The 144,179-nt window shown below is 38.6% G+C and overlaps 1 protein-coding gene across 2 annotated transcripts; it reads left to right on the top strand.

The window, feature by feature from the left end:
• Positions 1-13,692: 13,692 nt before the first annotated feature.
• On the top strand, positions 13,693-111,625 carry Mettl2 (methyltransferase-like protein). Of its 2 annotated transcripts, none has more exons than XM_067151323.2 (6): positions 13,693-13,945; positions 25,558-25,710; positions 25,816-26,100; positions 52,626-52,739; positions 77,338-77,510; positions 107,165-107,868. In XM_067151323.2, exons 1-6 carry the CDS (start codon positions 13,857-13,859, stop codon positions 107,305-107,307), a joined length of 957 nt encoding a protein of 318 aa, XP_067007424.1. In that variant the 5' UTR covers positions 13,693-13,856; the 3' UTR covers positions 107,308-107,868. The 2 variants fall into 2 exon arrangements, with proteins under 2 accessions (XP_067007424.1, XP_067007423.2); XM_067151322.2 differs by lacking the exon at positions 13,693-13,945 and adding an exon at positions 13,953-14,111 and having other exon boundaries at positions 107,165-111,625.
• Positions 111,626-144,179: the final 32,554 nt, after the last annotated feature.

Here is a 144,179-nt window from a genome sequence, read left to right on the forward strand (position 1 = left end):
TTTGAAATAGTTCACAAAACTGACTTAAGATTCTTCCGCCGTTGACACGTGCGACTGACGTCATGTATCCCAGAGCGTGGGACCGAATGTAATCACCCCCTCGTCACGTGTCAAATCCATGCCATCAAGAATCGAACTTCTAATTTATGCATAATGTTCTTAGGGCACAATGGTAATGGGTTCAATACATACATACATACATACATACATACATACATACATACATACATACATACATACATACATACATACATACATGCTGCACCCTTCCAGCGTCCAGGTGAGCACGCATGAGATCCCGACTAGCTCTTACTATAACTATTATTCGACGACTAAGGGTCATGGGCTATGAGTTCCGCAAGAGAAAGTACGCCGGTTGGTTAATGGCAAGCTCTAACCTACGTCAAAGGACGTCTTCTACACGTATCTAGTTAGGTACCATACGCATATTAGTCGCTCGAGAAATCGCCGGTAACTCAAGATAGCGCAGTCTTACAACTAACACTTATCCTAAGAAGACATTGAAAGAATTGTGATGTTTCACTATTCCATATTTATTAGACTATCAACTCACATAACAAAAGGAAGGTTCATTTTAAAACCCAATCAAATGCTTAATACTCAAGGTAAATGACCCTGTGTTGCTCTTAGAGTTCCTGTTCATTACTTATGTTTCTCGAAATTCAGGTCATCCGACCTCCGCTGATTCATTCATTCAGTGTACAGTGGTATGACATTATTAAATCAAAACAGTAAGAACAGTTGAGCTTGTGAGGTTAATAAAATATAAAAGAATTCTAGGCCTCAATCACTTCATCTTATCAGTTCCTTGGCCGCTCAGAATCATAAAATATTAAAAACGAAATATCGTATGACATCTAGGAATCATTTGTAAAATTAAAAGTTTCAATTACATGAAATTCACCTAATAAGTTTGGAGACATTAGGTTGAGTAACACAAGTGAAAATAAAAACATTAGATGGAACGATATTGAAAAGAAATAAACGTTAAATTAAGTAACTTTGAAAATATTGGATGCATCCATTTGAATGAAAATAAAAGAAAATTACATCAACTACTATTTACAGTAACTCAGATTAGAGCTTCTCAAGAAAATGTAAAACGCACTCAGAAGTATCAAATGAATATTCAGTTAAGTATTGGAATCCATTATGCTTGGAGATCAATTACTCTTCAAATAAATGCAAAATCCCGTCAGTTAATACCTATCTCTTACACATTTAGTAAAATGCATGTTATTCTAGGCTGCATTAAACGCTTGTGTCCATACAAGTTGAAATTCTCAAGGGAAATCATTTATATTCTTCTCACAACTTCGGCTAGATAGTACGTATTCATATGCTTTGCAGTTCAAATATCATATTTATGTATTCATATGCTTCGCAGTTCAAAGATCATATTTACGTATTCATATGCTTCTCAGTTCCTCATATTTCTTTGTGTCATCCACCGTAAGTTAAACTATGTCCACTACAAATCGTAATCATTCTTAAAAATAATATTATCGTAAGGCTTAAGTCATAAACTCTAGGTAATATCACCTTAATTCATGGTTAAAAATTAATTTAATTGCGCATTTGGTTGCAAGAAACGTCATCACACGTATCTTACTAAATTACTATCAAATATACCACAAGTGGAAAATCTAGCTGGATGGAAGACTCTATCTTCAACTAAAAATCCTTGTATGAATAAATAAGTCACCAGCGATCTGTCAAGTAGCTTGAATATTATCCGAAGTAAGGTTATAAACTGTGAGAGTTCTCAAAATTATCCGAAATAATTCAGTGAAGGCTTAAATATTATCATGACTACCTGCATGACTCTTTAGATGATCCTAAACATAGATAATGACACTACTCTGTCAGTGTCGAAATCGTATCCTAAGCTATGTGAGAATGCATAGGATTAAAAACTATCATTTGGAAGTGGCAAGGATTCTATATCAATCTCAGAAAGTATCACTTGGAAATAGCACCTCTTCATATTTGACAACTATGACCAATTTCTCGAAGAAAATAAATAAATATCACCATCATAAGTCCATAATTCTTATGCCATTATTCTAATATACCAATTATCATTTTATACTTCACGTAGAAAAAGCCTGTCACTAATATATATGCACATCAACTCGTTAAACTAAACGCAAATCGTGCCACAATATTCTCAAAATATCACATTACTTCCTACCGTCATAGTGTCAAGTAAAACATTTCAACTCTGAGAAATGCTATGCCATATTTCATCATAAACACTTCCTAAATGCGATCTCTTACCGTGTAATCTCAATTATATAATCACACCCGTGCATTAATATCAACTTCACACTTTACGCTTCACTGATAATAGCAATAACACGAATTATTTCCTCTCACACATCACTGAAAGTATTTCGATCGGATATCACTGCGTGACTACGCCTACAAATGGATCTGACGTTACACACAGATGAATACCTACTTCCTATAACCTCATCTTGACGTTCATCTACGCACTGGTTTCGCACTGTACTACATATATCAACATTCAACCAAATAAAAGAAAAGGTTTCTTACTTACGGAAACGACTTTCTTTTTGCTAGGGGCTTTACGTCGCACCGACACAGATAGGTCTTATGGCGACGATGGGATGGGAAAGGCCTAGGAGTTGGAAGGAAGCGGCCGTTGCCTTAATTAAGGTACAGCCCCAGCATTTGCCTGGTGTGAAAATGGGAAACCACGGAAAACCATCTTCAGGGCTGCCGATAGTGGGATTCGAACCTACTATCTCCCGGATGCAAGCTCACAGCCGCGCGCCTCTATGCGCAGGGCCAACTCGCGCGATGAAACGACTTTTAAAGGATTTAGCTTTACTTAGAATGGTCCCGTTGTCATCTCGCCTCTGGTCATCGGAGGTTTGGCTCTCGTTTCATGGTTCCTTAACGAGTGTTTGGGTTCATCGTAGCTCCTCACAGCTGGTTACCAGTCATCCGGGCTGATCAACATCGAATTGCCTCGCCATGGTCCAAGTAGCGCTGCCCTGATATTTTTTGCAGCATCATAATGGTGTCTCTCATGTATGGAACAGAACAACAACAATATAGGTCATTCATTGTGGTCATCCTTCAATTAATACGTGTCTTGGGATGCTTATTATATGTAGGTTCTGTTGTGGTACAATTTATTTCGATATGGTAGCTTCAAATGAGCTAGAACAAATGCTAAGTATTTATTCCGCCTGGAAAGTAAGGATGGTTTCTTTATATTTCTTTTAGTGCAAGAGCACTTGACAGCTGATCAGTCTATGTGTTTTTCGCTGTTAAGCGGTATCAGACAAATTTATATATGTTCTGCGTCAAGTCGTGACGTATCTCAATTACGATCTTGATAATCTCCTTCTTGTTGGTATTTAATTTCGCGCTGAGATTAAATCTCTATAATTGGTGTTAAGCGTGTTGCCGCGAATTATGTTTCCTTTTAAAATCCGTCGTTTGGTCCAGATAAGCAGATTCTTTCATTTGCGGTCAATGGCTTCTTGCTCCTCGAAGGTCTGATTATGGAATGAATGTTGAGAAAAAATTTGTTTTAATAATAGGTTTAAATAATGTCAAGACCGACTACAATATATCAGACCGCGTTATCAAAACCAAGATGGTGGACGTCGTGGGCGCAGTAGCTGCCGACTGATGAAGGTTGGGGTAGCACGCAATAACTTCATTTCGACGATAAACCAACTCACGATTTTCGGAGATGTCGGAATTTCGTCCCAAAGGAGTTTTTTTACCTGCCATTAAATTTACCGACACGAGGCTGATGTATTTGAGCACCTTCAAATACTACCGGACTGAGCCGGGATCAAACCCACCAAGTTGGGGTCAGAAGGCCAGAGCTTCAACCGCCTGAGCCACTCACATTAAATTACTTGTGTTGATAGCACTGAAAGAGCTACACAATATCTGGTTCAATCCGCCAGAAATTAAGAATATATCGCATACATATTTTGCAAACGGTGGTAGGTAATTTAACATGATAAATGTAACATCATAAGAAAAATCACTGTTGCACCTATGAAAACACTTCGCGAACAAGTACTCATCACATATGATCAACTAGAATCACGCATATTCTGCTAGAATAGATGGAGAGCCCCACAGCAAAAGAGAACAACAAGCTGATTATTTCGAAATGTCACTTAGTCAAATAACGTTTTCTCTTAGATTACACTTCGCTGGATAGATGGAAATACATTATAAAACTGTTAAAATGATATTTATAACATCATTTTGAATGTTTAAAAATAATTTAAGGTGCGAAATTCCTCGATTTATTCACTCTCATAAGAACTATGAAACATAACGTGTTGTCTTAGTTTCGCAGTGGTGGACAATTTCTAATGTTCAGCACTCGATGAAAATGAAGAAAATGAAAATGAAGTACACCCGAAATTATTATGCCAAACCAATGAACAGCCCCGGTGATGTTAAGCCTTCCTTACTGGAAACTCTTATATCATATGTTGACATAATGATATAGTAGCACTTCCAACTATGGTGGTAAACTTAGCAATGAAGAGTTCAGACACGAAATATATAATAGGATTTTCCCCGTTGAAGAACATGAGTAAAACAACTCTATTGACTCTAAACAATGATGTCTTTAACCTACATGGACGAGCTACAATTTGGTGTAGACTGCTTGATATCAGATATACACAGCATGAATCGGAAGGTATTAGTACAATAAAACCCCTGAGTTACAAACAAATCTAATCCCTCTAAATCCCCCCTGTGGGTGGGGGCGGTAGAATAACACCCACGATATCTCCTGCCTGTCTTAAGAGGTGACTAAAAGGGGCCCCAGGGGCTCTGAACTCTGGAGTGACCACGGGGCCCTCAGCTGAGTCCTGGCATTGCTTCCACTTACTTGTGCCAGGCTCCTCAGTTTCATCTATCATATCCGGCATCCCTTGGTCAACACTTGTTCTTTTCTGACCCCGATGGTATTACGTATGGATGCCTAGGGAGTCTGTCATTTTCATGCCCTTCGTGGCCCTTGTCTTCCTTCGGCCGATACCTTCATTTTTCGAAGTGTCGGACCCCTTCCATTCTTTCTCTGTGATTAATGTTATATAGAGGATGGTTGCCTAGTTGTATTTCCTCTTAAAACAATAATCACCACCACCACCACCATCCCTGCAAGTCACTATTTCTTCTGTGTAACAGTGTTGAGATTGCTCCATCTATCACACTATAAGTTTTGTCATACACCAAGATCTAGCCAAATGTTCCCGCAGGCAAGCACAGATTCTTTCAAAATACAATTGCATCTAAATCACACGACACTTTGAAGCACATAGACACTGAAGGAACATCACCATATCAATTATCAATATCTAAATGAATTGTTTTTTGAGGAATACGAATAGGTCAACCATTTAGAATTAGAAAAAATAGTCTTCCCTAATCTCAGACTTACCCTCAGATGACATATTGTACCCGTAAAAATGTGTTCATATCTTTAAGGCGCTTGATATTAAATGAACGAGCATGAGTATTAATCTCGGTTGTGGCCTTATCATTGGAGCTGGTACAGAGAGAGGTATAGTTATCAAATTGAGAGATTATTTTGATAAATTGAGTTTATTGATCATCAAAAGCAAGTTCATATCACCTTCATACAGCAGCGTGGAAATGTCGTGGCTGGTTGGTACCTCCAAGTCCTGGGATGGTGCTGGACATCGACTGGGCAGGGACCACACCTGCTCGGATGAGGAATTCTGGAACGTCTGGAGGTTCCGGAAGTGTCTCGACGTTCTGGAAGTCTCGACGTTCTGGAATGTCTCGAAGATTGGTACGTGCTCCTGGGTTCGATTCGAGACGTAATTCACACCTGAATTTCCTGTACGGCACTCCACACATTCAGGGCACTGTCTGAACAGATATGACCTTTTTAATTATGATTACTGCAAAAACGTTCTAGAATAATCACTCGAAGAACAAGTACTGGTAGAAATGCAAGTTCATAAGGCAAGCTCACTGTAAGTCAGGATGTTCTAGAGGATTACTGTTACTGCAGCCCTAAATGCACAGTTCTGAAGGTTTAAAACATATTGGCAATGAACTGAATAAGTAGCACTCGGAAACTGTCCTGTTGCATTAATAAGCGAAGTGAATAGCCATTAAAGAAAATAATATTTGAAAGAAAAAGTCCGACTTCATAAATTATGGATCACTCAAAATACTGGAAAGTTCTAGGCTTTCTGGAAATGCGATATGCGTATTCCGAATTGTCACAGTCTTTAAGAATTAAACATAAGTCCCTGTGCAGCACTTGGAAAGCATTGCATATTTCACAATTAAACGTAATGTTTAATGTCCCCTAAGTTCAATGTTCCAGAAATTGATTCAAAAATATAAGTTCGCGTAAGTTCAATGCGATACACAACACACGTGAAAATTCAATCGTCGTCGAATAAGTAAGTCCTTATGTGGCACTTATAAAAAAAACAAAGTTCCAATGTGTAGAAATAACAAAGTTCCAATGTGCAAAAATGTTAAAGTCCCAACACGACACTCGAAGAAAATAAAGTTCCGTGACAATGTTCCAGTATGTCACCTTAAGAAAATAATAAAGTCTTATCGCGACACTCGGCGAAAATAACTAAGTTCCAATGAGACGCTTCAGAAAAAAAACAAAGTTCTTATATGGCACTTTAAGAAAATATCAAAGTCCAATCACGACACACGAAAAAAACAAAGTCCCAATATGGCAATATGACAAAGTTCCAATACGATGCTCTCAAAAGTAAAGTCCCATTCAGGCACTTCAAGAATATGACAAAGTCTTGATACAAAACTTAGAGAAAATACCGAACTTGGATTTCGCAGACTGTCGACTAGAAGTTCGACACGCACAACACTTCTCTTGTCACTCGTGTCACAGAGACGGCGGAGTGACAGACACTGAATTCGTAGGTCGGGTGGTCTTCCTTTTATACACGTTCGCATGGAAGTGTCTAGAACTCGGGTACTATCTACCCTTATAACTTCTATAATACTCGGTGGATTTTCTTGAAATCTGAACAGGTGATGTCCATTGTAAAGGCTTTTAAGATGGCAGTGTCAAAATAGCGATAAATTAGCTCAAAGATGTACTTTTGAGGACGAGCTGGATCATTACCATATATGGTAGCGGAGAGCTGGCTTACGGCGGCCACGTCACTCGCTGAGTACGTCACTGCGTTCGGCGGGCTGCCTACCTTCCACCTCGCGCGAAGTTCAACAAACATACTTCGAACTTCTGTCGTAGCGGTGTTCCCGGTACAATATGCATATTACTGTTTTGTAGAAATATTCATGATGTATGTTCCTAATCCACTTCTCTCTTAATGTTTTATTCCTTAGAGAAGTTAAGAATAGATGTATGAGAGGCGCTGCCATAGTTCGATTTAAATCCGGTTCACAACACCGTCAAAACTAATATATTCTCACATGACTGCGTATAATTCCAGATCCTAGTGACCCATATAAATACACTCACACACACTTATATTCTAGATAGAAACTAATACTTATCGTCAACTTACGTGAAATTACTCCGACCGAATGAGAATACTAAAACGAATAGGCTCACCGTTATCGGTTGGAAAGAGATCTTCCCTAACCACAAATTTTGGTTACACACATAGCCTAGTACGATAGTTTGGTCTTTGACTTCCTTCCCGGTGAATATTCCTTATCCATTTCTCCTGTAGAGATCTATCTTCAGGGAATTAAAAAGCTTCAGCAACGGTATAATTAGATCTACAACCACGAACGCAGCAGGAACGACCCATTTTGTACTATGTTACAGCATGACAATATAAACACTATTATACATCAAAAATACCATCATATAAATTTCTAACAAAACACCATACTGATAAACCGTTATAGATTACTATTTTACCAAACATATACTTTATACTTCAATAACTCGATCAAAATAACACTCTTTAACAGAATGTAAACACAGATATGAACCAACCACATGTCTCAAACGCTCGCCCACGAAGTCGCCATTTTCCTCCGAATCGATAGTAACATTGTCTTGTCTTGCGGATATTTGTTTGGGATTCAAAAGACTCTTTCCCAGTCACAAGATCGTTAATATATTACACTGATATCACAAAAACACACGTTTACAACACTAATGTCCGATTTTAGCATGATCACACGTAGATAGATGCACTTAAAGAAGAAAAATTATATCGGGTATGAGGAGGTTCATGGAGGTATTACATTCGGTACGGAGCAAGGACACAAAGAACTTAGTAAGCTGGAATAGGAGTAACGTGTTACACTGTAGCAAGATCGGAAAGTAATAAGAACCTTGAGACAATATCTACTCACCAGGGACATTTAGAAGTGCCACCTCACAAACATGTCGGAACAAAAACAACTGCAAAACTAAATCATAATTACAATTTGATATGAGTGTTATCAAGGTACTCGTTTAAAATAGTAGATAGTAACATTAAGGTCTGATATTATTGTAGTCGGTCTTGATAATGTCCATTTGTCATTCTTTTCCTGCGCCTTCTAGGTATGGTTCTTCCGGTAAGCACCCGATGAAAAGATCCACATTTCCGTCCGTATTGACGTTAGATGTTTTCACATCGACATTTTGATAGCCGGAACTCCATCTTTGTTCCCACCAGTTCACATAAAGAACTGCGAACTGGCACAATACATACATACATACATACATACATACATACATACATACATACATACATACATACATACATACATACATACATACATACATACATACATACATACATACATACATACATACATACATACATACATACATATATACGTACATACATACATACATTGGTTACAAAACGAAGTCCAGGTTTCTTGGTACACTTGCAAACTTATCAAGAACTTCTTCGTCACTAACTATACTGTCTCTGTGGATAGAGAGTAATGCAAGCTCGTTAAGCCTACTTTCAGATGTGCTGTTCCTTAAGTAAGTCTTCAGTCTCCTTAGGCTAGAGGAAGTTCTTTCTGCGGTTGCGATAGAAATAATAATAATAATAATAATGTTATTTTATTTACGTCCCACTAACTACTTTTTAAGGTCTTCGGAGACGCCGAGGTGCCGGAATTTAGTCTCGCAGGAGTTCTTTTACGTGCCAGTAAATCTACCAACACGGGGCTGTCGTATTTGAGCACCTTCAAATACCACCGGACTGAGCCAGGATCGAACCTGCCAAGTTGGGGTTAGAATGCCAGCGCCTTAACCGTCTGAGCCACTCAGCCCGGCTGCGATAGAAACAGGAAGAACTGCGAGTGATTTGAGAAGGGTATAAATGTTGGGGAAGAAAGTCTTGCCACATTGTTCTACAAAACTTACAGCCATTTTTGGTAGATTTGAAGGATTTTCCTGACTCCACTTTTCTTTCCACAACATATACTCACTTTGCACAATCTCTTTATGTGACAGATCTTCTTCGTAGAAACTAAAAGCAGCCTCCAGTGAACAGAATTCTGTTATGATACACAATTGTGGAAGGATGTTTTGTAAGGATGCAACTATTTCCTTGTGAGATTCAAAGCGTTCTTTTAGTGAGTTACAAAAATCGTCCAGGTATGGCACATAAACCGCTACTCAATAGTATTCTTATTCTGTGGTGTAAGGGACGTTTCTACGTGCTGTTTGAAAGCAGCACATTCTTGGAATCTCTTCTTTAATGTCATGTTTGGCAGCGAATGACTTTGCTTGATTATACAAGGCTTTAAATTAGTCATCAGCATTTGCCCTCTCTTTCGATAGAAGATGGAAGACACTCATGACGTTAGTCAAGGCCTGTGGAAGACCTATGTCTTTGTTTTGAAACTGCTCAGATAAGTTATGCTTGGTTGATAGCATCCAGCTCAAAACAAAAAGATTAATAAGAAATGCAAATTGACTAATAGCACTACTTAGAGTGTGAGCCTTAGATGCTGAATCACTTAATTCCTCTTCTATATTGTAAAGGGGGAGAAAGATATGCTCCTAAAAGTTTTTAAATAAAATTACTTAGTCGTGCCTTTCTACCCATCGGGTTTCGCACATTGAAATAATTTTCTGTTTCTTTTGTTCTGGACAACATTCAGGCATCATTGATTTCAATAATTTGTTCTTTTGGCTGATATATGTCAGAATCGACAGACTTATTTTATGACACCCATATAGTTTCTTATAGAGGGTACTTTTTTCGCATCTGACACACATAAATTTAGAGTGTGTGAAGAACAATGTATAGGCCGGGCGCACATTGAGAAGCAGTTGGCCACAGAGCATGGTAGAGCAGAGCAGGACTGCGCGCGGCTGACGAGACTGCGAAGTGCATGTGAGCGCACATTGCCACGCAGAGTCTCGTCGGTTTTCAGAAGGAATAAACATGTTTTCTTCAGAGTGTGATATTGCGGCATGCAGCTTAAAGGGGTTTCTTTTCTTATTTTTCAAGCATTCATGATTTTTTCTCATTTACCTTGTGCTGATGACCACGCGACCAGGCGAGTTGGCCGTGCGGTTAGGGGTGCGCAGCTGTGAGCTTGCATCCGGGAGATAGTGGGTTGGAACCCCACTATCGGCAGCCCTGAATATGTTTTTCCGTGGTTCGCATTTTCACAACAAGCAAATGCCAGGGCTGCACCTGAAGGCCACGGCCGCTTCCTTCCCATTCCTAGGTCTTTTCTATACCATCGTCGCCGTAAGACCTGTCTGTGTGCGACGTAAAACAAATTGTAACAAGGTGATCATGCGGTTGTACACTTTAAGACAATCCCTATAGAAACCACCAGTTTACAAGACTGAACAATATTTCCATGTTACGATGTTCGGCGTTCGTATGGACAAAGCAACAAAAGTCTAAATTCATTTTGCCCGGGTGAAAATGGGAAACTACGGAAAACCCTCTTCAGGGCTGCCGACAGTGTTCTTCGAACCCACTATTTCTCGGACGCAAGCTTATAGCAAGGTGACCCTAAACGTACGGCCAACTTCCTCGGTAAATTCATTAATATCTATTTCCGTTATCGTAGCTGGTACGATAAAACAGTATAAACCCCCCTCCCCCCGTGGCACTACAGCTCTGAAGGGCCTTGGCCTACCAAGCGACCGCTGCTCAGTCCGAAGGCCTGCAGATTACGAGGGGTCGTGTGGTCAGCACGACGATTTCTCTCGGCTTTCTAGACCGAGGCCGCTGTCTCACCGTCAGTTAGCTCCTCAATTCTAATCACGTAGGCTGGGTGGAGCTCGAACAATCCCTCAGATCCAGCTAAAAATTCCTGTCCTAGTCGGTAATCGAACCCGGGGCCTCCGGGTAAGACGCAGGCACGATAAAACAGTAGAAGACATAAATGTTCGGAAATTGCATTCTCGTGTAACTTTTGTTTCGTAGTTTTCAGTAATAGGATCAGAGAGAGAGAGAGAGAGAGAGAGAGAGAGAGAGAGAGAGAGAGAGACAGGGAGAAAGCATTTATTTACAAATGTACTGCTAGTTGCCACAAGACACGTCTACTAAAATAAATTAAGATTGACAATCTATTGTGAACACGTTTTTATTTGACAAGACATGGTAAATTATTTTCTTTCCTTATTTCTTCACATAAATATGATGGTAGATGACGGCTACGGAGTCGGCGATGATGATCTCCATAATCAACATTAGATCTCGACGTGAAATACCCAATGTTACGAGAACTTAGGTCACGGATTGTTACATAGATATTCGAGAATTACATTTTAGGCCTTCCACTAAACTACCACTGTACCCAGCGTGAATAAAGTTCTTTATAGTCTAGACTGTAGTTCATTATGCCCCGAATTTACATAACAGAAATTAAAATTAAAAACTGCATTGTAGTCCACATAGTACAAAACCTGGTAAGACCGAACGATTGTGGTAATTTTCTCCTCCATTTCTCAACTACGTGGTACGTGCGCAGGAAACTGTGTTTCGAAGACTGCGCGTGGTAGGCGGAAGTAGGTGCAGAACCGGCCTGCTCTGCTCTGTCCTGCCCTGTCTGTCAACTTGCGGTGGTGCAATGTTTTATGTGGATTACAAACATCTGCTCTGCGCTGCGCTGCTTTAGCTGCGTCCCAATGTGCGCCAGGCCATATACAGGGCCAACGGTAGCTTTTCTTCGATGGAAGCTTGTACTCTTCTGAATTGCCCGCTCGTCGTGGCAGCACCATCGTACCCTTGGCCTCTCATTTTGTTTAGGTCAAGCCCTAATGTTGTTGTTGTTGTTGGTCGTGATGCTTATGGGCTTTGTCGAACACATTTCATCCAGTATATACTCTCTGAATTGTGAAATAAAGGAATGAGAGTTTAAAACCTCAGACTTGGAACTACTATCTTGGATTTCATTCAAATGGGTGACATAACACTATATTTCACTAGAACAATCCGTAATCGTGGCTTGCGCAACATCACTGAGACAGAAAACGAAAAACTTTCGCCCCTGAAAACACTTCGTCGTGAAGGACACACATGCTAATAATCCAGAAAATCACTCTCAGTTAACACTCTTAGTGACTTGGCATCGAGTTCGAACTTGAACACTCTTAACATCTGTCAATATAATACACTACGCAACAGTAGAGGAGCTCTGAAGACAACACCTACAAATGCACATTTAGTAAAATCTTGCGTAACTCCTGTACATGTGCGGTCTCTCCAATATCAGTCAGACATTCCTAAAAAGCGACACTGAAGAATACGGCATAAATCCTTTACTAGATAGGGAAAAACTGATGTCTGAAAATTTCACAGATATAACAATGCTCAGTAGAGATCGACGAAAACGGAATATTCCAGCTTGTTCTAGAAAAATCAGTAAGCACGATAGTTACACCCAGTCACTGTACTCAAAAGGAAACTGCAAATATCACTTTCGTAGAAAACATACGATTATCGAAACGATAGAACTTTCCAGAATGTGCACTGAAGATAGAGTCGTAAAGAAAGTCTCGAATATTTGTAATAGTAAAAGTAACATGGAACCGAGGTGGAGTGGCTCCGATCCAGGCGGCGTACTAGGCCCGAATGCCGTCGTCTACCAAGCCCTAATGTTGACAAGGTCTCTAATATTTAGTTGGCCAAACCTGCTCCATTGACGTCATAAATGGGGACATATGTCAGAAAATCTTCTCTGATTTTTAAAGTTTGGTCCTCTACATAAGGTACACAGGGAGAAAATTGTTTGATTTGGCTGATGTCAGTGGTTTCATCTGCTAAAATCGAATAAAAACAGTCTTTTTGACATTTTTTTACAATATTTGATTGCATTTAGTGACCGAATGTGTTATTAAGTTCATTCTGAAAGAAAAAACTTGTGTACATCGTCTTCCCACCACTGGTCGTTAACTATTGGTCTTTAAAAACATTATCTCCACTGTTGGCCCGGTATATCAACAACGATCGAAAATTCCCATCATTTTGGTCTGGTTCTTCAAGGCTTATTCATTATTTTGGGTGGCCCCAGCTCCCCCCTTATACGTTACCCTGCACGGCTATTTCTGAAATCGAGACTCCTGCCGCTCCGTACAAGCATTATTTTTACTTTCAAAGTGTGCAGCAAGGAATCCAGTAGGCCGAGTGTTGGACTAATATCTGCAAGACAAGATAAAGAAAAAAAAGAAGAAGAAGCACCTTAAGCGTCGAGACAAGTGATGTAAACAAATATGAAATTCTAACCTCTATTATACTTCGTCCTGTTTTTATACTACATTACCTATTGTTTTTGAGTACGGTACCTACATTCGTTATATTGAACACTAAGAATAACATTTCGTTTAGTGGCTTTTAATTATGGCGAGTGTTACTGAAGAGACGAAGAGGCCTCAGTTTGGTAATAGGTATTTGGAAGATGAACAAGACGTATTCAAACAGAATGCTTGGTAGGAACCGTATTTTCGTACTAATGTTTTGTCCTAAGTTACATTTTGTTGTGAAGTCGCCTCAGAAATTGCTCGTGGTACTGTGTCACATAAGGTTCAGAAAGAAACCGCAATATGGTACAAGATATTTAAAGGATCCCACTAGAGTTTTTGAGTTTAATGCCTGGTATGTTGTAATTTGCTAGTAAGAAAATATCGTGTTGGTATAATTTACCATGTCACTATTGTTCTGTGTAGAGGACTATTGAACTTGACTGGTTGCACCTGCAGGTTCTTGGTTTATTCTTCCTTCTCCATACCTAATCCTTGTTACTTGGATTCTGATTTCCGCCATAAGACTGATTTGACATTGTGTACTGCACATAAATAGGCTACATGTCTCTCATAGATAACCGAAGATTATACTGTATGTGACCTGTATTTTTATTATTAGTTTTAAGTTTGTTATTGGTTTAACGTCGCACATCGATATAGGATTAGGAATTGAGCTACCGTGGCTTTAATCAAAGTACAGCCGCAGCATTTGGCTGGGGTGAGGAAGGGAATCAGCGGAAAACCATCTTAAGTGCTGCCGACGGTGAGAATCGAACCCACCATCTCCCGAATGCAAACTCACAGTTACGCGACCCTAACCGCACGGCCACCTTGCTCGGTGGGCCTTTATTTAAAGGTCTGTGTATTATTGAAGAACTTTATGGCGTTCTTTTTTCATAAATATGGGCATATAGGTTGGTTGAAATAAGAAAAATGTGTTAGACAAGAAGCCTGATTTTACAACGGGTGGTAATTTTGTTTTATGTATGGTTTCTTCAAGATGATTTATGCACTGTGTAACAGTCTTCTTTGATCTTTTAATTCTGTGCTGTTTAATAAGCTATATAAAAATATTACATCTTTTCAGCAGATTCATTGTGACGATGTGATTAAAATTTCTTGACCTTGTTATTAATTTTTTGCATTACATTGTGACTGATGTTCATTGATATACCACCGGACGAGTTGGCCATGCAGGTAGGTCTGCGCAGCTGTGAGCTTGCATCCGAGAAATGGTAGGTTTGAACCCCACTCTCGGTGGCCCTGAAGATGATTTTCCGTGTTTTCCCATTTTTACATCAGGCAAATGCTGGGGCTGTACCTTAATTAAGGCCATGCTGGCTTTCTTCCCACTCCTAGGCCTTTCGTATCCCATCATCGGCATAAGACCTGTCTGTGTTGGTGCAACGTTAAAAACAAATTGGATCTCTACGATTGATCTACAAGTGCAACTGCTGAGGCTGATTTCTGTCTTGGAAGCTTTCATTTGTGAACTAGAACAAACTTTCTTACTCGTACTTGAGCATACCTGGAAATCAATATTTCTTTTACTATCTGATATTTTCCATGTATTAAATTCTGTTTGGGACATATAGCATCAACTTGCATTCAGGAGATAGTGGGGTTGAACCTCACTGTCGGCAGCTGTGAAGATGGTTTACCATGGTTTCTGATTTTCATATCAGGCAAATGCTGGGGCTGTACCTTAATTAAGGCCACAGTCTCTTCCTTTCCACTCCTAGCCCTGTCCTATTCCATCATCTCTGTAAGGCCTGTCTCTGTCGGTGCGATGTAAAGCAAATTGTAAAATAATTAATGCAGTGTTACTGTTAGAAATTCTAATATTGCTCATTCCATGATAATGTGGAGTTATGGAGATGTATTATTTGATTCAGATTCCTGCGTGGACTTAACTCGATTGTACTTTTACAGATATAAATATATTCTTCCACAGTTGCCGTTGAGGATGTAAATGATCAAACTGCAATATTAATCGAACTGTTCTTTCAAGTAAAGTTATTCTTCCATTTGCCCTTGGAACAAAGGTCAGCATGCTAACAATTTAGCTATGAAGCCAAACAGGATAGGAATGAATACAGTTGAGTATTTTGAGCAGGGTTTGTTAGTAGGGGCATGTGATGTGAAAGGAGGAAGTCAGGTTCCCTAAGAAACTAATGGATACTGGAGTGGAGGTAATGAGAACAGAAGGAGAAGTAGTTGAATATTAGGTGCTCTAGATAGTAATTTGGATAACGGGTATGTATGAATGATTATATACAACATGCTTCATCATCTTCTGTGTTAGTTATTACTAGAGTTGATATTTTGTTAATTCACAGAGAATTACAGGCTGAATATCAGATTGTCTTATTTAGTATGTCATGGACTGATGACGGTATAATATAGTATATTTATTCTTCCATCAAATCAAATATTATTATACAAAGTATAATTTGATACTGGATATGTCTTAAAGCTATATGATGCCAAATACAGTAGAGACAATACGCGACACTTCCGGATTTAGTCTTATTAAAATGGAAGACAAGTCGCAAGTGGCGCTCCTAGTGGCGTGACCTGAAAATTCACGCTAAATTCAAATATCAATGGAAATATATATACGGAAATGGATAAATAAATTAGGTCTAGAAAGAAAGTGTTACTAAGATATTAACTTCAAAGTTGCTACAGGAATTCTGCATAAATGAATGAAGAATTATTTAACAGGTTATTATTTAAAGACTGAAATTAGACATATAATCAAGATGTGAAATGGACTGCTGTGAAAGGGCTTGATCTTTCATTTATGCATTACTTTTTTTAGCTTTAGCATTCCTGCCTGAACGTTTGCGGCTAGATTTGTGTTTTTTCTCATTTAAAAGTATTGTATCATCACATTAAAACACTTGTCAACAAAAATATTGGCACTTTCCTTACACACATGATTCAGTGAATTTACATTTAAGAGCTGGACAATTTTCCTTTTATTAGCCTCAAAAACATTCAAACTTTCCCTATAAGCAATACTTGCCATAATGCCATTACATTAGGGTAAAGCAAATTTGCAACATATTTTCAACAAAATATGTACATTTCTTAAATCACCCATATTTTCTTCAGTGCTTGACAACCCATTATGGCATTCCAAATGGGGTAACTTGGAACACAACCAGCCACACACATATGCATATGTATTTTCCTGAATTAAATCAAACCCACAGATCACACGTACAACACCAAATCGGTATTGAAGGTTAACTGCTGCGCAGTACAATAAAATAGGCTTATTATATTTTAAGCCAGTTAAAATAACGGTCGCGCAGGTCAGAAGTTTCGGAAGTACTATAAAAATCTTGTGCCATTTGAAGAATATATATGCAAACACAATATTTACTTACATTTTCTTGTCACGAGGGAAACGGAAGAAAGATCGCAAATCCTTCTGCGCTTCATAGTTATTGCAGCCAAACACAGCACATATCTTTCCACTCATATTGAGAGGAGATATAAAGGAATGACACACGCTACTATTTACTTATGTCAACTTAATGCAAATGCATAAATAACGCCAAAAACTTCACAAATATACATGCTCTTATGACAGAATCAGTAACTCTCAGGTCACTCTGCTAGATAGAGCTCTAATCGCTGTCTCTCGATATCTTGCAGAGTGTCGCATATTGTCTCTACTGTATTTGATGATACAAAACAAATAAATTGTTATCTACAATTAAATTATTATGAACTAATAAATCATTCCATATAACAATTCACTATGTACATTTTATATTCTAATCTTGTAATTACAGTACCTACTAAATAAACTTTACGTCTTATTTACCTATCTCTTTACGGAATAAAAACAATGATATGCCAGATATGCCTTTAATAACCTTTCAGATGTTTTTATTTTGGGGGCAAATTTGATGTACTGTGTTAGTTTATTGTATATTTTGATTCATATGTGCAATGCTCCTTTTTGATATGTACTTGTATTTGCATGTAATATATGAATGAATGTTTTGTTTGTGCCTTGTGTTATGGTCATGAATACAGCTATTCATATTTAGGGAATTGTCTTTATTCATTAAATTCTTTTTAAAACGCTGAATACTTTCAAAGATATAGATACAGGGTAATGGGAGGAAGTTTAAGGTCTTGAATAGAGGTTTGCAGGATTCTCTAGTTTCAACATTCATCATAATTCTAAGTGCTCTTTTTTTGAATTCTGAAAGTACCTAAAATATCTGGCGACATACCCCAAAATATTACTCCTTATTTTAAATGCGCATGGAAATAAACAAAGTATGCATTTCTTAAAGTTATCATGCTTGTGCAAGATTTCATAATACGTAAAGCAAAAACACATTGTGCTCAGTTTTGAATTTAAATACAGTATACGTTTATTCAACTTAAGATCATGCTGAATCTAAATTCTGAAAATTTTTCTTTTTAGCTTGTTTACTATTTGGTGGTCATTTAAAATTATATTTTGAGTTGCAGGTTTTCTGTTCTGAGCGGTATGGAAATTAAGTGATACTGTTTTTCCATAATTTATTATTAGACGATTATTTCGAGACCATTCAGATAATTGTTCTGCAACAGCATCCACAGATTGCTGCAGAGCCTCATTTGTTTGACACTTTTATTAAAAGTGTGGTATCATCCACAGACAAAATGTTCTCATATGACTCAATAATCTGTATTATGTCATTTATATGTTAAAGAAATAGAAGATGGCCCTGGACTGACCCCTGTGGAATTCTAAATTTGATAGTACCCTCATCAGATAACTGTTCAATTAAGTGGAGTGTTTCCACCATAATTTTATTTTAAGCTCACAATTTGTTTCCATCTAACTAGAAATGATTCAATCCATTTATTGGCTACGCCCTTAATACCATATTGATTTACTTTTGCAGGAAGGATTGTATGTCTTACAATGTCAAAAGCCTTTGACAAATCCAGAAATATGCCAGTTACATTTACTTGTTGTCAGTTAGTTTTAATATATCATAAATTAATACATTCATAAATGGCCATCTGTTGACGTCCCATTCCTGAATCCATGCTGTGAATTTGATAGTACATTATTATTATTATTATTTTTTGTTTGTAAAACTTACTAGTCTATTACACATTATTTTTTCAACTAATTTTGAAATGCCAGTTAGTAAAATAATTGGTTGTTAGTTATCTAATTTATCACTTGGCCCTTTTCTACGTACTAGAATGACTTTAGAGAGTTTTAATATTTCAGATGTTCCTTTAGAAGTGAGCTATTACACAAATGTGTTAATGAATAAATTATATTTTTAGTACATTTCTTTAAAATTACATCAGGGATGCCATCGATACTAGTATAGAATTTAGGCTTTAGTTCCTTTATAGTTATTTGTACCTCATCCAATGTGACATGATTTAGAAACACAGATTCACAGCATGAATTTGTCTTATTATTAATTGTTTGAGTACCTAGATGGTAGGTTATAAACTTCATTTTCCTTGTCCGTATTGAAGACCTACTTGTGATACAATTCCTTTAGTTTTACTAATTGCCACCTTTTCAATACAATAAAAATATATTACAAACTTAGATATTTATTATGATGTTTACATGGTACATGTTTCGCTCCTTTTCGTGAGCATCATCAGTCAAACTATCATTAATCTAAGACTGTGTAAGATCATAAAACAATTCTTTTGTTTCAGGATTACTCCTATAAAACTAATTGACAATCTTATAACATTTTAAAAGTCACAAAACAATAAAATTATGTCTTAAGTTAACATTTTTTGTCTAAAATCTTCTTCAGTCCAAACATTTTATTGCCGACACTCATCCAGTGAACATCTTTTAAAATTGTTTAAAAATAAGAATAAAATAAAAAACTTTTGAAATCTGGCTAGTTGTGTTGATTCCCGTTGCTAAACTTGTATAATTGTCATTAAAACTTCATAACAGTATAGAATATTTTCTGCAGTTGATAATTGTCATTATGGTTTTATGATCTTACACAGTCTTAGATTAATGATAGTTTGGCTGATGATGCTCACGAAAAGGAGCAAAACATGTACCATGTAAACATCATAATAAATATCTAAGTTTGTAATATATTTTTATTGTATTGAAAAGGTGGCAATTAGCAAAACTAAAGGAATTGTATCACACCTAGATGGTGTCGCCGCAGTAACTTTATAGGAATCTCAAAAAAATACTTATTGAATGTATTTGCAACTTCTTCTGGGTTCTTAATCAGTTTATTATCGCATGTCAGTGTGATATTTTGATGTATTATTACAGTGTTTCCTCTTTCATTATTATGTCCCATATAGCACTATTGTTATTAGATGATCTGGCAATGAGTTTATCAGTATGCATTTTCTTTGCTAGTCTTATTACTTTCCTTAATATGTTGGTGTATTTTTCATAGTATATGTAGAATTCAGGTGTTGTATTGTTGTGTGTAACTTGTACTATCTGCGCACTTTTTAGCGATAGATTTACACTCTAGTGCTGAATCGGTCGACTTCGGTTATCTTCGAGATTCGTATTGGCAACCTTTGAAACACAAACTAAGTATCGCTTATCATCGCTATGCGACATCTGGCGTACACTTCAAGTACTCATACTGTCGTTGTTTACACAGCAAAGCCAAACTATAGAATTCATGCTAGGAACACGTTTCGCATCGGGAAATGTTATATAGTAGTATATATTGTGTGTGTGACACAGTTGTTGGCTTAAGATAATAAAGGTTTAGAAAATTCATATCAATAGATCATATTATCGATTCAATTCAGATTTCATTTCCATTCAGTTGGCAGTACTACCGGAACTGGCAGTGCTCCCTTCTTACTGCCTGCTGTCATACGATTCCATTGCACATTCATGGATTTTCCCTTTATCAACATCATCCTCCCATTCTTTGAGGTGTTGAAACTACTTCTCTCAAAAATCTGTGCTAATTCGCTATCAACTGAATCGTCATCTGTTGTGAGTCATTCAGAATTCTTATTAATTAAAAGATTAATTTACATCAAATATGCTGATGGCATGACACCTTTACACTGTCTTGTCATATAGGATATGGAGATTGGTTTGTGCTTGTCCTTGTCCCTTTTGCTATTGCTCCCTCTTCCAAAGCTAAATTGTCTTCATGTCTCTCCTATTATGTGTTCCTGTTCATGATTCCTCCTGTGGAGGGGGGTGGTAGAAACATCCATGCTATCCCCTGCTTGTCATAAGAGGTGACTTCAAGGAGTCCCGGGGGCTCTTAACTTAGGAACATGGGTTGGTAACTGTGGGGCCCATAGGTGATTCCTGGCAATGCTTTCATTTGTGCCAGGCTCCTTAGTTTCATCTATCGTAACCAACCTCCCCTGGTGTACTCTTGTTCTTTTTCTTACGTCGATGGTATTAGGTTTGCAAGACCCAGGGAGTCTTTCATTTTCATGGCCTTTGTCTTACTTTGGCTGAAATCTTCATTTTTCAAAGTGTCGGACCTCTTCCATTTTCTTTCCCCTCTGATAAGTATTAATAAAGGATGGTTGCCCAGTTGTAATTCCTCTTAACACAATAATCACCACCACCAACCACGATGTGTTCATATTCCTGTCTTTCTATACTGTATGTCACTTGATCTATTACTTGTTCATTCCTTTCTGTTACTTGTACTTAAACCCGAGCTCGATAGCTGCAGTCGCTTAAGTGCGTCCAGTATCCAGTATTTGGGAGATAGTAGGTTCGAACCCCACTGTCGGCAGCCCTGAAAATGGTTTTCCGTGGTTTCCCATTTTCACACCAGGCAAATGCTGGGGCTTCTGCCTTAATTAAGGCCACAGCCGCTTCCTTCCCACTCCTAGCCCTTCCCTGTCCCATCGTCGCCATAAGACTATCTGTGTCGGTGCGACGTAAAGCAACTAGCAAAAAAAAAAAAAATGCTTAAAAACATCTTGCAGTATTCAGTTATTGGATTCACATAACAAGGACATTTTACTGCCTAGTAAAGCAATGTCAGATATCAGAATATCTTCGTGGAACACTTATTTTGTTATTGTTCATTCATCAATCCCAGTTCTTCCACGTCCATTTCTTCTTGGACTTTGACAAGCTCCTTTCTGCCTCCCAACTTCACTAGGAGATATTAAGGGGTCATAACAGGGGTCTTCATGTAGGAAATGTAAGATAAGAAGAAAATCAGAAAAATAGGCAAAAGTAATGTTTGATGATATAGAGATTCTCCTTGTCCTTTTGTGTTTCCATGTGGATCCCTGTCTCTTCTTTGTTTTGCTCCTGCTTCCTACACTGATCTGTCATCTTTATCCTGTTATGTAATCATTTTTGTGTCCTTTTACATATGATTTGTCTTTGAAACTTATATAATGTCATATAAAGTTATATAACAGATCCTCACCTAGTTATCATATTTACTTGCATAATTTCCTCCCTCTTTCTTCTAACCTTAAAAAATGGAAGTGGAAGGGGGAATTATGCAAATTTAATTTTGAGTCTAATATACAGATGGATTTCTACAACTTTCTCAGTATGGTCCTTCTGCATTTGCTGGCATCCAGATGTCTTTTTTCAAAGGTTGTTCCTCTTCATGAATCTATGCAACCACCCTCTGTTTGCTTTAAATAGTGAAATTCCTATATTGCTTTTCTTCGTAATCTCCAATGAATTATTTCAGCTGTTTTTGAGAAACTGAATGAATAGCTATTGTTTCTTAATCCAGTTATATATTTTAATGGTTCTTTTACAGTTTCTAGTACCAGCCTGAAATGATAAGACTGTCCTTTTGGTACACTGCAACTATTCCTTTTGTTTATAGCACTAGCATACATATGGTGACTCTACACAGAACTCACATCTGTCCTCTTGGTACACTGCAACTGTTCCTTTTGTTTATAGCACTAGCATACATATGGTGACTCTACACAGAACTCACATCTGTCCTCTTGGTACACTGCAACTGTTCCTTTTGTTTATAGCACTAGCATACATATGGTGACTCTACACAGAACTCACATGCTGCAAATGCAATCACTGTTAATTTAAACTGTGTGTTGTATCTCCTCTTTTTCACCCATTACTAAAAAATAGTTAATTCAGAGACTGGTGTATCTTATAGGCCAAGTGTACATCTCTTATGTGGTTACCACAGCATGCTTGCAACGGGTGCATAGACCATTTGCTGAGGGGTCCTGTAATGTAGGTTTTCCACATATGCTACTCATTTGCCACCTATAAACTGATGAACAGCCATTGATACAATAAATGATTTCAAAAAACCACATTTTGCAAAAATAAATAAATAGAAAAGACATCGATGATGGAAAACTGTACTATTCATGGTGGAAAACTATGCAAAATGTTGTGTTTTCTCCAAATTTCCTTTTCAAAATTAATGGTGGGGAAATCACATGGGTAAACATGGTTACTTCATACAAACTGTTGCCAACTATTCTCAGTTACTAAAGTGCTCTTTCTTTATTAACATTGATCCTTTCACAGCCCGCACTTGTAGACATGATATGGACTTTTGAAATTATGCCTTATCAAGAAAACAAGGTGAAACTCTTTACATTTTGCAGAGAACTTTGCTCTGCGTCTTCAGAAGAAAATCTTGACTGTTCATGAGGAAGACTTCTCCAATAATGGAAGTTTTAAATGGTAGTAATAGAAGTGTAAGTGGTACGTTAATTCATCACCAGATGGCTCACTGTACGCGGTACAGCGCTAGCATTCAAAGCAGAAGCTGATGGCACCATCAGAATCGGTCTGGGAGGGAGGGGCATATAATTGGTGTACACACATATGAAAGTATCACTCTGACACAAGCCTGGAATGAAACATCTGGTGATCAGGAATGTACGAATTTGGAAAACACCAAAATGAAATAACAGTAGTGAAAGGGCAGGGAAGAGAACTACCTACATAAATCCTAAATGGCTGGCAACCACATATTACTTAATTGATAGCCAGTGTCACTGTTGAAATTGTTAGGATTTCTAGATATTTCCACAGCTTCCCGTATAATCCTGGACCTGTAGTGTCTAGTGTGGGTAAGAGCTCGAATATCTTGGAACACGACATCATGACCCGATGATAGGGTGTGCTCAGCTATTGCTGATTTTTCTGGCTGGTTGAGACGGATATTTCTTTGGTGTTCCTTGATGTGAGTCCCAATGGACCAGCATATTTGGCTAATGTATACCTTGCTGCAAGTACAGGAAATTTTGTACACCCCATGGTATAATAGTGGGGACAATTTGTCCTTGCTTTTAGCTACACTGTGAGCAATTTTGGTGATGATGCCAAACACAGTTTTTATATTGTGTTTGCAGAGGTCCTTGGCAATTCGGTCTGTGGTCTTGTGGATGTAAGTCAGGTAGGCACTTCCCTTCACTTCTTCTTTCTGTGAGCTTTACTTAGTTGTCCCTCTGGGATTCAGGGCTCTATGAATCTGTACATCGTTGTAACCATTACCCTTGAACGTGACTTTGAGTATGTCCACCTCCTCCTGGATATTTGATGGCTCACAAATTCATGTTGCTCTTGTGGCAAGTGTCGTGAGAATGCCCTGTTTCTGTGCTGGATGGTGGTGAGAATCTGGACGGAGATAGCAATTTGTATGGGTAGGCTTACAAAAGATAGTATGACCTAAGGAGCCGTCTGTTTTCTTTCTTACTAGAATATCCAAGAAAGGAAGGCATCTGTCTGACTGCATTTCCGTTGTGAATTTAATTGAAGGATGTTGGTGATTTAAGTGGTTTAAAAATATATGAAGTTTCTCAGGACCTACTGTTCATACCACAAATGTGTCCTCAACATACCTCCACCAAATCATACAGGTTTGACAGGCGCTGAAGCAATAACCTTCTTCTCAAATTACTCCATAAAGATTGCCCACCCCACAAGAAATAGCTCGAAGTCATGCAGTGGTGAAATAGCTTAGTAATGTCCTTATGGAACAGATGCTCGATGAGAGACATGACCGAGTCAGTCGGCACTTTAGTGAACGAGGACTCCATATCGAAACTCACCAGAACTGCATTAGGTTGAAGGGTTATGGTTAACAATTTATTGACGAAGTACAGAGTCCCTAACGTATGATTCAGTATGTCCTATATATGGCTGAAGCAATTTGCTTAGGTATTTAGCCAAAGCATATGTAGGAGAAACTATTGCACTAACAGTTGGTCTGGGGGGAATGTCTTCTTTATGGATTTTAGGAAGTCCCCTTTCCAAATTGAAGTTTGCCTTAAAAGCTTCACAGTACTGTTGGACACATGAGTGGTAGAGTCACGTGAGCTCAGTCTGTAAACAGGCTCCGACAACATGTTCAAGATCTTGTTCTTTACTCGTTGGTGTCCATTACCACCGTCACATTACTCTTATCAGTTTAGAGAATGGTCAGTTCAAGGTCATCTTTAAGTTCTTTCAGAACTCTTCTCTTGACTCTAGTTAAATTATCCACGGGTACATCAGTAGACCTTATAAGTCTCACACATTTCTGTCATAATTCCTGAGCTTCATCCGTAGGTAGTTTGTGGAAGTAATTATTTCCGTGTGTCCAACACCACTGTTATGCTCTTAAGGCAATCTTCAGTTTTGTTAGAGGAGGCTAAATAACTGACTCCGAAGGACACATTGCCACCTAGATTAAATTTGTGTGAGATATTTTAAGATATTGTTTTTAAATGTGTTGTTGTTGGTTTAGTTCAGTTCAGTTTATTGTGCGAATCATGGCCCTTTTTCCTAATTCTGTTAAGAAGTTGTTTGGTATGTGTAGGGATAATGTTACTTGGGACGCTGATCAAGAGGAATATGCAAAGAACAAAGTGAAGGACAATTCATCAGTCTTAGCTGACAGTGAAGAGAAGGAAGATTATGAAATTAATGCAGCCAAGTATTGGGATGCATTTTATGATATTCATCAAAATAGGTAATTTATTCATTATTAGATAAAGTTTAATAACTATAACAAATGTTTTATCAGTTATTAACAATTCTGGTACTCTTCCTTTCTTCCTTTCTTTTTTTTTTAAAGGTTTTTCAAGGACAGACATTGGTTATTTACAGAGTTCCCTGAGCTTGCCTCGCAGACACTTGATCCTGAGATTCCTGTAAGTGTGCACTGCACACCTGACAACCATAAGCATGATAGTGAAGTTGGAAAAAAGAAAACTATTCTAGAAATTGGTTGTGGTGTTGGAAATACTGTATTTCCTATTCTGCAACTCAACAGTGATCCCAATTTATTTGTTTATTGCTGTGATTTGTCAGAAAAGGCTATCGAGATATTAAAGGAGAACCCAGATTATGATTCAAAGAGGTAAGTAAGAGCTTGTGTAATGTGCAGTTCATATGCTTCACTTTGTTTTTGAGCTTTGATGGAACAAATTCCACAAATATTTTTGCTATATTTTGCACACATCATACCTACCAACCCTTCTGATTTACACGGAAACTTTCCGTTTTTTAACTCGTCTTCCGATTTTACGATTTATTTTAATTCTTCCTATTTTTGACCAATATAACCTCCAGTACGGTCAATACTCTTCCCGTAGGATAAAGGATAAATTCTTATGTGCTTGTGTAATTTACCTGACCTCATTTTCAAGCGTATTTATTTGATGCTTTCTTTCGCGAGTGTATCGTATGTCGCCTTAGTGTATCGTGTTTCCTGCTCGCTACAGTAGCACGTGTGCTTTACAGCTGGGGATTTGGGACGGCAATCATCCTACAAGCAAGAGAGGCTAACACGCGCTACCGACTCGGTTAATCGGGATGAAAGAATGAGTTTCTTAATGTGTGGTTCGCACACTATTAACATAGTTTCTGTGCGTCATTTTATTGGAGTTGTAGGTCACATGTTTTTTTCTCATGGTTCTGTGCTTTTCCCGGTGTCAAAGTCATATGTTAATAATGTATGCAACATACCAATCTGTTTTGTATGTGATAGTTTCACGTATTTCAGTGCATTTTTGTTCATTCTTACTTCATAATTTTAATGAGTTGAATGAATTTCAGGGAGTTGTGTCGGTGACAATTTCCGCTATTTTCTCTTCACATTATGGCCAAAAAACATAACAAACATTATCTCCAAATGTTAAGAGATACCTATAAAATTAAATTTCCATTCATTTTACAGACTAATAAAAAAACTACTATGCGTTTTGTTGCATGTGTTGGTGTGATATAAATACAGTGGAATCTCAATATCTCAAATCACCTTGGGAGATAAATTTTATTTTGAGTTATCGAAATTTCGAGATATGGAGAATACCGTTTTTTAGCATATGTAGCACATAATTGAATCATATGTATCTACGGTCTTTTACTGAATACTTTTTTTTTTTAACAGTACTTACAAATATACGAAGAAACTCTATTTTACGGCATCACTTTAATTATAACATTTATTACAGTAACTTTTTAGAAGACCGAGCTTGATAGCTGCAGTCGCTTAAGTGCGGCCAGTATCCAGTATTCGGAAGATAGTGGGTTTGAACCCTACTGTCGGCAGCTCTGAAGATGGTTTCCCGTGCTTTCCCATTTTCACACCAGGCAAATGCTGGGGCTGTACCTTAATTAAGGCCACGGCTGCTTCCTTTCCTGTCCCATCGTCGCCATAAGACCTGTCTGTGTCAGTGCAACGTAAAGCCAATAGAAAAAAAAAACCTTTTTAGAAGACAAGATACAGTACATACAGTAGTGAAACAAGCCATATAGCCCTGTTAACACCTTTGGAACAAATCCGTTAGTACCCTCTGTGAGTGGGGGGGACAGACGAAAAATACACCCACGGTATCCCCTGCCTGTCGTAAGAGGCGACTAAAAGGGGCGAGCAAGGGATGATTATATTAGAACCATGAAACTCCTTGTGATTAGTACCACCATGCGGGGAACATCATGGGTCGTGTTTTCCTTGCGCGTAGTACCACTATGTTAGGTAGGCCTACCAATTAGGTTTGTGATTAGTAGCAATAAAGAGGGCGACGTCTATTACAGTACCTGTGATGAGTAACACTATATGAGCGACACCATGGGATGAAAGAACCCATGGTTCTTGCTTGTCTATGATTAGTACCCACTGTATGAGGAACACCACGGGATAGTACGAGTCCCTGTGGTTAGTACACTTAGGTGAAGAACACCATAGGTTTGGGTTGCCTGTCAATGGCGCCCCAATGTGTGAAACACGGTAGGTCTGTAATACATGAGGATGGTTGCCTAGTTGTACTTCCTCTTAAAACATTAATCACCACTAATCACTCTGTAATACAGGTGCGAATTTCATTATCTGTGAGTAGTACCATAATGTGTGGAATACCGTGAGTCTACGCTACTCTTGATTAGTACCGCAACATGACAAATACCATGGTTCTACTTTTCTAGCGATAAGTACCAATATGAGGGGCCCTTGACTTGGATTTTGGACTTCTCTCGACTACAAGCATCATCGATTCAGTATTGTGCTATAGAAGCAGTCCCTTGGTCAGTAATACTATTGTTTTCGCCAGCTTCTGTGCATGTGAAGCACTGTGGGTCAGTTCCACTGATCGAGCTCGATAGCTGCAGTCGCTTAAGTGTGGCCAGTATCCAGTAATCGGGAGATAGTGGGTTCGAGCCCCACTGTCGGCAGCCCTGAAGATGGTTTCCTGTGGTTTCCCATTTTCACACCAGGCAAATGCCGGGGCTGTACCTTAATTAAGGCCACGGCCGCTTCCTTCCACTTCCTAGGCCTTTCCAATCCCATCGTCGCAATAAGACATATCTGTGTCGGTGCGACGTAAAACAAATAGCAAATAAAAAAGGTTCCACTGACCGTTTTAAATTCATATCCATCCATTCATTCTTCGTCCTCACGTTTTGAATTGTGGCCAGTGGAGGATTTTGGGTTTTTAATTTGTAATTTCATTTCGTCTCATATCGTACCATTAGGGGCCGATGACCTAGATGTTAGGCCTCTTTAAACAACAAGCATCAATCATCAGTCAAAATCCGTTAGTCTCTTCTGTTTGTTGCGATTAATCTTTCCTCCATTCACGTTGAAACTTCTCGTTAATACCACGCAGCCAAGTTTTGTAAATGGAGCTTGTCAACTGCGACTTCTGGGCTTGCTTCCGTATGAGACCGGTAATTGACACCCGAGAAACAGCGAGGCTTGGCCGATTTTCCGATCACTAGAAGTTCGAGTTTTTCGGTTCCCGTCATATTAGTTCCCAGCTTCAGTGTAACCCTTTCTTTACTTGTTAACTGTTCCTCACAAACCAAAAATGTCGTATTGCACAGTTAATTTTGCACAAAATTCGAATTAGTGTTTTTTTTTGCTTCAAGGGATGAAATGTTTCCTTCGAGAAATTCTTGTAACCGGATTTTGAGTAATAGAGAAATAAGTACACATGAAGAACAGGACAAACGGCCGGAAAATTTCAGTTAGCTGTAGCTTTTCTTTGCATGCGGAAGGCTTCATAATTGGCTTCAGTTTTATGTTGGTTCCAGCTAGTCCAGGCTTTACGCCTTTCTTCTATAACCTCATCACACTTTGTACTCCACCATGGGTGTTTGCCTTTGGTTGATGAGGCAGGGATAGTTTCTTGAGTGGCATCCAGCAAGGCCTTTTGTAAGGCAGGCCATCCTTCTTTCTCTGTATTCTTCCTGAGGGTATCCTGAAAATCACAATCCTCATCGCGCAGTTGCAGAGTGTTGATCCTTGGTATCTTATGATTCCTTTGTAGATTTGGTGTTTTCCTAAAGGGTTGCATATATCTTGATGAGTGAAAGGTAGTGATCAGAGTCTGTGTTGGCTCCTCGTAATACCTTGACGTTCAGTATGTCCATATGATGTTGCCGTGCTATAGCAACATGGTCTAACTGGAATTCACCAAGCATGGGATTTGGACTCTTCCAGGTTTTGGCCTTTCTATGTAGACGTTTGAAGGCTGTTGATTTCAGGACTAAGTTGTACTTGTCACAGAGTTCGATGAGACGTTCTCCATTTCTGTTTGTTCTCTTATGGTCTGGATAATGGCCTACTATCTTCCGGTACTTCCACTCCTTACTGACTTGTGCATTGAAGTCTCCCATGAGTATGATGGAATGATGGGAAGCAATCTTATCTAGAATTTCTTCTAAGGTGGCCCAGCATTGTTCTACATTTTCCAGGTTTGAACGGTTTGTGTCAATTTACGATTGTGTATGCTCTATTACGAGAACTAAAGGATAACGAGGAGGTCCTTCCGTTAGGTGAAGTGAAATCTAAAATATGGTCAACCATCTTGTGGTGTACCGGAAACCCAGTACCAAATTGTGGAAGTGTCTTGATAACTCTTTCGCCAGGTTTCCCCTTCTAGATTCTGTACACTCCGGAATCTATCGTATCCTCATCGGGAAACCGAGTCTCTTGTAGCGCTGCTATCATAACCTTGTACTTTTCCAGCACGTCAAGCGTTTCAGTAGGGAATTAATGTTTATTGTAGCAAAGTACTCGATGTTTCTCTTTGGTTGTCGTTTAGCAGAATTAGATTGAAGTGGGAAGCATGAAGGTGCAGGTTTCCCAGAATTCAATGACCTGCTTGCCCCAGACTGTGTGGGGGTGGATTGTTTACCACTTGGGGTACATTTCAATATTCGTCTCCATTCGAGTATTACGAGAGTCAATAAGATGTACAATATTATAGGTTAGGATCCACCTTTCAATACTCCGTAATAAGATGGTAAAAAGTAGTTACAACCTGTTTAATGGGACCGGTTTCAACACATTTTAAGTGTCATCATCAGCCAATTTGCGAAGATCTTAAAACAACTAGCACATTGAATACAGGCAATTCAATGTGCTAGTTGTTTTAAGATCTTCGCAAATTGGCTGATGATGACACTTAAAATGTGTTGAAACCGGTCCCATTAAACAGGTTGTAACTACTTTTTACCATCTTATTACGGAGTATTGAAAGGTGGATCCTAACCTATAATATTGTACATCTTATTTCTCTATTCAATACGGAACAATAATGAAGTTTTTAACTTTAAATATTACGAGAGTCGTAATGGTGGTTATGTAAAAGGTAATGGGTTTTTAACTATGAACGTTGTAAGCCTTGAAGCCACCAGCACTGATCGGCTCACCGATCCAGTTTCCCGCTAGGATTGGTTACCCAACCTTCCACTGGGTTGCTCACTTTAACAGGGACACCTCTTGTTGGTTACATGCTGGAGTTGGAGTGAAAGAGGCTAAGTTGGGTTCTCTTGCTGAACCCAATATGTTATAGTTGCAGGTGACAAGCAACGACGCATTTCACTCCCATTTGCCCAGAGCCATGTGATAACAAAAGCCACATGGACTCCTCCCAGGTTAATTCCTGGGATCTTCCTTTATTTATTTCTTTCTTTCTTTCTTTCTTTCTTTCTTTCTTTCTTTCTTTCTTTCTTTCCTACATTGGACCACTCTAGTCAGTTATACAAAGAATTTCTTGATTTCCTATCACCCTCCCATTAGACCTTTTATTGATCTTGGTCTGTAGCCTGGTGTGTGTGTCTGGAAGTATCTTAAAGTTTTTTTTTTTGAGATAGTCTATTGTTATTTGTAGTTCTTTAATATCCTTGGTAATTTCTGTGATCCATTTAATCTTGGTCTTGCTATTCCATAATTTTTCAATTATTCTTCTGCTTATTCTAGTGTCAGGTGTTCTGATAAGATGTCTAAAGAATGATATATGTTTTTCCCTAATCGTGCTCAATACTGGTTCATTTTCCTTATAAACTGTTTTTATTTGATGCTATTCTCCATTGTTCATTAACTTGATACTGTTTATTTATGCATGCTCTAATTATTCTTCTTTCTGTCTTAAGGAGCCTATTTTGTCTGTTTCAGCTGTATTAGTAGTTTTAGAAATGGCTTCACTAGCATAAGTTATTTCTGGCTGTGTGACTGTTTTATAATGTCTTAATTTTGCTGCTATTGGTAAGCTTTTTTTTATTGCATGTAGTCTTGGGAATATAATTTGCTTTGTTTAATTTATTTATTCCGTTATGGTAAACTGGTTTCTCATTAAGATTATATGTTTCAGTTTCTCCTAAATACTTAAATTTATTAACAGTTTTGATTTCTTGCCCATCAATTGTTATTTTATTTACCAGTTGGGGATGTGTAAACATGCTCTCAGTTTTTTCAAAGGATATTGTAAGATCTATTTATTGTGCTATTTCCTGTAGAGATTTAATTTGGTGTCAAGTTTCCTGAATATTGTTGGACAATAGAACAAGGTCATCAGCAAATCCTAAACAGTTTAAACTTAAATTTTGTTTGGAGCTTCCAACTTTTATGTTCTCTGGGTTGACCTTGTACCATTTCCTTGTTATAAATTCTAATGCACAATTAAATAGTAATGGTGATAAACAGTCTCCTTGTCTTAAACCTGTTTTAGTCAGAAATGGTTCAGAAACCTCTCCTGTAAACTTTACTTTTGATATGGTATTAGTTAAAGTATGCCTTTGCTGGCAGGACCTAGTGTTTACAGCGCACTGTGTCTTCTGGTATGGGCTACAGCAATTTTTTTTGCTTTTGTTTATCTGTCTCAGCTTTATCCTTGGCTTTGACAAAATGAAAGTGACTTAGGTATGAGTGTTGCTAGTAATGCCATTCCTTATGCAACCAGTCCCTGCTATGAATTGTGTGAAAATGTTGGTTGGTGCATGCATTTCAGTGGCCTTGGCAGACTGATATGTAATAGCAACTTCTGGCCCGGTGAGGAAACAACAGTAAACTACCTCACTCCTCATTTTCCTAGTATGCCTCTTAAGTGTTGCCTAGGCCATCTATGACAGCTAGCTGATGGCGGAGCTGTTGAGGATCCAACCAGCCTTCGGGCTGAGGACTAAACAACATTAGTTAAAGTAAGTTCTATCAGTTTAATTAATTTAGGATGGAGTCCAAAATTCTGTAAATTTTTTAACATTGTTATTATGATGGTAGCGTAATACAAACATAGGAACGGATCAGGGATGAAATGAAGAAGTACTTCAACATGCTGTTAAATGGAGATTGGGGCAACACCACCACGAATGACTGTAGTGTAGGTGAAGTCAAATACAACAAATACCCATTAACATGGCTTGAGGTAGAAAGAGCACTAAAGAGCATGCGAAATGGGAAGTCTCCAGGCTTTGATGATCTCAACTCAGACATGATAAAGGCAGCTGGAATAGCAGGCTTGAATTGGCTATATAGAGTGTTATCAGTGATTTGGGAAAGAAACAAAATCCCAGAAGATTGGAGTAAAGGAGTCATCATCCCACTGTTCAAAAAGGGCAACCGATGGAAATGTGGAAATTACAGAGGCGTCACGCTGTTGTCACACTCACTAAGCTGCTAGAAAAGATAAAACTTAGGAAGATAGTGGAACCTTTACTTGAGGAAGAACAACACGGGTTCAGGAAAGGTGGAAGTACTGTGGATCTTATCTTTGCAATAAAAATGCTGATGGAAAAGTACTGGGAATACAGAAGAAATCTTGTGATTGCATTTGTGGACATTGAAAAAGCATATGGTAGTGTTCTTCAAAGCAAGATATGGGAATGTCTGGAAGACCTAAAGGTGACAAAGTCAAAATGCTATACCCGAAGTGCTACAGCTGTGTCCAGATAGGCAATGGACAATCAAAATGGTTTGAATCAAAGAGAGGTGTCCAACAAGGAAGTGCTCTGTCACCACTGCTGTTCGTGGGTAAGGTCATCAAATCTATCAAGAAAATGGACAGTGAACCAAACGCCCTGATATTTGCTGATGATGTGCTTTTATGGGGAGAGACAGAAGCTGAAGTTCAGAAGAAACTTAATGAATGGAACAACACATTCAAAAAGTTTGGACTGAAGATGAGCAAAACAAAGACAGTGGAAATGACCATCAACAGGGAAGGAACAAGCTCAAATATATTTCTGGAGGAGTTAAAATCGAATCAGCTTCCCACTTCAAGTACCTCTGAAGCACAATCTCGAAAGACAACACTGTTAGGCAGGAAATACTCTGCAGGACACAGAAAGCATCAAACTTCTAGAGTCAAGTCAGAAATCTTCTCTGGGACTGCAAAATACCACAAAAAGCAAAAACAATCATGTACCACACCTACTTCGTACCAATCCTCACGTACGGTTTAGAGACATTTACCCTACTAAACAAGACTTCAGTAGAATCCAAGCAACTGAAATGAGATTCATTAGAACCATGAACCAACCACCAGAAAGGACAAGATCAGAAATGAAGTGTATAGGAAAGTAGCTGGTACTGAGGTTCCTATTACTAGTGTCATAAAGAAACGCGGACTTCAGTGGTATGGGCACATAATGAGAATGAACAGGGAAAGACCTGCCAGAAAATATTTTGACCTTAATCTCGTAGGTAGAAGACCATAGAGAAGACCAAGAAAACGTTGGATAGAGACTGTAAGATCAGATGTGGAGGAGAGAGGACACAAATGGGAGGATGTACTGGAACAGAAGATGTATGAAGACAGAAGGAGATGGCGAGCGCTTGTACACAACACCTGGGAAACTGGAGTTGGGAAATGATGATGATTATTTAGATATTATTATTATTATTATTATTATTATTATTATTATTATTATTATTGATGGATCACAGATACTTCCGGAAATTTCTACACAGAGTACTGTAGGTAGAGCGTGTGATCCAGCGCGTATTTATTGCAATGATGATGATGTAATTCACACATTTTTTGTATGTTATCATTGGTCAACACAGAGAAGATGTTTAGAAGCTGAGCAAGGAGAATTGATTCCAGAAACTGATGTGCAGGTGATGCTACAAAACCAACAACCTTGGGATCAGGTAGTAGTATATGTAGAAGGCATCCTGCATCAGAAAAAGAGGGATTTGAATGCTCATGAACGGCAGAAAAGGAGAAATAAAGGAAGAAGAAACCTGAGGAATTACAAGCACGACACTGCCCTGAAGTAATGCAAGAGCGGTTCTAAGGCGGAGATATACGTCTTGGAAAAAAGGTGTGTGGGTTTTAATGAGTAGGAATCTCACACGTTTGTGGAGTGCGGACCCTCACAAATGTCTCATGAAAGATTTCCCACACTCCCACGTAAAAAAATTTATTTTTATTACGTGATGGAAAGATGGGTGAATATCTGTGTGTGCTTCTTATGATGTATTCGTAAGTAATGAATGATATATATCACTGCAAGCTGAGCTAGAATATTCTTATAGTACCCATAGTATTGATTTACGGCTTTATCAAATCATTTCGTCGACTTGTAGACAATTTTAGATAAGTGTTTGATCAATCAGGATTATAGGTTATAAGTTGCTTTCAAAGAACATACAACATCAAAGGCAGGATCTCTCGGCGCCACGGCTCAGTTATGGCCAGTTAGATTCCTTTCGTGCATGACGAAGGAGGCAGAAGTTCAGAGAGATCCGGTAGAGTTCTCTCTCTCATGTCAGAATAGCAGTGAAAACGTAGTTGAATGTGCCAGCTTTGGAACACAGGATATGACACAAGTACTTAATCGTTTAATCTTAATGAGGAACCAGCTTGGCGCAATGGAATAAATAAATTAAATAAAGCAAATTATATTACCAAGTCTACATACAACAAAACAAGCTTATCGATAGCAGCAGAATTAAGACATTATAAAATAGTCACACATCCAGAAATAACTTATGCTAGTGAAATCATTTTAAAAACTACTCATGCTGAAACAGACAAAATATTTAAGACAGAATTTGTACAGACATTAATGTTGACGAAGCTAATCAAAGTCATGTTCTTGGCTTAGGAGCCTGCACATTGTTTTGTGAAGCTCTCAAAAAGGCTAAAATTAGTGTTAAATGATGCAGTTTATTCAGGCAAATATGCACTGGAGTCGAACTGCCAATGATCTTTTGACGTAGATGACCTTTGAGATAGGAGTAGACATATATCTTCTTAGTGAACATTATCAGGACAGGGACCACCCAGGATGGTTCGTGGATAATTTTGGGACAGCTGCAATTTGAATACCAGATTTGGGTAAACGCCCAGTATCAAACCAAGGATGCGGAGACTGTTTTGTTTGGGTCCGCACTGGTAGATGTACTTTCGTGAGCTGTTATTTTACTCCAAATGAGTCCGTATTTGATTTTCAGGCTAAGCTGGGTGGCCTAGAGGATGCTTTACAAGGTTTTGACAACAGTTTAATCGTTGGTGGTGATTTCAATGCCCAAGAACTAGATCGGGGTATGTCACAGTACGACTCCAGAGGGCGCCGAACTATGGAGGTGGCTGCTAGGTTGGGTTTGATGGTCACTAATATTGGAAATGTGCCAACCTTTTGACGACTGGGCTGTAGGGGAAGTATACCGGACGTGACTTTTGTATCTGAGGACATCGTGTTAAAAATCAATGACTGGCAGGTGCTTGAAGAATACACGGGAAGTGATCACCAGTACATTATTTTTCGTGCCCTTCCTAAAACTCCACAGATGAATACTACATCGTATAAACCAACACATGGAATAGAGAAGGTATGGGCAGAGAGAAATTTTTTGCTGTCTTAAGAAATGAAATGGATAGTATAACAGAACAAAGTTGTTGTTATGAAGGGAAAGAAGCGGCTGAGAAATGTGTTGAACTCAACTTTTAGCTTATTTGGAGAGCATGTGATTTATCCATAAATTGTAATACATTACAAAACAGGAAGCATTCAGCCTATTGGTGGACCAAAGAAATTGCTTACCAGAGAAGACGTCTGACATTTAGGAGGGCACAGAGAGCACGAGTCAGCCAAGAAGACACCTTACTCACAGCTGAGTAAAAGTCGGTGAAGAAAGAACTGAGAAATGTTATTAAAAAGACTAAAGTCGACAGATGGTGGAAAATGGCTAAGGAAGATGATGATCCATGGGGTTTAGGATAAAAGACCGTTATGAAGAAACTTGGAAGTTTCTTGAATCCGATCAGGACTCAAATGCAATGAAGGATATTGTAGATACATTATTCCCAGATCATCCTGAGAGGTCTGATGATGATGATGATGACTTCATAATAGATGATATACCACTTTTTACACCAGAAGAATACGAGAACAATTAGCTCCCTTAGAAATAAAAAGGCCCCAGGACCAGGGCTGAAAATGTACAATAGCTGCCTGCTATCGGGGGTGTTTGTGTTCGCTGGAAAACAGCTTGGCTAGTTTTAATAAGCAAAGGGAAATCTGGGGGCTATAGGCCTTTATGTATGCTGGATACTGCTGGGAAAGGATTAGAGAAACTTCTGCAGCCAAGAATAATTTCAGCAGTTAGCTGGGGACCTCTCTGATTATCAACATGGTTTTCGACGAGGACATTCGACTATCGATGCAGTGTGGGAAGTGTTAAATACAGTGGTAAAGGTCCGAAGTCTAGCGAGCGACGACGACTTCTGATGTCGATAGTTCACTCGACGCTTCGAACCCCACTGTCGGCAGCCCTGAAGATGGTTTTCTGTGGTTTCCCATTTTCATACCAGGCAAATGCTGGTTGTACCTTAAGTAAGGTTACGGTCGCTTCTTTCCCATTCCTAGGCCTTTCCTGTCCTATCATCGCCGTTAAGACCTATCTGTTTAGAATAATAACAGTAAGTTATTTATTAAATTGACCACCTAATCAATACAATAAGTTATTGTCTTGGATGATTTACATTGATTTATTAACTAAAAATGGTACATGTTTTGCCTAGTATGAATAAGTCATTGTCTTGGATGATTTACATTGATTTATTAACTAAAAATGGTACATGTTTCGCCTAGTATGAAGGCATCATCAGCCATAGTCTTAACCTCGGAATAAAAATAAGCACTTGAAATAACATATAATAAATGAAATTGATTTAAGTCTTGAAGAGACTTAAACTAAAATTAACATTCAAAATAACAATGTTGGTTTTAAATTTTTTTTTTAACAATGTGAAGAATTACAAAGGTGAAAGTATTAAAATTATTGACATAAAAGTTGCTATTACAAGTAAAATGGACAAAGCAACAGACTGTGATGAACAAGTAGTAAGATTGCTAAAAATTAAGTTGACTGATTGGCGGTTACAATTAGACTCTGACGAGAATGACGATCATTTATATTTATTCAAAAAGTAATATTGAGGAAATAATGTTGAAGGTTGGTCAGGAGATTATATTCCTTTTCAGGAGACAAAAGACGAAAGTCATAGGCATATGGTAGAAATGTAGAACACATTGATGAGAAGATAAAAAGTTGTAGATTAAAGGTTGAAGAACAGTGTTAAAATTGGACCTCTGTGGACCATCTCAATTTGAAGTGATGTTAAAATGTTGTTAATAATATGAGTTTATTGACAGTTGAATCTGTAAAAGGAAACCAGAAAATTGGTATTAATTGTGTGAAAAGATTTTTTAAAAATTTTTAGTGGAGATTGTGTGTACTTACCATTTGACGACGTGAAGGTAGTTTCTACATTATGAATCAAGTGTATTGACAACTGTAGACTTCTTACTACGAGTGTTGTAGCTGCAGGTTTGTGTTGGAGGAGGAGCTGTTTGCGGAGGCGTGATTATTGGCTTGTTTGTAGTACTTGGAGGGGAGCTGCTATTGGTGGGAGAGAAGGAGAGTGTATTACTGCGCGTATTGTATCAGTGAGGAGCCATTGGAGGGAGCGATATTAGAGTGGGTGTGGCTATGGTTTTTGTACCGGGCGGTACACCTCTACAACGCAAGTTCAAATCTTGCGCCAATTGAAACTTCTCTACTGGAGAAACCCAGAACTTTACCACCGAACTAACTCTACTGGTTATCAGAAGATGTCACTGTGTGTTTTTGATTTGCTTTTGTTTCTTATTGATCAAGAAGTGTGGACTTTCTCTAACAGATGTCTCTACCAAAATCTATGGTGCAATGGAATGAACCTTCTTGAAGAAATTTTGTGTTCATAAGTTTTGTCTTTACTATATTTGGTTCTGTGGTTTGTGGGTTGGCATACTAATCCTTTCCGCCTGTTTTGAATTTAACCAATCGGTAATTTCTGTAATTAATTTTCCTCCAATCATAGCTTTCTTCTTCAAATTTCCATGTGTAATTCATAGTCTACCAATAAAAATTGAGGGGGTGTGTCTACTCATTCTTGAAAGGTCTCGAATTTTCCACGAGGGTATAAAAACTGCTGATTTTCTTGTCTCCGGGCCACTAGTATAACATCTATCTCAGTGTGTGAATATGTAGCAGGGGGCGGGAAACACCTCGTTCTTCTGACAGCAGATCTTCAACAAGGTAATGGCCTTTTAACATTTTTATTTCTTGCTAGCTCAGCAGTCTAACTCTCGCGGAGGGTTCGAAACCTTTAATATGTAACCCATCTCTTTAAAATGTAAATTCCTTTTCAGTCTATGTAAAAACTACAAATCTCTTTTACCGTAAAGCGGGGATAGAGAGTGCTTCACCCTCTCGAGCTCCCCTTCATTTTGAAATTGAGGTGACTACGTTTTCATAACCGTTTCTTCTCTTCCTTAATGTATTAAAGTTTTCTCATACGAGTCACCTTCCTAGCTTGGGATTAGCCCCTGTGTATCGGCCTAGAGCCACTTAGGTTTTAAAATGTAGATTTAGGAGTGCAAATTCACGCCTCCATCCTTTTGTTTTGGGCCATTTAAATTAACCTGGTTTTGCACACTAAGGCCCAGTAGATTGGGTACGAGATACCCCTGTTTCTTTATTATGCCTTGATGGCAGTTTGTGTAAAGGTTTGTTATTGCCTTTATAGGCTTGAAAGATCGAGAGCGGGTCAGCTCTTTATGGAGTTGTGGTAAAAGTGCCTTAGAGAGGCTTGAAATGTAAGGTTGGGAGCTAATGCTCCATGTAATTAAGGGTTTTCTGCCCTTTGGTGTTTTGTGATTGTGAGCTGAGAGCTCAAGGATTGATGAATTTGGGCCCGTAGCCCGGAATTTGTAAAGACCACTTAACTGGTGCTTTCTTGTAAAGCGGCATTGTACCCGTTTTTCTTGTTATTTCCCCCTAGTGGAAACTGTTTAAATTTTTCTCTTGGTTATGTACCTGATTTAACTTGTTGTTATTTGTTGTACGCTCAAAAGTCTATGTCACCATTGTTAAGTTTTGAAAATATAACCTTGTTGAAATTTTAATTCATCTTTCGAACTTGTAGTTAGACCCATTCCCGCCCGCACCTTCTTTCACCTCTGACTTCCACGGATAACTCCGTAACAGTTTTATTAGTTGCATTTGAGAGGGGAAGGGAGGGGAGTGTATTAGCTGTAGAGGAGGTGGGAATGTTTATTAATTTGAGGTTGAAAATTTTTAAGAATATATTAGTGAGGGGAATTGAATTTTGTAATAGAATTAAAATCTGTTCATATAAGGGGCCTATTTTTATCAATAATGTCATTTAGGTTCTTGTCTTTATTGAAATGTTGGTCGAGGAAAATGAATAAATTTTCGTATTCTGTCATAAGTTTACTTTTATCGACTCTTTTGAGAATAGATTCACAATTAAGTATTTATTTTCCACCTAGTCGATACAATGATTGCTTAAGGCAATTTTTAATGGTCAAAAGTGGTACATGTTTCGTATATTATCAACATCTTCAGCCACATAACACTGTTTAGATGAAAAATGTATAAAATTGACAAAGTAATGCTTTAGAGGAAGTGTCTGTTTAAAATTTTAAGACACCTTGGACTACACCCCAAATTAATAAACATGATAAAATTGACTCTCACCAATACCAAGTCAAAAGTGAAGTTTAGGGGGGAAACATCAGAGACATTTGAAATTAAAACTGGACTACGGCAGGGAGATGGGCTCTCACCACTATTATTTAACTGTGCTCTAGAAATGGTAATGAGGGAATGGTTTAGAAAATGTCCCCCCAAAATAAAGATTGGCCGAAAAATCAAAACAAATTGCCTGGGTTTTGCTGACGATTTAGCATTACTAGCAGTGGACATAAAAGAAGCAAAAACCCAGATATCAGAACTTCAAAACATTGCAAATAAAATTGGCCTCAAAATATCATTTGAAAAAACAGAAATTATGCCCCAAAAACCAACACAGCTAAAAGAAGTCACCATAAATGGTAATAAAATCAAAATAGTAACTAAGTTTAAATATCTTGGAGAAGTAATAACACATAACTTAAATGAAAAAATCTCAATCCAAGTAAGAACAAATAGATTAGCTAAAGCACAAAAATTAACATGGGATATCTACAAAAAGAAATGTCTATCAATAAATACAAAAATAAAACACTACAACACAGTTATAAAACCGGAAGCTACATATGCAGCAGAAACACTCTTTTACCTGAATAAACAATCAAAGACTGACAGACTTCAGAAAATTGAAAGGAGGATTGGAAGAACCTGTATCAACAAAAAATATCAGAAAGATGGACAGTGGCAGTTAATACCTAACAAAGTCGTGTACAAAGAGCTAGAACCCATTACAGATACTATGCGTAAGAGGAGACTGGGATTCTTTGGACATATCATGAGGATGCAGGACTCGAGACTTCTGAAACAACTAGTACAACACAATCTCGTCTCAAAAAATACCACAACAGGATGTAAATGGATCAGAGAAGTAAGAGAGGATCTGAAGGAAATAGGCCTTACAACAGAAGACACCAAAAATAAGATAAAATTGAATACAAAACTCAAGAATACAAACCTCCGCTTTACCCTTACACAAAACAAACCAACAACACGCACATTTTCAACTGAGGAAAGGGCACGAAGATCAGAGCGTCTGAAGAAGTACTGGGAGGACCGCAAAGCCCGAACAATCCCTTCAAAGAGACCTGAACGACGGACTGACTAAAGTGATCCTATGTGGTCATAAAAGAAGAAGAAGAAGAATCCTGTTTGTTCATTATTACTATAGTGTTGCCCTTATCTGCTTTAGTAATCACAACGTTGTTATTATGGATTTTGGATTTCAGGTTTAGAATTTGTTTCGAGACGTTGTAGTTATTGTTAGAAGTTATCACATTAATCAATATTGGGAGTTTCTTTTTTACTTCATAACGTACGTCATTTTCTTTATCAATCGGGATTTGTTTATTGATATTGGTTTCGGTTTCAGCGATGGTAGTGATAATGTCCTCTGCTTTTTTGTGATTAGGCCATTATGTTTGATACCTTTATCTAATAGATTCATCTCTTGGTTAGAGAATGCTGTATTAGATAGCTTAATTGTGGTAGGAATGTTTGTCAAATAGGAAGGGGACACTTTGTTGTTTGCATTTTGGTCAGTGTGTTTGTTTTCTTGTAAACAAAACAATTTATGGTTTAGGGTTTTCTGTTTCCTATCTAATATGTATGATAATTTAAGGTCAGTGTACCTTAAAAAGGAATTCCATTCAAGTGGAGATAATTTTTGAGAAATGGTCAAATGAGCCCTATATAATTGTAAATTTAGTAGAGATTTTTTCTTGTATAATAGCTTAATTTCATTTTTCAACCATATACTGTTTACTTTTTTTTTTGAGTGGCATAAGATTTTGAATAGGGATGACCTTTTCTTTGTAAAGATTTAAGAAACTTAGGTACCAACTCTAATTTTAAGCAATCTTTAAGAAACTTAATATCTCTAGATATCTTGCCTATTTTAATTATCAGGTTCAAATACTTGTTAGATTTTGTCATTGCTTGGTTGGCATTAGTATTACATGTAATAAATATCATTTTGATCCATATTAACCCTTTCCAGCCCGCATTTTCACTCCGTTTATCCCCAGGTTTCAACCTATTATTTAGCAAAAACTGAAACAGACCGTATTGTTTCAGAAAAAGTTAAGTAGAGTAACAACTATTGGTCACAATGAATTCAAATTTTCAATAACATTAGAAAATATACCACCACATCCATTTCTCTGTTTATTTAGTCATAATGTGTTCCCCCCCCCCCCCTCCTCATGATACTCGACACCCGACAGTCTGCATTTGTCACATTCCCATGTTGTCTGAATCCCTCAAAACCAATAATCACTTGATTTTGGAAGTGGAATGATGCCCATGTATATAAGATTTTATTCCATCTGGGCAAGGGTCTTCCCATTCTGTTTTATCTTACCGAAATGCGACTGTTTGAAGGCTGCATTGTAATATGCGCAATAGGCTATGTCACTGAATAGTTTTTCTCCTCCTAACATAGGTAAAAACAATCTCTTTCCCCTAATACTCTTTCCGAATTATGCGCAGGTTCAACATCATCCATTTAATCATTCGGAGTAACGAAACGTGATATTTTTGTTACCTGAATTGCCGTGGCATCGCCATCAGGTCCGATTTATCGATATTCGTTTTCATTCATATCACTGTTATCACTAAAATTATCTTCGTTGATACATTATTCACTCATTAAAAATTCACCTGCTCCCCTACTCAAGGATTCTGTGTTACTTTTTTCGCCCATATTCAGCTCAGTTTCAATACACGCGATATTCAATCCCGTCATGTTTACGGACGAAACAGATGACCCGCGCTTGCGGAAGTTCAAGACCGTTGCCTAGGCATCGTGAAAACAGATTATCTCTCTTCCTTTATTCCCTAAGACTTGTAGATTGCACTGCGTATTCATAAATGCCTTATAAATACTTCTCTGATGAGAAAAATAAAAAAACTATCGCACAGATCGCAGACGAATGCAGATAATGCAGCCGGGTGCTTTCGGGCGCTAAGGACCGGAAGGCTAAATGAACAGACGGGCGCTTTCGGGCGCTAAGGGCCGGAAAGGGTTAATGATATTTGATTAGAATAATAACAATTATTAAATTGACCACCTAATCAATACAATAAGTCATTGTCAAATCGTCCAAGACAATGACTTATTGTATTGATTAGGTGGTCAATTTAATAAATAACTTAAATATCATCAATATGGATCAAAATGATATTGATTACATGTAAGACCTATCTGTGTCAGTGCAAAGTAAAGGAAATAGCAAAAAAAAAGAAGGGAGATATTAGCCTTGTCAGTTCATTTACCACAGCTTTAAAAAAATCTGCTGAGTAGCTGCTTCTATAGTACAGAAGAATACATGATGAAGTGCTTGTAATGATACTATTACTTATTAACTTGTAAACATTCTTAATATCTAGTATATAGCCTTAAAGTATGTTGATGTCACATTGGTTATGTACGTATTGTTAACACCACACACATGTATGTTTATTTTGTCTTGTAAATATTGATCATTAATATTATTTAAAAAATATTAGGTGCTGTCTTGTTCTTGATTTTTTCCTTTTTCTTTTTTTTCAAAATGTTCATTATTGTGCATATATTATTGTTAGTATTATGAAATCACTCGACAACTCCTATACTGTTGGCATATTTCTAAATATGTAATTGTACAGTCTATGGAAGCTAAATAAATAAATGAATGAATTAATTAATTAATTAATAAAACTGAGACACAGGTATACTGAGACATATGGAGAACAACATGCCCATACTAGACAATCTAATAACCATTGATAAAGTATTAGAGATATTAGAAAAAAGGAAAAGGGGGTAAATCAGGTGCTATTAGTGGAATTGCATATGAATTATTCTTTAAAGAGCTAGGCAATAACAGACAGATGCTCAAAATAATACAGTAACTAAAATATTTAACAAAATTTTTGATTGCAGGAATATTCCAAAAATTTGGCAAGAAGGGATAATATGTCCTATATGTATAAAAAAAAGGAAATAGATTGAATCCAAATAATTATGGAGGTATTACTTTGTTGGATATCCTTAATAAGACATATACTGGGATATTAGCAAAAAGAATTAAAAATGGGTAGTTGATTACTCTATACTCTCTGTATACCGGTTGGGATTCAGGAAAGGAATGAGAACCGCAGACAATATATTTATAATTAAAACAATAATTGATAAATATATAAATTCATAGACCTACAAAAAGCTTTTGATTCAGTTGCTGTGAGGCTGGCTAGAATATGGCTGTCAAATAAAATAATTAAGGCTATAGAAGATATGTATGTGGAGGTGATGTGCACAATTAAAGTAAAGGAAGACATAGTGGTAGGAGAGATACATTCAAATATTGGTCTTAGCAGGGATGTAAATTATCACCAATATTGTTCATACCTTTTATTAACTATATTCTAGATAATGAAGGGAAGGAAGATAGGACATGCCCATGTCTGAATAATAGAGAAATTCCTGGTCTGGTTTTCGCAGACGACATCCTTCTGTTGTCTTTGACACCAGGCGGTATGCAAAATAGTATCAAGAAAGCTGCTGAAAATGGCAGGAAATGGATTTTGAAAATTAACATTTAAAAAAAATTCTAATGGTTTGTAAACTAGGAAATAAAGAAAACCGAAAGGTGGTGGTTAGAAGACCTAGAACTTGAAGGGGTCAATAAAAGAATACATAGGTATTATAATATCAAATGAAATGTGGAATGAATAAATAAGATGAACTAAAATGAAAGGATTGGCTCCTCTATCTAGCACGGTGTGTGTGGAAAAGACATTGTATGGAGCAGGAATATAGTGTATTGAAGTAGATAAAAAAAGAAGTAGATGTAATTAGTAATAAATTCTGCATAATAATAATAATGTGTCTACCAGAATGTACAGCTAATAGCAGTCAGAATACTATGTGAAGATATAAGTATACAAACAGATAAAGCTGGAAAAGTAATAAAATATTGGTTGAGGTTAAGAAGGAGAAATGGGAGGGAAATATTGAATTTAGTATAACAACACCAGATGAAACATCCAACTGATGATTATTGGTTAACAAAAGTTAAAAGGGTGCTTGATAGAAAAGGAATGGGAGAACACTGATATAAAGACATTCAGAACAAAGACAAGTAATGGTGCAAAAAAGTAATGATTAGAGTGATATAAGACTAACAGGACGTTATCGAAATTCTGTGAAATTTTCTTAAAAAGTCAGTTAAGAAGAGAAGGCTTCCAAACAGAGAAGTAAGAGGCATGGTGTGGTGGCTAATGGGACTATATAAGAATAATAAGGTTCAGAGTGAGAAACACGACAAGAACCGTTCTTTACTTTGTGGGGAAATAATGGAAGGAGCGCATCTATTGAGAGTGTGTAGGGAGATATAACTATTATACATTCACTATTTCATGGTTGCTTTGTATTAATTATGGTATTCATAACAGAGTGACTGTGATGCAATCAGAGTAGAATATTTAGGAAGGAAATATAAAGCAAAAGTAGAAAGAGAGAAAGAATAATACACAATTGTTAAATGATTAAATCATGAATGGATTGCATTGGGAAGAACTGTACAGTTTTTTGTATTTTAAAAAGTATGTGACAAAAGGAAATAAGAAAAAATAAAACAAGCATTAACAAAATAATGAAGGATAAGAGACATGTTTGTCCTAGAATATGTAACACTGTATTATATCTAGGACTAAAGAAAAAATGGCAGTGATAACATGGGAAATGGATATACAGTAATTACCAATAGGTTTAAACATAATGGTATATGTAGTAATAGATAAACTGCTGTACTGTCATCTTGTTATCCTTTTTCCTTAATTTATTTATTAAATTGCATCTAAATTGAATGAGAACATTCATTCCTTCATTCATGAAACTCTTTTCGCAGTTTGTGGTTATCTGTGACTGGGAGAGAGGACCTTTTTTTCATGCTGGAATTCAGTACATTCATTTAATCACTCACTCAGTCATTCATTTATAATGAATGGAATGTTCTCTCCTTACCTGCTGGGCTCCAGCAGTAGGCTGAGAACATTTACTCATTTAATTTATTCATTCATTAATGAATGCTCTCTCCCCAGTTTGTGGCTATCACTGACTGGGTGAGAAGAGTGTCTATTCATTTATTCAATAATTCAATCATTATATCATTTATTCACTCATTCATTCATTTCATTCATAACATATGTAGTAATTGTAGGATTTTAAAGACTTATTATGACACAGAACTTAGCACTAATTCAACTTAGGAAGGGTAAGATGCATGTTGTCCTAGACTATATAAACACTGTTAACGTCTAGGACAAAAATAAATAAATAAATACATTTAAAAAATAAACTACAATTTAGAAATTAGGTGGAAATAGTTAATAAGTAGAGTTTAATATAGTAATAGATAAAGGAATAGTAATAAGGAAAATAATGCATGTTTCAAAACACATTTTTGATTACAATAAATGATTACTCCCTCCCCAGTTTCAGGTGATCCAAAACAGGGAGATGGGAGTATTCTATTCTACTAAAGAAAGTTTCAGGGTGGTTTGAAGAGGCTTTTTCCAGGCAGTTTGGAAAACAACTGGTGGTTAGGGCAGCTCCTGGAAAGGGCTGTTTGATGGTGTACGTGGTAATTATTGTATAGGAGGTACTGTTGGTAGTTGGTTTATTTCATATAAACATCAGAATAAAATTTGGCATTACAGAGGTAAAAATAGTCGAATAATCGTCTTAAACCAGAATGTCTTTATGGGTCAGAAATGCTAATTTTGAACAGGAAAGCAGATATTGAAAATATTGAGAAAAAGGAACACAAAATTATAAGAACAATTCTAGGCCCAAAACTCGCTGACGGACAATACCGACTCAGAGGCAGATAGGAAATTAAACAATACACAAATATTAACAGTGACATTAGAAAACGCAGTTTAAAATTCTATGGACATATTAGAAGAATCCATCTAAACATACTTACAAAACAAATAGTACCAAGCTCGATAGCTGCAGTTGCTTAAGTGCGGCCAGTATCCAGTATTCGGGAGATAGTGGGTTCGAACCCCACTGTCGGCAGCCCTGAAGGTGGTTCTCTGTGGTTTCCCATTTTCACAACAGGCAAATGCTGGGTGGGAGGAAGGCTGTACCTTAATTAAGGCCATGGTCGCTTCCTTCCTGTTCCTAGCCCTTTCCTATATCCCACAGTTGCTATAAGACCTATCTGTATCAGTGCAACTTGAAGCATATTGTAAAGAAAAGATATCCAGCTACCTCTGCAGGTTTGAACTCACAATCTTGGGATCTGGAGGCTGGCACTCTATCCCTGATGAAGAGGGGAGCTATTATAAGGGTGGAGGTTGAAGTCAAGGAAGATGAGGGAAATACAAGAGATGATTTTTAAAAATTTAAATGTAATTCAGGAAGTTTTCCTTGAATATTTGTTACTTTGAAATAGCCTGAAGGTACCAGCTACAAAATTTGAGTTTGATCAAGCCAGTACTTTTTGTGTGAAAGAAAGAATCTTGGTGCCCATAGCATAGTCATGATACTTGCAGAATTTTGTGAAAAGGTTAAAAAAAAATATAAATATATATATTGTACCAGGAACCGCTAGCTGTCTGGAACGTAATTTATTTCAGCGCGAGGTACTGCAAAGTAAACAAAGTCACAACTGGAACTTTTGGTGAGAGAGCGAGTAACTACGTCATGAGCTCCACGCAAGGAAGTGACATTGCTGTGATGCGCCGATCACGTGTACAGCGCGTGATTGCATGGAAAGGAATGGAACTTATTTTTACGATATCTTGATCCGGATAAGCTATCAAATAATGGAATATGTAATTTTGTAGCCCATCATTTGAAAGCAAACATAACCAAATTTCAAGTGAATCGTCCCACGGATTTACAAGTATTTCCACCTCAAAGGAGATCAATCCTGCCTCGGCAGAATGATATAAAAGGACAGGGATTTGCCAAGTAAAAGTCAGTTTATAACTAGCAGCTGAAGGAACAACACAATGTTGTACGCGAGTGACTGGGCCGAGGTTCGAACATAGCCGCGACGAGTGAGGTTCGCCGGTAAGAACTCTGCCGTAATTGTCGTCAAAAAACTTGTATTCAAAGTGCTACTTTTGGACTTACAAATTTTTTGAAATTAAAATACGAGCTTAGTTTTCACCAACTGCTAGGACTATTTCGAGAATGTGTGACAATAACTTAAACTGTGGAATAATGCCTTTGAACTTCAACTCAGTTGAAAGCGATTGTGCAGGACTTGTACTCACACCAGATTTATTTTTAACTTGAAACATTTGTAATTTAAAAGTGTGTGCATATTAACGCAATTGTCCAGTGAAATACTTAAATACTTAGTCTGTTAAAACCAATAACTCAATAAAAGTACTTAAAGATTGGTATTTAATTAAAGTGTGATTAACTCTAAACAGCATCAAAACATTTGTCGCGGTGAACAAGACAGTGCCGCATTAGACGATCTCTTCTTTGTAACACTCCAACTGTTAGAACGTACAAACATTCTTGAGTTTAAAACACTTCTACTGTTGTAAATGGAACTTTCCTTCTTGTGTCATACCAATGATTATATTGGAACTGTGTTTTTCTCTGAACAGTTCTTCCAATAAATGAGCTTTCATAATTTTGCTGCCAGTGTTAAGAACAGTGAACAAGTGTGCATTACAAAATACTGTGCATACTTTTATGAAGTGCAAATACGAGTTATTTTGAATAGGACACTACTAAGCAATCATAGTCAGTTGAACTTTCACATGTTCGCTAACACTACACAGTGACATGTGAAATCGTGACAGGTGCCTATTTCTCGTAATCATGATATGCCTGCCGCTATACAAGCTGAATCTCGAATCAACGTGGGACGTGTCAACAAGGGAATGGAACTGCGGTATCAACGTGGGATATGGAGCATGGTGCTATGGTGATGACTTCACGACATCGGCTGCCTTTGGTAACAACTTGCTGTTTGCTGACCAGCAGCTGTCTACATTCCAGTCCTGAGTTTCAGTAAAAACAGGTGATATGAAGTGCATTTTAAACCACTTTTAAAACAAGTGCATTAAATTCCACAAAAACTAACTTTCTTCTTGCCAAGTGGAATAATAAAATCAGTGACTTCGTTTAGCAGCTTTACGAACAATAATTACAACGCTCATTGGAAACTAGACTCTTACTAACTTCTAGTTTGCGTTATTTTCGAAGTGTTAAATTTTTCATACGTATAAAACCTTTTAGGGAGAACTTCACAAACTTTGAAAGTGAAAGAGTATTTATTTTAAAGTGAAGGAATATTTATTATTATTTAAAAGACTGTAGGAAACAAGTGAAATTTATTATTTAAAAAGACTGTAGGGAAAACAATTCAGTATTTGGTATTTTGAATTTGATCTTCTGGTGAAAGACATTCATTTCAATTTATGGTGACTTACGTAAACTTTACAAAGGTGAAAAATGAGAGTATCCTCCTAAGCAATGCTCCTTCATTATGTTTTTTAGCATTTTTTCAATTTATATTATGTAAATTATTTCAAACTCCCCTCATTTTTCACTGAAGATGGCTCAAATGAGCTGAAACGTTTGACTTTGTTTACTCCGTCTAATGACGGAATATTTATTGTATTGAATTAGGATACTCTCATTTTTCACCTTTGTAAAGTGACAACCGTCAATATGGAATGATTCTAATATCTTGTAATGACGTACGTAGAAACAAATTATTTTTAAAACATCAAGATAAAGGCAATCTTTTGTGGATATCATATTTTTAAGGCAGGGTGGGACTGAGTTTTTGGTGAAAAAAGTAAAAATTATTGATTTTTCAATTTGTGCATATTATTGTACGCCGGACTCCTTCGGATCATTTAGCGGTGGTATTTTTCGAGTTCCACCATTTTTAAAGTACTAGCGTGACATTTAAATGTCCGGTTGAGTCACCATCCACTAGCTTTTACTTACAAAAATGTTTTTTTTTTTCATATATATTTTCAGGTATTTAAAATGTTCCAGCTGCAATTTGGTTTCAAATTCCATGAGAATTTCATAGGTTGTTAACACCTGTATTGTCTTGATATTCATCATCATCATCATCATCATCATCATCATCATCATCATGTTTTCCACTCCAGTTGCCCAGGTGTGGTTTACGAGCACTCTCCACTTCTGTCTGTCCATGTACCACTCCTCTCAAGATGTCATCCCAGCTGACTCCTCTTGTTCCTATGTCCTCTTTCATTTGGTCCAGCCATCTCTTCCTAGGTCTTCCTACCGCTCGTTTTCCGGCCACGACTGTGTGTAGCCATTGTTTTGCTGTCCTTCCATCGTCCAATTGTTTGACATGGCCAAACCATTTCAAACGGGCCCTTGTCACTTTTTCATTCAGGGATGAGTACACACCAGCTTCCTCCCTTATTCTTTCATTCCTTACCCTGTCCCTTTTTGTCTTCTGTACCATAGTACATAGGAACTTCATTTCTGCGGCTTGTAGTTTGCTATTAACAGAAGGAATGTTTTATAATGTTGATACTTTAAAAGATAGTAGCCTTCAAAGGGGTATTTTTTAGCATAATTTGAGGAAAACATAAACATATAAAACACATTTTTCCCTCACATTCATAGACTACATATGCAGACTTTCTCTCTGTTAAAATTCTTCCCATACCTTGAAGTGCCTGTACACCAGTTTTGAATGTGATATTTGAAGTAACTGTTCAGCTGGAGCATTTTTTATGCTTATCGATTTTAAAAAATGTTAAATTGTAAGTGTTAATTGCTCAGAAAGTTCTATTGCTATTTTCCTGAAAATTGGTATACGGCCTTATTTCGCCATTACAAGACCACAAACCAAATTTCATTCAATTCTATCAATAATTACTATTTTTTATAAATTCAGTCCTAACTTCCCTTAAATCAGGCAAACATTGCATTACGAAAATTTTGTAAAATAACTTGCTTTAATGTTTAAATAATTTGCCAACGAAACAAATATTTCGTGAAAAGGAGCAGGAATAATACAGTAGGAAACATTGCCCATAAATACATGGTGGTGAATAAATTGAGTTTTAAGCCCAACAATTATTTTGCTCTTTGTACGCCTCTCTGTACCTGCTCCATAAGAACCATCCACCCCTACGTGAAGATTCTCATGCCCAGATCCATGATCGTTTCCCGGTACAATATATATGTATATATATATTGTCATTACTTCCTTTTCATGCTAGTGTAGTAATCAGGGAGCCATTTGATAATCTCGAGATATCTGGATCTGATCCTGATCTATTTTTTATACTCCATTGGTTTCATTTTTTACGTTCAGACTGGCAGTTCTCTACCGTGATGTTTCATTACCAATTGCCTACTATGCCTATAAACTCTTGAAACTCTCAATCTATACTACTACCACCACTGCCTCCTTTAGAAACTTTAGTTTTGCTCTTATTAATTTTCAACATGTACACTTCCTTTGAGTCTGAATCCGATTATTGATGGTTGTTGTTTTATGAGGTCTAATATTTAGGTCATTGGCATAAGACTGAATCCATGCCAGTCAGAAAATCTGTCTAACATATGGTTATTGGGTTGAAATAGCAGTCTTATATTAGTGATGTTTTTATGTCATCTTCAACATAAAATTTCATCTTGGGTAGATCCCCTTTCTTACATGCGTACAGATCGTCCTTGGCGGTCAATTTAGAAGATCTACACCATAGTAGCTCTGTTGTCCCCCCATCGGTTTCCTTCACTGGTTCCTCCATAAATTGGAAAATTAAAAACTATCCCTCACTACTATATCATGGGCTAAAGACAAGACGGAAGATGTAAAATTTGTACTGGATCAAGCAGAGTTAGGACAGACCTTTTCCAGGATCTCTCTTTTTCCCAGGGACTGTTATTTCAGTATTGTTGCTTGACAACTTGCTACTCATTATTCCCATAGCGTGATTTAGATCTTGTCAACAATATAACCATGTTGTACGGTTTCCTGGAGGTTCTTGATGGGTCATTTTAAATTAAGAGTAGCTGTGTATAGGTATTTGTTGTTCTGGCTGTTTTCTTCCGTCTTTTCTGTGTAAAGCTCATCATCTTGTTTGTGGTTTCACAGGTGTCATGCATTCGTGTATGATATTACGTCTGATTCAGTGAAACCTCCATTTCAACCAGCTACTGTGGATATTGCTGTGCTGATATTTGTGTTGTCTGCTGTTGATCCTCAGAAGTAAGTTGAAGTTGCAGTTTTTTATTTATACAAAACTGTTCTTCTTTAGTCTGTGCATTGCCTTTACTCATTACTTTACTATTTATTACTTGAAAATGGCTATTTTAAAATGTCTTACACACAGTCATATTGCAAATAGAATGTGTATATATTTAATTACTACAATTAATGTGTGGCTTCACACACATGGATTCTTTCTAGTTTGATATGAATTTCAACTAACAGTAGCTTGCACCTGCTTTCCCGATGACACTGGCATGTGAGATTTCTTAAACACTTCCTGAAAGGATGCTACTGATTGAAAATACATACGGTATTGAAGCTTATGTTAGTGATCGTTATGAAATTCTATTGTTTGCTGTGTAAACCTGTGGCTGGTGAGGAAAACTGCCAGCCCACTCCAGGCCACCTTGCCTGAGTCATTCCCTGTCATACAGCTCTTGAGCTCGCACCGTTAGTGCAATTAAAGATGGATAGTGAATGTGTTCAGCCTGATGTTTCTTTGGGTCTTATTATCTGAGAGGATGTAGTAAGTGAGAAGAAAGGAACAAAAAACTCCTCTGAAGTGTCATCGACTGGAAGGGCTTAAGCCAGCCAAACAAAATCTCACATTACTAACGTCACTTTGGCTCTTTTTGAAATTCAGTCTGCAAAAAGTGTGAGCTGGCCAACTTCTGCACCTATTGAATTATTGCAGTACATTCACAATTGCTTCCACTATATCCCAGCTTCTCTCTTAGCTGAATATGCACTTTTTCTGCTGTAGAAAATTCCCCATAGTCATGGATGATTATTTCTGCTAGAAAGAGAGGACATTGTCGTAGCTCGTGCATGATTTTTGTGAAAAATATATGATCTGAAACATGAACAATACCCGTGGAAACATATTCATTTAGATGAGACTTGGGTTAATGAATCGCACAGTAAAAGTTCATTTGGCAGCATTCAGATAAGAGCGGTGGATTGAAGGTGTCCACTCGGAAAGGTGGAAGATTGACCGTTTGCCATGCAGATGGTATTAACCCTTGGGCTCCAAGCAATAACACACCTCATCCTATGCCAGCTCCAAGTTTATTTTGACAGAATAATAATTTTTGGTTTGCATACACACTAATTAATAAAATGAAGGGTCGGGGGAAAAAACCAGGCAAGTCACTTTTTCATCGAAATTGAGATATTGTTACAGTCCGCTTCAGAGTGATCATGCGCATCTATTGAGAGGTCGGAAATGGAAAAAAAAAAGCAGGTTAGTCAGGAGAAATTAGCACTCAAAGTTTTGCTGCTAGGGGAAAGAACTAGGGAAGTCGAGCACAAAAGTTGCTTTTTCTCAAGTTGTACAAATACTGACTCTCCTGCTTTTTCCCCTGACCCTCGGGCTGAACAGCGGTCGCTTGATAGGCCATGGCCCTTTGGGTTTGTTGCGCCATGGGGTTTGATTTTTGGTTTTATAAATTCTCAAATGTGAGGCGTATTTTGCATACAAGTATCTATTTAAATAACTTCAGGGTGAGATATTTTTCAGAACAGTCCCCTGGGTGAAGTGAATGAAATATTTTCACAAAAGTGTTTCCTGCACATCTGGATGTAACGTATCCATAAATCAATGCCCAATGCTCAAGGATATTCCACTAGTGGCAGTAAAATAAAAACTTGGTAGATTACAGTGATATGCAATGTAGGAAAGCGGATGTACCGAAACAGTACATTGCTAGACATCTTCTTGCCTGTGTATCTATTAGTCTCAGTCACAATTTATCCAAGTATTACATCAGAAAAAGTAACTGAAAAATACGAGAGGCATCTCAAAGTTTTGACCTAACTTTACACCAGTCTGTGCACTGAAAATGAACCGTGGCAAATAAGCATTGTGAACTTCATACATGTTCCATTTGGCTACTTGTTGCCGAGGAACTACATCAGCTCGTCCATTATTATCAGATCAGATCTTCGATCACCATCATTGTCACTTTCACTGCTTGAGTCACTTGAATTAGCAGGTAAACTTCCATTTTCACTAATGGCACTAACATGAGACTCCTCGCTGTCACTCAAGTCGTTCAGTAAATCTCATCCATACTCATTCGCTTGCTACCTCGACCCAGCATTTCAACAGATCGCTTGTGATAAAACACCAATCTATATACGTATAAAATAAGGTTTTTGTCTGTACATTGCTCAGAATTTAAAAATAATGGTATTTCTGTATCGGTCGTGGCTACAGTAATAAGGAAATGTATGTTTTACTTTTCTGTGATGCATCATGAGGAAACGGCTGAAGAGAATTTAATGAAAATCGATATGTAAAGTCAGGGAATGAGCCACTGCAATCTAGGCTATAAATAATTTTATTCATGCTGAGTGAACTATGTATGTTATTACTGGTTTTATCGATAAATACTACATAATTAAAGTTATATAGAATTAAATTTCCAATCATTTATGACATAAATTTTTACCGTACCAGCTATGTTGACAAAGATATTCATGAATTTATATTTTTGTTGCTAAGTCCATATCAACGCCGAGCCAATGGGTAAACAGAATTTAATGAAAATCGGTATATAGAGTTGGGGAATAAGACACTACAGGCTAAGCTATAAACAGTTTTATTCACCCTGGATGAAATGGTAGTTTAAGGGAAGGCGCTTAAAATTTAATTTTTAAATACCTATGTTATTGGTCCTATCGAAAGTACTACATAACAAAACTTACAGAGAATACATTTTCCGACCATTTATATTTTATTCAGTTTTACCGTACCGACTGTGATAAGAGCGGTATTTCAGAGTCGGAAGAAAACTAAATGTGAAGGCCTACAACATCGAAAGCACATAAAATTGATCAACAATGACACTACATTGACCATTGTTTGTTGTGATTTTCTTTTTCTCTTACGCTGTCACTCATCTCCGATAGATGGGATTACTGCTGCTTACCAAGTATAACAGCCTTCCTGAATATTGGCGGGAAATAGGTGGGGAGTTAGATCACTTTCTTCTTTAGCATGACATTCCTCTGATTCATTAATTTTCTGATACTGCTGATATGTAACACACTGGTTCATCATAGTATTCCAGCTATTCGATCCCTACTCTGGAATTATCAGTGTCCACACTTAATGGAATAATGGCAGAGTTTCACTTATGACCTAGTCTAGAATTACAACTTCAGCCTATTCCAAATTATAGCACAATTCACTTCTTTCTCTTCACTTTTTAAAATTCTACATTCATTTTATTCCAAATTAGCAGCGAAGAGGGTGTTTCTCATCTAGCTTGAAGGAAAAATTTTCCTCCAAGTCAGATCGTTTTTTCCCCACGCCAGTGTAGTGTAGTGAATTGAAATTTTCCGATTCATCAGGTACTCCTATTAAACAAGTGAGTAAAAGGGCATTGTTTTTGCCCTGATGCTATATGCTATTCGTCCCCCCTCTGTTCCCCCTCTGAAATTAAAGAGAGTTCACAGCTCATGGCTGTCTGCGGCCTGGTCATTCCAGCTCTGGAACTTTGGACTGTTAGGTCGGCAGCGTAGTACCGTTCGCTAAAAGTGAGAAAATGTGTGGTTTTTCATTTGATCAAGTATTTCTATGATAGCATTGCTTTTAATCGCGACTTTCCTTCTGGCGTCATTGTAAGGACCTATGTTGATTTCAGTTGGGAAAACCACTAAGACATTCTTTCTGAGGATGTAAAAAGGCAGCTGGAGAGTGACTGTCTGCCATTATAATGGAAACTCCCCAACTTCATTGTGACTGATGGTAGGCAAGAGGGCGTACCATTACAATGAAAATTCCCTAACCCAGTCTTCACATAAGACTTCCCCGTCACGTTTCTAGGTTAACGTTAAGAGCTATGCAATTTAATACAATCTTACTCGCACGTGTAGGCCTACACTACCTAACTTAGCATTCTGTATACAATGTAGAATTCCGTAACGAAGCATGAGTACATCAGCTAGTAACAAAATGAAAACCTATTAAATGACTAAAAACGTTTGATTTGTATGCATATTGATGTAGGACTGCAGCATACGAAATAACCAAAATGACATAATATGATGGTAAAATTCATATATTCGTTAGGCGTGTGACACTGGCACAGGAGTGCAAGAGCAATATTTATATGTCGGGCTGCTCCCGACACAGGAACGCAAATGATTAAAGGTTTCATACCCCAGTGTAAGTGAGTATTCCTATCCAATAAGTATGGCACAGACTACCACTCAGAAATGAACCAGGCATCTTTTAATTTTTTTTTAAAGAAGGCCTGCTATTAAGTCTGGAAGAGTCTTCTGTAATAATTATGCTCCATATCATTCAGCCTTACTTGAAAAAGTACCCAATACAAGCTGGAAGAATAAAGAAGCTCAAGTGGGAAGAGAAATATATCTTAGTGAACAAGAAACTCAAGCCGAACATTTGAAAAAAGTTGCTACCTTCAAGGTGGGAATGAGGTACGAGCTTGATGATTTCGCTCTCTCATGGGGCCTTAAGGCAGTAAGGTTGCCACCCTACCACTGCCAATCTGTTGCTCCCTCTTGCCAGAGTCCTGCACAGCGGCCCAACCCATGAGCTGCTTCGGTAATAAATGGCAGTGGGCTTTAGAAAGCTCGAACATACGAAGCCCGTGACATCGCACGGGCCGGTCTGGGCAGCGTTATGTCGTTCATACGCGGTGAGCCAAGGACAATGCTGTAGTAGTGCTATGGGCTGCCTGCTTCAATGTGTACTGTGTGTCAGCGGAGTGCGTTGCATTACGGTTGAGTGGATACGATCAGGTTTGCTGCGATTTTCTGTTTGACTTCTCCCGTCTATCCTGTTATCGGAAATAAATGCAGAGTGTGGTTCCAGAAGAAAAAAAAACCGTGCCAAGAAAACGTGAAGTGAAAGAAAAACTAGAAACCAGACAATACAAGACTTCTGAACCGGATCATAACCTTAGAAGTCGTATTTTTTCGGTATTCAAGCCTGTAGTTGACAGTGATGGAAGAGATCTTAATTTTGTGTGCTGCACGATCTGCGGTGAACTTTATGTACACACTAAAGGGTTGACAGGCACGTCGCACATTTCCCGTCATCCGTGTGTATCTAACAACAAATCATCTCCCGTAAAAAAAAATTGTCTTCCTAAATGTGCCCTGGACTTGATTGTTGCTAAATGTGTTGTTATGTGTGCTCGAGACTTAAGGTCGTCTGAGACAGTTGGAGGTGATGGCTTTCTGGATCTCGCTAAGACATTGGTTGACAATGGATCGATGTATGGAAAGGTATCTGTAACATATATCATACCTCATCCGACAACTGTGTCCCGGCACATAGCAGAAAGTGCTAAATATCGTCGAGATTCAATTATGCCGGAGGTAGTCGACCTTATAAGTAGAAGGGAATGCGCAGCCACCACGGATATGTGGACATATAGCACAAAAAGGAACCATTATGTAACATGCACAATATCTTATATTGTTGTTAAAGGGGAACTCAAGTCTCGTGTCTTGTTCACGAGAATTGGTGAGACGATTTATGGTCCTGGGTGACACTGAGACTGTACTTAAAGTCGTGCCTTTTAAAACTGATAAGGTGCTAACATAATTGTCGCACTGCGTGATTATACAAGGCAGAATTGCGCCCGTCATATGCTCAACACGCTGCTAAGAAATGTGTTCAGTTCCCAGTTTATGCCAGTTCTTTGCCCTCGCATTGATACTCGTATGTCTGCGACGAAAGGACTTGTTACATACATAGAACAAAGTGGCCTATTTAACGCTCGTAATAAATCATTGTAACAATCCAACAACACTCGCTGGAACAATCTTTAAATGATGCTAGAATCTATACAATGTCAGTATTCGGCTTTGTGGAAAAGGACAGGCAAATCATATGGATGGAATCAATATCAAGCTGATGAACGAAGTGATCGCACTCCTTCAGGTATGTATTTTGTTATGTTATGTAGCCTTCTACATTCTTTTGATCTGCCATTTGAAATACTGGGCAATGTAAATTCGTTCCATTTGGTGATCTTAATGCACATTTTAAATAAGCCTCTCTTACAGCCCTTCAAGGAAATATCAAAAGAATTGGAATGTGAGAAGTCACACACACTTTACCTTGTCCTACCAGGGAAAATAACGCTCCTACAGCATCTGACTCACGAACCTAATACCGGGGAGGCTTCTGAAATAGACCTTTTGCGGAACCACTTCAAATTTTATATGGAAGAGAAGTTCATCATTCATAAGTATCATAAGGTGGCGACGTTCCTGTGGGCACCATTTCGCTATCGGAAAATGATATCTGACAATGAAAGATGTGATGTAACAGCGGAGGTAAGGCACGTGATGCTCTAATTTACATATTAACCTATGTGTTCTTCAGGATTGTAGTTTGTTCAGGAATCAGATGTATAAATACTTTCTTTGCTTCTGACTAATTCAACATTTCTTGCGTGCAAATAGCATAAGAGTTGATACAATACGTACCAATTCCTACACCTTCTCACCTACTAGCAGCCACTGTTGCGTAATATTTTTACCTCTGATGCAGACTTACATAGCGACGTATTTGATTTTTCTCTTTCTTTTTTTAGGTAAAAAACAAACAAACATATGAACAAGATGTTCATGGATGACGACCATTCTGATCTTCCCGGGTCATCAAACTCCACGACTATGCCACAACCTGCCAAAGTAATGAAGTTTGTTTCATGGGCTGATGTTGATGATAGTCCTACTCCAACAGATGAGCTGGAAAGATATTTAAAGCAAAATTGTGGAATGGAAGAAGATATAGCATCCTATTGGAGAACAAATGGACAAAACTATCCGAAACTTCACCCGATCGCAAAGAAAGTATTATGTATACAAGCATAAAGTTCAGCTTGAGAGAGAAATTTCAGTTCAGCGGGCTTCATTCTTAACGCACGGCGGTCTCTTCTGCACCCAGACAATGTTGATGCCCTCCTTTTCATTCACAGTAATTCCACCACCAATTATCAATGCCCAGTAAACTACTCACACTAATTTTAAAAAATGTTGAGGTTTGTTTTTGTCCTTGGCATATTGCACGTCATGTCAGTTTGTATTTTATTTTAAGTTAAACACGAATGAGGCCCCATGCTTCATGTTGTTTAGATTCATTTTCAGTTACCTTGTTGTCAATTACAGATGAATATTAGTTTATAATAAAGTTCCTGTTTGTATTCAATTATTATTATTCTTCTTTCTTCGTTATGCCCATTCATGGAGCGCGTTTGAACTTGTTAGTTGGTTTGATGGTTTGCGCCTTCTTATCCTCCAAAAATATCTTCATGAATGCACTGTGTTGCATCTTGCGTTCTGTCGACCACTTCCTACCAGTTGTCTTTTTTTGGTTTCTCCCAAAATTTATGATTGGCTACTTTTATTCTAAAAGCTCCACGATTTTCCATGATGTTGTCTGTGATATTTATTTCTTGGAGGTCCGCCTTAGTTTCTTCTAGCCATTTTATTTTGACCTTCTTTGAGTTGATTACTTTGAATAATCTTTTAGTTAGTCTGTCGCTGTTCATTCTGTAGATATGGCCATAGAAATTAAGGCGCCTTTTCCGTACGGCATCAGTAAACCTGTCGGTGAAGGAGTAGAGGTCCGCTGTTCTCCTCTTAATCCACATTCCATTTTCTCTCGTAGGACCATAAATTTTCCTGAGAATTTTCCGCTCCTGCTTTTCAATTTCTGTTATTTTAGAGTGACCACCTAAGCATATGGTTTCTGAGGCATATAAAGCTTCGGGCAATACAACTGTCTTGTAGTGTCGTAATTTTGCATTACGCGATATGACTCTTTTGTTGTAGTAATTCCACATCAGTCTGTATGCCTTATGTAGTTTGGTGTTTCTTTCTACATTGGCACTACTGTCTAATCCTGATGGTAGTATAATTTCTCCAAGGTATTTGAAGGAGGGCACCTGTGAAATTGTGCCGTTTTCCATCTCTAGCGGAGTTCTTTTGCTATTTTGACGTAGATTTTCCATGTACTTGGTTTTCTCGTAGGATATCTGGAGGCCTGCCTTTGATGCTATATTGTGTAGTCTCTGTATGACATACCTTGTTTCATCCTTGGTCTTAGTAATGATTGTGAGATCATCAGCAAATGCTAAACATTTCACATTGACCTTGCTTTCCAAGTTTCCGATGTTCACACCCTTGATATCCTTTTCCCACTCTCTAATAACTTTGTCTAGAACTCAGTTAAACAGAATAGGGGAGATGCTGTCACCTTGACGAACGCCCGTACATATTTCAAAAGGCTTAGAGATTTCTCCAAGGAATTTCACTTTAGAGGTCGTATTTGTGAGGGTCTGCTGGATAAGTGCTCTGGTCTTCTTGTCCACTCTGAGTTCTTCTAGAATATCAAATACTGTCTGTCTGTCCACAGAGTCATACGCCTTCTTAAAATCCATAAAGGTGACGATCGTGCTGGCACTTCGGTGAATCCTTAATATCGTCTTCAAGTTCCATATTTGTTCTGCACATGATCGACCTTTCCTGAAACCCGCTTGATACTCGCCACTCAGGTGATCTGTCTGTTTTTCTAACCGGTTCAAGAGAGCTTTGGAAAGAATTTTGTATGCGATTGGCAGTAGAAATATGCCTCTATAGTTGTTTGGATCTGCCTTGTCACCTTTCTTGTGCAATGGGTGTATTAATGCACACTTCCAATCCTGTGGAGTCATTTCCGTTTCCCATATTTCTACTAGGATTGCATGAATTTTGCTTACAAGATCATCTCCAAGTTTACACATCTCCGCAGTGATGCCGTCCTCTCCAGGAGCTTTATTATTTTTAAGCGATCGTATGATCTCTGCTGTTTCGTGTATTGTCGGTGGCTGTGAATCGGGGTTGGGCATGGGCTTTTCAAAGTTCAGTCTTTCCTTTGGAGGATCACAATTGAGGAGGTCTCGGAAGTAGTCAGCTAGAATGGTGCAGTTCTCTTTGGTGTTCGTTTCTAATGTTCCATTTGCTCGACGGAAACATAAAGATGGTGGTTGATAACTAGATAAATTCTCACGGAAGGTCTTGTAGAAATTCCTGGAGTTGTTTCTAAAGAAATCTTGTTCGATTTCTATGAGTCTATTTTTGTCATAGGCTCGTTTCTCCCTGCGGATTATTTTTGAGGAGATTTTCTGAACTTTTAGGAATGTCTCCCATCTCTTAGTTGTTTGATGTCCATTCCACTGATTCCATGCTTTCATCCGTTCATCAATGGCTTTATCACAGGTCATGTTCCACCACCTATGTTTGCGTTTCCTTGGAGGCTGTCCTAATTTCATGGCTGATGTCTAAAGTGTTTTACGAAGGCCTGGCCAGTCCTTGGGGTCCTGCTCTTGTATGTCTTGTAGAAAGGTCGTGGCGTTGTGTCGAAGACATTCTGGATCAACTCTTAGAGATTTTTTGTGTTTAGGTCTGCATCTGTTGGGTTGGAATCTCACTTTGATTTGTGTTAGGTAGTGGTCCGAGTCGACAACTCCCTTCCGTACTCTAACATTTTGGATCTCACACATATTCTTTCTGGAGATTGCGACGTGATCGATCTGGAATTCGCCCAATAACGGGTTTGGTGATTTCCACGTTTTCTTCTTATGTGGGGGTCTTGCAAAATGCGTAGACATTAGTTTTAAGACAAAGGTTTTACAGAAGTCTATAAGACGTTCTCCGTTCTTATTCGTTCTCCAATGTGCCGAGTGATGACCAACAATCCATTTGTGTTTCCTCTCTCTGCCAACCTGTGCGTTAAAATCACCTACTAAGATTTTCACGTGATGCTTTGGAATCTTGCTAGTGGTTTCTTCTAAGAGTTCTCAGAAGGCTTCCACTTTCTCTGGGTTTTTCTTATTGTCAGTGTTTGTGGGAGCGTGGGCATTGACCAAGGAGTAAGCTTTATTGCCAGATTTCACAGTAAGTACTGAGATTCTTTCAGATGGGGATGTAAAGTCAAGTACAGAACTGATGATAGTTTTCCGTACCGCAAAAGCTGTTCCAAGTTGTGTTAAGTTCCCATGGATTCTTATGGCAGGTTTACCCTTAAATATTCTGTACTCTTCAGAGTCAAAATGGTTTTCATCCTGGTAGCGCGTTTCCTGGAGTGCTATGATTTGAATATCGAACTTATCCAGGGTGTCCGTTAGCTGTTTAAGCTTGCCTGTTTTCAGTAGGGTGTTGACATTAATTGTACCTAAGAAGGTCTTTTTCTTGGGACGAAGAGATTCTGAGAAGCTCCGACTCTTCTCTGCATGATGCTCCCGATCCCCCAGAATCCGATGATCGGGAGAAACCGGACTAGGTGTGTCCAGAGCCTGGGGTAGTTGCTGTGATAACGTGTTATCCATCATGCCAATGTTGCAAGTTGAAGATACATGCAGCGGGTGATCATACTGGTATGATCACAAGGTTACAATTCGATGGTTAAGATCGAGAGGTGCCTCTTGATGTCTTCCGGCTAAATTATCATTTACGATTAATTAGGAGTCCGTGGTTAGAACTTCGGTTGTAAGCCGAAGAGCCAGTTCTTCCGCTCTCTCAGCCGTTGGGAAATATCCTCTTCCGCCGTTGAGACTGTTGACTGCAGTCCTTTTTGCCTCAGTTGATCCGCGGATGCTTATTTGGCTTGGCCTTATTCAATTATTATTATTATTATTATTATTGTTACTGTGTTTTGGTGGTAGGTAGAGGTGAAAGAAGGTGCGGGCGTGAATGAGTCTCAAACTACGGAATCAAAGTTACCGTAAAATTTAACAAGGTTATATTTTCTTTTCAAAATTAAGTAATAACAAAGAACAGGTACTTAGTAGCCGAAACACAATTTGAAATGTACAATTACAGAGATTACAGAATTTGGGCTTCGAGCCCTGAGTTCACAATTCTTGAGCAACTAGCCCAACTTTCCGATATACAAATTTTAACAAAGGGGCAGAAGACCCCAATCAAACCCTGGAGCACTTGCTCCAAATTACACAGTAAAGCCTCCTCGAGGCATACAAAAATTGAATTCCAAAAGCGCAATCTGCTCTCAAAGTGTAAGCCAATCACAGGCCACACCAAACTTCACCTTCAAGCTGTCCTCTAAGGACATATACACAGGGGTAAAATACCCAACCTACTGAGGTCTATTAAATGAAAAAGAAGTTTAATTAAATGACCTCTAAAATAACAATTTGGGAGGAGGCAAACTTGCACTCCTAGTACACTTTGATTAAGACCTACTTGGCACTAGGCCGTTAACACAAGGGCTAATCCCATACTAAAGAGGTGACTTAAGAAGAGAACACTTTGTTTTACGTTATCGAAGAATAGGTTGAGAAAACTAAGTTCACCTCACAACAATATGAGTGGGAGCTCGAGAGGGTTAGCACTCTCTATCCCAATATGAAGCTTTAAAAAAGAATATATAAAAGAGTAGTTACATTTAGGAAAAGGTTACATGGTAGAACGCTTAGAACCCGCCCCGAAAGTTAAACTGCTGAGCTAGCAAAGAAAGAAGTTATTAATCGGCCATTACCTTGTTGTTGACCGCTGCCGAAGAAAGAGGCGCTTCCCGTCCCCTGCTATGTACTTAACACACTGAAAGATGGAACAGAAGTGGCCCGGAGACCCAAAAAGCAGCAGTTTATAACCTCTCGTGGAAGGTTCTAGGCGTTAGGGGAAACAAAACACCCGCCCACAACGTTTTTATTGGATAGGACCCCGCAACAGATTCAAGTTGGGGGAAGATACCCCTGATTGGTCAGAAATTAATTAAAGAAATTCGGGATTGGTTACATTCATAACAAGGGGAAGAAAGGGGTAAATATTGCCAACTTAAACAATGACAGAAAGAAATTTAACAAAGAACAAACTCTTGAAATTAAATTTTCTCCAAAAAAAATAGTTCGTTGACTCCTCACTAGGTTGCACTATTGTAGATCTTCAGTAGAGTCCTCTAGAAGAGAAAGTTCACACTTCTTACTTCAAGCGAAACAAAAACACATCAAAAGTGACACAGTTCTAAAACTCAAAATTTTCCACATGGTGACATCTTCTGAGAAGGTAGAGAATTAATAGCGTAGATAAAGTTCAGAGTTCCTCCAGCAGAGGAGTTTCAAAAGGCGCACATTTTAAATTAGCGGCGTGGAGGTGTACCACCCGGTACAGATCTCCCCCCCCAAAAGTTCCACCAGGGGTGACACATGAAATAGTTTGAAAACAAAGTCCAAGTTTTGATGTTGATATTAAAATAAATTGCAGAAGTATTTGAGAAATTCTTAATTCAGTTCCAAAATTTTTGTTGTAATTGGTAACGTAAGGTTTTTATGTTTGTAGAAGGCGAATTTCTGAAGATAATCTTTTAAAATGTGATGAAAAATTTTGCAATGTCCACCAAATTTGTTGTTGAATTCCCAAGTGTAGTCATCTCTTATAGTGACTGTCCATGTAGTTGATGTAGGCTAAGTTGAATGGCCAGACCGGCCGTTGCAGCTTGCGTCCAAAGGAGGCCGCTCGGACCCCTCAAGTACCCTGAGATACCGCTCGCCCGCACTATGAGGGGAGCAGAGGTGTTGAAACACGCCGCGCCCGCGGTGAAGGTATACAGGCTGCGGGCAAGTAGCAGGTCGTGCGCCGCACATCAGCCTTGGCCGGGAGGAGAGCTCCGGCTCGCCGTGCACATGTCGTCCTCGCTGGGGCCGAGGGGGCCCGTCCTCGGTCCCAACCGCGGCACAGCGCCGCGCGGCTGCGGGGGCACTGAAACATTAAAGCTAGGCGGCAGAATTGTGTTGGACCATCATGTTTCTTTTGAGGGCACAGGCATGTAGAGAGGTAGAGGGACTAGCGGCGTGCAAATATCCATGGCATTTAATCTTGGCAAGCCACAGTGTGTACAGCAGGAGACGGGAGCGTGGTAATGGCCGAGGCAAGGACAGAATGGCAGTTTAACAAATCGGGGGAGGTTTTACAAAAGGCTTACATATAAGACAAAATATTATAGAAGGGGCAGAATGCCTAGAAATTGAAAACTCAAAAAAAAAATATAACCTTCATATCCTTATCAAATTATATGAAGCAAGTTGACACAAAATTTACACCGGTTTCACCTGGGACAGGTGAACCCTAAATATCCTCTCGGTGGCTGGATTGCTTACTAACAATGTAACCGGCGTGAGAAAATCGAGAATTATACAAGGCCCATGAAATCTGGGGGCAAGCTTGCCCGCGGGAACAAAATTCTTGACCATAACTTGGTCACCTACCTTCAAAGGGGTGGGTCTCCGTCCACGATCATACCTTTCCCTAACCTTTTCATGAGACACTTTAAGATTGGCTTTAGCCTTCTTCCAAAGATCTTTAATGTTATCCGGATCTATTGTCTCGGGTAGAATGTCACTCAGAGACCAGAGGTTAGAGAGCGGCGAGTTGGGAACAAACTTGAACATCAAAGAAGCTGGAGTAAACTTGTGAGATTCATGAACCGCCGAATTCAAGGCAAAAGCTAACCAATGCGGGGACGTGTCCCACCTGGAATGATCATCATGATGATAGGCAATAAGTGCGGCCCTGAGATTACGGTTAACCCGTTCAGCCAGAGATGGTTGAGGGTAATAAGCCGAAGTAGTTACATGAGAGATGGACAAGTCAAAACAGAATTTACGAAATAAATTAGATGTAAAAGCCTTAGCATTATCAGATACAATATATTGGCACGGACCAAAAGAAGCAAAAATAGAATTTAAGCAAGTAATGGTAGACTGAGCGGTAGCCAGCTTAGTCGGAAATAACCAGGAAAATCTAGTAAAGCCATCTACGCATACAAACATGAACTTGTTAGCATTTCCCTTTGACTGGGGGAAGGGTCCTACATAATCAATATACAGGCGTTCCATGGGGCGCGATGCTTGATGCGAAGACAAAAGGCCTACCTTGGTGGACATGGTGGGTTTACTGAGCAAACAAGATTTACAAGCTTTTACAAGTTCACGGATTTCACCGTCCATACCTTTCCAGATGAACATTTCACGAATCTTTTCACGAGTTTTAAAGATACCCAGATGCCCTCCTAATGGGGTTTCATGATAATACTTGAAGATCATAGGCACAAGAACAGCTGGAACGACAACTTTCATCATCTTATCATGCCTCGAAGGGCAACATAAAACACCATTCCTCAGAACATAAGGGACAACATGTTCCCCAGAAGAAAGGGTTTCCATTATCGGAGCCAGCGTCGGATCTTCACGTTGGTATTTCTCAATATCCCTAAAAAGCATGGGAGCATCTGTTAAAATGGCATTAACACCAGATAGCATGGACTCGGGAGGTGATGAACTGTCGACCTGTTCATGGTTATCAACGTCGTCTGAAAACATACGGCTGAGTCCATCAGCAACAACATTTTCGGTACCTCTAATATGCCTGACATCAAATTGGAAGGCAGAAATACGGATGGCCCAACGGGCTATACGACCAGTACGACGCGGCCTACCTAAGACCCAGCTTAGGGCTTGATTATCTGTTTCCAGGTCGAATTTGACATGTTCCAGATAGAGACGGAACTTTTCTAAGGCAAATAAGACTGCCAACCCTTCGAGCTCATAGATGGAATACTTGGCTTCTTGAGCCGATAGAGTCCTAGATGCATAGGCGATGGGTCGCCTCCCTAGTTCAGTCTCTTGAAGAAGGACTGCAGCTACAGCTGACGATGACGCGTCCGTTTGGACGATGAATTTCTTTGAGAAATCAGGCATAGCAAGGACAGGGGCATTACAGAGAGCTAATTTCAGATCTTCAAAAGCGGCTTGTTAAGAAGGTCCCCACTCGAATTTGATGCCTTTCCTACAAAGAAGGTTTAAGGGCGCCGCTCTATTAGCAAAGTTAGGAATGAACTTTCTGAAGAAATTCACCATCCCAATGAACCTGGCGATACCTTTAATGTCCTTGGGAGGTTTAAAATCCCGGATGGCCTGTGTTCTAGAATGATCGACTGCTACCCCATCGGGTGACACAATATGCCCTAGGAATGACATAGAGGGCTTAGCAAAGGCAACCTTGGACAACTTAACAGTTAACCCAGCCTTACGAAGGCGATCGAGAACTTCTCGCAGATGATCTAGATCAGGGCCTCTCAAACGCCCAAACTCTCACGCGTGCAGAGCGAGGTGCATAGGCTCTGTGCACTGTGCATCGGTACGCTTCGCCTCAACTCGGCTTGACTCGGATGGTGTAGTGTGCTGAGAGCGACGAAGCGTTTGGTGGTAGACAACGTGTTTATCAGTGAAATAGACAAGCGCACGACAACAACATAATAATGGAGCAACCTGTTTCGAAGAAAGCGAAGACTTCCGAAAGTCCATTTCAATCGAACTGGGAACTTTCGTTTTTTTTTTGTTTGTTTGTTTGTTTGTCGTGACGATAACGCCAAATGCTTAATCTGTGGGACGATAATTACGTGCGTAAGAAAATCATCTATTGAAAGACACTACAACAGACTACATTCGGAAAATTATTGCGAAATTATAGGAAACGTCAGAGAGAAAGAATTAAGGAAGTTGAAACAGCTTGAAGAAGAGCATTCTATATCCACAAATGAGTTTTGTTCCAGTACTGTAGCATTTTCATTTTGGTTACGGGTTCTGCATTTTTTAAAATTATGTTTACATTCCTCTCAAACATGTATGTGTATTTCTAATTCACTTTTTTAATTTTTTTAATAACACTGGTAACCTTGTCCCATACAACTGTGCGTCTCCGCTCACCACACGTAAACATTTCGCAGTGGGGGAGAAACAGCAGTGAAGGTGAGGAACGCGGAGACAGGCCGAACGGGGAGACAGGTGTAGGGAGAGAGGAGTGGGGGGTCTGCACTCTGGTCAACCAAGCGAAGTCGTCTTTTGCACCGTGCACAGTGCATGCACCACGCGCATGCACCCTGAGAGGCCCTGATCTAGATGTTCTTCAAAAGTCTCTGAAAATATGACGACATCATCTAAGTAGTGATATAAGTACTCGAATTTGATGTCGGAGAAGACCCTATCTAGTAGCCTAGTGAGTACAGCTGCTCCGGTGGGGAGCCCGAAAGGCACGCGGTTGTATTCGTATAAATTCCAGTCCGTAGCAAACGCTGTAAGATGTTTAGACTCTTCGGCAAGGGGAATTTGATTATAGGCCTGATTCAAGTCCAAGATGGTGAAGAACTTGGCCTTACGAAACCATGAAAAACAAGAATGAAGGTCAGGAAGGGGCACAGATTGCAACACCACCTTCCGATTGAGAGCCCTGTAATCAATGACAGGCCTGAAGCCTCCTTGGGGTTTCGGGACTAGAAAAATAGGCGATGAATACGCCGACTTAGAGGGCCTAATAATACCATCCTTCAACATCTGGTCGATAATTTCTTTCAGAGCCTTCATTTTAGGTGGAGATAGCCTATAAGGTGGAAAACGGACAGGAATCGAATCCGTGACCTCAATTTTGTATTCAATAAGGTCAGTAACACCAAGAGTATCAGAGAACACCTCGGGAAACGACTGACACAGTTTGCGAATACTATTAGCCTGCTCCTCAGGTAGATGTCTAAGGTCTAACAACATCTCATCCTGGGTAGGCGAAATAGAAGAACATGACACAGAATTACACTTTAATAGTGGTATTTTACAATTAGAAGCAAATTTGAATGTGCACGACCTAGACTGGAGATCGAGCACAAGACCAGTGTGAGAAATAAAGTCCGCTCCCAATATAATGGGGCTAGACAATTGCTTGGCCACAAACAATTTAACTTTCCATGTAAACTTAAAAACACGAATTTTGACCAGTAAGGAACCTAGAATTTCTAATGGAGATGAATTAGCCGAAACGTATTGAACAGGAGAAGAGACATAGTCAGGAAGTTTACAAACCGTTTTCAATTTAGAATACCATTCAGCCGAAATAATCGAACAAACACTGCCTGAATCTAAGAGAGCTGTTATAGGCTCGTTATTTAACTCAATCTTAAGAAAAGGAACAGGTGCGGGGGTATCCGCCGCAATCCTAAGACACTCTTTGGGACCTTCAAAAGATGAATTTGAAAATTGCACGTTCCCAGAATTTACAACCTGTTTACCCGGGGCTGAGTCTCGGGAAGATGGATTAGTCGACTCAGCCGAAGCCACTAGTCACTTTTTATTATTGGCATAGGTGGAATTTGCACCAGAAGTTGAGCAGGAGGGGGTGCTATTCGAGTTTGGGCAATTCTTGGCGATATGTGAGAAAGCCCCACATTTAAAACAGCCTTGTGCTGAACCAGCTCCATTATTTGCCCTACTAGACTTGATCAGTGGACACTTATTGCGCAGATGGTCAGGCGACCCACAAGCATAACATTTACGGGGTGTGACTGGTCGGCGAGGTGGAGGCCGAATATTACTAAACGAAGGAGGGGGTTCTTTCGCGACACGCAAAGAATCGGCGTATCTAACTCCTTCCGCTGAGACGGCCAATGCTTCAAGTTCAGAAAAAGTTTGCGGGCACGCCGTGAAACACAAATATGACCTGTAGGGTGGTGAAATCCCTTCCACAATAGCTTGTACAATTTGATCCTCAGGGAAGTGAAGAGCAAACACCCTGGTATAAAACTTAATGTCTTGTATGAAATCAGCCAAGTTTTCATCCAAGCGCTGTACCCGATAATAGTACTTCTGAATAAGGGAGGACCTAGCCCTAGCAGGGATGAAGTTAGCTAGCAAATGGGCATGGAAATCCTCAATAGATGATTGCTCGGCAATGGCTCTTACGATTTTATCAGAAAGAATACCAATAGCATACGGATAGATAATCTGCAAAATTTGACATGGAGAAAGAGAAAACACAAGGGCATGATCCTGAAATTCAACTAGAAATCTTAAAAAAGAAATTACATCACTGGTGGTATTAACGGAAAACTTAGAGATCCCTCTGAGCAACATTGCCAATGGATGAGGCAAGCTGCTAAACCCGGGTGACATAGTCGGTAAAGGTTTCAATGGCAAGGAAGTTAATTCAGAACGGATGTTACTCAACGATGCACGGCGTTCAGGCTCGTTGTCCAATGGGGCAGAGATAGTTTGAGCAGCAACGGTTATCCTATTAACTTCTCCCTTGGGAGGCGCTTCCTCACTACCTGCATTCACTATGGTGGGTTGATCAGATTTGGGAGGAACTTCCCCAGTCAACAATAAAGTGACCTTACTAGATAATTCGGAAATATTTTCCAGGAGCGTACTAGCTTCCTTCCTCTGAACGTCATTCAGTTTTAGAGACAACAGATCGTTAACCCTATTCGAAAAATGATATAGCCTACCTTGCACACGCTTAATTTGATTCGGAGACGGATCATTTTCATCAAAAAAACTAACTACAGAAGCTAGCCCAGTAATATTCTCGACGATCGTGGAAAGAGAGTCATCAATTTCTTTCTCTCCCAAATTGGGGATGGAAATGGGCAAATCTAGGGACTCTCTAAGCTTGTTAGTGTCTACTGCAACCGTGCCTCCAGATTGTACATTTCTAATAGTCAATTCATATATCAACTCCTCCTTGCGCAAATAATTAAGATGGAGAACATCGCGAGGGCCTGGCATGATGACAAAACAATTTTGAAAAAGTCAAAAAATTCCAGCAACTGAGAAAATAGTTAGAGTTCGGATCAAAACAATGTTTAGCCGTCAAAAGGGGCTAAATTGAGACCCATTCAACCACGCTCTGCTACCACTTGTTACCGTGTTTTGGTGGTAGGTAGAGGTGAAAGAAGGTGCGGGCGTGAATGAGTCTCAAACTACGGAATCAAAGTTACCGTAAAATTTAACAAGGTTATATTTTCTTTTCAAAATTAAGTAATAACAAAGAACAGGTACTTAGTAGCCGAAACACAATTTGAAATGTACAATTACAGAGATTACAGAATTTGGGCTTCGAGCCCTGAGTTCACAATTCTTGAGCAACTAGCCCAACTTTCCGATATACAAATTTTAACAAAGGGGCAGAAGACCCCAATCAAACCCTGGAGCACTTGCTCCAAATTACACAGTAAAGCCTCCTCGAGGCATACAAAAATTGAATTCCAAAAGCGCAATCTGCTCTCAAAGTGTAAGCCAATCACAGGCCACACCAAACTTCACCTTCAAGCTGTCCTCTAAGGACATATACACAGGGGTAAAATACCCAACCTACTGAGGTCTATTAAATGAAAAAGAAGTTTAATTAAATGACCTCTAAAATAACAATTTGGGAGGAGGCAAACTTGCACTCCTAGTACACTTTGATTAAGACCTACTTGGCACTAGGCCGTTAACACAAGGGCTAATCCCATACTAAAGAGGTGACTTAAGAAGAGAACACTTTGTTTTACGTTATCGAAGAATAGGTTGAGAAAACTAAGTTCACCTCACAACAATATGAGTGGGAGCTCGAGAGGGTTAGCACTCTCTATCCCAATATGAAGCTTTAAAAGAGAATATATAAAAGAGTAGTTACATTTAGGAAAAGGTTACATGGTAGAACGCTTAGAACCCGCCCCGAAAGTTAAACTGCTGAGCTAGCAAAGAAAGAAGTTATTAATCGGCCATTACCTTGTTGTTGACCGCTGCCGAAGAAAGAGGCGCTTCCCGCCCCCTGCTATGTACTTAACACACTGAAAGATGGAACAGAAGTGGCCCGGAGACCCAAAAAGCAGCAGTTTATAACCTCTCGTGGAAGGTTCTAGGCGTTAGGGGAAAGAAAACACCCGCCCACAACGTTTTTATTGGATAGGACCCCGCAACAGATTCAAGTTGGGGGAAGATACCCCTGATTGGTCAGAAATTAATTAAAGAAATTCGGGATTGGTTACATTCATAACAAGGGGAAGAAAGGGGTAAATATTGCCAACTTAAACAATGACAGAAAGAAATTTAACAAAGAACAAACTCTTGAAATTAAATTTTCTCCAAAAAAAATAGTTCGTTGACTCCTCACTAGGTTGCACTATTGTAGATCTTCAGTAGAGTCCTCTAGAAGAGAAAGTTCACACTTCTTACTTCAAGCGAAACAAAAACACATCAAAAGTGACACAGTTCTAAAACTCAAAATTTTCCACATGGTGACATCTTCTGAGAAGGTAGAGAATTAATAGCGTAGATAAAGTTCAGAGTTCCTCCAGCAGAGGAGTTTCAAAAGGCGCACATTTTAAATTAGCGGCGTGGAGGTGTACCACCCGGTACAATTATTATTATTATTATTATTATTATTATTATAGTGCAGGAGAAATCTCTACCGTTTAATTTCAAAATGCGTTTAGCCTACTTTGAAATATGTTATTTGTGTACAGGAATTCGTAGAGTGAGTGATCCGAATAGTAGTGTGGCGTGAACATTTTGTTGTGCACGGCGCACATTATTGTGGAGAAGTACTCAAGGTTATTCTACTGAGTCCGCCCAGTGCGGCGGGCTGTATGAGACCAGTGCTGTGGGCCAGCACTCGGCCACGTCAGAAGAGAACGGCACTGCACGGGCTGGGCTGCCGGAGTCCGTGGGTTTGAAGTGCAGCGCGGTGGGCCTCGCTGCAGGACTCTGCCTCTTGCTATACTGACCTGCCATTGTTTGTGTTCTATTATGTGTTTTCTTTTTCTTATTTTTCTGTCTCTATATGAGGTTGGACACTTGTTTGTTATTTTCCAGTTCTTCCTTATTATATAGAGTATCTTGGGTAACAAGACATATTGTCATCTTGTTTTCATTGTGTCGCATATTTTTTCTAATATTAAGGCCCGGTTTCATCAACACATGTTAGTACTTAACAAGGTGTTAAATCATTTTAACATACGATTTAAGAAAATTTGCGTTTCATCAACAACTGTTAACATTAACAAATGTTAAACTGCGTATTAAAGTTAATTTCCAATGTTAAATGGCTAACATTAACATTTAGCAACCTGTTTCAAAATGGCTGCTGTGAATCTCGCTTTCGATGCGGAACTGCTCTATTTAGATCTTTTACAAAATAATCCTGATTGAAGAAGAGTTCAGCGATGTAATGACTTTGAAAATTTGATGGATGCAGAATTTCTTCATAGATACAGGTTATCGAAAATAGTCGTTGCTAAGGTTGTTGACGAAATTCAAGTGAGGTTGGAATATCCTATGAAGAGAAACCTCTTTCTCCAATGTTGCGGGTACTGATAATATTACGATTTTTTGCTATTGGTTCTTTTCACATAATGGTCGGAGATAATGCTGGAACAAGAACAACTACAATATTAGGTTGTAATTGGTCTTGGCTGGAATTTCTAAAGCCACTGTTAGTAGAGTTGTTTGTCGAGTGTCTGCAGCAATAGCATTCATGATAAGGAGGTATATAGCATTCCCTTCAGTAGATGAGCGTCAGCAAATTATCTGCGACTTCTATGAAATAAGCCGTTTTCCTGGTGTTTGTTCTAGGTGCAATAGATTGCACACATGTAAGAATCCAATCACCTGGAGGCATTTAGGCCGAAATATATCATAATCGGAAGGGATATTTCTCTGTTAATGTTCAGGTGATTAGTGAGCCTACCCTCCAAATCAGGGATATACTTGCTAGGTGGTCTGGTTCTGCACATGAGAATACAATATTTAATAACTCCCATATCAGAGCACAGTTGGAAGTGGGACAATTAACGAAGTCATTTTGTTAGGTGACAGTGGATACCTGCTAAAAAAGTATCTGTTAACCCCATTGAAACCCTCGCAGACTTTCTCCCTCGCCTCATCCTTTTCTTTTATCGTCAAGCCATCTGTGCGCTTGCACTCAACAACTTATATATATATTTACTAACTAATTCAATTAACAACTCTTTTTCGAAGGAGGAAAAATTAAAACTGCGATTCCGTTTCACTTCAAGCGCCATATTTTACAGCTGTACTCAAAAGCGCATCGGAGCGCGCTGTAAAACAGCTTGTTCGTACCACTGCCTCCGTGATTTGCACCAGTTCGCAATATTGGGAGAGTTAACAGTCGATTAGTTAACATTTCAAAAGAAAAGTTTGATGAAACGCAAGAAACCTAACAAGATGTTAAATTTTTAACTCCGTATTAACTAACTACTTGTTAGTATATATTTAACCTGTATTGATGAAACCGGGCCTAAAGGAAATAGTATTTTATTTGGCTGAATTTATAACAACTAGAAACTGATTTGCTTTTATATCGTACATTCAGAATTAATTTTATAGTCTTACTAATAAATGGTGTATAACTTTTATACAAGGTTTGTACACCGTCTATGTGTAATTTGTTACTAATTAAACCATGTATAAACCTCCAGTGTATATATCTGTTATAGTTATTCTCTGAATTGGTTATACAGACCAGGACCTTTGTATAAGTGTTGTATAGCAGAAAGTGATGAAAACAAAATGGGTGATCAGTTTATTTTAGTGCTATTTACTGCCTGCAGTAATATAATCATGGTGAAATATCTGACTTATCCATCAAGTACACATTGAAAGAATGGAAAATAACGTTGATGATTTCCACGATATTTGTAACACAGAAGGCATAGAACATTTAAAGGTTATGGAAGCTGGACGTGTGTGTAAAATCAAACACTTTAGGAGATGGAGTGATCCATTTCTCCTGGATGATGGAAGTTGTAAAATGGAATGCGAGGTCGAATCGAAAAGTAAGTTACACTTCCAAGTTATGGCCATTTATGAAACCACCTACATATGGGCAACACGGCTATGACAACATACAATGTAAGTTCACTTTTCCACAGTCTCTCCAAGAGACTGTAAACATTTCTCGGAACGGTCAACCAACTTTTCGATTCTGGATGCGTAGAAACCACCTCCAGCGCTACGTAACCACTTGGAGACAGCTGCTTTCACCTCCTCATCGTTGGAATTGTCCACCAAGATCCTTTTTCAGCTTGTCGAACACATGATAATCACATGGCGCCAAGTCTGGACTGTATGGAGGATGTTGTCAAACCTCCCACTTTAATTGCTGCAGCAGTTCAGACATTTGATGGGCCGTGTGGGGTGTTCGCATTATCGTGCAAGAAAATCACGCCGGCACTCAATTTTCCCCACCGCTTATCTTTAATTGCCTTACACAACCGGTTCAGTGTTTGACAATATGAAGCCGAGTTGATTGTCGTGCCTTTCGGCATAAATTCCCGGTACACCACACCCTCCATGTCAAAGAACACTGTCGCCATTACCTTTCCTGCTGAAGGTTGGACCTTGACCTTCCTTCGTGGTAGTGATGTGGTGTGCACCCATTCTATCGATGTTCTCTTTGTTTCGTGGGTGAAGTGGTGGACACACGTTTCATGCCCTGTGATGATTCGTCACAGAAACTCATTGCCCTCCATGGAATACCGTTGCAAAAATGCCAGCGATGTTTGGAAACGTTGTCCCCTGTGAAAATCAGTGAGCAGACGTAGGACCCCTCTTTGACACAGTGTATGAAATCCAAGGTGCTGGCGAACAATGGAGAACACACTGCCATATGAAATGTTCAGCATGCTGGCAATTTCCTGTAGTGTTATGCACTGATTCTCTCTAATGATCCCATCCACACGGTCAAGATTTGCAACGGTACTGGACGTTGCGGGCTTGCCTTTGCAATATTCGTCTGTGAGATCTGTGCATCTGGCATCAAATTGCTTACACCATTTTACAGTACCTGGGCGAAAAATTGCACACTCACCATATACAGCAGTGATTTTACGATAATATCTGTGCAGTTGAGCCGTTAAGCCTATAGAAATCTAATTGTTGCACGCACCTCCAGTTTGGAGTGAACGTCCAATTGACGCGCCATTGAGCCTAGCCCACTGTACACACGTAACACAATGGTATGCCACACCAACCTTCCTATCGGACGTGTCACCAGTTACTGTAACTTGCTCTGCATTGGCCGTGGTCACGACACACAGCGTGCTCTTGTGGCAAACTAGTGCAACTTACTTTTTGATTTGCCCTTGTGTATATTTACGAAAGAGTATGCTTGAATTGTCATCATCACAGACAGAAATGACTCAATGAAAGATCCAGGGGGTGGCTCTTTATCTATATCATGCGAACTTCTTGTTTTCACAGCACTATGGACATGAGAGCAGAATGAGGTTGGTAAATATTATCATTGACGTAATTATTATTTGTGAGAATAATATACCGCTGTAAGATCTGTATTACTGTTCTGTTTTTGTTTATTCAGTCATTCTATTCTGTTCGTGCGCCGACACGGCTTCTTGAAATTTTTTGCTCCTGGATAACCAGCAAAATCGATCATAAAGGCAGTGAACGTGAAGAAATACACCATTGAACAGCAGTAAGAGATTCCTACAGCTTGGAACAAGTGTATATGTGCAGTATTAGTAATATAATGCATATACCATCTTTATTAGTAAGAAGTATATGCACCCACTTATACAAGGTTTATGTATAACTATACGAGTGTTAACAAATTTTTAAGGATTTTTAAAATTAGTAAGCCTGTTAAAGGGTACAGTATATCAGTCTTGTAATACTATAGATGATGAGAGTAAAAAGTTACTTACAGTAGTTAAGGTAGTTCACTGCTGAAATCTATTGAAGCTTTTTTTATACATTTTCAGAATGCAGTGTACAGTGAATTGGATTTATCAATATCTACGTCCAGGAGGTATTGTCCTATTTCGTGATTATGGACGTTATGATATGGCCCAAGTGAGGTTTAAGAAAGGTCGCTGTTTAAGTGAAAATTTTTATGCAAGAGGAGATGGAACTCGTGTATACTTTTTTACTCAAGGTAAGAATTGAATATTATAATACAAGTTTTCAGTATGAGTGTGAGAATTCATTCAATAAGCCTTGTTGAGTGGCATTTATTGAGCTCAGAATATTTTAAGCAAGCCGTGGACCTGTAAGAGTAATGTTTTTTTTTTTTTTTTTTGTTATTTGCTTTACGTCGCACCGACACAGATAGGTCTTATGGCGACGATGGGACAGGGAAGGGCTAGGAGCGGGGAGGAAGCGGCCGTGGCCTTAATTAAGGTACAGCCCCAGCATTTGCCTGGTGTGAAAATGGGAAACCACGGAAAACCATCTTCAGGGCTGCCGACAGTGGGGTTCGAACCCACGATCTCCCGAATACTGGATACTGGCCGCAATTAAGCGACTGCAGCTATCGAGCTCGGTGTAAGAGTAATGGAGTCCCACTTGACAGGCAAGGGACCCTTTGAAAACAACTATCGGTAGGCAAATAAAATGGAATTTGATGGCAAGCTATCCCTATTAATGGGGCTTATGGAAGAAAGAAAGAAAGAAAGTAGAACTGGCTAGTCAGCAAAGAGGATGCATCTGAATGTGTTAGGATGTAATGATATTCATAGAAGGGCAGATAACGAGAAAGAGTTAACCCTTACAACTCAAATTAAAGTTCTCTGTGTTGCCTCTACTACTCGTATTTTAAGCGTACATTTTTATCTTATATGATCTGTATTCATCTTTCACGATTTTGGAGATAGCACTTGCTTTTAAATGATGTAGTTAGGCTATGCACGTTTACAGCAAGCTATAGTGGAGCAATAAAAGCAATATCTGGAATTTAAGACGAATAATTTTGCATTATTATTATTGTTATTATTATTATTATTATTATTATTATTATTATTATTATTATTATTATTATTATTATTATTATTAGATACGGATTGGTTTCGTTAATAATTTCAGTGTACAAATTATCACTAAAAAGCAATTAAGAAACTCTATTCAGTCTTTAGTTTCATACCTCACAGTAGTTTGTAGGCTGAAACCACTGTAAACGGCGATTTCTTGAAATCTGGATCTGTTGATTTATAATTGTGCCAGCCGTCAGCATCAGGTACATGTTGGCTTACGGTACACAAACCGACCATCTTCAGTTCACTTTTAGGCATCGTGAAATGCTATTAGATATATTCATTAGGAGCAGAGGTGTGAAAATACTGTGGTTTCGTGTGTTGCCTGACATATACAACATATATGACTAGAAGCGCACATGCTGACCATGTTTGCTTACTATCGTGCGTGAGTAGACAGCTGACGGCTACACTGCCATCTAAATAATAGATTTTTGATTGACTGTCAAATAGTATCTGGATTCTACAAAGTTCCACGCGGAACCAAAATATGGCAGTACAGTATATCATCGTGTATTTTGTCGGCTAAGAAACGGCAGACGAGCGGTGGGTGATAAAATGTCATGTCGGGTCTCCCCCGACATGCGACCGGAATGGGAATTTCGTAATGTCGGGCCTCACCCGACAGACGAGTGGTAAAGGTTAAAGAGATTATAAAGTATTCTTAACAGGTATTAAAAAGGTGTGGGGTGGGACTGTTCATCAGGAATACTATTGCATTCAACATTGTTTCGGTTAGGCACATACATGAGCATATGATGTGGATAAATTTAGCAATTGGAGGAGTTAGGATGATAATTGTCTCAGTGTATTCGCAAGGTGAAGGTGCATATGAGGATGAAGTTGGCATGTTTTATGAATCACTGAGTGATATCGTAGCCAAGTTCAACAGCAAGGATAGGATAGTGCTAATGGGCGATTTCAATACAAGAGTTGGAAATAGTACAGAGGGATATGAAAAGGTAATGGGTAAATTTGGGGAGGTTATGGAAGCTAATGGGAATGGGAAGCGTTAACTTTTGTGCTAGTATGGAATTATCAATTACAAATACATTCGTCAAGCACATGGTGACCACTACACATGGGACTATATCGTAACTGATTTTGGATTCAGGAAATGTGTTAGGAATGTGCGGGTATTCCGGGGATTCTTTGATGATACAGACCACCATTTGATCTGTAGTGAACTAAGTATGTCTAGGCCTAGGATAGAGAAAGTGAAGTCTCTCTGCGGATGTTAAGAGTAGGAAACTCTAGGACGAGGAAATTTGACAGAAGTACATGGATGAGATTAGTGAAAAGTTCCAAACAACAGACAGTAAGCAGGTTTATGGTATAGAAAGAGAATGGGTGCCATACAGGGATGTTGTAATAGGAACAGCAAGAGAATGCCTAGGAACAACTGTGTATGTAAATATGGGTAAATTAAGCATCTTGGTAGAATGATGAGGTGAAGGCAGCTTGTAAATGTAAAAGGAAGGTCTATCAGAAATGGCTCCAAACAAGGACTGGTTCAGACAGGGAATTGTTCTTAGATGAAAGAAACAGAGCAAAGCAAATAATTGTTGAATCTAAGAAGAACTCATGGGAAGATATGGTAATCATCTGGAAAGGCAAGGTCAAGTGGCAGGGAAACCTTTCTGGAAAGTAATAATTTTAGAAAGGGATTGAAAAAAGAAATGAAAGTGTTTTGGCTTAAATCAGGTGAACTCATAATAGATCCCAGGGAATCACTGGACAGATGGAAGGAATATTTTAAAATAATCTGTACATTAAAGGAATTCTTTCTTGTGACACCACAAAAAACCAAGCTCATGGGGAGGAGTTCAAAGATGTTGGTGAAATTAGGCTCGAGGAAGTGAAAGGGTTGGTAAATAAACGCCATTGTCATAAAGCAGCAAGGAACAGATGGAATTAGACCTGAAATATAGTGGGAAGACAGGGATGAAATGACTTCATGACTTCATAGAGCAGTAACATTAGCATTGAGTGTTAGTGTAAGGTACATTATTATTATTATTATTATTATTATTATTATTATTATTATTATTATTATTATTATTTCTTTGCGTTTAGGCCATCTGTGGACCACGGTGCTTGTGTTCTAGCTGTGTTTTTGTTGTCGTATTTTAGCGTACTGGATTGTGTTCTTAGTGGCCTCTTGAGCCTTCCTGTTGGCCAAGTATTCCTTCATTTTATCGCCGAATTCTTTCCTGTGCTCCTCTGACCAATTATTATTATTATTATTATTATTATTATTATTATTATTATTATTATTATTATTATTATTATTATTATTATTATTATTATTATTATTAACAGATACATCACACAATTGGGAAGGATCCCGTTGGCATTGATCACTTACAGTAGTATGATAATGAAGTGAACTTAAAACTAGCTTAGCATTACAACTCCGCCATATACAAATTCACATGTACCTTGAGATTTCAAAATTTTTACGCTAACTATTATCTTACCATTGTAAATACAACACGTTCATGTACAAATTGACACATACCTTAAATAATTCAGATGCCTTAATACCTTACTTACTAGTACAATTTATAGTGGATTGAGCATTACCTTAAAATATGACACCATCACATAGAAATTTACACACAATTTACAAACAATTTACAGAATGCTGGAGTCTATTCTTGTGATTGGACAAAATCAGTAATTCCACCTGTCTATGAACAAGAGAACAAAAAGCTATCAAAGTATTTAATTGATGAGTATACCAGGCAAGGTTTTCACTGGCATTCTGGAAGATGGAGTGCAATCACTGATTAAGAGTAAGTTGGATGATAAGCAGTATGATTTCAGACCACAAGGGAGCTGTCAGGATTAGATTTTCACTATGCGCCAGGTAATTAAAAAAAATGCTATGAGAGGAATAGACAGTTATATTTATGTTTCATAGATCTAGAGAAGGCATATGACAGAGTTCCAAGGGAAAAGACATTCACTGTACTGGGGAACTGTGGGATTAAGTGTGGATTATTAAAAGCAAACAAAGGCACTTAGACCGAGTGAGTTGGCTATGTCGTTACGGTCGCGCAGCTGTGAGCTTGAATTCGGGAGATAGTGGGTTCAGACCCACTGTCGGCAGCCCTCAAGATAGTTTTCCATGGTTACCTCATTTTCACGCCAGGCAAATGCTGGGACTGTACCTTATTTAAGGCCACAGATGCTTCCTTCCCACTCCTATCCTATTATCGTCCTAAGACCTACAGTCGAAACTGGTTAAGACGTCCTTCTCTAGCGCTTTTCCCTGGTTATTACGCCATTATTCCAAAGTTCCAGGACGTGTCCTATTAAGTACATTCTAAACAAACATGGATAGCACATTTACGTCACTCTTTAGTACGTTCGTAATATCCCACCATAAGCCATTTAAATTACCTTCTCGGCCACATTACGCCAGCGACAACTGGCCTGGGTAAGGATTTGGTAGAGAACTTAATTTTACGGCCACGGAGCGCGGTTGCGTGCCGACCTACAGCTGCAGGGGGCTCCAGTCCCAAGCCAGTCTTATTCTCTTTGCGTCTGACGTATTGGTACTTAATTTTACATTTATGAGGCCTGTTTCAGACGGCGCAGGTTTGACCTGCTTCCACGCTTAGCCGCTGGTCCGCCTAGGCCAAAACTAAGAGCTGATTGTTCAAATAGAATCTTTCAGATGATGTGGGAGAAATGTTTGAGCGGGCAGTCCGTGGTGACTCCGCGATCTCATGCCCGGAGTTACTTGTTATTGGACAGTAGTTTTTATGCATGTCGTCATATACAACGTATCAACCGTGCTCGTGACATCAGTACAGAACCCGATAGTGTACCTATAAGAAAGTAGAAAACAATGGATTTAGATGATAAACAAAAGCAGGCCTGCTCTCACCCATTTGACATACAGTATTTATTTCTCATTTTCAATTTAAAAGTTATTCGTGTGCTTTTTTCTTTTCCTGTGTGATGTGCAGTGGTGGTTATAGAACCCAAAATATACATTGAGAACTTAATCACTTTAATGTCTTAAATACCAGTGGTCTCATGTTTGGGAAAGCGTGATATCATATAGACCCATTATTGAGAGAGTATCTTCAAAATTGTACCCAACTTCTTCTCTAACGAAATGTGAAGGACACAGCATGTGTGAACTATTTTTTGTATTTTCTTAAGTGTAAACGAAGACTATGATTGTCCATATTTATTACCACACTGAAAAGAGGGTTGAAAATGATCCGCTGGAAAGTGTGGGGAGTTTTGCACCAGTCGACCTGTTGTTTATGTAAGAGGCAACGGAAGCGGGTGCACCCGCACATACACACGGGCGCGTTTTACTCCTGTGCCGTCTGAAAGAGGCCTGAGTGACTTATATATGTAAATTAGGCCTATTTACGTTGGTAACAACGTACCTAAATTAGGCGTACTGTACTTATGTATACAGCTGACATATTGGTGCTTATTTTTATGTTCGTAAATGAATTGTGTAACAACGTACATAAATTTATTAGGCCTACTGTACTTACGCATAGTGGTTTGCAGGACATCAAGTTATGAAGAAGAAGCAGAAAGCTAAACAGTTTACAGATGATGAAAAATTAAAGTTTATTGCGAAAGTGGATGCAAAACCACACATGAAACGTGTGCAAATCGCCCAGATGTTGGACTTTCTTGTGACAACTTTAAACATATTTATAAGCGACATGTATAGTTCGCGTTTCTAAGAACATTTTTCCTAGAAGTTTTACTATGTTGGTGTTCTTAAAATGTATTATTTCTTTATTTATTTCATCATTTATATTTATTTTTATTGTAATTATTTTTACGATCAAACCTAACCTTAAATTTAACAGCGGTATGCACTAGCCATGAGTCTTAGTAGGTGTGCTATTTACCAACTGATGAGCCCAACTTAGCACACTGGGGCGAAATGCTGGCAATCAGGAATGAGTTAGTTGGAAAATTTATAATGTCCAATAACGGACCATTTATATTGGTATGATAAATTTATTCATTCAGGACAAATATTTCAGGTTCCCTATGGGAATCAACATCTATATCATCTGATGGCCAGGCAGGCATCAATTTTTGGTAATGAGACTAAGTCTCTCGTAGTGCATTGGCACTGCCGGTGGCTCCAAGTAGCCTACTCAGTGGCCTCTACGGTAGGCACTAGCCATGCGTCTTGGTGGGTGTGCTATTTACCAACTGATGAGTCCAATTTAGCACACTGGGGTGAAATGCCAGCAACCAGGAATGAGTTAGCTGGAAAATTTATAATGTCTAATAACGGACTAACTATATTGGTATTATAAATTTACTCATTCGGGACAAATATTTCAGGTTCCCTATGGGAATCAACATCTATATCATCTGATGGCCAGGCAGGCATCAATTTTTGGTAATGAGACTAAGTCTCTCATAGTGCATTGGCACTGCCGGTGGCTCCAAGTAGCCTACGCAGTGGCCTGCACGGTATACACTAGCATTGCGTCTTGGTGGTTGTACTATTTATCAACTGATGAGCCCAACTTAGCACACTGGGGCGAAAAGTTGGCAACCAGGAATGAGTTAGCTGGAAAAAATTTATAGTGTCCAATAACAGACCATTTATATTGGTAGAACAACCAGAATGCGAGTACCAGCATGAGAGGACTCCTACCACATCAATTTGGGAGGTCCTCGCCATTGACCTTATGGGGCCCTTCCCTAGGACATCTCGGGGAAAAACAGGGACCCTCGTGGTGACTGATCTATTCACCAGGTGGCTGGAAGCATTCGCCATCCCTGAAGCTACATCGGTAAGTATCCTACAACTCTTAAGGACGGAAGTCTTCAGTCGTTGTGGGTATCCTCATTGTCTACTCACGGACAATGGCAGACAGTTCACTTCGAGACAGTGGTTGCAAACTTTGTCAGAGCGGCGAATTGAACACTGGACGTCACCGATCTACGATCCACAGGTGAATCCCACCGAAGGGAGAAACCAGGAGGTAAAGATGATGTTTCGAATTCACTTGGTCGACAGAGAACATACCAAGTGGGACCAACAGCTACACGAGTCCCTTCTGGCCTTCAGACAGCGGGTTAATCGCGTCATGGGTTTCTCACCTGCAGAACTTTTCCTTAGACGTCCAATTAAGGGAACTGGTGACTGGAACTTCATCCATGGACAAGGAGAGGAACCGGAGGATCCTGATACATGGCTTGTGTGGAGCCAGCAAGCAGATTCAACAGGCACACCACCAAGCTGAAGAGCGTTCAAGGAGAGAAGCCGAGAACAGCGATGCCACAGAGGAAAGGGAATTCAGGCCTGGAACACTAGTTCTTCGTCTAAACCATCACCTCAGCAACAAGCTTCAAAAGTTCCACGCTGGGATGGCTCAAAAGTAGCTCGGACCTTTCAGGTGGATAAAAAGTTGGGATATGGTGTGTATCTCCTGAAGACTACACAGACGACGAAGGTGCATACGTCGGAATTGAAGGTCTTATCTCGACCCCTACAAGAAGGCGGAGAGACCGTAGAGTGGACTCTCTCTAAGGGGCCCCAGAAGAATGGGGAAACCAGGGAGGATCAACACACACTGATACCTACATTGGAGGATAAGAGAGATGAAGACAGATATCAGGACACCTAGATGTAATTTAAGACCTAGAGAAAGAAAGGTCCAGGATATTGAAGGTTTTAGGGGGGATAATTGTCATAGGTCCGATATCCTAATTGTGGTAAAATCTTCAATAATCATATTTAATATAATAGATAAAATAATAGGAGTTGCAATGATCTATAAATTGTGTTAATATATTAACGTTTTGTGTCCCAGGATGTATAATGTCCATATACTTATCCTGCTTATATATTAGCATGCTCAGTTTATGATGAATCAGGTACCAGTGGACAGGATTTTTAAAGACTTGTGACATAGCATTGGATGTATTAACACAAAGACTCCCAATATGGCGCCAAGAAACATCACCAATACGTCATTGGTATGAAACATGTATATATTCTTTGTTTTTTTTTTAAAATGAGCGATTGTTTTTAGGGAAAAAAAGATCGGAACTGAGAGGATAGGAAAAAAAGGACGATTGAAGAGAACAGTGTATGTATCGTAGTGATAATAAAGTTGTTATACAAAGAAGTAAGTGTTCTCGTGTGATATTTTTCTTTCGTAAGAAAAAAGAAGAATCATATTTTAAGAACGATAAGATTGTTGTGGTGACACGAAATTCCATAAATGTTTTTACTAGAGAAACGTACAGTTTGTTCAAAAAGTGTAATTCCTAAATTCAAAATAATAAAATTTTTGATCATATGTCCACATATCACAAACAAACTGAGATATACAGATTGTCAGTAATAATAATAATTTCATGTGGCTGTTTCTAGCTGTGTGCAGACTTGCAAGGCAGACCCTCCGATGAGGGTGGGTGGCATCTGCCATGTCTAGGTAACTGCATGTTATTGTGGTGGAGGATAGTGTTGTGTGTGGTGTGTGAGTTGCAGGGATATTGGGGACAGCACAAACACCCAACCCCCGAGCCACTGGAATTAACCAGTGAAGGTTAAAATCCCCAACCCAGCCGGGAATCGAACCTGGGACCCTCTGAACCGAAGGCCAGTATGCCGACCATTTAGCCAATGAGTCGGGCGGATTGTCAATAATGAATCTGTAATGTACTAGCAAAATTTTCATCTCTCTGAGTGGTGTATTCTTGAAAATATTAGGGAATATGTATTGACAGACATTTGGAGGTGTGCCCCTAGACCACGTTTTTATGATAGGTTGCTTTATGGGAGGTTTGTCATCGCTTTCACTTTCTAATATTGATCCGAAGAAGAAGCTGATAAACATTCCAAATCTGACTCTGAATCTGTCGGTTCATTCTCATTAATCTCAAAGTCAGATGTGCCACTTTCATCTTCCAACAAATTTCGCACTAATCCATTACTAATTTTTCCATAATGAAGTGAAGATGCCACATGTAGATACATACTGTACTAAATATGTAGATAATAAATCAAAAAACAATATATATACAGTAGTAAATAACTCGCACCAAACGGAAAACTACAATATAAAATGAAATAGAATAGCAAAGTAGAGTCCGCGTAGGTTTGTTTACAAATATTACAGAAATGATTCTCAAACATATCGTTGGAAAACTGCACTCATTTATTTCTGTGAAATTGCAACCAGAGAGATCGTAAATATGAATGAAACTGAACTCACGGCTGTTGTCGACATCGAGAATGACAAGAAGTAGACTGTCATGACATTTGTTGTTGAAGAAATGAGGAAATTACGAGAACAAATATGAACATGTCGATTATTCGACAGTGCCACTGTAGCAGGGGCCAATTGTGTCGAATATTCAACAGTTGCCAGGTCTAGGGTTAGACAGGGAATAAAAATACACACTATTAAACAGAGAATGACATGTTTCATTCTTGAAAGAACATCATCAGATTATATCAAATGATACTCAAATATTTAGAATATTTATGTTAACTTCTGTTTAATACTTACGATCTTGAAATCTGGAACTTACGGACTGCTCAATGCAAAATGTGAGAATCAAAGCTCATAATATAATCAGAGACCACATTCCTTGTGTTAGAAGACAGGTATATCACGCAAAATATGTGCTAGAAACCTGGAGTTTCTTTTTTGATTCAGTTCTAATTGAAGAAATTGTGAACTGTACAAATATATGAATCAAGCTTAACAGAGGTAACTACAAGTGTGAAAGGGATGCTTCAGAGATGGAAGTCTTGTTAGGCCTTCTTTATGTGGCTGGTGCCCTGCGTCATCTCCTCAAAATTTAGACGATTTATATGCAAAGGATTTTACAGGTGTAGAATTTCTTCCAACCACTATGTCTCTACAAAGAATAAGAAAGATGTTATAATATAATGACACATAAAGACAGACAACAATAGTACGATAATTTCAAAAATAGCCATTTTTGAAATTTTATCTCCATGGGGAGTATATATTTTTTTAAACGGAGATTTCACTTCTCCTTTAGCAGGTTAGATATCCCTACTTGCTAACACGAAGGGACCATGCAGTCGGTCTGCCACTGCTAAGCAGAGTCTTGGAGGGGCGTGCCAATCCAATTGATCAGCCCAAATGGCACATCTGGGCGAAACTCTGCAAATGTACATGGCCTAACCACCCAAAAGCTGGTTCTATTCCCGTGATTTTAAGATCTGCAGGTGTGAAAGCCATTTTTGAAATTGTATCTCCATGGGGAGTACATATTTTGAAAATGGAGAATTCACTTCTCCTTTAGCAGGTTAGCAGTCCCTACTTGCTAATACGGAGGGACCACGCAGTTGTCTGCGTCGGTTGATGCAGAGTGGATTTCATCCCTTAAGAGGCCATGGCTTGCCCAGGGTCCAACAGCTCTGTACTCTGACCAGCCAACGGCTCTACCGTGGCTCTACGCCTCTGCATTCGGGAGACGGACCTGGGGTATAGTGCTGGACTTCACGGCTGGCCCCACCTGTCGGCTGTCCTGAGAATGGTTTTCCGTGGTTTCCCATTCTCCTGCACTAAGGCGAATGCCGGGACAGTTCGTAGTATAGGCCACGGCCGCCCACCCCGTCACCTTCACCGTAACAAATCTCCCGGCCTGAGAGACAGCGTCACTGTCTAAGAGGCCCGCCTCCCCCTTCAGGGGAGGAATGAAAATGTTTAGTAGTAGCAGCAGCAGCTGAGAGAATCACTGCTAAGCATGGTCATGCCGGGTCATGCCAATCCAACTGATGAGCCCAAATGGCACATCTAGACGAAACTGCAAATACACACAGCCTAACCACCCAAAAGCTGGTTCTATTCCCGTGATTTTAACAGTATGATAAGCTTGCCCCATTACGATTTATTTTTGATGGATTTAATGGTCTTGCACTGAACACTACAGATACGTCCATGGGTTATCGGAGAACAGCAGTACCTGTAGGATTGATATAATAGCCTTCAAAAACAACATCAATGGATATATTATTGACCCTACAGTTTAGTTTAATCGCACGCTAACCAGCCCAATGAAGTATTATTTATTTATTTATTTATTTATTTATTTATTTGTTTGTTTGTTTGTTTGTTTGTTTGTTTGTTTGTTTGTTTGTTTGTTTGTTTGTTTGTTTATTAAGTGCTGTTGCGTATACTGACGGCTATGTTCCATAGCCCTGCCCCAGACACCTGAAAGGAGCAGCTGTATACAGATGAGTGATTAAAGGGTGTCATAAGGGTAGAAGTCGATCTGGTATTGTCCACTGATAGACGAAAGGAAATTAAAATTTGGGGATAGGTATTTAGGTGTAGATTCATTCAGAAGGCAAAATATTAATGTTGCAGTATGTAGGTTTCGTAGTTTATTGATTTTCAGCCAGGATAGCTTCTTATAATCAGGGGAAATATGTTTCTAAAATTCCAAGAAAATATAAAACTTCTGCAAGAATTCATGCCCTTTGAAGTCTCATTGTTTGTTCTACATTTGTATTGGTTAGTACATCATCACAGTAATAAATTATTATTGGAAAGCAATGAGTGTTTGAATAAGTGTTATTTTCATACTGTGTGGAAGAATGGATTGTTTTTCCAAGTATTGAACAATTTGTTTACGCATTATTTTCTCCAGAACCTTAGAAAGTGCTGTGAAATGCACACATGTCAGTAGTCAGATGTATTTGCTTGCTGGAGAGATTTTTGGGACTGGAACAATGAGTGACTCTTTCCATTTAAGCAGGATATTGCATGAAGTAAGGCATGTATTAAATAAATATATAATAATGGGCAATATTATGTCAGTTATGCAGGTCAAGAATGAAATAGGAATTTCATCATCTCCTGTTGCATGAGATTTAATTGACATAACTTCCCTTCTTACTTCATGCTCTCTAACACTATCAAATTCAAATAAAGGATGGGCTGGAGATCGTTGTTTTAATATATATATATATATATTTGTACTGTCGGTGTCTCAGGAGTGAGACGTTCCATGGAGAAATATGTATTTAATTCATCAAGGGACACCTCAGGATCAGTGTGCTTCACAAGTGGTTTGCTATACCAAGTGACCGAAGTTGTCACCATGTGGAACCAGTGTTTTTGTTTAAATGCCAGAAATAATTACATTTCTTATTACGAATTACTAGTTAAATTCAGTTTCAAAGAACAAGGTACTGCTCATGTACGTCAGCTAGTTGAGCCTGCTTATAGCATCGGTGTAGTGCATCTCGTTCTTTCATCATAGTCTTAACATCATTAGTCAGCCAAGGACAGGGCAGATGTTTTACCTTCACACTACGCTTGGGAGCATGTTTGTTGTACAATTCATGTATATGGGAATTAAGAATTATATATTCCTACTTTCTCTTCAATGTTGCTCATTATTTTTATGTCATACCAGAGGCAGTCTTGTGTACCTTGTCTCAGTTGTGTTAAGTTCATGTTTTTAAAGTCTCTAAGCACTACATTTTTCAGTAGGTGTGCTAAGTATGTGAGGTCTTGTTTGGATATGTCAGAAACAAATACTTGACCGTGGTGAAGGATTTTTTGGGGGTTGTTCGTTATTGCTAAGTCTCTGAATGTATCAGCGGAAATGGTGGAAGTATGGACATGGTGGGGGGAGTTCAAAGGGCGATATAGTCATACCACAGGATAAAAATAATTTGTAGTCATAAGGCATCGCTGCTTGTGGTTAATAAATTTGTGTCAAAAATCTCCAAAAAGAATCATGCGCTTGTGTGATGGTAGCAGTCTCGGTAAGCTGTCTTCTAAGTTACGGAAGTTCCACACTTCATCAGGAGGCCTATATACTACACCTACCAGTATTTTTACAGTATTGACGATCACCTCTACAAACATATATTCAGGAACAGTTTTTTTGCGACAACAAAATATCTACAACTCTACTCTTGAACATAGATTTACAGTATAGGGCAACTCCACCACCTTGTCTGTTCATCCTGTCATGTCTGTGAATACCATATGTGATATCAGCCTTACTTGAGAGGCTATATTAAATGGGGTAAGAGTGGGTCCACCTATTCAATACGTGAATATCAATGGCAATATAACTAAATTGTTGTAAAAAATTGGCTATATTCTCATTAAAACATTAATGGTACTAGTTTCAACCTTACTTGAGGTCATCCTCAGCCATTACATAGACAAAGTTGGCATAATTAATACTTAAAAATACAAAACATCTAACAAATGACAACCCTTTTACAAATCACGAGTCTTTGGTGAAAAATATTTTGAAGAGTGACACCAATGTCCATCAGTTGTAATATAATGTAATGTTATTCAGAAGAAAATGTTTGTTAAGTTAATGGCGCTGTTTTGTTCAAGTTATAGCTGTAGGAACCTGTTATAATCTTGATTAACACTGTGACTTGTAATGAGAAAATATATTTGACAAACTTGAAAATTGTCTGAATGGGACATCTATGAAATAGAACTGTGGAACACAATGGTCCGGTAGATGTTTGTAGGCTGTCAGTATGGATCAGATATGTGTATCCAGAAAAGATGTCTGGAAAAAGAAAAGAGAAAAGGAGAATCAAACCGCTGCTTTGTTGAAGAAAAAGAAATGAAAAGACTTCTATTAATTATTAATTTCGTGTGGCTATTTCTAGCCGAGTGCAGCCCTTGTAAGGCAGACCCTCCGATGAGGGTGGGCGGCATCTGCCAAGTGTAGGTAACTGCGTGTTATTGTGGAGGATAGTGTTATGTGTGCTGTGTGAGTTGCAGGGATGTTAGTGACAACACAAACACCCAGCCCCCGGGCCATTGGAATTAACCAATGGAGGTTAAAATCCCCGATCCGGCCGGGAATCAAACCCAGGACCTCTGAACTGAAGGCCAGTATGCTGACCATTCAGCCAACGAGTTGGACAAGACGTGTATTATACAGCACTTACGCCCCTCTCACTCAGTTTCATGGGTTTCTTTCAACACCGGTGGAGTGCGCCACATTGATTGTTATATCAAAGTAGAGGCTGTTGGTAGGAGTTCAGGTTACAGGAGGGGAAGCTGAAAGGGGATGTAGGAGTGGTGAGAGGCTGGTAGGGATATTGGAGCTTCTGTTTGTACTAAATTTTTGTTATAGACAGGAATGATTACGTCAAATAAAATGTTGGACTTTTCAGAAATTTCATTGAGATTGTAATTGGGATTAAAATATTGTTCTAAATGAATGAAACAGTTTTCAAGAATATTGAGCAGAGTGCCTTTGTCTGCGACCTTTAAGTTGTCCATATCTTGGCTGATAGATGTGAATTGATGATTGGAATCAAGACATATTTTGACTCATGCCAGAAAACCAATTATATTTTTTAGCATTAACATGCTCTGCCTGTCTGACCAACATGTTGCGTTGCAGTTATTACACTTATGTTTATAAATTCCAGAATTGAGAAATTTATTATGTATGTTGATTAAATTAATATGTGTTGTAAAAGATGGAAGAATTATTAGTTTTGTAAGCTATATTCAAGTTACGTCTTTTAAAAATGTTGGTAATCTCATATATATTATCATTATTAAACATGAAGGAAGTATATATATCTTTTTGTGTGCTGTTTCTTTAATAAAAGTGAAGATAATTTTTTATTTGATTAATTACTTTGTCAATAAACTGTTTGTTGTACCCATTATTTCTAGCTATTGCATGGATAATATTAAATTCTTTTGTATGATATATTTTGGATAAAGAAATAATAAAAGCTCTATGTACCATGCTGTAATAAGTGGCTTTTTTGTGTGACTGGGGATGCAAAGAATCTTGCTGGATATTATTAGCAGTTTGTGTTGGTTTTGTGTAAATATTGTAATGCAAATCATTTGAATGTCTGGTAATAGTTAAATCTACATAATTCAAAGATTGGTGGGTTTCGGATTCTAGAGTAAAAACGTGCGGGTCTAAGGCTTTTAGTTAAGCAAGAATGTAGGCTGTATTTGTGGTTCTATGATCTATTATGTCATATATGTAATCAACATATGTTGTTGAAATCAGTATTATTAAGATTTATCCAAATAAATATCGGCCAAATCACTAAGCCGGCGAACTAATGGTCACAATAGAGTAAAATAATATATTATTATTGGTCCACCTTTTCAATACAAAATGAAAATTACATAGGGACTAGTTTCGACCTAGTAATAGGTCATCATCAGCCTGAAGTAAGTCAAAGATCGAAGAAAACATAAACAATGTAAACACAAGTACAGTCTCTTTAAAGGTACATACCAAGTGGGAAGTTGAGTAGAGATATATTAAAAATAATAACTCATCCAAATTGACGAAGCACTGAGCGGAATTTATGTAAAGTTCGGTGCGCCGTATATTATAAAAGACCACTGTGCACTAAATGATGCAATAAAGAAGAATAGTAGGTTGAATGCTGGCTTCTTCTTAGCTGTTGTATAATCGAAGAAGATTACGTCGTGTTTTATAAGGTATTGATAGACGTCAAAATACATGGATGTTAGAAGGCTCTTCAGTTTTTTTGAACATGGCAATAGTTGCGTGTGGAGGCTTAGGAAACCAGAGAAGCGTTATATTATGTTAAAAAATAGAGATCCTTAATAAAGTCCCGTGCGTTGTATAAATTGTGGAAATGGAAATCGAAAAAACTTGGTTCTTAAGCGATAATGTTGTTCATTCAGAGATCGATTGAAAATAAAGAATCGTAACATAGTCTTCTCAAGATGTTCATAAACCAGAATTAATAGACGATGCGAAGTATGATGCTAGGAGAAAGCTCTTCTGATTCTGGAATCTTGAAGGACGATGGATGTTTCACGAGGTGGAGCAACATATATGGAGTTAAATAAAGGTGGAAATAAATTCGCAGTTCAATGCGGATCATAAATTTGATTCTGAATAAAAGACAGAAAGATTTTTTTTTTTTTTTTTAATATGTCAAAAGGAAAACTCAAGCGTGATGTGATGAGCTGAAGAGAGAAACGGAGGTAGGAAAGGATCAAAGGAAATTTTGAGGAGGTGAGGGAAGAAAAATGAAGGCAGGAGAAGAATATATAATTTTTTTTTTTTTGAGGAGGTGAAGGAAGGAAAATAAAGGTCTGAGTTTTTTTTTTTTTTTTTTGCTGAAGAGTGAAACGGAGGTAGGTAAGGATCAACGGAATTTTTTTTTTTTTTATCTGAAGAGAGAAACGAAGGTAGGTAAGGATCAAAGGATTTTTTTATTTAGCTGAAGAGAGAAACGAAGGTAGGTAAGGATCAAAGGATTTTTTTTTTTTTTGAGGTGAAGGAAGGAAAATAAAGGTCTGAGAATTTTTTTTTTTATTTTATTTATTTTTTTTTTAAGGTGGGGCTGAGGGATGTGGGAATATGGAAGAATGATTAAGAAAAGTGCTAAAAATAGAATGAACAATCGGACCTTTAATATTAGATTTTGATTGTCTGAAAAGTTGAATTAGCAGGTCAAAAAGAATGTTTGATTTTTCGGAAATGTCATTGAGATTGAAATTGGGATTGAAATATTGGTCTAAATTTATAAAGCAATTCTCTGTTATGTTAAGGAGGGGTCCTTTATTCATAATTTTGAGAATTGTCATATCTTGTTTAATGTCAGTAAATTTATGATTACAATCATTCATGTGCTGACCAACTGCAGAAAATTTATTGTGTTTTTGGGCATTGACATGTTCAAGGTATCGTATTTTAAAGTTTCTTCCTGTTTGTCCGATATAAGAAGAATTGCAGCTGTTGCATTTGAACCTATATACACCAGATTTTGAAAAAGGGTCAGTTCTATTAATAGATGATGAGTTGTGTAAGACATTAGCGTTATTATTGTTGGTTTTGAAGGAGATTTTAACATCATGTTTTTTAAAAACGTTAGTGACCTTGTAAATATCTTTATTGAACGTGAAGGTAGAAAATGAAGAAATTTTTGGTTTTTCTTTTTTCAGAGTGGTTAAAGGACGATGTTTGTATTTATTGATAATACTTTCAATGAAAGAACTATTGTAACCATTGAGTTTTGCGATCATACGGATATTGTTCAATTCTTTTTTAAGATCACATTCTGACATTGGGACCGTATAGGCTCGATGAACCATACTATTATAAGCAGCTCTTTTATGGATTTGTGGATGATAGGAAACTTGATGAATAGTGGAAGATGTTTGGGTAGGCTTTCTGAAGATGTTGAATTTTAAGGAATATAGATGCCTAATGATGGTTAAGTCTAAAAAATTTATTCTTTGTTCAGATTCAGATTCGAGCGTAAATTTTATGTGTGGGTCGATATTATTAAGGCTGATAAGAGTAGAAGCTGCGTCTGTTGTGCTTTCATCTAGAATTACCAAAGTATCATCAACATATCTAGCCCAAAAAAGAATATTAATGAAGTTATTATTATTATCAATTTTAGTATGTTCTAAAAAATCTAAGTAGATTTCAGCTAGGATGCCCGAAGCCGGCGATCCCATGGCCAAACCTTCCTGCTGGTAGATAATACCGTCGAAAGTGAAATAGTTATTGTTTAAAACCAATTTCAGGATAGACATAAAGTCTTGTATTTCTAAAGCACTTAGGTGACTGTATTTGCCTAAATTGTTTTCAATTATAGGGTATAATTTAGAGGTTTGAATACTAGGATACATATTAACAACGTCAAAAGAGTGAAGGGAATGGTTAGGTTGGATATGAAAGTTATTAAGATTCTCGATCAACTCTGTAGTATTTTTAATAGATTTTTTAGACAAAAAATGATAATATCTTCTTAGAAACTTTTGAATGAATTGAGAAGCATTATAAAGAGGACTTGGTCTGTAATTGATGATCGGGCGGATAGGGATGCCGGGTTTGTGTATCTTAGGAAGGGCTTTAGCGGTTGGAAGACTTGGATTCATGCTAATAAATTTAGTTTTTTCTTGTTCAGTTAAAAGGAATGAAGTATTTTTAAGAGTTTGTTTAAGAAGGCGTTGGATTTTTTGAGTAGGGTCTTTTTTAACAACAGTGAACGAAATATCAGAAAAGAATTCTTTAGTCTTATTAATATAATTGTTTCTTTCCATTATAACAGTGGTATTGCCTTTATCGGCCTTAGTGACAATAAGATTATTATCAGAAATCTTCTTTTTGAGAGCGCGTAATCGCTTTTGATCAATGAATGATTCTTTAATGTCGCTAGGGATGTTGGAGTTCGTACTTGAATTAAGAATGTCGTTAATTTTACGTTTAACTTCGAACCTAACTTCATCCTGTTTTTCGAGAGGTAATTTACTGATGGCTAGTTCAGATTCTAAGATCATAGTAGTAGAGCTGTCAAGTTTATTAAGATTAGGCCAATTATGATTAGGACCTTTGGCTAAAATTGAATTATCGTCATCATTCAGAGGAACATTGGATAAATTAATAATTGGTGGATGAAATTGAATCGTTGTGCTAGAGGAATTTCTATTATTAGTAGCAAGGGTGTTATTAGATTTAGAACCTTTTAGTATACTAAGTTTCTTATCTAAGGTTTTCTGTTTCTTAGCTAATATGTTGAAAAGTCTATTATCAATTAGAGATTGAAATAAATTCCATTGAACACTTGAAAGTGAATTTGCAGCTACGAGGTGAGTTTCATATAATCTATGATTTAAGAAAGATTTTTTCTTGTATAGGAATTTAATTTCTTCTTTTAGCCAAATTTTGTTCGTTTTAATTTGGGTCTTAGCAATGTGAGGCGAAGGTCGAAATCTTTTTAAGTTGCCTTTGAGAAAATTAGGTGTCAAATTATACGTAATACATTGTTTAAGAAACTCGATATCCTTGCCTAATTTGGCTATTTTAACTTTTAAACCTAAGTATAAATACGCTTTACGTTTTGCCTGGTTGGCTAAGTAATTAAAAGAAATAAGTTTCATAATGATAGATCCGTATTGAACTGTGATTACAATAGAGTAAAATAATATATTATTATTGGTCCACCTTTTCAATACAAAATGAAAATTACATAGGGACTAGTTTCGACCTAGTAATAGGTCATCATCAGCCTGAAGTAAGTCAAAGATCGAAGAAAACATAAACAATGTAAACACAAGTACAGTCTCTTTAAAGGTACATACCAAGTGGGAAGTTGAGTAGAGATATATTAAAAATAATAACTCATCCAAATTGACGAAGCACTGAGCGGAATTTATGTAAAGTTCGGTGCGCCGTATATTATAAAAGACCACTGTGCACTAAATGATGCAATAAAGAAGAATAGTAGGTTGAATGCTGGCTTCTTCTTAGCTGTTGTATAATCGAAGAAGATTACGTCGTGTTTTATAAGGTATTGATAGACGTCAAAATACATGGATGTTAGAAGGCTCTTCAGTTTTTTTGAACATGGCAATAGTTGCGTGTGGAGGCTTAGGAAACCTTAGATAAGAAACTTAGTATACTAAAAGGTTCTAAATCTAATAACACCCTTGCTACTAATAATAGAAATTCCTCTAGCACAACGATTCAATTTCATCCACCAATTATTAATTTATCCAATGTTCCTCTGAATGATGACGATAATTCAATTTTAGCCAAAGGTCCTAATCATAATTGGCCTAATCTTAATAAACTTGACAGCTCTACTACTATGATCTTAGAATCTGAACTAGCCATCAGTAAATTACCTCTCGAAAAACAGGATGAAGTTAGGTTCGAAGTTAAACGTAAAATTAACGACATTCTTAACTCAAGTACGAACTCCAACATCCCTAGCGACATTAAAGAATCATTCATTGATCAAAAGCGATTACGCGCTCTCAAAAAGAAGATTTCTGATAATAATCTTATTGTCACTAAGGCCGATAAAGGCAATACCACTGTTATAATGGAAAGAAACAATTATATTAATAAGACTAAAGAATTCTTTTCTGATATTTCGTTCACTGTTGTTAAAAAAGACCCTACTCAAAAAATCCAACGCCTTCTTAAACAAACTCTTAAAAATACTTCATTCCTTTTAACTGAACAAGAAAAAACTAAATTTATTAGCATGAATCCAAGTCTTCCAACCGCTAAAGCCCTTCCTAAGATACACAAACCCGGCATCCCTATCCGCCCGATCATCAATTACAGACCAAGTCCTCTTTATAATGCTTCTCAATTCATTCAAAAGTTTCTAAGAAGATATTATCATTTTTTGTCTAAAAAATCTATTAAAAATACTACAGAGTTGATCGAGAATCTTAATAACTTTCATATCCAACCTAACCATTCCCTTCACTCTTTTGACGTTGTTAATATGTATCCTAGTATTCAAACCTCTAAATTATACCCTATAATTGAAAACAATTTAGGCAAATACAGTCACCTAAGTGCTTTAGAAATACAAGACTTTATGTCTATCCTGAAATTGGTTTTAAACAATAACTATTTCACTTTCGACGGTATTATCTACCAGCAGGAAGGTTTGGCCATGGGATCGCCGGCTTCGGGCATCCTAGCTGAAATCTACTTAGATTTTTTAGAACATACTAAAATTGATAATAATAATAACTTCATTAATATTCTTTTTTGGGCTAGATATGTTGATGATACTTTGGTAATTCTAGATGAAAGCACAACAGACGCAGCTTCTACTCTTATCAGCCTTAATAATATCGACCCACACATAAAATTTACGCTCGAATCTGAATCTGAACAAAGAATAAATTTTTTAGACTTAACCATCATTAGGCATCTATATTCCTTAAAATTCAACATCTTCAGAAAGCCTACCCAAACATCTTCCACTATTCATCAAGTTTCCTATCATCCACAAATCCATAAAAGAGCTGCTTATAATAGTATGGTTCATCGAGCCTATACGGTCCCAATGTCAGAATGTGATCTTAAAAAAGAATTGAACAATATCCGTATGATCGCAAAACTCAATGGTTACAATAGTTCTTTCATTGAAAGTATTATCAATAAATACAAACATCGTCCTTTAACCACTCTGAAAAAAGAAAAACCAAAAATTTCTTCATTTTCTACCTTCACGTTCAATAAAGATATTTACAAGGTCACTAACGTTTTTAAAAAACATGATGTTAAAATCTCCTTCAAAACCAACAATAATAACGCTAATGTCTTACACAACTCATCATCTGTTAATAGAACTGACCCTTTTTCAAAATCTGGTGTATATAGGTTCAAATGCAACAGCTGCAATTCTTCTTATATCGGACAAACAGGAAGAAACTTTAAAATACGATACCTTGAACATGTCAATGCCCAAAAACACAATAAATTTTCTGCAGTTGGTCAGCACATGAATGATTGTAATCATAAATTTACTGACATTAAACAAGATATGACAATTCTCAAAATTATGAATAAAGGACCCCTCCTTAACATAACAGAGAATTGCTTTATAAATTTAGACCAATATTTCAATCCCAATTTCAATCTCAATGACATTTCCGAAAAATCAAACATTCTTTTTGACCTGCTAATTCAACTTTTCAGACAATCAAAATCTAATATTAAAGGTCCGATTGTTCATTCTATTTTTAGCACTTTTCTTAATCATTCTTCCATATTCCCACATCCCTCAGCCCCACCTTAAAAAAAAAAATAAAAAAATAAAAAAAAAATTCTCAGACCTTTATTTTCCTTCCTTCACCTCAAAAAAAAAAAAAAATCCTTTGATCCTTACCTACCTTCGTTTCTCTCTTCAGCTAAATAAAAAAATCCTTTGATCCTTACCTACCTTCGTTTCTCTCTTCAGATAAAAAAAAAAAAATCCGTTGATCCTTACCTACCTCCGTTTCACTCTTCAGCAAAAAAAAAAAAAAAAAAAAAAAAAAAAAAACTCAGACCTTTATTTTCCTTCCTTCACCTGCTCAAAAAAAAAAAAAAAAAATTATATATTCTTCTCCTGCCTTCATTTTTCTTCCCTCACCTCCTCAAAATTTCCTTTGATCCTTTCCTACCTCCGTTTCTCTCTTCAGCTCATCACATCACGCTTGAGTTTTCCTTTTGACATATTTAAAAAAAAAAAAAAAAAAAATCTTACTGTCTTTTATTCAGAATCAAATTTATGATCCGCATTGAACTGCGAATTTATTTCCACCTTTATTTAACTCCATATATGTTGCTCCACCTCGTGAAACATCCATCGTCCTTCAAGATTCCAGAATCAGAAGAGCTTTCTCCTAGCATCATACTTCGCATCGTCTATTAACTCTGGTTTATGAACATCTTGAGAAGACTATGTTACGATTCTTTATTTTCAATCGATCTCTGAATGAACAACATTATCGCTTAAGAACCAAGTTTTTTCGATTTCCATTTCCACAATTTATACAACGCACGGGACTTTATTAAGGATCTCTATTTTTTAACATAATATAACGCTTCTCTGGTTTCCTAAGCCTCCACACGCAACTATTGCCATGTTCAAAAAAACTGAAGAGCCTTCTAACATCCATGTATTTTGACGTCTATCAATACCTTATAAAACACGACGTAATCTTCTTCGATTATACAACAGCTAAGAAGAAGCCAGCATTCAACCTACTATTCTTCTTTATTGCATCATTTAGTGCACAGTGGTCTTTTATAATATACGGCGCACCGAACTTTACATAAATTCCGCTCAGTGCTTCGTCAATTTGGATGAGTTATTATTTTTAATATATCTCTACTCAACTTCCCACTTGGTATGTACCTTTAAAGAGACTGTACTTGTGTTTACATTGTTTATGTTTTCTTCGATCTTTGACTTACTTCAGGCTGATGATGACCTATTACTAGGTCAAAACTAGTCCCTATGTAATTTTCATTTTGTATTGAAAAGGTGGACCAATAATAATATATTATTTTACTCTATTGTAATCACAGTTCAATACGGATCTATCATTATGAAACTTATTTCTTTTAAGAACTAATGGTCAAACCGTTTGCTAATAAATGATATTGTCAAAGCTAAAATAATTGTGTAAAACCAGTTTTAAGATGGTCAGAAATTCTTCAATTTCAGTTTGACTCAATTTGCTGAATTTGTTTAAATTGTTGCTAATTAAGTCTGTTGTGTCATTCCAGTCTTCCATCACAATTATATTCTCATTACCTTTTACATATTGTATTAAATCTTCTATCTCTTTGTATATTCTTTCGATTTCCTCATCATCCGCTGAACTAGTAGGTATATAGAGCTGCACTATTGTGGTGGGCATTGGTTTGGTGTCTATCTTGATAACAATAATTCTTTCACTATGCTGGTCGTAGTAGCTTACCCGCTGCCCTATTTTCTTATTCATTATTAAACCAACTCGTGCATTTCCCCTGTTTTTTTGTGGTGATAATTCTGTAGTTGCCAGACCAAAAATCCTATTCTTCCTGCCAACGTACTTCACTTATACCAACTACATCTAACTGTAGTTATCCATCTCCCTTTTCAGATTCTCTAGCCTTCCACAACGATTCAAACTTCTAACATTCCATGCTCCGACTCGCAGAATGTCAGTATCCATCTTCCTGATGATCACCCCCTCTCATGTAGTCCCCACCCGGAGATCCGAATGGGGGACTATTTTACCTCCAGAATATTTTACCCGGGAGAAAGTCATCATCAGTACATCATTCATATAGAGAGAGCTGCATGTCCTCGGGAGTTAGTTACGGCTGTATTTTCCCATTGCTTTCAGGTGTGTAGCAGTATCAACACAGTTAAGCCATGTTGAGTATTATTACAAGGCCATATCAGTCAAACATCTAGACTGCTGCCCTTGCAACTTCCGAAAGGCTGCTACTCCCCTTTCGATGAACCATTCGTTAATCTGGTCTCTCAACAGATTCCATCCGATATGGTTGCACCTGCGGCTCGGCTATCTGCTTCATTGGGACTCCCAATCCTCCCCGCAGCGGCAAGGTCACAGGTTCGCAGGGGAGGATTTCTGATATATTTATGCCTTTTAATGTACGTTTATGTGTATGGTTTGTGTTTCTGTGCATCTAAGTGGATTTGGCATATAATTCGGTTCTTCTTTTATGACCGCATAGAATCACTTTAGTCACTCCATTGTTCAGGTCTCTTTGAAGGGATTGTTCGGGCTTTGCGGTCCTCCCAGTACTTCTTCAGACGCTCCGATCTTTGTGCCCTTTCCTTGGTTGAAAATGTGCATTTTGTTGGTCTGTTTCACGTAAAGGTAAAACGGAGGTTTATATTCTTGAGTTTTGGATTCAATTTTGTCTTATTTGTGGTGTCTTCTGTTGTAAGGCCTATGTCCTTCAGATCCTGTCTTTCTTCTCTGATCCATTTACATCCTGTTGTGGTATTTTTGAGTTCATTTAATATAAGTATACATATTTAAAATATTATTTGCACCAATGCTAGGCATGTATTCTATAGTGTACTTGCATATTGTTTTAGGTTATATCGATAGATTTACAGTTTGCAACATTATGATAGTTTGCAGTGAGTTGTGTTTCTGCTTGCATAAATTTTATATATAGTGTGTTGTGGTTACAGCAGTTTGTGCTTGTCATGGAAATAACAGGTGATGAGTAGTGCATAATGATATAAGGTTTAGCATGATTGATCAGCTTATGGTTGAACATAATTTCTGGTGCTAATCAAGCATCTGCATCATCAAGTAAATCTTCCATTCTGCTAAATTAAATTCTGTAGAAATACGTGTGCCAACAGTAGAACCAATATCCACGTAACCTGATGTGACATGTCCTCACAAGATTATAATATTATTGAATTTAAGATCCTAGTAGGTGTGGGGATGTGGTATCCCAATCGCCCAGTGGTTTGTAACACTCAGTGCTCTAATTTATCCATATCCTGTTATTCCACTTCCTTCTGCTAGTTTTCTTTATTATTTCCTGTTAGGCCTTTCTTTACTGTCTCTTCATTCAAGTCCTGATGCTATTAGAGTGATCAAGAGCTAGGGATGTTCTTTTCCTACCTTGTTTGGAGCAGCTGGCAGTCACTGTAAAAATCAGCAGTGCTCTTCAATAAGATTCAAAGTGGCCAACCTTGAAGACTCTCGGTCTTCACCCTTAGTAAATCCCTTTACTAGTTCCTATGCGATGGTAAACAACAATACATATGTCACTACCCCAGGGAGTATTCAATTTCCTGTCACCAGTGGTGGTGCATTCAGGTGTTAGGATTCTGGAGAGCCTGAATTCATTGTGCAGAGAAATTCGGATTTCTCCAATATCATTGACACAAAATATAAAACCAAGCACATCACAGACTTTTGGACAGTAAATATTCAAACCCTCCCTAAGACTGGTAAGTTCAAGCAACTGACTGATGTCATGCATTAATGCAAAATTTCATTGACATTAGTTCAAGAAACCAGATTTACTGACAATGTGGCCTTTTGAGTCAGTAGGTAGGAATAATTAAGAGAAAACCAGCATCCCATGAACAAACACGTCCTTGGAATGGCCTTCATAATATGATGAGACTTGGATTCCATCATCGGGTTCACATTTAGTGAACATCTGTCAGTACTATCCTTCAGATGTAGAAACAAAGGATACTCCCTTTGTGAACAGATATGCTCCTGTCAGTGACGATAATAACAAGGAACTTGAAAAAACCCAAATCTTCTGGCAGATGCTCGGAGACGAGATCAACAAGCCTCCCATCTCCTTTTCAAGATCTGTGTAGGTGACTTCATCACTCAACTGGAGAAAGAATGAAAATATTGAGACATAATAGGACCTTACACAGCACATACTGTAATTGCACCAACACCAACGGTAAGCTTCGACTAGAACTGTGTAGGTTGCGTCAGATGCATATCATGTCCACAATCATTTCTAGAAAACCGGGATACCAGACCACCTGGCAGCCACTGAAACCCATCGTTGGTTCATTTCAGATAGACCCTGTTGCAATCAGTGTGAAATACAGGAAAGAGACCATAAAAGTGAGAGTTGTAAAGGCTGGAATATGGACTCACAATTTTTTCACACAAATAAAGATCAGGCTACTTCCTAAACGGCAAGTACTCTTTAATGTAGCCCCACCGAGAAGTAATCTCAGTTCCTTTGAGTGAATAAAGAACGTGTTGCAATTGAAGCTTTGAAAATTGAAATGTGTGACTGAAACCAATTGAAGTCTGCCATTTGTGAAACTATTATTAACCTTGGATAATCTTGAAGGAAGCAATGTCACCGGTGGAACACTGAATGTGACCGTGCGGTCGATGTGTGTGCCACAGCTTGGATGAAATGGAACTTGACTAGGTGACTGGGAGAATTTCACAGCAGTGCAAAGACAGTCAAGCAAGACCATCAGGCGTGTGAAGAGATCTTAAGATTGATCAAGCCTAGAAAAATTGGATGAAGAATTCGAACTATACAACACTAGAAACTTCTACCAGGTTTCAAGAGGAACTCACTGGGTATAATCACCATGCCTTCATTTCAAGAACCCAGCAGAAAAGTTGGTCATCTGTAATTGTGGGAACGTGGAACTTCTGACTAATTACTTCAAACGGTTGTTATTCAGTTGCAAAGAGCCTGAGGAAAGTCTACACTGAGAAGAGCCATCAGAGATCCACCTACCATCTGAACCACTGACTCTACTATAAGTCACTATTGCCATCAAATGCCTCAAGAACTACTAGGCATCTCAAGAACATGGCATAATTGTGGAAGCTCTGAAAGTAGGTGGAAGTGCAATCATCGAGGCCATACAGCAGATCCTGGTCAACTGCTGTGAGACTGGAAGGATATCTGATGTTTGCAAGAAATCCATTTCATTTTAAGTCTCTATTGACCATATTGATATTAAGTAAATGAAAAGGGGTCCAACTTTTCAATACAAGTTAATATGTAGAAAAGAATACAGTTGCACAATCATCTACAGTACATGTGAGGGACATATTCTGCTGTGTGAAGACTAGTTACAAGAAATCCAAATAGTTTAAGATACACATTAAAAATTGGCTAAAAATATAAAAATAAACATGCATTTATTGAAAAAAATACTAAAGGACACTATGTCCATTATTGGATCCAATTATACTGGAATGCTTGGTCCAAAAGGAGTTAACATTAATTTCTGAACAATAATTGAAGAGCAGAGTGAAAACACACATTAAAGGTGAGCAAAATGTCATTAAAACATGAAATAAGTGAATCTAGTTAAGGTAACACACGAGTAAAATAATTCCTTGAACATTCAGGCATTGCATTATATTTTTAAAACTTGCTGAAAACAGGGCCTGCATGCTGCACAGTGTACCTTGTCATATTTATACTGACACATAAGAGAAAATCTGATATAAGATATAAGCAGATATACAAATTTTATCACTTCATGTCAGTTGTGAGTGGCTGCCTAGTACAGTATATGCACATACACTTTATTTTCATTGTTGAAGTTTGCTAGTTACGAAACAACAGTTGGGGAAAGCAGGTCCATGACTGTAGTGGGTGAATTATTTGATATGTAATGCTGTATATTAGTAAGAATGAAATGATTTCAAAATGGAAGGTGAGGAAATGTTATTATCGTGTGTTCAAAGGCAGCTGGTTAAAGGATGAGACTTTCTCCTTTTGGCTACTTACAGTAAATTTTCATGAAGATGCCATGTGTGTGTCACGAAACATTGATAATATTGATTTTCATGCTAACAACAAAAATAAGCAAACCATGTACTATATATTGCTACTTGCACATTTCTTCAATACTTATACAAAACTTCATTAATTCATGCCTTGGATATACATGTGAGGTTTTAAGGTGTTAAAACAAAACCTCATAAATTCATGGCTTGGACATGTCTTCAGACATGTATAACCTGTGTATGTTGACCGCCTTTCGTTCGGTTAAACGTGGTCAATATATAGAGGTGATCATGTTAAAGAGATTTTTTTCCAAAGCCCTATGGAAGATGTTTACTGTACATAAGTACAGTGTACTGTACCTAATGAATAAAACATAGAAGAGCACAATTATTATTATTATTATTATTATTATTATTATTATTATTATTATTATTACTATTATTATTATTGCTATTATTATTGTTATTGTTATTATTATTATTATTATTATTATTATTATTATTATTATTATTATTATTATTATTATTATTATTATTATTATTATTATTATACTAGTGCAGACATTCAGTACTGTAATTTATTGAAAATGGAAATAGCCTACAAGAATTTTCCGAATTTGCATTTGGTCTGTAATTCGCACTGTATTTGTGAAATTACAGTACAATAGATATATTTATTTTTAAAAAAAGTCTTTGATATGCCTTTGTTTCGTGACCATCTTAGATATAATCAGCCTCATTTCAATGACTGTATGTAATTCAAACAGTCCTTTTGTAGCATTCATATATAATTTTTTTTAACGATATTTGTTTGTGGCGTCGACCTCTGTAGATCTTTTGCTACTACTTGCACCATATGATATAAACCTGCATGTAAATGTAATTGCGGAAGTGTATAGTGTTGAATGTGAGGAAAGGAATGTTAAGGACGACACAAACACCCAGTCCCCAGGTCAGGGATATTAATCATTTACAATTTAAAACCCTTGACCCAGCCAGGAATCGAACCCGGGGCCGCTGGGTGATAGGCAGACGCGTTGCCCCCTACACTGCGGGGCTGCACATTCATATTGTTTACGTTACAGTATTTAATTAATTGGTTGACTCGTTTCAGGGCCTCACTATTTGTTGGAACTGGATCATCTAACATTTAAGTAAAAAGAGTACTGTAGTGTTGAATCCACACAATCAACTTTAATATTCTGTTTCAAAAGGAAGGGATAGTTGACCATATAGCAATAGCAAATTTTTGCTAAGTGGGTGAGATTGTTGGAATTTGACCTTCTTCTTATAAAGGAAGAGTTGGTTGACCAATGTTAATACAGTATAGTAGCTACTTTTAGGCACAAGGATGGTTGTGAAAGTATAGTACAAAGATAGACTTGGAAGTTAACCTTGGTGTAATTATGAGGAATTTCTGTACCATTAAATTCTCAAGAGCTAGTATTACAGTGGTCAAGTTATAATAATAATAATAATAATAATAATAATAATAATAATAATAATAATAATAATTTATTTCCTCACAAATAATTATTTATTATTATTATTATTATTATTATTATTATTATTATTATTATCATCATCATCATCATCATCATCATCATCATCAATGTCCAACTCCAGTCGCCCGGGTGTGGTTAGGCCAAGTTATACAGGTGAAAAATATATAAAATTTTATCAAATTGTGGTCAAAATTTAAGTTAGACAGAGTAAATTCTATATATAAACAAATGCAAATTTGCCAGTTCAGTCAAAGTGTGGTTGGTTACAACAGGTGGTCATGTTACAGAGGTGATCAACTGCACAGGTTTTACTGTGTCTCCAAATGGCTTGGCAATGAATTAATGCTATTTCGTTATACATCCCTTTTCTATTATATTTTTTCAATTTTTTAATTATTTGCATTAAAATAGTTTTCTATATGCATTAACATTGCATTTATTAATTCTAATTCTTATTGAAAAGTTATGTTTTATTATTATTACTGTCCTTCCTAAATAAATTAGATTTCTGGAGATGCAAAGTTTTAGATTAACAGCAACATTATTATTTCCCTGTATCTTCTTCCTTTCAGTATTTTTTCAAATTCAGATCTGAGGTATTGTAAAATTTTGGGGTTGGCAACCCTGAAGTTAGTGATGGTGGTGATTATTGTTTTAAGAGCAGCTAATGTGTAAGGTTATTAGTGGCATTTTTTAAAATTACAAGATTATGATTTATTTCAGATGATGTCAGAACATTTTTTGAGAATGCTGGTTTTGTAGAAGAACAAAACCTGGTTGACCGGCGACTTCAAGTAAATCGTGGGAAACAGATTAAGATGTATCGTGTCTGGATCCAAGCTAAATACCGTAAGCCAGTCACATAATGCCATCTAGGTATTAGAACCGAAGTGTTAAAATAATTCATTTACATAGCAGCAGAACCGTGAAAGAGAAGAGGAGGAGGAGCAATTTACAGAACTAGGGATAAAATAAAACAGCACAGAATCTTCAGTCTTCTGTGATACTGCAGTGATAGAAGTAACTTTCATCAGCCTACTGGATTTTAATGCCAGCATGCTCAGTTAAGACATGCAGTCTCAGGAGTACTGGTTCTTATGATTCTTTTCATGATTTCAGTCCTCCTTGCATATGAAATAAGGATCAGTGGTTGTCCTTTGTATGGTGCACCTATGTTTTGTAGCCTGTGATTATAACATTTCATGTTAAGTATAGGTGTTGAGAATTGTACCATATTATATATATATCTGTTTTTGAATTATGTATTCTTAACATCTTTTCAAGGTAACACATTTATTCTCATGCTGACCTAGTTGAAAAACAAAAGAATTTTAATTGTCAATAATCTGTTAGGTTTGTAACCTGTATTCTTTTTTATTATCAAATGTTTTATATAAAGACAAAATAGGTTACAGTTTTAGAATTATTTAATATAGAACTTACCAGATTTCCTTTCCCTCTCCTCTTCTATAATGGTGTTGAAGTCTTTTCTTTACCTTCACCCACTGTAACTCCCATTACTCCATCTTATACATTCCTAAAGAATCAAAATATTTCCCCTTCTTTATTTGGGAAACTTCAATGAAATGAAATGTTGTTTTAGGTGACTGGTCTTAATTTTCACTGAACATAATCTTCACTGCTTTATTGAAACTGTGGAAATTACTGGGATACTGTTAATTGAAAGATGATGATGTTGTATCACTTTTTGTTGAAGACATTTTCAAGGCAATTCTATCTTACAAAAGCTTTGTAGTGAAGGGGATAGGTAATGAGTAGATTATGATTCAGGTAATAATCATACTATTAATTGCAAAGCTGAGATAAAATTATTGAGATCTCCTGTGATAACAAGAGATAATTATGTGAAAATAAATATCTTATGTGAGGAGAATGAATATAAACATTCTCTTTGCATAAAGAGAGAATGTTGCTTTGGGCCAAGACTGTAACCAAAAGGGAATATAATTTCTAACCCTAAAATATTAGAGCTACTGTCATTGTTTGTAGGTTAGTGTATTGATTTTCTGCATGGTTAGTCCATGTTCAATTCCTTGCTCTGCCATGGACTTAATGCTGTATTATGGTATGCAGTTTAGAATTAACTGTATGAAGCTTTGGTAGGATGACCGAGGAGAAACAGAAGCTAAAATCCTTCTCTTTGTTATCCCAGGAGTGATCTTCTTGGTTTTCTACTTCAACTGCAGATGAACACCTCAATAAAGGAACATTGTTTTTTTTTTTTTTTCAACTTGGGAGAGGACTGTTTCCCACATGTACAGTTCTGTTTTGCATATTCCAGAGTTAGATGTGCTAATAGCCTGGTTATCTTAGCCTCATAAGGCAATACTACAAACGTGGCTTTCAAAGAGGTACTAGGTTAAATAAAACTCAGTTTTTCGGTGAGTTTTAGTGCCTTAGGGATTTTCAGATAATGTCTCAGTGCAGTACCTAAGAACTATTACTTTGATAAAATTATGGAATCAACGTGAGCAAAGCCAGTAAGAGCTAGTACTTAGTAAATAAATAAATAAATCCACTAAATTAATCATAGATCCAAAAGAAAAAGAGAACATTCTTACATTTACTTACAAGAATAACAATATTTTTCAAGTAACTAATATCTTTAAAACTTAACTTCAACATAGCTTTCAAAACTAATAATATCAATTCTAAATTATTTTTCAACACCCACACCATCAATAATAATGATAAATATTCTGATTCTAGTATTTACATACTCAATCCTGTACTACCAGTAGTTTATTTACAGACTCAAATGTACATATTGTAACTCTAGTCATGTAGGTTAAACAGGAAGGAACTTTCACACACAGTATCAAGAAGACATAAATGCTAAATAATACAATTGTTATTTGGCCATGAACATACATATGAAAAGTTTTTCTCACAATTTTACTTCTATCAATCAAGATTTAACAATCCTCCATAAAATGCAAAAAAAAGTACTATAATGAACATTTATGAAAACATTCACTTTCTATTAGATCAAAGAAATAATTCTAGCATTAATCTAAATGCAATTCCTGAACAAACCAATTTCCTTTTTGAAGAACATAACATATTTAAAACACGAAAAATATTTTTTAAGATTTTTTTATATTACGTAAGAGAACACGATCCCGCCTACATCACTCCTCTCCTCCCCCTCACTACTTAATCACCTTAATCTAACAACACATTTGCTTAGCACTCCTGCAATTTCTATAAAACTTCAGAAAAGCACATGAAAGGCATGTTTCCCTTTCTAAAGGATATAAAATTGAACATCGCTTTGGAATCATCCATTTTATTATATATTTCCTTTCTTTATTCAAAGAATATTTCAAGTTCATTAACGATTGGAGGTACAAATAGTTGGGAACAATTGCAGGAGGGTACTCGCAACGAGAAGATAAAGGCTAAGTTAGGAATGAACTTGATGGATGAAGCTGTACTCGTAAACCAGCTTTGGTGGTGGATCATGTGAGGCGAATGGAGGGGGATAGGTTACCTAGAAGAATAATGGACTCTGTTATGGAGGATAAGAGAAGTAGAGACCAAGATGATGATGATTAAACTCAGTTTCTAACAATTTAAAGATAAGAGGTATAGAACTAAACAAGGCCACAAAATTAGTTACAAATAGAGGATTGTGGTGGAATCTAGTAAATTCACAGAGGCTTGCATGAAAGCCATAATGGTCTGTAATGAAGATGCATGCATGTACTGTAATGATAAAAATCATTCTCAAAATAAATTTATATATGTGCCTATAACACCACCACCTCAACAATTTATTAAATAAACATATTATTTCATTAGCTGAAGAAGGTCTGACAGACTGAAACATGTTCTAATAATATTATGTATTTATATCTTACTAAGTATTCAATTGTGGAAATATAAAACATTCCAATTAAAGAAATAATTATTTTATTAGTTAAAGTCAGTACATGATATCATTTGCAGATTTTAGGTCATTTCAAGTATGTACAGTGGTTCAACCTGAAGAGGTGTTAAGTACAGAACAGAAATGGCCAACCGGATACCATTGCGAACCGAACCCATGATCTTCTGATTTTATGTCTGATACTCGGCTGATTGAGCTATGGTGGCCTGAGTCATTGCTTGTTTTGTTTGCAAGGATTTGAGCTACAAGTCTGGCACTATAACCAGCATAATTGTAGAGTGCATGCTAGTTGTTCGCTGACGGACATCTTAATTGAATGAAATGAAATGGCGTATGGCTTTTGGTGCCGGGAGTGTCAGAGGACATGTTTGGCTCGCCAGGTGCAGGTCTTTTGATTTGACACCCGTAGGCGACCTGCACGTCGTGATGAAGATGAAATGAAGATGAAGACGACACATACACCCAGCCCTCGTGCCAGCGAAATTAACCAATGATGGTTAAAATTCCCGACCCTACCGGGAATCGAACCCGGGACCCCTGTGGCCAAAGGCCAGCGCGCTTACCATTTAGCCATGGAGCCGGACCTTAATTGAATATTTAGCTTCCACGACTGCATTGTATTTGAAATAGATTTTCAGCTTATTAGATTGTGTTGAGCATACAGGATATAACATCATGGTACTGCCAAAATTTCAGGACATATTCTTCACATGTTGAAGAAGAAAATATGTTATAATGGACATTGGTCTGGGAACACTTAATTTCCATGTTAGAACACATTTTATACAACTCTGCATAGTACATTAATAATGAGAAACACACAGGAACAGAACATACCAGCATACTACATTAAACTCTTTCTCGCATGATATGTTCAAAATCAGCGCATCTAGGATTCAATGTGTAAGCAGGTTGATCACGTATCAATGCTTTTTTTTCTTCTTTTCTTTACGTCGCATGACACAGATAGGTCTTATGGCGACGATGGGATAGGAAAGGCCTAGGAATGGGAAGGAAGCGGCCGTGGCCTTAATTAAAGTACAGCCCCAGGATTTGCCTCGTCGTATCAATGCTTACTGAGGGCATTTTGAACATTTCCATATCTATGTCCATATAATATATTTTACCGAGCTCGATAGCTGCAGTCGCTTAAGTGCGGCTAGTATCCAGTAGATGATATAGATGTTGATTCCCATAGGGAATCTGAAATATTTGTCCTGAATGAGTAAATTTATAATACCAATATAAATGGTCCGTTATTGGACATTATAAATTTTCCAGCTAACTCATTCTTGGTTGCCAGCGTTTCGCCCTCGTGTGCTAGGGTGGGCTCATCAGTTGGTACCTAGCACACCTACCAATACGCTGCCTAGTGCATACCGTGGAGGCCACTGCGTAGGCTAACTAGAGCCACCGGCAGTGCCAATGCATTAAGAGACTTTGTTTCATTATCAAAAATTGATGCCTGCCTGGCCATCAGATGATATAGATGTTGATTCCCATAGGGAATCTGAAATATTTGTCCTGAATGAGTAAATTTATAATACCAATATAAATGGTCCGTTATTGGACATTATAAATTTTCCAGCTAACTCATTCTTGGTTGCCAGCGTTTCGCTCTCGTGTGCTAGGGTGGGCTCATCAGTTGGTACCTAGCACACCTACCAATACGCTGCCTAGTGCATACCGTGGAGGCCACTACGTAGGCTAACTAGAGCCACCGGCAGTGCCAATGCACTAAGAGACTTTGTCTCATTATCAAAAATTGATGCCTGCCTGGCCATCAGATGATATAGATGTTGATTCCCATAGGGAATCTGAAATATTTGTCCTGAATGAGTAAATTTATAATACCAATATAAATGGTCCGTTATTGGACATTATAAATTTTCCAGCTGGATGAGTTAGCTGGAAAATTTATAATGTCCAATAACGGACCATTTATATTGGTATTATAGTATCCAGTATTCGGGAGATAGTAGGTTCGAACCCCACTGTCGGCAGCTCTGAAAATGGTTTTCCGTGGTTTCCCATTTTCACACCAGGCAAATATATATCTTTTTTTTCTTTTACGTGTGAAGAATGTGTCATGAAAGTTTGGCCGTAACCTTATTGTTATGTCCTATGCGGAGCACATGCCTAGCGCATCATGGGACAGGTGCTAGGAAACGTGAATTAGAGGTTTCCCGCATGGTAAGAAAGACTCTCCTTATTATCCCAATCTACTGGGAGGTTCATCCGTAGCCAGATTTGCACATGCGTATTCAGTTTCCCATGTATATTCTCTCTGCAGTTTTCGTCACACATCATTCTTTTTGGGATCCTTGAGCAGCAAGACAACTTCAGTGTGATGTAAGACACTGAATTTTCTTTTTATTATTACTTCAAGGGAATTAAAAGTGATTCCACTTTTGAAGTGAATTCCACTACTGTAATAAGTTCAGTGAAAGGACTGAACTTGTAATTGTCATTTTACTCCATCATATTTATGAGTAGCATGAAAGAACATGTAGTAATCATTTTTGACTGAGTCATGGTCCTTATGTTATCATTTTATTTATATTTTGTTCCGATGGTTGACAATGCAGTTCCTTCAACATCATGAGGTCCACCAAATAAATGGTGCACTTCAACAGATGAAATAACACCTTGGCAGTTGGCAAGTTTGCAATGATGAGCACATTGTAATGTATAATTGTATAAGTGTAAATATGAATATATTGTTACAAATAAAGCTCCATCTGTTTCATTACTCTAATTTATTTCAGGATGGCCTAATAAATGCGCACATACATACACTGACTGACAGAGCAAATGCAACACCAAGAAGGAGTGGTCAGAACTTTATGCCAGTTGCAGGGTAGACTGACGTCACTGAGGTACGCTCATGATGTGAAATGCGCCGCCGTGCTGCGCACGTAGCGAACGATAAATGGGACACGGCGTTGGCGAATGGCCCACTTCGTACCGTGATTTCTCAGCCGACAGTCATTGTAGAACGTGTTGTCGTGTGCCACAGGACACGTGTATAGCTAAGAATGCCAGGCCGCCGTCAACGGAGGCATTTCCAGCAGACAGACGACTTTACGAGGGGTATGGTGATCGGGCTGAGAAGGGCAGGTTGGTCGCTTCGTCAAATCGCAGCCGATACCCATAGGGATGTGTCCACGGTGCAGCGCCTGTGGCGAAGATGGTTGGCGCAGGGACATGTGGCACGTGCGAGGGGTCCAGGCGCAGCCCGAGTGACGTCAGCACGCGAGGATCGGCGCATCCGCCGCCAAGCGGTGGCAGCCCCGCACGCCACGTCAACCGCCATTCTTCAGCATGTGCAAGACACCCTGGCTGTTCCAATATCGACCAGAACAATTTCCCGTCGATTGGTTGAAGGAGGCCTGCACTCCCGGCGTCCGCTCAGAAGACTACCATTGACTCCACAGCATAGACGTGCACGCCTGGCATGGTGCCGGGCTAGAGCGACTTGGATGAGGGAATGGCGGAACGTCGTGTTCTCCGATGAGTCATGCTTCTGTTCTGTCATTGATAGTCACCGCAGACGAGTGTGGCGTCGGCGTGGAGAAAGGTCAAATCCGGCAGTAACTGTGGAGCGCCCTACCGCTAGACAACGCGGCATCATGGTTTGGGGCGCTATTGCGTATGATTCCACGTCACCTCTAGTGCGTATTCAAGGCACGTTAAATGCCCACCGCTACGTGCAGCATGTGCTGCGGCCGGTGGCACTCCCGTACCTTCAGGGGCTGCCCAATGCTCTGTTTCAGCAGGATAATGCCCGCGCACACACTGCTCGCATCTCCCAACAGGCTCTACGAGGTGTACAGATGCTTCCGTGGCCAGCGTACTCTCCGGATCTCTCACCAATCGAACACGTGTGGGATCTCATTGGACGCCGTTTGCAAACTCTGCCCCAGCCTCGTACGGACGACCAACTGTGGCAAATGGTTGACAGAGAATGGAGAACCATCCCTCAGGACACCATCCGCACTCTTATTGACTCTGTACCTCGACGTGTTTCTGCGTGCATCGCCGCTCGCGGTGGTCCTACATCCTACTGAGTCGATGCCGTGCGCATTGTGTAACCTGCATATCGGTTTGAAATAAACATCAATTATTCGTCCGTGCCGTCTCTGTTTTTTCCCCAACTTTCATCCCTTTCGAACCACTCCTCCTTGGTGTTGCATTTTCACTGTCAGTCAGTGTATTTAAACACAAACAATTCTAACTGGTTAGAATGGCCACACTAATTATAAGTCTATTTACAAATTTCTTTATTTCCTTTATCATCCTCTTCTGGCTTTCAACTATCCTCTCCTGGCTTTCTTCCATCTTCTTATAGCCTTCTTCCATCTTCTCCACCATCTTCTTTTGATTTTCTTCCATCTTCTTCTCCATCTTCTTCATCATATCGAAGAGCACATTTAACTGCGCCTCCATTTTCGTGTGACCTCTGGTCTCAACTGGCATGCAGTAATTAATAAAAGATGAAAAGTAGATTTATATGAGTGTGCATTCATTATACATCGACGTTCTGGAATGTTTCCGATGGCAGTCGAAACATGCAGTTTCTGGTCCGCTCATTCACGCTGATTACAATGAAGTATCACACATGGCGTCTATTCTAACTTTTGACACCATTTGTTATGAATAAAACAGCATCTGTTTCATTACTCTAATTTATTTCAGGATGGCTGCCCCGCGATGTAGGGGGCAATGCGTCCGCCTGTCACCCAGCGGCCCCGGGTTCAATTCCCGGCCAGGTCAGGTTTTTAAAATTTGTACATGATTAATATCCCTGGCCTGGGGACTGGGTGTTTGTGTCGTCCTTAATGTTCCTTTCCTCACATTCAACACTTTACACTTCCACAATTTCCAACTTCACGCAGGTTCATAACATATGGTGCAAAGTAGGGGCAAAAGATCTTCTTAGGTCAACACCCCGAATGAATAGCAAAAAAGAAAATAAATAAATGCACACACATATTTAAATACAAACAATTCTAACCAGTTATGAATGGCCACACTAATTACAAGCCTATTTACAAATCTCTCTACCTTATAGCGCAGCAAGGGTCCAGCTCGTTCCTTTACCTGGGACACTAATCCTTACTTTCACTTTCCCCCAAGTCCAGTCACCTCCTACAGCCACTGTGCGTGGACAACTGGATTTGAACACAGTGCCCCTGGCTATACAACACACGACGACTGTTCGTCGGTTCGACTCCAATGGTAGTCCAGTACTTCACACAGTTCCATGCAGTGAGCAGTTGAACAGCTCAACAATATTACAGCAGGACGATACTCACAACGTCGAACATAAACACATGTCCATTTATCCTCGCACTCACGATAGCGCGTTTCCTCGCTGGCTCACGGCGATCCCGAGTCTACAGAATTACACGAACACACAGTACAATCTTTCATTCTGTTGTCTTCACCTACACACTGGTCTCTCTGACACCACAGCAGCTCCTCTTTCAGACCTCGGTGGGACACTGACAACAGCCAACACCTCTGTCGCCCTCAGCCCAGCCACCGAACCCCAGCTCATTGAGTCTCACACTGACTCCCCCACAGAGTCCAACTCTGACTGACTGTCCGCAACTAGGCTCCCTTTTTGTAGCTCACGTGATTTGATCCAGAAATTTCACGATGTCACTACAGGCAGAATATTCCCATTGAATCTCCAAGGAACTCACAGGTAAGCCGGTCGCTGAGAACAATACACGGAAAGGCCGGCCCCTTCACAGGCCAGCTGGGAGATTCCAGGTCGTCTGAGTCACCAGCCCCTTCCTGGAAGTACCGTAAGGAGCTATGACGGGGCTGCGTGTAACCGTATTTATGCTTGTAATCGTACTTATGCATTTGTTTGCTATCTGTGGTAAACAATGCACAGTAAACTACTGACGTGCCTGGAGCGTGATCCACCCGATGACCAGTATTACCTCTAGATTTCAACCTCCGTGCTGATCATGCACCAGGCGCTTGATGGGACAAGTCCACGAGTTCGATATAACTTGTCCTCCCAACGTTGAAAATTCTAATTATTATAAATTTTAAAGAGTTTCTCATAAATATCTTGCTCATTTTGGTGGGTATGTCATGCTTTGCTAATACGCGGAGCAAGAATGGCCAACCAGACAGTGGTGGTAACTGAACCTTCAATGTTTGGATTTTGTGTTGCTTTCCCGATTGAGCAAGCTCTAATGCAGTGCTACATTGTACTAGATGAAGAGTTACCACCATGGATTGTATTCAGGTGATCGACTGGACAGACAAGGCACTATTTAGTTGGCCATTTTTCTGTATTCAACTGTATGGCCTAATATGCTGCAAGACTATTTCAGTGGTATGAATTGTATTCAGTCGACAGCACCATCCGTTTGTAATACCATGTCGTCCGATTTATACTCTATTTCTTCTGCATCAAAATATGTAAGCAATGCTTCATTTATTTCATTAGCCACCTCATTAAAGTAAATCTGCAAAAATCCAGGATCTTGATGAGCATTTGGCAATAGACTGCCTATGGAATGCTAAATTTGACCTTGTATTTTGAAAGTTGGCATAAAGCTGGGTTGGATGACTTGCTTAGCACCTAAAGATGTCATTTGGAAACAGCTGCTGTATTTTCTAATTCGATCAAAAAAATGACCATGATCTGGATGGGCACCCATTAGTAACTGTACAATGGTTCAGGTGGAGATTAGAGTGGTGGCAGCAGAACCTTGCCAGAATCGCAACACATGCCTGGTGTTTCATCTTTCCACTTGAGAGCATTGCAGAATTGGCATTTATGGATCATTGTACCAGTGGTTATCAAGCTGTTATCTTCCTAATTAATTTCAGGATCATAAGACATCCCGGAACGAAACTTAATTTTACATGGACGCAATCATCTTTCTTTTCGGACCCCAGTGTGATGTTGCTCATATCGCGTTTAAATTGTCCTGTGATATTCGCGATTATTTTGCTGGTATGTAGCTGCCGCTGCTCTATGAAACTCAGGATTATTTTTCTGGTATGTCGGTGCCACTGCTCTATGAACCTTGGGGTTATTCTTCTGGTACGTGACTGCCGCTGTTCTATGAACCTTGAGTTTATTCTTCTGATACTTGTCCGCTGCTGCTCTATGGACTTCAGGATTTTTCTTTTGGTATTTACTTGCAGCAGTGGTATGTGTGGAAGGATTATTCTGTAAAAATGTGGCTGCCTTCTTTTTTTAAAATTGTATTTTTCTCGTAGCATTTGAGTATCGAGGATGACGTTTTTCAGAAACTTTTGTAACAACGAATGAAGCACTTGTTTCTTTGCACAGACATTCATATACAGTACTTCAAAATGTCCGTTTAAGAGATTACCAGTAAATCGTAATCTTTTTACGGTATTAGCTTCATCACTAAATGTCCGGTATAACTTTTGATCCCGATAAACTTCAAAGCGGAATGGACATATTTTGCATGCTGCCATTAACTCGCATGTTCCACCATAAGTTGAATCTTCTCACACGAAAAGTCGGCGCTCTTCTGAGGAGGAATAGTTATTAACAAGGAGTGCCCTTATTGCTCAAGAGTTCTATCACACTCACTTCATTACTGGTCGACAATATTATGCAAGTTGCCTCCTTCGTCAATACAAGTGACATCTCTTCGAACCATAGACACATGCGTGCGCCGAACTGGTATTGCTTTCGCCTAGCCTGTTTTACCAGTTGTACGGATGAAACAATTCATTTAAACTGTAAGCAGCTGAACTCACTAACAAAATATGAAACTGTAATAAATCTTGATAAAACAATATTCCTGTTATAAAAGGCCGCCAACAGGCAGATTCGAACCTGCATTCTTGCAGTCTGTAGTCTGTTGACTTAACCGTTGCGCTATCAGTGCAGCGTAAAACATCTTCCCATGAATTCACTCACAAACATTCGTATATGTAAGCCTATATCCTGTTAATTGTATTTTCTTTTCTTTAAGGATTTGGTTTATTACCATCTTAAAATACACGGAAGCGGAGTGAATTGGCGTGTACACTTATGTTGGAAAGTGCCGTGGCCATTTTTAATTGGCAAAAGCCAAAGATTCATGCGCGCAAGGGAAGTATATCATCTGGAAAATCTAGAAAATAAATATATTTCCGTTGACTTTTCAAGAAGTGCAAGATTTTTGCTGTACTATTGAGACTATTTGGAAGACTGAATGAATATATGTGTACAATATTGTTAAAAAAAACGGAGATATTGAACACAAATTTAAAACCACATATCACCCCCTTTCACCCCTTTAAAATAAGATTTTTAAAAATTTCTTTTAAAATAGTATTTATGATATATGAAAATAAATATCTGAATGAATATAAGTACAATATTTTTCACAGAAATGGAGAATTTCAACAAAAAAATAAAATCACATTTCACCCCTTTTCACCCCTTTAAAATAGGAATTTTTAAAAATCCTTTCTTAGTGCGCATCTAAGCTATGGTAGGAACGTCCTCAAATTTTCATGCAATTATCTCCAGTAGGTTTTGCTGTGCATTGATTTTCAGTCAGTCAGGACATCTTGCTTTATATATATAGGATGAGAGCAACTTTTTGGTTATCATCCAGATCTAATCTCATTATCCTTGGGCTTACTGCCTTCCAATCCACCGCTTTATTACTTAATTGTTCACTTGTGATAATTCTGACTCCTTTAGCTTTACTTCTCTCATCTATTCCTGAATATCTCAGAACATATCCCTGGTCCAGTTCCATCTCCCCTGTTCCCTTTTTCTTCATTTCACTGATTCCTAGAATTTTGAGTTTGTACTTCTTCATCTCCTCTACCACTTCCACTTCCTTGCCTGTCAGAGAGGTAATATTCCAGGTTCTGATTCTCATATTCCGTTTCTCACCATTTCGTCTTCTTGTGATCCATCCGGCTTCAAATCTGATATTTCTCTGAAGTGTTTCGAAATTCACTCCATACGGGTAATTAACCCTGTGATGGAGCTAGGACAGTGAGAGGGTTGCTCCCTTGAAGTCTCTGTCCTTGCTTGATTTTCTTTCTGGGTTTACTCTCATAGCCTTTGGGTCAAAACTCTATCCACAAGGCAATGGATTGCCTCAGTTGATACGCGTGTGCTTATTTGGCTTAATCTTATTTGCACCTACCCTGCATATCTACAGGAACTTCCCCATCAGCCATTGGAACGTGCCATGTTGGGGTTGAGGCCTTCCATCCCAGTCTGTTCCCTGAAGAGTACTGACTGGCTCCTACTCAGTCCCCAACCGTCATTAGACCAGGCACGGGAAACTGAATATTCAACAAAGGAAATAAGACTTGCAGAATTGGAAAATATATTGTATGAGAAGCAGAAAGGAAAATCAAAGGAAAATAATTGTCAGTGGATGGAATATCCATTACAGTTATTTTGCCTTGTTCTTCAGTTATATACAGTATTTTTCTATCATGTTATTATTACAGTTATTTTGCCTTGCTCTTCAGCTGTATACTGTATTTTTCCACCATGCCATCAAAGATTCTGTATGGTATATCTAAAATGTTCAGTGACTGCTACACAGAAAACCAACAAAACAGAAGATACGAACTAATTTCCTTTCTTGCCCTTCAAAATAATCCCCAGTCACTATACCACACACTTGGCAATATTCGTACACCTTCTGTAATCTGTCAGCAAAGGCCTCTTTTAGAATTGATCGCAGAACAGTTATCACACGATGTTAGATCACTGCCACGTCAGCAATCAATGGCGTTTTGTCTCTGCACTTTTGCAGGCGCACTTTTTTGGTTACGGGAAGTCGGTGAATGCCATTCATTCGATTGCTGCTTGGATTCCAGATCAAATTGGTAGCACCAAAGCTCATCCCCCATGATGATGGTTTGCAGAAAGGATGGTTAATGATCATAAATGGTAATGAAATCTCCAGAACTTTCCATACATTTTACTTTCTGCTTGTCTGTCAGTTTGTGTGACACATGTCATGAACAGATCTTCCAGTTACCCACATCATCACGGATGATGATGTGCACTGTGTCCGTGCTAATGCCCAATTCCTTCACCATCTGTCATAGAGTTAGTTGCCGATTTTGTGCAAGCATTTATTGCATTAGCTCGATCATGTTCAGGTTCTACTACAAAGTTTATAATTTTCATGTTCTGTACTGATGGCAATATAATTATTGTAGATAAATGAGGTAATCCACCTAATTAATATAATGTAAAATTAGTACTTCAATTTATTTTAATCTTGGTACTAGTTTTGGCTTATTAATATTATGCTATCATCAGCCATAAGATCTTGAAACACTTAAAAATACGAATTGGCTATACATACAACAAAAATGGATAGCATAATACTTTAAAATTGTTCTGATCCAATATTCAATATCCACTAAAATAAGTCGCTGTCTTGAGGATATAACTCAACACTTGGAAATTCTTATGATCTGTTGGTATACTTCAATAAATAGAAATCACTGTCTTGAAGATATACAAATAATTTGTTGAACACTTGTATGAAATTAAAAGAAATCGGTGAAAAATTAAGATAGAATAGATTGATGTTAAATTGGGTCTGCTTAGGTGGACCATTAGGAGTGGGGAGAGTGAGGTGTTAGATATTTCCCGCCATTTTGTCAGTAACACTCACGATGTCGGAGCAACAGGTGCACCTCTTCACTGTGCAATGCATAATTATAAAATTTCTTGCTCGTGAAGGAGTTACGGCGGCAGAAATTTGCCAGAGATTGACTGCATAGTATGGTGATCAAACATTGTCAAGGACGCGTGTTTGCCTGCCATAAAAAGTTCAAGGAAGGACGAGAACTTGTGGAAAATCAGCAACACGGTCGCTGTCCTCGGACCAGCATTACAGATGAAAACATTTGTGCGATTAAAGATATTATTGACGTCAATTGACGAGCGAGAGTATCAGAAATTGCAGAACAGGTCGGAATCAGTTATGGGAGCTGTCGAGCAATCATCACAAACGACCTACAGTTCTGTAAGGTGTGTTCCAGATGGGTTCCTCGCCTTTTGACCTAAAATCTAAAGTTGAAACGTTTGGAGGTCTGTCGGAGGCTTACAACAAGGTTTGTGGAAGAAGGTGATGCATTTTTTAGTCAGATCGTCACCTGTGATGAAACATGGGTCTACCACTACACTCCCGAATCCAAACAAGCCAGTAAGGAGTGGCGGAGGAAAGGGGAGGCAGCACCAGTGAAAGCCAAGACTTGACTGTCAGCTGGCAAGGTTCTTGCAACCATTTTTTTTTGATTGGCGAGGCATGTTGGTGATTGAGTTTTTGCATGAGCGACGCACAATTAATGCTGATTACTACTGCGAGCTGTTGAACAAGGCGAGGGTTGTATATCGCCGCAAAAGACGAGACCAACCGATTCGACAGGTCATCCTCCTCCACGACAATGTGCGGCCCCATACTGCAGCTCTAACTGTCTCCAACATACAGGAAATGCACTGGACTACACTTGATCATCTTTCTTACAGCCCAGACTTGTCGCCCTACAATTTCCATTTGTTTGGACCACTTAAAGAAGCTCTAGGAGGGCAAATCAAATCCCGATTATATTTTATCCCCCCTCGTAGCTTAGTTTTTCACCAATTGCTTTTAATTTTATACAGGTGTTCAACAAATTATTTATATATCTTGAAGACAGTGATAATTATTTATTAAAGTATACCAACAGATCATAAGAACAGCAGATATTTACGTAATATTGGATCAGAACAATTTTTAAGAATTATGTTATCTATTTTTGCTGTATGTATGGCCAATTAATATTTTTAAAGGTGTTTTAAGATCTTATGACTGATGATGGCCTAATATCAATAGGATTAAAATAAATTGAAATACTAATTTTGTATTGTATTGATTAGGTGAATTACGTCATTTGTCTATAATAATTGTAGATTCTACGTTTTGACAGTTGACCCAAATGGAGCTCATCCTCAGCCATTTCCTTCCCTTCTGTAAACTTCTGTCAACATTACATGTATCTCTGTTGCTGTTTCCCCCAATTTGTAGCAGAACTTTATGTTCACACGTTGCTCCATTGCACTGTGACACTACATCTCACAATGACTATGTTCTGCTATCTGCAGCATGTTTATCCTGCTGATCACATGTACTCCATGCTAGGTGACACTTCTTACCATGACTCAAGACCCATGTGCAAGTGCCCACATCTGCACCATGTTGCTGTTAAGATTTGGCATCATTCACCAACATTTTTAGACACACCGGGTACGGCATGACATTTGTAATATTGTAAGTATATTCAATTCAAATATTTTAAGATCTTTTAATGTTCATTTATATAATCTGTAACTGGAGTCAGTACATTAAGAGATCTCAAAATATTTGAATTATAGTAAACTGGATCTCTCATGGGTGATCTATGGCTGAGGTTTTAATTGATTTTATTGGGAGACAACAAATGTTTAAAGATAAAAATTTCATGATGTTCCATATTGAACTGTATCACAATTAAATTGAAATGACAAATAACGTAGTTCAACCTATTCAATACAAGTAAATAAGAAATGTAGTGTTACATTCTTATTTAATTATAAGCGGAAGCGGTACCGGTTTCAACCCCAATCTGGGTCATCATCAGCCAAATAAAAATACAAAAACAATGCATAGGAAAACAAGAAATAAAAGGATGAGCCTTTCTCAAAAACAGTTGAAGAAGCAATATAAGATAATGGGGATTAGCACTGCGCGATTTTAAATCGTAAAATCTAGAAGAAGTAGAAGGTCAGTCACTTATGTGAAGAAAGGCGCAATCTTCAATTATATCAAATTATATTAAATTGTATTATATACATTTTCGCTACCGAAACAATTACAGGCTGGATTATTAAGCTATTCACCGAGTTTCATCAGCATTTGAAAGCACAGTGCCGGACATTGAGTATGTTGTGCAAGCCAAACAAGATCGCCGTAATGTTGCTGGAACCACAATCCTATACTGTGTATGGTCCTCATTTACAAATTTATGTAAGATCCCATTGAAAAATCGAAAGTTCTTGGCCTTTTCCTCAAGATCGTGGTATTCATCCATACCGGATTGAAGTTTCCATTGGAGAAAATCTTTTAAATACTTCATCTCTGGACATTTTTGTTGCTCCTCCCCAAGAGATCGGAATCTCTCCACAATCTCTTGATCCCCATGTTTGATTAGCTGAATTTGGTTCACGGTGATGGGTTCCGGATCTGGATTTCTACTTAGGGCGTCTGCAATTTTATTTGCCATACCTGCGCAGTGCTCGATGGTAACGTCACTGTTGCACAAACAGGCACCAATGGCTTACCCTTTCACTTGTCAAAGCAGATTTCATAATGAATATCAAGGCTTTGTGATCCGTTCTCAACACTGTTGGAAATCCATAGATGTACTTCTTCCAGTGGCTTAGTGGTGTCACAATCGCGAGCATCTCCATTCTGTCATGGTATATTTTAACTCGTACTCTCTTAATTTTCCACTCATGAAGGCCAAATAAGTAACCTTTTGCTCAGATTCCGGAGTCTCCTGATACAATACTGCCCGATCTATAAACTTCTGTGAGAAGTCTGGCTACTCTAACTTGACACTGCAGGCTAAGAAATCCTTCACCCTCACAAACGCCTCATCACAAGCAGTATACCATTTCCATTTACCCTTCTTGAGGGGATACTGTAATGGCGCTATTATGCCACTGTAGTATGGGCAGTGATCGGCGAAAGAGTTACAAATTCCCAAAAAAATTGCCTTACATGCTTCACCTTTAGAGGTTTTGGAATTTTTTTAATAGCTTTCAGTTTTCCTGGGTTGGGAGCAGTGCCTTCTGAATCTAAGACGTGCCCTAAAAATAATATACTCCTCTGGCAAAAATGCGACTTTGAGAGGTCAACCTTGAAATTATTTTTCTCCAAATCCTCTAATAATTTATGAATATTCTCCAAATGTCCTGAAGGGGTTTCTGAAGCAGTGAGAATATCATCCACATATCTCAACATGAATTGCTTAACCTTGCTCATGTTCCGGTCTAGCGCCCTTATTAGTGGTGATCCTGCTGTTTTCAAATCGAAAGGGAATCGATTAAAACACATGTCTGTCCCTCAAATAGAAATCCTGTCAAAATTTTAGTCTGAATCAAGTTCAACATATTGGAATGATGACGTCAAATCCACACCGCTGAAGAACTTCATGCGCAGAAACTTCCTGAGAATGTCCTTAATGCTTGGTTGTATTCCAGGACTAAGCGCTGATTGATGGCTCGGGAGTCGAGACAAACTCGCAACGAACTGTTTGCTTTTTAACCACAACAAGTGGATTTAAAAATGGGGTGGGAAATTTAGAAATGATGCCGTGATCTTTCATTTCCTGAACGATCTTCTGGACTCCAGAATGAAACTTCTCTGGAATTGGATACGGATGTTGACGAAATGGCTCCCAATTGTTAACAACCAATGAATATTTGAAGTTGGGGATTTTCCCTGTATGCGACCCAAAACATTCTCATGTTGCTCTGTGATTTACTGCAGTCTTTCTTTGTCTTCCTCTCCTATTTTTGCTTCGCCGACTTTTTCTCGGATTACCCCTGTGAACGATGGTCCATCGCTATCCGCTTCCAACTTGAAGATCATCTTTTCAAACTCCTTAAATATATCATCCCAATTTGGAAGATAGTCCTCTTGTTCTTCATACTCTCGGCTGGTTCTAAGCATCCAAATTCTCTCTTCCCTGTCATGTTCTTCTAAATGGTTTAATTTTACATCTCCCTCAAGTTAGTTATTTCTGAATTGGATCTCATTCTTGTCCGTGTCAATGACCACCTTAAATTCATGAAGAAAATCTGCCCCAATGATTACGTTGTACTCCATTTTAGCTAGGATATAAAAGGGTGTGAAACAATATTACTTCCTATTTCCAAGTCCAGATAAGCTTGGCTATTACACGTGGTAGTGAAGTCCGGGATTATACCTCTAACTTTAATATTTGAGATTGGGATAATCGGAATGTGTGTTTTTGATTCAAGTCTCTGATTAATACTTTGGATACCATGCTGACGCTCGCTCCCATGTCTACATGGCACCGAACCAGCAGCTGATTGATCCGAACATAAATGACCAGGAGTGCTTTTACTGTTTTGGAACACGCTTGGACGGGGTCTTCTACAAGATTGTCAGGCTGAACAATCCCGGATGCTATGGTCACAGTAGTCCATCCTTCCTCTCCTTCAGTAGAAGTCCTTGAAAATCCGGCTATCTCCCCGCTCTGTACTACTAATTTTTTTTAGATGGCCCACGCCTGCAGTCTGTTATGGTGGATCAAGATTTCTGGCTTGGTTCGCAGCATTATGAGTCTGCTACTCTAAACTTTCCACCCTTCGGCATTCATCCGTCTTAGTGAATCTCCGTATCGGATCCTTCCAAGCGTCATTTCCGGCCTGGGCATCACGTAAATTTTTAACATAGCGGCGTGACTAATTCCTGTGATCGTTCATTTCTCCCCGATTATATTCTCTAGGTCTTGTATTTTGATGGCCTGTGTTTCCCCAGTTATGATTAGTCATCCTCTCATATTGCCGATGCCGTTGTTGGTTGTATCTTTCAGGTTGGTACCGATTTGTTCTTCCATTATTTTCTAAATATTTCCACATGTCGTTATCCCACCTTTGAGGTTGCCAATCTGTTTTTCTACTATTTTGGCCCCCTGGATAAATATCTGTCTGGGTACCGGTCCTTTGTGTGCTCCGCTTTGGCGACTTATCTTCACCTCTCACTTTTACTGTGTGCATGACTTCCACATTCCTCACTCGAGCATGTCCTATAGGAGACGTTTGATCTAATTGCTTTGGGACGTGATCGGCTTCTACTGCCGTACCAGCGCTTGCGGCAATTAGCATTCCCTGCACTTCGACCGAAAATTGTTTACTAATGGCAGAAATAAATCCATTTTCAGGCAGTGGGCTGTCAAGCTCGCGCATCTTCACCAATTGTGACGTGAGATATTCGCAGAACCTGGTTGACCCCCCAGAACCATATCTTCTGGAATAGAGCTCCATCCTGGGGCCTTGCTGAGCATCCAATACTTATCCAAGAATAGTTCCTTGAACCCATCGTAGCTATCAAAACAATAGCGAAAGGCCTTAAACCATTCAAGAGCCTGGTCTTCTAAAAACTTCTCCATTACATGTAACCTACGGTCTGGTGATACTCAATGATCCGTCATGTAGTCATTTACTTCCCGGAGGAAACTCTTGGGCATGACCTGTGAATCTGGCTTAAACTTCTTTGGTTTATTGTCCGCTGACTGTAACAGACTATACAGGGGTATCGAATTTGGACCAATGAGGGTCAAAGTCCTTTCATCATTTGTCGGCACTTTACTCCCCTCATTGCCTAGTAGTTGTTCTCTGAATACACTATAACCCAATTGGTTTGACTCACTACCCAGTTTCCATTCCCTTTTATTTTGAGATGTGGTTCTCCCTGAATATCCAATTTCTTCAAACCATCCACTTCTTCCCGAAATTGCTTAATTGGGTCCTCATGAATATCCAATTTCACCTTCATCTCGTAACCCCTTTGTTCCCCCCATTCATGCATCTGCTTAGCCATTTCGCCTACTATTTGTCCAGAAATCTCCTTCCGTACTTTTGCAAAATCCAATTACGTCACATGTAATTGCTTTTGACACGGACAACATTTTCTCTTCCAACTTATCAATCACCACCCATCCCTTTTCTGTCCATTCCTTAACAACCTGTACATTCACTTCGTTCTCTCAAATTCTGTCTTGGTTTCCTCGAACATCTTCATTAATCTTCTCAGTTTATTCCCTGATATTGAAAATCTTAGCTTCATGATTATCTGCCTGGATCTTGACGTGCTTCTAGATCCAGGCAGATAATATCGTCTTTGGTGTTATTCATTTCGCCATTAACCTTAGTCACATCCTGTTCGGTACTGGTCTCAACCTGATTTAATCACTCAGCTATTCCCTCGACTTTCTTTTCAATAATAATCAATCAATCACTACTGATCTGCATTTAGGGCAGTTGCCCAGGTGGCAGATTCCCTATCTGTTGTTTTCCTAGCCTTTTCTTAAATGATTGTAAATAAATTGGAAATTTATTGAACATCTCCCTTGGTAAGTTATTCCAATCCCTAACCCCCCTTCCTATAAACGGATATTTGCCCCAATTTGTCCTCTTGAATTCCAACTTTATCTTCATATTGTGATCTTTCCTACTTTTAAAGACACCATCCAAACTTATTCGTCTACTGATGTTCTCCCATGCCATCTCTCCACTGACAGCTTGGAACATACCACTTAATAATACCAATATAAATGGTCCGTTATTGGACATTATAAATTTTCCAGCTAACTCATTCCTGGTTGCCAGCGTTTCGCCCTCGTGTGCTAGGCTGGGCTCATCAGTTGGTACCTAGCACACCTACCAAGACGCTGGCTAGTGCATACCGTGGAGGCCACTGCGTAGGCTAATTGTAGCCACCGGCAGTGCCAATGCACTACGAGACACTTTGTCCCATTATCAAAAATTGATGCCTGCCTGGCCATCAGATGATGTAGATGTTGATTCCCATAGGGAATCTGAAATATTTGTTCCGAATGAGTAAATTTATAATACCAATATAAATGGTCCGTTATTGGACATTATAAATTTTCCAGCTAACTCATTCCTGGTTGCCAGCGTTTCACCCTCGTGTGCTAGGCTGGGCTCATCCCTATGGGAATCAACATCTACATCATCTGATGGCCAGGCAGGCATCAATTTTTGATAATGGGACAAAGTGTCTCATAGTGCATTGGCACTGCCGGTGGCTACAATTAGCCTACGCAGTGGCCTCCACAGTATGCACTAGCCAGCGTCTTGGTAGGTGTGCTAGGTACCAACTGATGAGCCCAGCCTAGCACACGAGGGCGAAACGCTGGCAACCAGGAATGAGTTAGCTGGAAAATTTATAATGTCCAATAACGGACCATTTATATTGGTATTATAAATTTACTCATTCGGAACAAATATTTCAGATTCCCTATGGGAATCAACATCTACATCATCTGATGGCCAGGCAGGCATCAATTTTTGATAATGAGACAAAGTGTCTCGTAGTGCATTGGCACTGCCGGTGGCTACAATTAGCCTACGCAGTGGCCTCCACGGTATGCACTAGCCAGCGTCTTGGTAGGTGTGCTAGGTACCAACTGATGAGCCCAGCCTAGCACACGAGGGCGAAACGCTGGCAACCAGGAATGAGTTAGCTGGAAAATTTATGTCCAATAACGGACCATTTATATTGGTATTATAAATTTACTCATTCGGAACAAATATTTCAGATTCCCTATGGGAATCAACATCTACATCACATACCACTTAGTCGAGCAGCTCGTCTCCTTTCTACCAAGTCTTCCCAGCCCAAACTTTGCAACATTTTTGTAACGCTACTCTTTTGTCAGAAATCGCCCAGAACAAATCGAGCTGCTTTTCTTTGGATGTTTTCCTGAATCAAGTAATCCTGGTAAGGGTCCCATACACTGGAACCATACTCAAGTTGAGGTCTCACCAGAGACAAATATGCTCTTTCCTTTACATCCTTACTACAACCCCTAAATACTCTCATAACCATGTGCAGAGATCTGTACCTTTTATTTACAATCATATTTATGTGATTACCCCAATGAAGATCTTTCCTTATATTAATACCTAGGTATTTACAATGATCCCCAAAGGGAGCTTTCACCCCATCAATGCAGTAATTAAAACTGAGAGGACTTTTCCTATTTGTGAAACTCACAGCCTGACTTTTATCCCCATTTATCATCATACCATTGCCTACTGTCCATCTCACAACATTATCGAGGTCATTTTGCAGTTGCTTACAATCTTGTAACTTATTTACTACTCTGTACAGAATAACATAATCTGCAAAAAGCCTTATCTCTGATTCCACTTCTTTACACATATCATTGACATATATATATAAGAAAACATAAAGGTCCAATAATACTGCCTTGAGGAATTCCCCTCTTAATTTTTACAGGGACAGATAAAGCTTCACCTACTCTAATTCTCTGAGTTCTATTTTCTAGAAACAGAGCCACCCATTCAGTCACTCTTTTGTCAAGTCCAGTTGTACTCATTTTGGCCAGTAGTTTCCCATGATCTACCCTATCAAATGCCTTAGATAATTCAATCGCAATACAGTCCAACTGACCGCCTGAATCCAGGATATCTGCTATATCTTGCTGGAATCCTATAAGTTGGGCTTCAGTGGAATAACCTTTCCTAAACCCAAACTGCCTTCTATCAAACCAATTATTAATTTTGCAAACATGTCTTATATAATCAGAAAGAATGTTTTCCCAAAGCTTACATACAATGCATGTCAAACTGACTGGCCTGTAATTTTCAGCTTTATGCCTATCACCCTTTCCTTTATATACTGGGGCTAATATAGCAACTCTCCATTCATTTGGTAAAGTTCCTTCATGCAAACAAAAATCAAACAAGTACTTCAGATATGGTACTATATCCCAACCCATTGTCTTTAGTAATTCCCCCGAAACCTTATCAATTCCAGCAGCTTTTCTAGTTTTCAACTTTTGTATCTTACTGTAAATGTCATTGCTGTCATAGGTAAATTTTAATACTTCTTTAGTATTAGTCACCTCCTCTATCTGGACATTATCCTTGTAACCAACAATCTTTACATACTGCTGACTGAATACTTCTGCCTTTTGAAGATCCTCGCATACACACTCCCCTTGTTCATTAATTATTCCTGGAATGTCCTTCTTGGAACCTGTTTCTGCCTTAAAGTACCTATACCTACTCTTCCATTTTTCACTAAAATTAGTGTGGCCACCAATTATGCTTGCCATCATGTTATACTTGGCTTACTTCTTTACTAGATTCAATTTCCTAGTAAGTTCCTTCAATTTCTCCTTACTTCCACAGCCATTTCTAACTCTATTTCTTTCCACCCTACACCTCCTTCTTAGTCTCTTTACTTCCCTGTTATAATATAGTGGATCTTTACCATTCCTTACCACCTTTAAAGGTACAAACCTATTTTCACATTCCTCAACAATTGCTTTAAACCCATCCCAGAGTCTGTTTACATTTTTATTTACCGTTTTCCACCGATCATAGTTGCTTATTAAAAACTCCCTCATGCCTGTTTTATCAGCCATATGGTACTGCCTAACAGTCCTAATTTTAATCTCTTCCTTTCTTTCACATTTATTTTTAATTACCACAAAAACAGCTTCGTGATCACTAATACCATCTATTACTTCGGTTTCTCTATAGAGCTCATCTGGTTTTACCAGCACCACATCCAGAATATTCTTCCCTCTAGTTGGTTCCATCACTTTCTGAATCAGGTGCCTTTCCCATATTAACTTATTTGCCATTTGTTGGTCATGCTTCCTGTCGTTCGCATTACCTTCCCAATTGACATTCGGTAAATTGAGATCACCCGCTACGATCACGTTCCTTTCCTTATCGTTTCCCACATAGCTGATTATCTTATCAAATAATTCTGAATCAGCGTCTGCGCTATCCTTTCCTGGTCTGTACACTCCAAAGACATCTAGTTGCCTATTATCTTTAGAAATGAGCCTTACCCCTAGAATTTTGTGCTTGTCATCTTTAACTTTTTCGTAGCTTACAAATTCTTCTTTCACGAGAATGAATACTCCCCCTCCTACCTTTCCTATCTCTACGATACACCCTCCAGTTCCATGAATAAATTTCTGCATCCATAATATCATTCCTTAGCCATGATTAAACTCCTATTACAATGTCTGGTAAGTATATATCTATTAAATTACTTAATTCTATTCCTTTCTTTACAATACTTCTACAGTTGAGCACTAACAGTTTTATGTCATCCCTACTTGATTTCCAGTTCCCTGTTCCTTTAACACCGCTGCCTAGCGCACCCTGTTTCCCTGAATGTACCTCCCTATAACCCTTCTAAACAAATGTCCTAACTTATATGTACCACTGCGGTTTAAGTGAAGGCCATCTGAGCGCAGATCCCTATTCGTACCCACCCATTAGGATCTAGAAATTTCACTCCCAGTTTCTCACATACCCACTCCATAGTCTCATTTAAATCCCCAATCACCTTCCAGTCAGTATCCCTCCTACACAGTATTCCACTGATAACAATCTCCGCTTCCTTAAACTTTATCCGTGCTGCATTTACCAGATCCCACACATCCCCAACTATGTTGGTACTTATACCTGCTTGTCTTACGTTGTTAGTGCCAACGTGAAACACTACCACTTTCTCCTTTCCCTCCTCCTTCTCTTCTACTTTCTTCAACATCTGTCTTAACCTAATTCCTGGATAACACTCTACCCTGGTACCCTTTCCTCTACACACTTTCCCGACATGTCTAATGATAGATTCCCCCATGACCAGAGCCTCAACCCTACCCACCTCATTTGATCCCCTCCCCTCCTGGTCAGTCCTATCTTTCCTGACAGCTGCAGAAGCTACTTCCTCCTCCCTTTTCTCCATCCCATGACCCTGTTCCACCTGTCTTTTCCTATCCACTACTCCACATTTCCCTTTCCTACCTCTTCCCTTTCTCCTACTTCCAAACTTCTCGGCAACAGTTCCCTGCTCTTCATCTTCCCTCGGTTGTTCTACCTGCAGTGACTCGTACCGATTTCTCACCGACACCTGTCCTGAATTTTGATCCTGAATGGAGCCCTTAGCCTGCAATCTCCTTCCCCTTAAAACATTAGACCACCTGTCTTCCACAATTCCCCCATTTCCTTCCAATCCCTCTATTTCACCTTCTGTATCCTGTACATTATTTGTAGGCCTACTTTCCTTCCTGTCCTCTGAGAGTATCCTAATTATCTCCCTCAAGCTCTCCAACTCCTCCCTTATACTCCTTAATGCCTGGCCACACCCACAGTTCCTACACTCACACTGCTTAGGCATTTTTTAACTAAATAATGAAAAGAAAACGCAGTATTAAGCTCCCAAACTGTATCTATTTTGTCGCTCAATTCCTGTGTCCCCTTCTCGCACTGTTGCTGGACTGCCTGAATTTCCCCCACTAATTCATTACATTTCTTCTCAATTATTGTATTTGTCTCCGTGCAGTTTTCATCTAACTTAACCTCAAAATTTGTTAGTTTGACCTCAAACTTCTTTAACTGTCCTTTGACTTCCGCACACCCCTCCTTACATTCATTCTCAACAATCTTTAATAATCTCATTAGTGTGCACGATCCTTACCTCAAGCATCTTAATCCTATTCATTACTTCCTTAGTCTTTGAACTACTCTGCTCCATCTTATCCTTGAGTATTTTTAAATTGTCCTTCAAACCTACACTACTGTGCTCCGTCTTATCCTCGAGTGTTTTTAAATTATCCTTCATACCTGCACTACTCTGCTCCATCTTATCCTCGAGTGTTTTTATACTGTTCTGCATTACTTCACTACTCCGGTCCACTATCCCCTCCATCAAAGCCCTTATGACTTCCACATCGAAAATTCTCTGTGGCAAAACCGGACCCTCCTTCGCTAACCTCAGCGTCAACAACTCTCAACCTCGTATCCACTTTTAATTTAATATTATCCTTTCCTTTCAGCTTCATAAAAGTTTTACTTTTAATCTGAAATATGCAAATCAAGCCTCCAAACGGCCGTATTTGAAGCTGCCTAACTACATAACTTCACCAGAAGTCTCATAGATTTCAATCATAACAATAGAAAATTTTTAAAAATATGATTTAGATTGTAGCCCCTAAATTCATTTAATAAAATTTACGATCAATCTGTAATTTACCATGGGCTCGATTTTAATGCCATCACATGTGGTCTAATGCCAGTAAACTAACCCATGCCTTCAGCATTGAGGTTCCTCAGACAAAACAAAACTCATTAGAATCTCAAACTGAACCCATGAAAATAACCTACTGCCATTTAAAAAAGAAAAACAGGCATGAGGTTTGCCCTTCTCAACCATGGATATCACAAATATGGAAATATTTCCTAATAGCAAATTGGTTTGTGACAAGACATGCACTACTGGCTAAGACCCGCGAATAGACATGCCTTAAGGAAAACCACTATTCACCTTTAACATCACCTGTGGGAAAGTCATTTTATTGTTTCCCAGGATATGAACATATCCCTTTTAATTTTGGATGCACCCTTGCTTAAGTGACTGTCATGGCTTCACCCAACTCACTGGACCACAACTGTGTTCTCATCCATAATATAATTTTGAATTCTATATTAATGTGTCACTTATATCCTTTATATAATACATAGGCTTGACGTTACATTAGGTTGCAGCTTAAATGCACTGATCACCGGGCGAGTTGGCCGTGCGTGTAGAGGCGCGCGGCTGTGAGCTTGCATCCGGGAGATCGTGGGTTCGAGCCCCACTGTCGGCAGCCCTGAAGATGGTTTTCCGTGGTTTCCCATTTTCACACCAGGCAAATGCTGGGGCTGTACCTTAATTAAGGCCACGGCCGCTTCCTTCCAACTCCTAGGCCTTTCCCATCCCATCGTCGCCATAAGACCTATCTGTGTCGGTGCGACGTAAAGCAAATAGCAAAAAAAAAAAAAAAAAAAAAAAAAAAAAAAAAAAAAAAAAAAAATGCACTGATCCAATAATTAACTCACACCATTCACATAGAGAACACCTCTTTGTTTACCACCAGTTCTAAACTCTCTAAATCAGATACAGATTCTTCCGTCAATATGCAAGCCCTGCATACGAAAAAAACACACATATCTCATGTGTTGAATGGTATAAAACGCCTAGAGAAAATGGCAACATATATACATCATTATTATAGACTGTTATGCCTTTCAGTGTTCAGTCTGCAAGCCTCAGTGAATTTACTAAATGTCACCACAATCCTCTGTTTGCGACTAGTGCTGTGGCCTCATTTAGTTCTATACCTCTTATCTTCAAATTGTTAGAAACTGAGTCTAACCATCATCGTCTTGGTCTCCCTCTACTTCTCTTACCCTCCATAACTGAGTCCATCATTCTCCTAGGTAACCTATCCTCCTCCATTCGCCTCACATGACCCCACTATCAAAGCCAATTAATGTGTACAGCTTCAACCATCGAGTTCATTCCTAACTTAGCCTTTATCTCCTCATTCCGAGCACCCTCCTGTCATTGTTCCCACCTGTTTGTACCAGCAGTCATTCTCGTTACTTCTAAATTATGTATAAGATATCCTGAGTCCACCCAGCTTTCGCTCCCATAAAGCAAAGTTGGTCTGAAAACAGACCGATGTAAAGATAATTTGGTCCGGGAGCTGAACCTTCTTACAGAGTACTGTTGATCGCAACTGCGAGCTCACTGCATTAGCTTTACTGCAACTTGATTCAATCTCACTTACTATATTACCATCCTGGGAAAACACACATCTTAAATACTTGAAATTATCTACCTGTTGCAGCTTTGTATCACCAGTCTGACATTCAGTTCTCTCAAATTTCTTATCTACTGACATCAACTTAGTCTTCAAAAGGCTAATTTTCATACCATACTCATTGCACCTATTTTCAAGTTCCAAGATATTAGACTGCAGGCTTTCAGCACAATCAGCCATTAAGATCAAGTCGTCAGCATAGGCCAGACTCCCTACTACATTTCCACCTAACTGAATCCCTCCCTGCCATTTTATACCTTTCAGCAAATGATCCATGTAAACTATGAACAACAAAGGTGAAAGATTACAGCCTTGTCTAACCCCTCTAAGTACCCTGAACCAAGAACTCAATCTACCATCAATTATCACTGAAGCCCAATTGTCAGCATAAATGCCTTTGATTGATTTTAATAATCTACCCTTAATCCCATAGTCCCCCAGTATGGTGAACATATTTTCCCTCGGTACCCTGTCATATGCTTTCTCCAGATCTACGAAACATAAACACAACTGTCTATTCCTCTCGTAACATTTTTCAATTACCTGGCGCATACTGAAAATTGAATCCTGACAGTCTCTCTGTAGTCTGAAACCGTACTGGTTTTCATCCAACTTCCTCTCAACGACTGATCGCACCCTCCCTTCCAAGATGCCAGTGAATACTTTGCCTGGTATACTAATCAATGAGATACCTCGATAGTTGTTGCAATCCTTCCTGTTCCCTTGCTTATGGATAGGTGCAATTACTGCTTTTGTCCAATCTAAAGGTACCTTACCAACACTCCATGCTAATATTATTCTATGAAGCCATTTCATCCCTGCCTTCCCACTATACTTCACCATTTCAAGTCTAATTTCATCTGTTCCTGCTGCTTTATGATAATGGAGTTTATTTACCATCATTTCCACTTCCTCAAGCATAATTTCACCATCATTTTCCCCCTCCCCTTGAGCTCCATTGTTCGCGACACCACCATGAAGATTTCCTTTTACATTCAGAAGATGTTCAAAATATTTCCTCCACCTGTCCAGTGATTCCCTGGGATCTATTATGAGTTCACCGGAATGACCCAAAACACTGTTCGTTTCCTTTTTCCCTCCCTTCTTAAGATTCTTTATTACTGCCCAGAAAGGTTTCCCTGATGCTTCACCTAGCCTTTCCAGGTTATTACCAAAATCTTTCCACGACTTCTTTTTGGATCAAGCAACTATTTGTTTCGCTCTGTTTCTTTCATCTATGTACAATTCCCTGTCTGCATCAGTCCTTGTTTGGAGCCGTTTCTGATAAGCCTTCTTTTTACATTTACAAGTTGCTCTCACTTCATCATCCCACCAAGATGTTTGCTTTTTCCCCTCTTTACACACAGTTTTCCTAGGCATTTGCTTGCTGTTGCTACTACAGCATCCTTGTATGCCACCCATTCTCGTTCTATATCCTGAACCTGCTTAATGTCCACTGTTCGGAACTTCCTACTAATTACATCCATGTACTTCTGCCTAATTTCCTCGTCCTGAAGATTTTCTATCCTTATTCATTTACAGAAAGATTTCACTTTCTCTATCCTAGGCCTCGAGATACTTAGTTCACTACAGATCAGATACGGGCCTGTTTCATCTAAAAATCCCAAAAAAAGCCACATATTCCTAACAGATTTCCTGAATTCAAAGTCGGTTAAGATATAGTCTGTTATGGATCTGGTACCCGTAGCCTCCCATGTGTAATGGTGAATAGACTTATCCTTGAAGAATGTATTCGTAACTGCTAAACCCATACTAGCACAAAAGTCCAGCAAACACTTCCCATTCCCATTAGCTTCCATATCTGCCCCACATTTACCAATCACCCTTTTGTATCCTTCAGTTCTATTTCCAACTCTCGCATTGAAATCGCCCATTAGCACTACCCTATCCTTGCTGTTGACCCTGACTATGATGCCAGTCAATTTTTCATAAAACTTGTCAGTTTCATCCTCATCTGCACCTTCACATGGTGAGTGACTTACTTGACTTATTTCCTGTATCTCGTAAGTGGAGCATAGGGCATCAACGAACTTCCGCCACCGGACTCTGTTCTGCGCCATCGTCCTGATCTCTGTCCAGGTCTTTCCTCCTTTCACCATCCCTTCTGCTATTACACTCCTCCTCCATGTGTTTCTTGGTCTGCCTCTTCTCCTGCTACCTTGTGGGTTCCATTCCAGGGCTTGTCTTGCTATGTTGTCTTTATCTCGCCGTAATGTATGCCCGATCCACTTTCATTTCCTATGACACATCTCAATATCAATGGGTGTTTGATGGTTTTTTTTTCCATAGTTCTTCATTGGAGATTACTTGTGGCCACCATATCCTCAGGATATTCCTCAAACTTCTGTTCACAAATGTTTGAAGTCTGCTAATCAGTTGTTTGTTAGTCTTCCATGTTTCACACCCATAGAGCAGTACTGACTTGACATTTGTATTGAAGATGCGTAGTTTGGTATAGGTGTTAAGTTCCTTAGATTTCCAGATTGGTCTCAGCATTGCAAATGCTCCTTTAGCCTTATTTATTCTATTTCCTATATCCTCTATAGTTCCTCCCTCAGGGGTGACTATACTTCCCAGGTAGCAAAACTGGTTGACTTGTTCGATCTCTTGGTTTCCTAAAAATAATAGTGCCTTGTTTCGGTTAATATAACGCATCTCCTTGGTTTTCTTTCCATTTATCTTCAATCCCACCTCTGATGCTTCGGTTTTTAAATCATTCAGCTTTGCTTCCATATCCTTAAAACTGTTGGCTAACAAACACAAGTCATCCGCAAAGTCCAAGTCCTCCAACCTGCCTGTCGGTCCCCATTGAATTCCTCTTTGGCGATTCATTGCCTTCTTCATCATAAGATCCAGCACCATCAGAAATAGTATTGGCGACAGCAAACATCCTTGCTTAACCCCTGTGTTTACTGGGATGGGCTCAGACAACATCCCCTGATGTAAAACTTGGCATGTGTAGTTCTCATACATTTCTTGGGTTATCTTTATAATTTTCTTTGGAATCCCAAATTCTTTCATGGCTTTCCACATCTTCTTCCTCATTACATTATCAAATGCCTTTTCAAAGTCTACAAATAGCAGGTACAGTGACGACTGCAGCTCCGTGGATTGTTCTATAATTATGCGCAGTGTGTTGATCTGGTCTGTACAGGAGTAACCTTCTCTAAATCCTGCCTGTTCTTTCCTCAGCCTTGAGTTAGCTCGCTTTTTGATCCTTTCTAAAATTATTCGTGAGAGTACCTTACTTGGTATCGAAAGGAGGGTAATCCCTCTCCAGTTATCACATTCCAATAAATCTCCTTTCTTCGGAAGCTTAATCAACAATCCTTTCTTCCAATCTGTGGGGATCTTCTCTTCTTCCCAAATCTTCTTGAAAAGTGGGAACAGAATCTCGACTGAAGTACCCACGTCCACTTTCAAGGCCTCCGGTGTGATATTGTCCATACCTGCCGCTTTGCCATTCTTTATTTGTTTAATGGCCCTTTGGATCTCTGTTCTTGATGGCGGTTCTGTACTGATAGCAACATCTTCCTGCTCTTCTACGGTCATCACCTCTGTTTCTTCTTCCTTGATTGCTTCACGATTCAAGATCTCCAGAAAGTGTTCTCACCATCTTTCTAGCTGTTCTTTTTGTGTGGACAATAATCTCCCATCTTTGGCTTTCACTGGCTTGTCAGATCTAGAAAACTTTCCTGTTAGTCTCTTGGTAATGTGGTAGAGGGTCTTACTATCATTGTTTTGTGCTGCCGTCTCAGCTTGTGTTGCAAGATTATTGATAAATGCTCGTTTGTCACGTCGAAATCTCCTCTTCACTATTTTGTTAAGTTCATTAAAGTTAGTTCTAGCTTGTGCCTTCTCTTCTTGTGTTCTTACGGTATTGAGTCTTTTCTTACATTCCTTCCTTTGATTCACGGCTTCCCATGTCTCAGAAGTAATCCATTCCTCTCTTCCTCTCTCCCCTTTGCCTAGGACCTTTTCACAGGTATTAATGTAGGTACTCTATGCTCTTCCAATTATGTTCAATATCCTGTCCTTCTTCCTCTCTTAGCTGTTGGAATCGGTTATTCAATTCTAGTGAAAAATTTTGTTGCACCTCCTTGTCCTTCAGTTTATCCCAGTTATACTTTATCCTCCTCTTCTGATGAATGTGCCTAGTACTTGCAATCTTAAGTCGGAGCGTAGCTAGTACTAAGTGATGGTCACTTCCCACATCTGCCCCCCCTCTTGTTCCTCACGTCCAAAAGGGAGGTTCGCCATGTCTTGCTGATAGTGAAATGGTCGATCTGATTCTCCGTTCTATGGTCAGGGGAAACCCACGTCACTTTATGGCAATTCTTATGGGGGAAGATAGTGCCTCCTATCACCAACCTGTGGTTACTACAAAATTCAATAAGCCTTTCACCATTCTCATTTCTATTACCTATACCATGTTTTCCCATTATATTTTCTATTCCTTGGTTATCATTGCCAACTTTCGCATTCAGGTCTCCCATCACGACCATTATATCCCTTTTCTTTGCCTTTAACAGGGTTCGATGTAGCTGACCATAAAATTGCTCTTTTTCTTCTTCTCCTGCCTCTGTTGGTGCATAACACTGCACCACTGTAATTGGTCTTACTCTTGATGCAAATCGAGCTACTAGAATCCTTTCTGAGACTGGGTACCATTCTATCAAACTCTTCCTTGTCTTTTGAGTGATCAATAATCCAACACCCTCTCTATGTTCTTCTTCTCTTCCTGAGTACAGCAGCGTGTCCCCTTCCTGGGTCTTTATCTCACCAAACCCAGTCCATCTCATCTCACTCAAGCCTAATATGTCCAACCTGTATCGCTTCATCTCCCTAGAAACTTCAGCCAATCTTCCTGCCTGCCACATTGTCTGTACATTCCACATTCCACTTCTCATGTCCGATTTCATGCTAAAAGTCAAATCCATTTTATCCATCCGGCTTCTGTTCGTTGATGTTTCTGTAATAGGTTAATCTCGGGTGTGTAGGTTATTGGCCTTCAGCACCCAAAGCCTGGTGAAGGGGCTGCCTTCTAAGTAGCCAGGCCTACTGATTTTCTGTTGGGGTTTCTTCCCTTAGCCTTTGAAGTTCCCACTTCTGACCACAAGGCAGCAGTTCCTATTCTATTTTCCCCGCATAGGAGGGTTGCCTCGTCCGTCAGTTCCACCGTTCCGAAGTCCGTCTTCTCCGCCTTCACTGCCGTTGAGGTCTTCACCGTAACCCTGGCAAGGGACCCTTACACGGGACTACCAGCTGGGTCAGCTGGACCAAGGTTTTTTAAAGAGGTGTTACTCCTCTATCACTCGCCCTTTGTCCTCACTTGTGACAGGCAGAACCTGGCTTCCCAAACATTGGGCCCAGGTTGGTGGGTTTCACATGGTGAGTACACCAAGACAATTCTCGTCCTTATTCCTCCAACTGCCAAATCTACCCACATCATTCGCTTGTTTACATGCCTAACAGAAACTATGTTGCATGCAGTAGTATTCGTGATGAACAGCCCTCCCCCAGACTCCGCCCTTCCCTTTTTAACACCCGTCAAGTACACTTTATAATCTCCTATCTCTTCCTCTTTATCTCCCCTTATCCGAATATCACTTACTCCTAGCACATCCAGATGCATCCTCTTTGCTGACTCAACCAGTTCTACTTTCTATCTTTCTTTCTTTCTTTCTTTCGTAAGCCCCATTAATATTGATTGCTCCCCATCGAATTCCATTATGATCACCAAGTTGTTTCCAAGGAGTCCCTTGCCTGTCAAATGGGAGTGGAACTCTGTTACTCTCATAGGTCCGAGGCTTGCTTAAGGGTAGAAGTATGTGAATAGAACGGAAATTTTGAAAAAAAAAAAAAGTTCTTAATTTGAAAAGCATGCCTTCCTGAACAAGAATATGTATGATTTATGTGCATTTTTATTTGATTTCACAAATAAAATAAGAATAATGTGAAGCCTTGTTTTTGCCACGCTCCACTTTTCAAACTCCACTATTGACATACTTAGTCAATCAATCATAATTTCTCTACTAATTGCACAAGGATCTTGTGAGATGGCTCATTTCAGAAGTTGGTACTTCCCGCGTGTCATGAACAAAAGACTGCACACGGTTGCAGTGAAAGAAGTGTGTTTTTTTAAAAAAATTACATGAGGTAAACATACTCCAAAAGTTGTGAATTGTAACTCTTAGAACGTCTTTCGTTGAATGTGTGGTATTTAAAACATGTAAACATGCCATGAATTAAGAATTTCAATAAGAAACTACACCATAAAGGCAACAGATACACAAAAAATACACTGAATGTTAGTTCGAGTCCAGTGCAAGACAATAATTTATCTTCTAATGCCACAAATACAATAGTCAAATACAATGACCTTTGTCCAGAAGGTGTGGATTCATGGTGTGGCTTTCAGAAAGAAAGGGCTGGAGGTCCTAATTACCACTACAAGAATTCACTTCCATTGGCTGTTTTGAATGCCATAAAACCTGTGTATAAGGGACTTGATGACACTCTGTTGTTTAAGTGTTTACATGGCAGCACACAGAATGTCAATGAAAGTTTTAATCACTGTAGTCTATCTGGCAACGCATTCCAAAAACTGAATTTGTAGGCTTTAGAACCCTTCAAATAGGTGTATTGGATGCAGTGATATGCTTCAATGAGGGCATGATGTCAAGAAAATATGTTCCTGAAGACATGGGTATCAAGTCTGGGGCAAACATGCTGAAGGCGATGAGAGGCTTTGACAGTAACCGTGTGAAAAAATCCCAAATAGCAAGTCCAGAATCCACAAAGGAAGGTAGAATTCAAAAAAGAAACAGAAAAAGGAAGAGAGAAGATGAGGAGAGCCAGCAGCAAGAAGAATATGGTCCTGGATTGTTCTGAGACAGGTGTGAGTGAAGCACGAACTTTGACTGCTGTTTCCCAAAAACTTTTTTTTTTTTTCTTTCTTCACAGTTAGGTACACATTGCTCCTAAACTATTCTACCTTGAGATATGAAATTTTTCACACTCATTACTGCAATACTAAAACTCTAGAATTTTTAATGTTGCTTCTAAATTTGTTTTTTATAAACCTCTTTTTTTTTTTATTGTAACAAAGGCTTTTCAGTCTGCTGTTGCTAACAGTTACAATATTTTAAAATTAAATTTTAATTTATAACTAAAGACATAAATATTTATCAAATGTTAAAATTCTAGAGTTTCAAGACTTTCATGCATCTATGAATGTGTGGTGATAATTTGGAAGCAGTGGTATCAGTACTTCAGTAGTAATGTGTACCAACATGATGACATGTTTCAATAAGACTTTGAAAAATCTCTCATATTCAAAAAAATTCCTTACAAGAAACTAGAAGTCTAAATACTATAAATTTCAGTCCATTAGAATCAGAAGGGCTTTGGCTTGTCATGGTAAAATTGCTGCATTTCTATCTTTTGTGTTATAATAGATATTGTGAGAAATGTTATGGTAAGTTTCAGCATTATTTCAGTGGGCGCTCACGTACTTCTGCCCTTAAAATGTTCTGAGCTCGGTAAATTCATGAAGCAGGATGCTACCCTACTTACACATAGTCCAAGTGAGAATCTCCCCTCTAACGGGTTAGGGACCACCGGTGGATTGTATAGCCCTAGCTGCCTGAGCACAAGGAAGGGCATGACTGAGAATATGTCCAAGATGCCCAATCCCATTCCATACAACTGGTATCCCGACTCTCAGGACCACTTACTAGGCCACTCAGCCATTGCCCATGGTTCACGAACTAGGACGTGACTACAGTAACCCACACCATGAACCATAGAATGGCAGAAAGGCTGAAATAATCTGCAAAAGCCGCCAGTGACCATGAAAATGCCGCAATGGCCCACATGACGGTGCCAAAATTGTCGTCATCGTGGACATCCAAGCCCTATCTAACAATAACAATGCCCCAGTTGGGATGCCAGTGTACACCCGTCCTGTACCTATATGGGTCTCTGACGATATACACCTATACATATACACCTAAAAATCCAAGGTCTAGTGGTGACATCCTAAGAAGCTTTGAAAGGAACTTGGAGGACACCATGGTTTCCAGAAAAAGGCAGGAATTGTTGTTAGGGCTGTGTTTAAATCACTCTCCTTAATTGCCTTTTCCTAATTCTCTCTCTAGTGCTGCCAAATTTATCTTTCTGGATACGGCGATTTTTACGTCTGTTGTTACAAATTTCTTTGGAGTCTTGAGTGAGAGTTTGGTCTGTATGAGGATGTTTTTTCCCAGTGTATTGCATATCGTCTCCTTTATGGAATACCAGGTCGATGGTGCTACTTTAATTGTGGGCAAAATAAGTTTTATGTTTTGGGTCGTTCGCTAATTTGAAATTTTCTTCATCAAAGAATGTGAGGACAGCTCTGCATTTCAAGTCGGGTTTGTCTAGTCTGCAGTTCATATCTCCTTCTAGTATAATGTTTTCTTCTGTGTTTGGAATTTTGCTGAAGGAAAGCGTTAGGAGCTCCATTATTTCCTCTATTTCAGTGTTCGGGCTTATATAGATGCCTATTACCATGAACTTGATTGTTTTTGCAATCAAAAACATGCTAAAAGCAAGCATAACCCACAAACCGAACACAAGGAAAGCTCAACCGTTGGTCAACAAGGAGTGCTATGCAGGAAAACAAATCACATTAAATGCACTGCATAAAGCCAAGATGACATCAAAACCAGAATACCTATGAGTATATGGCAAAAAATGGAGATATTACAAGAACCTACTAAAACAAAAACGTACTCAATACAGAGAAAAAGAAGGTAAAAAAAAATATTTTAAAAAACGCTGAAGAAGCAATAAAGGACCCATATATAGCCATCAGACCCAGAAGATCATCAAGACCTAGCAATGTAGAGATAGGAACTAGGGAAACGCACTTCACTCGTATTCTTAACAATGCAAGGAAACAAGATGTGTATGAAATTGAATACAGTAACCAGCTTGAAGCAATATCTCCCATAACCAAAACAGAGGTGTTAGACACTATCAAAGCTAAAAAATGCAAAAAAGCTGCTGGACCAGATGGGTTTTATAATGAACACCTAAAAAATTCTGTGCAGTACCTAGCAGAAGTATGGTCCAAACTGTTTAACAAATGCCTAGAATTAGGAAATATTCCCGATGAATGGAGAAAATCAACAATTATAATCCTCTATAAAGGGAAAGTTGAAACCAATGACCCAAACTCATACAGAGGAATCGCTCTGGATAGCAATATCTTTAAGCTGTTAACAAGAATTCTAACCAACAGGATAGTTGAAGAAGTAGACTCCAAAATGCCAGAGG

The sequence above is a fragment of the Anabrus simplex genome, chromosome 7 (assembly GCF_040414725.1).
Source record: "Anabrus simplex isolate iqAnaSimp1 chromosome 7, ASM4041472v1, whole genome shotgun sequence".
Lineage (NCBI taxonomy): Eukaryota > Metazoa > Arthropoda > Insecta > Orthoptera > Tettigoniidae > Anabrus > Anabrus simplex.

What these genes read in the sequence shown, in the direction of transcription:
- Mettl2 (XM_067151322.2), top strand. Translation starts at nt 13,969, where the DNA reads ATGTTTTGTCCTAAGTTACATTTTGTTGTGAAGTCGCCTCAGAAATTG. An exon ending in TATGATATTCATCAAAATAG is followed by an intron (nt 25,711 to 25,815) that starts GTAATTTATTCA and finishes TTTTTTTTAAAG; the next exon opens with GTTTTTCAAGGACAGACATT. An exon ending in TCTGCTGTTGATCCTCAGAA is followed by an intron (nt 52,740 to 77,337) that starts GTAAGTTGAAGT and finishes ATACATTTTCAG; the next exon opens with AATGCAGTGTACAGTGAATT.